General features: G+C 38.6%; 2 protein-coding genes across 2 annotated transcripts; both read left to right on the plus strand.

The window, feature by feature from the left end:
• Positions 1-10,663: 10,663 nt before the first annotated feature.
• On the plus strand, positions 10,664-96,039 carry LOC114667288 (RNA polymerase II elongation factor ELL2). The gene is made up of 12 exons (XM_051920226.1): positions 10,664-10,831; positions 17,049-17,096; positions 50,036-50,163; positions 54,500-54,663; positions 70,561-70,826; positions 76,230-76,358; positions 76,748-76,858; positions 80,174-80,603; positions 84,893-84,956; positions 87,552-87,723; positions 89,159-89,203; positions 91,057-96,039. The coding sequence occupies exons 1-12, from the start codon at positions 10,694-10,696 to the stop codon at positions 91,174-91,176; spliced, it is 1,815 nt and encodes a 604-aa protein (XP_051776186.1). The 5' UTR covers positions 10,664-10,693; the 3' UTR covers positions 91,177-96,039.
• Positions 96,040-121,119: 25,080 nt separating this feature from the next.
• Positions 121,120-122,295, plus strand: LOC114667484 (tigger transposable element-derived protein 1-like). The gene has a single exon (XM_028822790.1). The coding sequence runs from the start codon at positions 121,120-121,122 to the stop codon at positions 122,293-122,295; it is 1,176 nt and encodes a 391-aa protein (XP_028678623.1).
• Positions 122,296-144,179: the final 21,884 nt, after the last annotated feature.

A 144,179-nucleotide genomic window follows, 5' to 3' on the forward strand; every position in this document is an offset into this window, starting at 1 on the left:
TGATTGACTCCTTGTACCTGTGTGTGTTTTTCTCTCATTACTCTGACTTCTCTTCCACAGAGATTCCCATGTTATGTTAATTGATGACTCTAAAATGGAATCCTCTGAGTAGCTGTGGTTGTGAGTATGGTATTACATTCTGGGTTGGTTCTTGTCAATGCAATGGGATTAAGCATTGACAGGAAAATGATGGATGGATGGTTAAGTGTGTGGGATTGTGACTGTCAAAAGACTGGTATCTTCATTGGTGTTGATTCTTGATTATATACAGTCATATGAAAACGTTTGGGAACCCCTCTTAATTCTTTGGATTTTTGTTTATCATTGGCTGAGCTTTCAAAGTAGCAACTACCTTTTAATATATGACATGCCTTATGGAAACAGTAGTATTTCATCAGTGACATTAAGTTTATTGGATTAACAGAAAATATGCAATATGCATCATAACAAAATTAGACAGGTGCATAAATTTGGGCACCCCAACAGAGATATTACATCAATACTTAGTTGAGCCTCCTTTTGCAAATATAACAGCCTCTAGATGGCCTCCTATAGCCTTTGATGAGTGTCTGGATTCTGGATGGAGGCATTTTTGACCATTCTTCCACACAAAATCTCTCCAGTTCAGTTAAATTTGATGGCTACCGAGCATGGACAGCCTGCTTCAATTCATTACTTAGATTTTCAATGATATTCAAGTCAGGGGACTGTGACGGCCATTCCAGAACATTGTACATCTCTCTCTGCATGAACGCCTTTGTAGATTTCGAACTGTGTTTTGGGTCATTGTCTTGTTGGAATATCCAACCCCTGCGTAACTTCAACTTTGTGACTGATGCTTGAACATTATCTGAAGAATTTGTTGATACTGGGTTGAATTCATCCGACCCTCGACTTTAACAAGGGCCCCAGTCCCTGAACTAGCCACACAGCCCCACAGCATGATGGAACCTCCACCAAATTTGACAGTAGATAGCAGGTGTTTTTCTTGGAATGCGGTGTTCTTCTTCCGCCATGCAAAGCGCTTTTTGTTATGACCAAATAACTCAATTTTTGTCTCATCAGCCCAAAGCACTTTGTTCCAAAATGAATTCGGCTTGTCTAAATGAGCATTTGCATACAACAAGCGATTCTGTTTGTGGCATGAGTGCAGAAAGGGCTTCTTTCTCATCACCCTGCCAAACAGATGTTCTTTGTGCAAATTACGCTGAATTGCAGAACGATGTACAGATACACCATCTGCAGCAAGATGTTCTTGCAGGTCTTTGGAGGTGATCTGTGGGTTGTCTGTAACCATTCTCACAATCCTGCGTATATGCCGCTCCTGTATTTTTCTTGGCCTGCCAGACCTGGGTTTAATAGCAACTGAGCCTGTGGCCTTCCATTTCCTGATTACATTTCTTACAGTTGAAACTGACAGTTTAAACCTCTGAGATAGCTTTTTGTAGCCTTCGCCTAAACCACGATAGTGAACAATCTTTGTTTTCAGATCTTTTGAGAGTTGCTTTGAGGATTCCTTGCTGTCACTCTTCATAGGAGAGTCAAAGGGAAACACAACTTTCAAGTGACCACCTTAAATACGTTTTCTCATGATTGGACACACCTGTCTATGAAGTTCAAGGATTAACAAACTAATCCAACCAATTTGGTGTTGCAAGTAATCAGTATTGAGCAGTTACATGCATTCAAATCAGCAAAATTACAAGGGTACCCAAATTTATGCATAGCCAGTTTTTCACATTTGATTTAATTTCATACAACTAAATACTGCTTCACTAAAAATCTTTGTTCAGAAAACACCCCAATACTCAGATGTTCCTAGGACATGAAAGACATACCACTGTTATATTTTTTGTTGAAAGTAAAGTAAATTATTATGAATATGACTGTAAGTTGTGATTCTTTAACATAAAATAGGTTCTAGAAATGGGGGGATGAATACTCTATAAGAATTACAAAACCAGTTTAACAAATGAACATCTTTTTTTCAGCCATTTCAATTAATCCAAAATATTTAAGTAGTTCATATTACTGTATCTCATACCTGTGATTAGTCTGCTGCTGCACAGATCTAATGGCCTGGATTGAAATCTCACACTTGGTCAATATCTGTGTGGCATTTGTACATTCTCCCTGAGTCCTTGTAGGTTTTCCTCCCACTTCCCTATTTACTTGTCAAATTACTTGGCAGCACTGTGTGAGTATGTGCCCTGCAATGGATTGGTGCACCACGTTGAGCTGCTTTCTGTCTTGTGCCCAGTGCTGCCAGGGTTGGATCCAGTCCCCCTGACGTAAAACTAGATTAAGCAGGCTTCAGAATGTTATATTATGGCATAAACCTGAGCAACATCTGAGCTTCACACTTAAACTATTTGGCAAATGCAACACAGTATTCTCTAAACAGCAGACATATATGTGGTGGTGTGCTTTAAGCTCCTACAGACTGTCAAAAGCTATGCTGGGATATGAACTGCAAGTCTTCAGCTTTTGCTGTTGTGCTCTCATGCAACATGCAACTTTCTCTAAATGAAATAATGAGGTGTGATCACCAGTTTCAGCAACACACAGGCAATCAGTATTTTAACTGTCTTTCGTCTGCTTTTGGCCCCTTAACTCGCTGATCCATAATGCCTGCTCTGCAGGACACAAGGTAATGAGGTGATATCGCTCAAGGTCACAAAGGAGGCAAGCAGCTGAGGTCCAAACAGCAAGAACAATGCATTTCAACTTTAAACATAGTACTAGGGTGTTGTACCGTGTTAGCCATTATGAATGTAGAGAAAAGCCAAGCAAAATGACACCTTTTATTGGCTAACTAAAAAGATTACAATATGCAAGCTTTCGAGGCAACTCAGGCCTCTTCTTCATTACAACTTACATTACATCTTGCCTGAAGAAGGGGCCTGAGTTGCCTCGAAAGCTTGCATATTGTAATCTTTTTAGTTAGCCAATAAAAGGTGTCATTTTGCTTGGCTTTTCTCAACTTTAAACATTAAACTGTTGAAAGACACAACCTCTTTTAAAGTAGTTGGTTCACAATCAAACTGGGAGTTAGTAGTTCCCTTTGTATTTACTTTACAGTATATATGTCTAATTTTAACTGAAGCATCATCTTTACAAAATTTTAACTTGACAAAAATTGATTTGATTTTTGTGGATGCTCTGGACCAGCAGAATAGGGTGTTTTAGTTGCCAGATTAGTTTATTTACTCAGTCTGACATTTGCAGTCCACACAACCCACTCCCAAATGTTTGATCCATGTTAAATATTTGTCAAGCTTTTACGAAATAATTACAGTATGCACTGGTACCTTTTGATAAAGGAAATGCTCCGCCTGAAGCACATCAAGTAGTTTATGATGGCTATTTAATGCAATGAGTGTGCATGAGCCTGCAATCTTTTGTGACCCTCTTCCCATCCCCCATTGTGACACAGTGGAAAAGATTACCACAGGACATTTGCCCTTGCTGCTACAGACGTGTCAGTTTAAACTGGCTCCAGAACACCTCTGCTTATTCACTGGGCCTCTGGATTAAACATAGGCTGGTGTTTGTTGGCTATTGTAAATTTCCTGCTGTTTGTGGACACTTCATATGTGCCTTAGTAATGAAGATAATTAAATGGTTCTTTCTTTTCTGCTGCTGTATTGCACTACTTACTGTAATAAAATATCTCACCTAATTTGCAATTTTATCACCATATGTCTGGTTGATCCTAAAAGCTCTTCTTATTTTACTAACAGATACAGATTTTCACAAGAGATATACTACTGAAATGGTTCAGAAAGTTTATTGAGGGTATTGTATCAGACAGTGCTGTTTTAACTTTATTTTAACGAAGCCACCATAATAGATATGAACTGAAAGGGAAAATCACATACTGACTAATTCAGCATTTCTCATCACAAAGAGTAGCCAACAGTTATAAGAGGGCACATTCACAGTCAGTTTGGATTCAACAGTCAACCTAACATGCATCTTTGGGGTATAGAAGGAAACTAGAGTAACAAGAAAAGGCACATGACAGCATGGGGAACATGCTGGAGCTTTTTAACTGAAGTACAAATTGCTGCACTGCTAAGCTGCCTAAAATTACAATAAGTGTGGCTTTCCTTAAGTAGATGTTTCATCGAGTGGTGGACTTCGTTCATGGAGCTATCTTTAAAGTGTTTGTCACAGACTGGCCTGGTAGGCACTTCAAAAGATCACCCAACATAGGTGGATTAAATGAAAGACCCATAGATGTTGCCCAACTGAGATATGAAAGGCCTAGTAGTTTGCTGAATCTGCTCAGCAAGTAACACAGAAAAAAAGAACTTTCAGCTGCTTTCAATGTATTTCCAGTTTAAAATTCAAACCAGTTATGTCCAATTTAAGGTTTATTGAGAAGACAATCTCTTTCCACAGCTCCAATTGTGTAGTACCTAAGTACCTAAGCAGCACAAGAGGCAATTTGATAGTTTCCCTAAAGTGGAAAATGCGAAATTAAACATCACCCTATTCAGTGCATTAAGAAAAAAGGAATACGAGACAGACAAATACATTGTTTATAAATGGTAATGGAGGAACTGCATAGATGTAGCTTGAGATTACCCTTTACAGAATGGTTGGAGCAGTCTTCAGCCATTTACTCTTGCAGAATGTCACACATAAATGGAATAACTTACATAGACATATCAGCCCTGGGACATATAAAGTATCTATCTATCCCCAAAAGAAAGTAAAAAAGGTCAAAATAATCACTTAGGCACAGTGTAACAGATTATTCAGGCAGATTAAAAAACACTTAAAACAGACAACCGCACATTATCTATTATTATATATTATATGATATTATATTGAGGAGATCGTTCATCCCCCAAACTATGCGACTCTTTAATTCCACCTGGGGGGGTAAACATTAACATTTAACATTATACATAGTTATTATCTGTTTTTCACCTGCATTATTATCATTCTCTAATTTAATATTATTTATTGTATCAGTATGCTGCTGCTGAAGAATGTGAGTTTCCCATTAGGATTAATAAAGAATCTATCTATCTATCTATCTATCTATCTATCTATCTATCTATCTATCTATCTATCTATCTATCTATCTATCTATCTATCTATCTATCTATCTATCTATCTATCTATCTATCTATCTATCTATCTATCTATCTATCTATCTATCTATCTATCTATCTATCTATTATCCTTAACAGTGCAGACAAAGCACCATCAGATCATTGTGTCATTGATTCCACAATATGGTGGAAACATTCCTTTGAGATCTCATCCATGCTGTTATGATTGTATCATGCAACTTCTGTGAACTTGTCAGCTGCACATTCATGTTGTGAATCTCCCATTCTACTATAACCCAAAGATATTTTATTGGATTCAGATACAGGGACTGGAAAGGCCACTGAAGAACAGTGAACTCACTGTCTTGTTCATGAAACCAGTTTGGGACGACCTTTGCTTTGTGATATGGTGCATTATCCTGCTAGAAGTAGAAATCAGAAGATGGGTAAATTGTGGCCATGAAGCAATACACATGGTTAGCAACAATGTGGCATTCAATCAATGGTTGATTAGCATCACTGTGCTAAGGAAACATCCCCATACGATTATACCACCCATACCAGTCTGGATTGTTTACAAAAGACAGGTTGGGTGCATGGATTCATGCTGTTGGTGCCAAATTCTAACTACCATCTGTGTGCCTCAGCAGAATTCAAGATACATCAGACCAGGCTATGTTTTTCCAGTCTTCATTTCTACATTTTTGTGCCCACTGCAGCCTCAGCTTTCAGTTCTTGGTTGATACGAGTTCAACCCAATGTGGTTTTTTGCTGTTACAACCCATTGGCCTCAAGGTTTGACATGTTATGCATTCAAAGCTGCTTTTCTGTGTACTAAACACGTTTTTTTCCTTCGCGGAGTCCGTTAAAGGAACCTGCCAGTACCCTTTTGTCATGTCCAGTGTGGTCAAATATTGAGCCTGTCCAAGCCTCTCGAGGAGGTCGTCCACTCGTGGCATTGGATAGGCATCAAATTGGGAGACTTGATTAAGCCGACGGAAGTCATTGCAAAACCTCCAACTCCCATCAGGCTTACCGACCAGCACAATGGGACTGGACCAGGGACTATAACTTTCCTCAATCACACCTAGTTCCAGCATGCGCTTCATCTCCAGCTCCACTTCAGCCCTTTTTGCCTCGGGAAGACGATACGGGCGTTCTCGGACAATAACCCTGGGCTCTGTCACAATGTTGTACTCAACCAGAGAGGTCCTTCCTGGGTTCTCACTGACTACCTCCCGAACGGCCCGGATAACTGTTTCCAGCTCCTGCCGTTGTCTGGGACTTAAGTCCGCACCAAAGTTAAGGCTGTGGGTGTGAGCGAAGAGTGAGCGGGGCTGGCCGGAGGAGGGATCGGGATCCCTGTCCTTCCACGGTTTCAGCAGGTTCATATGATAAACCCGCTCCTTCGGCCGATGATTGGGTTGACTCACCAAATAGTCGACGAGTACCTTCCTCTACTTAACTTCATAGGGGCCTTGCCAATGGGCAAACCACTTAGAGTGGAAGGTAGGCACTAGGACCATGACCCGATTTCCAGGACGGAACTCCCGGAGAGACGTGCCGCGGTTGTAGTAACGGACCTGTGCTGCTTGGCCCTCTTCCATGTGATTTTTAAGGAGGGACCAAATCTATCGCGTAATTGCACGATATACTCTAATATGTTTGTAGAGGGAAGAGCCTCTTCTTCCCATCTTTCTTTTAGAATATCTAATATGCCCCGGGGTTGTCGCCCATACAGTAATTCAAAAGGGGAGAACTCCGTGGAGGCTTGTGGGACTTCCCGATAGGCAAAAAGGACGAGGGGGAGGAGCTGATCCCAGTTCCTTCCATCCTCGCTGACCACCTTACGCAGCATTTGTTTGAGAGTCTGATTGAACCTCTCCACTAAACCGTCGGTTTGAGGATGATACACCGCGGTCTTTAAATGCTTTATTTTCAGTAATCTGGCAGTCTCCTTGAACGTCTCTGAGGTGAAAGGTGTCCCCTGGTCCGTCAAGACTTCCTTGGGGATATCCACACGCGCAAAGACCCCTAGTAATTCCCGTGCGATGGCTTTAGAAGTGGCTGAGCGCAACGTAACAGCTTCGGGGTATTTTGTAGCATAATCCACAAGGACTAGGATGTACTTGTGTCCTCGGGCTGAGGGCTCTAGAGGTCCGACTATATCGACCCCAATTCGATGGAAGGGAATATCAATCAGGGGAACAGGAACAAGAGGAGCATGGTCCTTTCTTGGAATTTGTCGTAGTTGACACTCCGGGCAGGAAGCGCAAAAGCGACAAACCTCCTAATTGATTCCCGGCCAGTAGAAACGGAGCTTGATCCACTCCAGGGTTTTTTCAGTGCCCAAGTGGCCACCTAGGAGGTGGGCGTGTGCTAACTCACAGACCTGCCGCCGGAAGGTCCGTGGGATTAGCAGCAGCCTTCTCTCCTGCCCATCATGCATTGCTACGCGATAGAGAAGGTTGTTGTCTAACACAAAGTGAGGACCCTGTGGCATTGACTGGTTAGTGCGCTGGCCGTTGACTAGGACCACTGCATTTGTTGCAAATTTCAGGGAATCGTCACTCCACTGCTCCCTTTTAAAGGAAGCCGGCGTCTCTCTAAATTGAAACCGTAAAAGGGAGAGAGGGTCTGGACCGACCTCAAGGGGCGTGGTTTCCTCCCGCTCCGCCGCGGCGCTGGTGGATGACATGTCGGCACACGACGGTCTTGGAGTTGCCACGTCACTCAGAGCGGCTGCTTCGTGGCGTGGAGGCAGCTTGAGACGGCTCATCCCCATCCATAACTAGGCCCAAGTTATCCCCAGGAGTGGTATGTGACTCACCGCTTTTTATATTAGACCAGTCCCGCCCTAGTATCACTGGGTGTGGAGGATCAGGGAGGATCGCCACGGTTAATTTCTGAACTGATCCTCCGTAACTGATGACACAAACGGCGGTCCTGTACCAGCAGGTTTCTCTGTGGACACAGGTTATACCGGTCTTAAATTTCAACCACTGTTGCGGTAGCACAAATCGGCGGACAACAATGGAAATGTTGCTGCCGGTATCGAACAGAACAGACGTTTTATACCCGTTAATGATCACCACGCCTGTGTGTGGGACCGCCAACGGGTTTGTCAGAGCACACCAACCCCTCTTCCCCCTCCACCTGCATGTCACCTCATTCCCAAGCGGTTTGCGTGCCCGCGGCCTCGGGGACGTCGGCACAAGCTCTGGGTTGTATGGGGGGGGGGCTAGGTTTTGGCATGTACTCCGGTTGAATTCGGCCAAGGGACGGTTCAGCTCCCCCAGATTGGGAGGCCCTCCTTTGTTTTTCTACGAGCTCTATGAGCTCTGCCATGTTTTTGAATTGTCTACCCCAGACCGGCTGGGTGAAGCCCCGGGGTAGTGTGTCCAGAAGCAGATAGCAAGCCACCTGCTCTAATACTTGGAAGAGCTTGAGTTCGTGTGGCCATAGCCACTGCCCTATCTTTGCCCATAGGGACCAGGCTTGTTGAGAGGTCGGCCACTCTGGGTCAAACCTCCAGTTTTTCAGGTTACTCACCTGCCAGTCTGGGGCACCCCTAGGTGGGAATCGGGGCTCTGGCTTCACAGGGAGGCGGGCACTCTCCTCCGAGAGAGCATAAACAGCCCTCTTCGCCTCCCCCTTCCGAAGCAGCGCAATTCTGTGAGCCCCTCCTGAACACTCCCTGGCCTGTCTAGGTTGCCTAGTGGAGCATGCCGGGAGCAGAGCCTGTACTGGGCCACTCCGAAACACCCCGGGCCCCGGTACGCTCCCACTTGGATGTGTTGCAGGTCCTGTCCCCTTCTCTTCCAGGACTTCTCGATCCTGCCGACTACGCCAATGTCACAAAAACGAGACATACTCAGATGAAGGTTTGGGGCAGCCACCCGTATAATATGGTATCCTGGCTGCAAAGTCATTTTTTTAGCAAATAAAGGGGCCAGAGCCGGTAAGGTCTCCTTCCATTGGCTTGGTCCTGGAAGTGACGTCAATAGAGCCAGATGGAATCTCCCGGGAATGGTCTACAGGAAAGAGAGAAAAAGAGTCAGTGCACTCTGCCAGCTCCCGGCATGCCTCAGAACTGCCGTCACTCAAGCCCTTTAGCTGCCTCCCATGCGCACGTGTGTGACAATATATATATACAGTATATTATACATATTTAGAGAGACCATGAAATGAATCGTGACCATTCAAAGGTTAGGGCAGTGTTTCTCAATCTTTAAGTATTTGCGACCCGAGTTTTCATAACAGTTTTAATCGCGCCCCCCTAATGTTTTTTTGAAAGGAGCCCACTAATACCAATGTGTTCTTTTTTAATTAATGACATATCATAGATGCATATTTTATTATACCTACTTAACTTTTATTGACATTTATCTAACTCTATATTTGTTTTTCTAGTATCAGAATGTAGTTTAAGTTGATTTGTTTTGGTTTCAATAGATGTATTTTTCATATTTATGATTCTTGTTTTCTTTTTTTCACATCTTCGTGCCCCCCTTTTTGTTACTTCGCCACCCCCCTAGGGGGGCCCGCCCCACAGTTTGAGAACCACTGGGTTAGGGAACCTGGAAGGACAATGAAGAACACTGATCATGCATACTTCTTGGGCATTGTCATAGTTTTGGAGTAATAAAGACCTGACGGTGTATCCATCAATTACATCTTTCATGCACTGATGCTCCAGTCCAAAAGCAGCTCAAAGCAACTCTGATATTAAGCACCAGCACAGGACACCGAGAAGGAAAAAGAGAATGATGAAGAAATGGTAGCAGCCAAATGCACAAAAAGACAATTAATATAAAACTGTCAGTATCACAAACCTCACTAGCACAATAAGAGCATGCTTTGATTAAAAAAAAAAACAAAAAAAAAAAAACAAATATACAAATAAATAAATCAGGAAGAGCAAACTTCATTTTTGGAACTTTTATTTTTTTTTTTATCTAATTAATAAAAGTGTATTAAAAATGCTTGTATTTTTCGAAAAGAGGAAAACGCTTGTACGTGCACATTAAAAACGTTTGTGCAAGAATGTAATATTTATTTATTATAATATTTATTAATATTTAAATATTTCAAAAAGCACAGGACATAGAATATAAGAGAAAACTTTTGGTCAAAAGATATACATGCTGCTGGATTACATCAACAATCCTTACAAGAGCTGATAACTGTCTTAATTTTAAATGGATTTTGGTTTGATGTTGTGATGCAGATTAAAGTTTAAGATATGAAAGGTCTATTAAAAAAATCTTAAATTAGATTTGTGAATCACCAGCATTACAAGACGTCACAAATGATGTGCTTCATTACCGGGTTGCATGAAAAGTCACGGACTGGAAGCTGACTGGTGTACGAGTCAAAGAACATAATATTCAAAATGTTCCTGTGACTCATTGTTTCTCGCTGCCCAAACAACTGTCCGCAAGCTAGCGACGCGTGGCCGTGTGGACGTCAGACAGACTCTTACGAACTCCAGCCTTGCTGACGTCGCATAAACCCGTCCTCGTCCCGCCCCTGTCTAAAATGCGTGTGACTTGGTTCCGCCCCCACTCTTGCTCGTGACGTCGCGAGGGGAATGTCTCTAGCAGCGTCCCTCAGTTCTCGACATGGCAGCGCTGAGAGAGGAGTTGCGATATGGACTGTCGTGCGCGAAAATCAACAGGAGCCTTCCTAATAAGAGTCTGTACCACGTCAAGCTTACCGACACCGCTATGCGAGCGCTGGAAGCTTTCCAGAACTTTAAGGTGAGATGTTAAAATTTTCCTAGCTCCGAACATGCTGAAGAAGGAGAACCGAGCCAAAATGGACAGAAAACTTCTGCAGAACTTGTGTAAGTGTGCGAAAAAGACTATCAGACGGCAACGGTTAGTATGGTTAATAAAGAAAGCAAAGAAATATAAGTGAGTGCCAAAAGAAAAGCGTTTTCTAGAGGCGTCTTGCAAGCTCGCAACGAATCAGGCAAAGTCATAGTATTATTGATAAGAATAGTTTGCTGTTCTTGATAGTGTTAAAATGATCGCTCATGATTACTGTCATGCCGTAAATCGCAATGCTTGCTTTTTTCGAATGCTTTATGAGTTTATTGTTTATCGTTTTAATGTTATTGAATATATTGGGAAGAAACATGCTTTTACGAACAGGTGGAAACACCATAGTGAATTCTAAACTAAATATATGAAACAGTAATCGCAGAAGTAAAGATGTGGGATAGAAGAACAGTCGATAATTAATTTCCGACATGATAAGTTTTATGCAGCAAGACACTATAGCGCCTTTCCTGTTTCCCGTGGAACGTGGCGTTTTCTTCAGGATCATATGGTGTGTGTGCGGCGCTCAGGGTTGGGATCCGCGAGCCACTGTGACAGTCGAAGAGAGTTAGGTGGATGGTGGGAGTAATCATCACTATCTAGTTGTTAACCTCATCATTCGTATTAGTGTGAGCTATGATCTATCCGATTGAAAAAAAAAAGTTAAAACGTCATATACATGGTTATTTCACTTAGGGTAGCTGGTATCTTCAGGGTTTTATTTTTTAGGATGACTGATTTAGTTTTCCAGGGGACTTTTGTAGTAGTACTAGTATGAGTAACACTTTATTTTCGCAGAGGATACATTGTGATGCAAAAGTTATTTGGGGGAGGGGGGCACGAATTGTTTAACTTTTTAAAACACTTACAGTGTTGCATCCGGTCATGCAAAAGCAATTTTCTATCTTTTCTACGGGACTCAGTAAAACTGATTTAGGAGCAGATGACAGCGGCGACAGCATAGTCTCCTAAGCTGTAAATTAAACAGGTCGTTGTGTAGTACAATGGTGGCGACGTGCATTCCCATACAATCAGACTCTTTCTGTGTGAACACTGGATGCCAGCTGGAGGGGATGTTTAGGGCTCCAGTCTCTGTTTGTTTCTTACTTCTCGCCCTGCCCCTCCTGTCCGCGATTGGCTGCTTTTACAGCTATTTGAGGTGTGTGTGTGAATGTGAGAGAGAGTGTGTGTGTGAGTGTGAGAGAACGTGCTTCCATTAAATAGAATGTACCGTGTCTTTAAATCCTTCAGTCACGCCCACACGCCCTTGATTGCACCAATTGTATGAAGCCGGAGCTTTTGTTGTTATCGGGCATCATAGGTTTGTTTTTAATATTGATGGATGGGGCGTGCTATTGAGGCAGTATTTTATTGCCCACAAGCTTATTCGTTTGTGCTCTTGTGACCGCAACATTTTCTAAAGACACTTGTGTCCTAATGTAGTATTAATTAATAATACTTAATATAAACAACTCCGTAAAGCGTAGTTTTGAGTTCAGCAAAAAATTAGTTTAACAATGCGGCTGAATTCTGATATAAAATAAAACAAAACCAACAGTGTACTAGAAAGTATATTATTCAGAACAAAGATATCAATCGAAATTTGTGTACTAAACGGACGGCAACTATATATTGAAATGCCTGTATAATTTCTTTGGATAAATCTTAATTCATCCATCCATTATCCAACCCGCTATATCCAAACTACAGGGTCACGGGGGTCTGCTGGAGCCAATCCCAGCCAACACAGGGCGCAAGGCAGGAAACAAACCCTGGGCAGTGCGCCAGCCCACCGCTGTAAATCTTAATTCTTAATGGTTAATTCATAGTATTTGTTATACTGTGTACTTTTCAGGTAGTTTGTGTACAATTTCTTAAGTTGTTTTTTTACTGCTTGTAGTGAAATTTTTTTTAATATCACAAGTGATTTTAAAAGTTATCTGCACATTTGGACTAACATTAATTTTCACTGTGACAGTTAATTCAATTGAGAATTTGTACCACTGCTCCATACAAATTAAAAAAATAAATAAATAAAATTATGCATATATTTTGTTACTTTACAATAAATACAGTATAAATGGATTCTCCAGGACAGGGGTAGTAATATTTATTTGACGGATCAGAGAAATAGTTTTATTGTTTGTGAGTGTTGGTCGTTTGCAAAGAATGTTAACAACTGGGTCAAGACTTAATACTTAACAGCAGTGTATGTGTTTTTTAACTGTTTATTAACCATCACATATGGTATTTGTTGCATACCTGTATATAGTGATTATATAATATTTTTGTTTGTGTACAGCAATTACCATTAACAGTTTTTGTGTTAATGACTGTTGTAACTGAACAGTACTGCCACAGAATTTATTTTTACTTTCTAATGGTTTACCTAAGAATGCTATTTCCCCTACTTAAAGAAAATATTATAGTATAGTAGTTTGTGACATGTTATAGTGTCATATTATATAAAACACAGAGAATTGATGACCTGAATTTCTAATCTGTAAATTATAAAATGTCTTAAGTATCAAGTATAAGTTAGTAGTGTGGCATAATGGTTAAGGATTTGGACTTCAAACACTGAGGTTGTGGGTTCAAATCCCGCTAGTGACACTGTCTAACCATGAGCAAGTCACTTCACCTGCCTGTGCTCCAACTGGAAAAACTGTAGTAATGTAAAACAATCTGTCGCAAATGTTGTAAGTTGCCTTGAATAAAGGCTTCAGCCAAATACATAAATTATAATAATATAAATCAAATTACTGTTAGCCATTTACAGTTGTGTGCTGATATCTTTATACCCATTTACACATCCTAATACCCATTTACACATCCTACTCAGGAAATTTCTAGGTCAGCCTTCCTTGAATTTGTTTGTTTTCACATATTGGCGCAAACCAGTAATTTGCCAGGTTCACAAGAGACATTCTTATTCCACTTAATTATTCTGAAAGATGTGCAGAAGGTCTGCAATTGCTGATGTCACAGACTTCAGTTGTGTAAAAACACACTGATAAGCAGCAATAAATTGTTGTTATTGTTTTCTTTGTCTATTTTAATTATTATTTTGTACAATGTACTTAAATCACAAGCATTTGAAGCATTACATTAAGAATGGGGAAACTGAAATGCAGCAAAGCCAAATTAAGCACTTTACTGCACTATTCTTGGGTTCCAGTAGTTTTCACTGTTTTCCCCACAGTTTCCCCATTGCCTCACTGCTGCCAGAACTGATTACTCCTTTTGCTGGTGGAAAATGTGGCTGTCAAGGAGGCTGAGCACAGCAGCATCTGGTGGTAACTGGGTTCTTCCTCCATGGCTTGAGTGAACAGTAATTCCCTTATTTCAAAATCCATCTTATTTACACTTTCCAAATAGCTTACACAGAAAATGACAAACAACACCAAAATTCTCAAGCTACTTGCTTAAATTTCTTTTGATTTCTGCGCATGCATTTATTTCAATATATGAACATTAGGTTGTATAGATAGATGTTTTGCATGGGCTATGTTGCAGTTTTCTGCTGGTGTTGTCAGTCGCTCGACCCATTCTTTAGTTTCACTGAATAACATCCTACACTGAAACTTTGCTCTTTTTGTTTACGTTTAAAACCACTGAAACTCCAAATTAGATTTTAAATGGTGATATTGTATTATGTTAGAAAAAAAAATCTTAACAAAAAAGTTAATATGCTGTCTGTATAATAATCCAGTCTGTATGTGAAAGGTCCTAAATTTAAACTGGAGAAAAACAATTGCTTATCGAGGACACATTTGTCTTTTCATTGGCCTCTACAAGTGAATCGGGGTGGAGACACTTTTGGTTTGATTCACAGAAAAATTGACACTAAATCAAATCACTCAGAAAGTGCCAGTAAAAGGTTGTCTGTAAAAATTGTAGAACAAGAAAATAAGGAGGATAGTTTTGAGAAAAGCCACAGAATGTGTGGCAATCACTTTGATTTTGAGTGAGCTACAGAGTTAAGTAACAGACTGGAGTAAAGGTGCACCAGTCAACCCTAATCAATAGTTATGCATAATGCTGAATTTGTGTGGATTGGCTCAAAAATAAACATGTGAAAGAATCAGTAAACATTGCCAAAAAGTCTTAGTGGCCTAGTTGCAATGTAGGAAAAAGGTCTGTGGTCAGACTAAGACCAAGACTGAGTCTTGGACAAAATTTTAAAGAGAGTTGTGTGATACAGATATAACCTTGCCCACACATGTAATAATACCATGACCAAAATGAGGTTTGGTGCTGGTAACATTGTACTATTAGGCTGCTTTTCATCAGGAGGAACTGTGTAAAACTGAAGAAAGAATGGATGGTGAAAATGCAAGAAAATTCTATAAGAGAACCTGTCTGCTAAAAAAAGCAGGAGCTGGGGCAAATATTCTCCTTTAAGCAGGAAATGATTCCAAAACACAAGGCCATGTAGTCCTGTGGTAGCTCAAGGACAAAAACGTTAATGTCCCATAATTTCTTGGTTTAAGCCCTGATCTCAATCTGTGACATTCTTTGAAAATTTAATTTCACAAGTGTCATCCAAGCAGCCTGAACCTGGAGTAAATGTTACTTGAAATATAGACCAATGTCTTGAACAATGTGTAAAGTTGGTAATACTTTCCCCAAAGTTTTAAAGTTGTTATATTATGTTAGATGGGTCAACAAAATCTTTGTGTGGGAATTGAATAATTAGCAAGCAGTATATATAATTTTTGTTATCCTTAAGATTTTCTTCTAACATACTGTAAATCAACTTAAAAAAATTCTTGAGTTTCAGTGCTTCAAAAAATATTGCAGTAAACAAAGTTTCAGTGTCTAAGAGTTATTTAGTGAGAATTTTTGAGAATTGTTTAAGGGTCTGAAAAGTTTTTCCGGGAATTCCTAATAATAATATTACAGCTTAACCTAGGCAGTTAAGTCCACTTTCATGAGATTTTTGACCAAGCTTTGTTCACTCACTTAGTTTTCCTTAGGGGTAAACATTGCATGTAAAAGGCTTTAGTTTTTAACTCCTGGTAACATTATTACATTTGCTTGTGTTCAGAACAAAATACTTTGAGTGCATCATTGACTATTTTTATGGATAGGGTAACATCTGAAATTACATGGATTAAGAAATGTTTTTAAGAAATAACATTCATTTATGAAAGAAGATGATCCGCTGTGGCGACCCCTAACGGGAGCAGCCAAAAGAAGAAGAACGTTTATAAAAAATTTAAAAGTATCATTTACAACATTAAAATGGATTTTATTTCAATGTTTTTTTTAGATTCCTCCACTATAAACTATATAGTACTAATTTTATATGGATAATTTGCTAAACAATTGACTGTAAAGTTACTGCGTACATTAAAGGTAACTATGTTAAGCTTTATAATTTAATACACTAATCTGACATCACATATATAGTATATGTAGTTAACACAGTTTAAAGAAATTTTGTTTCTTTAACAGACAATGTGAGTACGCAGTCTGTAATAATTGTTTAATATTTTCACTCACAAAAGCCTTCGGCTGGTTGATTCCTTATCATTACTAGTTTGGAGACATACAGAATAAGATGTGTAGAAGACATACATTGTCAATGTGACTTCATTCAAACTTGAACCTCTTGTGTACAACTGTATTATGACTGTTTGGAGCATATACGAAAAAACAGTCCACTTTGACCTTGGTAGAATCGACATATTAGAGATGTTTTGTTTCCAGTGCTGCAATGCGTATCTATCTAGATATTTTCTTGGCAGCTGTGTAGAAGACATACATTGTCAATGTGACTTCATTCAAACTTGAACCTCTTGTGTTCAACTGTATTATGACTGTTTGGAGCATATATGAAAAAACAGTCCACTTTGACCTTGGTAGAATCGACATATTAAAGATGTTTTGTTTCCAGTGCTGCAATGCGCATCTATCTAGATATTTTCTTGGCAGCTTAATATGTTCTTTTTCTGATATTTTCTTTTGTTATTTAGTCCTCATAAGATTAATTAGAAAAAATGGTGTTTATATTGTGCATGTAAGTAGTTTTTGATGGGATGCCTTTCAGTGATACAGTCTGTGTGAACAGTTACCTGAAAGAAGGTGAGATACCCTGGTCTCATATTTTAGGTCTGTTTTTAATTTCCATCTCTTCACTGTCTTGCAGGGTGCTGGATCCAGTCAGCCGGTCATTTGCTTTAAGGGAACCCAAGGGGTAAGAGCCTCTCATTCCCAGTAACTGTCTAGGTTACTTTTTTGTATAGAGCATTATGTACTGTGTGGTTTAGTGGTTTTTGTGAAATCATAACTTCACATTCCTGTTTAGAATGGGACTATAAAATTTGTTTTTGTAATCGGATAAGGGGGAGATTGTGGTTGTTGAGGTTGGGATGCATTTTAGTACATCTTAGAAGAAAACAACCTAGAATTTAACACAACAAACATTTTTCCCAAATGCATTTATGCGTTGTTGCTAGGGGTTCCAACATAAACTACTTCCCTATTGGCATTGTCCTCTGTGAGACTAATTATATAGTTTATTTATCCAGAAAAAGGCACAGTGCTGGGGGACAGTGTCTTTCACTTGCAGTGCCAGCATGCTATGGGTATTTGTCTTTTTGTCCTCACAGTGGCTAAAAAATGTATGAAGCCTGATTAATGTAGAGATATGAGGGAGATGTTGTGCAAAGGTTTATGCTGGACTACATGCAGCTTGACTCATTTTTTTCCTTTAAAACTATTATGCTGTTAAATGAGAGCATATACCCATAATCTAGTGCAGCTAGAATTGTAACCTTGATGGCAATGCATTTTAAAGTTATTTCAAAATGAACTAAATTACATTTTTTCCCTTGCAAATTAAATTTCCTTTTGTTATTTTTTTTCTTTTTTCTATTAACCATTGTTAAATTTTTGGTTTTAAATGTGAGACTGTGCAGACATCTGTTATTTTCATGCTTGCCTTTGTGAACAGCATAGATTTGGCAAATTTACACCTCAACAATTATCTGAAGGCTTAATTGCAAATCAAGTGATGCTGAGACAGAGATTGCTTTCTGCTTAAACTGTAAATGTGTACATAGCATATATTTGCAAGGGAGGACAATTTCTAAGTAAAAATATAATTCCTATTTGCTACAGTTGCTTTGATATTAAATGCATAAGAGCTGAGTTGAAGTGAAAACTGTTAGAAGCTAAGGCCAAAAATGAAACTTTTGTGTATTTTCACATTGCATAAAGCATGGCTAAGAAGTTCTAGTTAATGATGCCAGCTCATGACTTCTGATTGGTGGAACTTATCCAGTGTTTTACCCACTTTCCCAGTTCAGGGTCATAGTGAGCCCATGCCTATCCTAGTAGCACTGGAGATGGAATAGGAGTACTCCATTAACCTAAAGTGCACATCTTTGGCTGGTGTACCCATTAATACAACTAATAGGCATTGTGAGAATCTCCAGATTCAGCTCTTTAGTATGACCATGATGAAGTGTTAATACAATATTGTCCTGTTAAATGCCATCATGCTTTTTTTTTTTTTTTTAATTATTTATTTATAAATGATTAAGGTTGTAAGGGAAATGCCATTGGGATTCCCATGTACTTGGTAAAACACCACGTCACTGTAGCTCTTCATCTGCAGAATTACGCTTAGTGTTGGATATCTGCTTTTCTGTTAACTATTAGAGGTACTTTTTACAAAGTTAAAATCACCTGTCTCTGTGACTTTGTACTATTGGTCATTACATACAAAACGGTTTGATGAGAAAAGATTTCCCAGCAGCTGAGAAATACAGTTGGTAAAGGAGACGTTTGTGGTACAGTACATAATAAGATTTCAGTGGCTCCCAAGGAATGATTAAGTTAAATACCAAGAAATGGAAGACGTGTATCATCACCCATTATTTGAAGAACAGGTTGTACACCAAAACCAGGCATCAGTAGAAGAAGAAAAACATTGGTCACAAATGTAATCATGGCCTAAAAGCAGCTCTCAAAGATCTGCAACATATCACATTTGAGATGGTGAAACTGTTTGTCATCAAACATGCTTGGGTATGCCACCAATTTGGCAGAGTGGTTTGGAGAAAATAAATTGAGAAGTTTTCATGAAATAATATCTTAAATGAAAAAATATGTGGGCATGTGGAAAATAATTCAGTTGTCTGATGTAATGAAAATAGGCATAGATTACTAGAGCTTTGCGAAGAAGTAAAAGAACATAGATTATTATTTGCATTACAGCAGCCTAAGATGGAATATGGTGGTGGCAGCAGGATGTTGTGGGGTCGTTTGCCTTCAGCAGGTATTAGTACACTGTTGCCTACAGTATTTTATTTTACTATTTAAATATTTATTTAGTAATTAATCTTTATCTTGACATACTTGGTAAATTGTGGTATCATATCTGACACAAGTTTTTTATGTCAAATATTTAAGGTTTTATTCTGTAATGGTATTTTGGCATTGTCATCTGAAAAAGAAGTAATAAGCAGACATCTGAAAATATTACATATTACCTTGTTTTCTGGTGAGAATATTTTCAAATTTATATCTGGCTCAGTCAGTGTCTGTTATCAAGTAATTATGACATATGTGGATTTCACCTGGTTCTCCCAATTTAGCTCTCAGATATGTGTGCCTTGTAGTGAAGCTGGCATAACTTCAAGGGTAGATTTTTGTCTTGTGCATAGATGATGGTGGATGGATCCCCATCCTGTTTTGGAATAAAAATAATCAGAAAAAACTGGACTAGTATGGGCCTTACCCTTTGGATTTTTGTGGGATTTTCTTGGAGTCTTGCAGGTGGAGGTGTACTCCTCTTACACTTAAGAATATTTCAAAAACCTGGGCTTTAAAAAAACAACTGAATACACAAAACACTGTAGAGTAATAAGAATAAGAATTCAGTATAGTTTGGCTCAAAAGAGGAAGAAAATCAATAAACATAATGATTAGATACTCCTTTAGGCTATGTCTTTCATCCATGCTACCCTGGCATTTTTTAATCCCAGAAAACTGAGACTTTTGAAAATGCTCTCTAGAGTCATATACTTCTGCGACTGCTGTGTTAGTTTCATAATATACATGGGTGAAAATGTAGATTTTTAAAAATGCAGACTCTTGTTCCCGTTTGCAACTTACAATCATGGCCGAAATTATCGGCACCCTTGGAATATTCCCAGAAAATGCACCATTTCTCCCAGAAAATTGTTGCAATTACAAATGTTTTGGTATACACGTGTTTATTTCCTTTATGTGCATTGGAACATCACAAAAAACAGAGAAAAAAAGCCAAATCTGACATCATGTCACACAGAACTCCAAAAATGGGCCGGACAAAATTATTTGCACCTTTTCAAAATTCTGGGTAAATCGTTTTATTTCAAGCATATGATGCTCGTTTGAACTCACCTGTGGCAAGAAACAGGTGCTGGCAATATAGCAATCACACTTGAAGCCAGTTAAAATGGAGAAAAGTTGACTCAACCTTTCTGTTGTGTGTCTGAGTGTGCCACACTAAGCATGGAGAACAGAAAGAAGAGCAGAGAATTGTCTGAGGATTTGAGAACAAAAATTGTGGAAAAATATCAACAATCTCAAGGGTACAAGTCCATCTCCAGAGATCTTCATGTTACTTTGTCCACTGTGCGCAACATAATCAAGACGTTCACAACACATGGCATTGTAGCTAATCTCCCTGGATGTGGCCGGAAGAGAAAAATTGATAAAAGACTGCAACGAAGGATAGTCTGAATGGTGGATAAACAGCCCCAATCAACTTCAAAACATATTCAATCTGTTTTGCAGACTCAGGGTGCAACAGGGTCAGCTCGAACTATCCGTCGACATCTGAACGAAATGAAACGCTTTGGCAGGAGAGTCAGGAGGACCCCACTGCTGACACAGAAACATAAAAAAGCCATACTAGAGTTTGCCAAAATGTACTTGAGGAAGCCAAAATCTTTCTGGGCGAATGACTTGTGGACAGATGAGACCAAGGTAGAGCTTTTTGGTAAAGCTCATCATTCTACTGTTTACAGAAAACGGAATGAGGCCTAAAGAAGAAAAGAACACAGTACCTACAGTCAAACATGGTGGAGGTTCTAAGATGTTTTGGGGATGTTTTGCTGCCTCTGGCACTGGATGCCTTGACTGTGTGCAAGGCATCATGAAATCTTAAGACTACCAAAAGATATTGGGGCACAATGTAGGGCCCAGTGTCAGAAAGCTGGGTCTGCGTCAGAGGTCATGGGTGTTCCAGCAGGACAATGACCCCAAACATACATCTAAAAGCACCCAGAAATGGTTGAAGACAAAGCGCTGGAGAGTTCTGAAGTGGCCAGCAATGAGTCTGGATCTAAATCCGATTGAACACTTATGGAGAGATCTCAAAATTGCTGTTGGGAGAAGGCGCCCTTCAAATCTGAGAGACCTTGAGCAGTTTGCAAAAGAAGAGTAATCGGAAATTCCAGTGGAGAGGTGTAACAAACTTGTTGATGGTTATAGAAAGCGCTTGATTTCAGTTATTTTTCCAAAGGGCGTGCAACCAAATATTAAGTTAAGGGTGCCAATAATTTTGTCCAGCCCGGTTTTTGACTTTTGTGTGAAATGATGTCAGATTTGGCTTTTTTTCTGTTTTTTTGTGTTGTTCCAATGCACATAAAGGAAATAAACATGTGTATACCAAAACATTTGTAATTGCAACAATTTTCTGGGAGAAATGGTGCATTTTCTGGGAAAATTCCAGGGGTGCCGATAATTTTGGCCATGACTGTATTCATGGAAGAAAATCATTTTCCAGCATAGCAAACAAAGAGGAGTTGCTTTTCAGGACACTTATATTGCTTACACATATACAGTACACCCCCAAAATTCATGGGGGTTACGTTCCTAGAGCACCCGCGAATTGTGAAAAACCGCGACTTTTGGATGTGGTTAAAAAATGCATTTTAAATTCCTGTTTTTATAGTTTCAACCCTAAATACAGTATGTCCCCAAAGCACTTAAATTTCGTTGCAAACTCAGCTTAATACATTACCTAAAAAATTACCTTAATACATTACCTAAAATCAGAATGTAAAGGTAAACCCATCTACTGTACAGTACTGTACTGCTGTGTCTCCCACGGTGCTAGAATGTAAAATACCGATGTTACCACTATACGTACTATAATTCATGCAAGCGCGTTTTCTTTGGTATGCACAGTCATTTTTTTTGTTACAAGTAGAGTAAATCCATCCATTTACCAACCCGCTATATTCCTAACTACAGGGTCACGGGGGTCTGCTGGAGCCAATCCCAGCCAACACAGGGCACAAGGCAGGAACCAATCCTGGGCAGGGTGCCAACCCACCACAGGACACACACAAACACACCCAGCACACACTAGGGCCAATTTAGAATCGCCAATCCACCTAACCTGCATGTCTTTGGACTGTGGGAGGAAACCCACGCAGACACGGGGAGAACATGCAAACTCCACGCAGGGAGGACCCGGGAAGCGAACCCAGGTCCCCAGATCTCCCAACTGCGAGGCAGCAGCGCTACCCACTGCGCCACCGTGCCGCCCAAGTAGAGTAAATACATAATAATTTCATTCAACTAAAATACAGTAAAATGTACGGGTACTCACCAATGATGAATGATATTGATGATGATGAAGTAGCTTTAAAACTTTAGTAGATTTAAAACTCCTCAGGTGGCGCCTCTCCTTCAGGCGCTTCAGGATGAGTTATATCTTTGTATGGGTCTTCTTATGGTGGGGTTTCGTGCTGGCTTTTCTTTATAGGTTTCAGGAACATTGTGAAAGGAAGTTGCTACATTGTCTCCTGTAGTGAACTGCTGGTACAATTTCCGTGCTTTCTCACAGATGATGTTACCGTCTTCCTGCAGTCTGTGATCCACAGTGCCAAGGCAGGTTCCATCCTGATGATATGTTTATTCCTTAAGGTCTTTTCCTTTTTGGCACTATCACAGAAACTTACAGATACGTCACTCCAGATCACTGCTTCGTTCTTCTTTATGTAGCATACAGTGCTTTCATTAATGCCATAGTGGTGCGCTACTGCAGCATAACTTTTTAGTTCCCAGAGCAAATCAACCTTCTCCTGGAGTGTTTTAAACTTCTTCTGGCGCTTAGGCTCAGTTCCAGAAGGTGCAGAGCGGTTCCACGACATTGTGTGCGTTTAAAAATAGCAAAACAATAACAAAATGGAAAACACAAGGACACTCAGCTGGAGATGCGTCACAAAGCAGTAGTCAATCATCAGCAAGGAGAAATGAATAACGCTCTTGGATTGGCTACTTTCACCATCCCAAACCACGGTGGTAAATCCCCTCACCTGGAGACACGTCACAAAGCAGCAGTCAATTATCAGCAAGGAGAAATGAATAATGCTCTCGGATTGGTTACTTTCACTATCCCAAACCGCGGTGGTAAACCCACTCACCTGGAGATGCGTCACAAAGCAGCAGTCAATTATCAGCAAGGAGAAATGAATAATGCTCTCGGATTGGCTACTTTCACCATCCCAAACCACAGTGGTAAACCCCCTCACCTGGAGACACGTCACAAAGCAGCAGTCAATTATCAGCAAGGAGAAATGAATAATGCTCTCGGATTGGTTACTTTCACTATCCCAAACCGCGGTGGTAAACCCACTCACCTGGAGATGCGTCACAAAGCAGCAGTCAATTATCAGCAAGGAGAAATGAATAATGCTCTCGGATTGGCTACTTTCACCATCCCAAACCACAGTGGTAAACCCCCTCACCTGGAGACACGTCACAAAGCAGCAGTCAATTATCAGCAAGGAGAAATGAATAATGCTCTCGGATTGGCTACTTTCACCATCCCAAACCGCGTTTCCCTCAGCGGTTGCTTCCTGTTCTCTCTACAGCACAGTATTGCCACGAAAAAAGCCACAAAAAATTGCGGAGGTTATTTGTGCTTTCCGCTAACAATTAATAGTTAGGCTCTAAGAAAAAATTCGCGAACGACTGAGTCCGCAAACCCTGAACCGTGACTTCACGAGGGTCTACTGTACTTCCAAATTGCGTCTTGTAATGTTTAAGTGTTACATATATGTGTAAAAGGCAAATAATTTACTGTTCAGTACAGTTTTCAGATTATAGTACATCTTTTGGCCAACCTTATTACCATCCCTCAAGTATTTTTCCTCCAACGTGTGCATGTCCAGTGTAGACAAACATCTACATCATTTGCATTTTTGGTTGTGTTAAGTGTGGATGGAGATGCTTTTATAAACAATGTAATAATGCTAGTGTGAACAGAGACCATTTTCATTTAAAAATGTTATTTTAAAAGAAAACACAGTTGTGTGGAAGCAGTTTTACTATGTTTCTGTTGATGCTGATGGTGGTGTTCTTGTGAAGTTTGGGCAGATATTAAAATGTACAGGTGCTGGTCATAAAATTAGAATATCATGACAAAGTTGATTTATTTCAGTAATTCCGTTCAAAAAGTGAAACTTGTATATTAGATTCATTCATTACACACAGACTGATGTATTTCAAATGTTTATTTCTTTTAATGTTGATGATTATAACTGACAACTAATGAAAGTCCCAAATTCAGTATCTCGGAAAATTAGAATATCAATTAAGACCAATGCAAAAAAAGGATTTTTAGAAATGTTGGCCAAGTGAAAGGTATGAACATGAAAAGTATGAGCATGTACAGCACTCAATATTTAGTTGGGGCTCCTTTGGCCTGGATTACTGCAGCAATGCGGCGTGGCATGGAGTCGATCAGTCTGTGGCACAGCTCAGGTGTTATGAGAGCCCATGTTGCTCTGTTAGTAGCCTTCAACTCTTCTGAATTGTTGGGTCTGGCGTATTGCATCTTCCTCTTCACAATACCCCATAGATTTTCTATAGGGTTAAGGTCAGGCAAGTTTGCTGGTCAATCAAGAACAGGGATACCATGGTCCTTAAACCAGGTACTGGTAGCTTTGGCACTGTGTGCAGGTGCCAGGTCCTGTTGGAAAATGAAATCTGCATCTCCATAAAGTTTGTCAGCAGCAAGAAGCATGAAGTGCTCTAAAACTTCCTGGTAGACGGCTGCGTTGACCTTGGACCTCAGAAAACACAATGGACCAACACCAGCAGATGACATGGCACCCCAAACCATCATTGACTGTGGAAACTTTACACTGGACCTCAAGCAACGTGGATTCTGTGCCTCTCCTCTCTTCCTCCAGAATCTGGGACCTTGATTTCCAAAGGAAATGCAAAATTTACTTTCATCAGAGAACATAACTTTGGACCACTCAGCAGCAGTCCAAAGGCGAGACGCTTCTGATGCTGTCTCTTGTTCAAGAGTGGCTTGACACAAGGAATGCGACAGCTAAAACCCATGTCTTGAATACGTCTGTGTGTGGTGGTTCTTGAAGCACTGACTCCAGCTGTAGTCCACTCTTTGTGAATCTCATATTTGAACCACATTTTTGAATGGGTTTTGTTTCACAATCTTCTCCAGGGTGCGGTTATCCCTATTGCTTGTACACTTTTTTCAACCACATCTTGTCCTTCCCTTCGCCTCTCTATTAATGTGCTTGGACACAGAGCTCTGTGAACAGCCAGCCTCTTTAGCAATGACCTTTTGTGTCTTGCCCTCCTTGTGCAAGGTGTCAATGGTCATCTTTTGGACAACTGTCAAGTCAGCAGTCTTCCCCATGATTGTGTAGCCTACAGAACTAGACTGAGAGACCATTTAAAGGTTTTTGCAGGTGTTTTGAGTTAATTAGCTGATTAGAGTGTGGCACCAGGTGTCTTCAATATTGAACCTTTTCACAATATTCTAATTTTCCGAGATACTGAATTTGGGACTTTCATTAGTTGTCAGTTATAAATCATCAAAATTAAAAGAAATAAGCATTTGATTAAACATCAGTCTGTGTGTAATGAATGAATCTAATATACAAGTTTCACTTTTTGAATGGAATTACTGAAATAAGTCAACTTTGTCATGATATTCTAATTTTATGACCAGCACCTGTACTTTGAGTGCTCAACCAACCAATCTGCAAGCCCTTTAACAAGGAATTAAAGCCCAGTAAAATTAGCTTGTCTATTGCTATGCAAAACAATATTTATAAGTAATAGCATATAACAAAGTTTAGTCCTTTCTTTCTCTTGGTCTGTTCCAATTAAAGGTGCATGATTATGACAAAATCAATGATTGACTATTATTGCTTTTGAAAATAGTTATTTTTCAATTAGCAGTACAATGAAAAATGCATCTTGTCTTGCCAACTGTATATACTATATTGTGTTTGCAAACAGTACAGTAGAACATCCATTTTGCAGGAAATAACTTAAAATGTTAATCTGAGATTGCTAAATGCTGGTATAGTTGAAAAATGCAAAATTTAGTATTAATGGGTTTTTTTTTTTTTTTTTTTTTTTCTTTTTCTTCATTAGAGATATATTACAATTATTAAATATGTCACGGTTTTCGATATAGTAAATATCAGGGGCGGGCAAATTATGAATGCTTATGGTAGTCTGCTGGGTTACCAGCTTTGCAGTCCTGGTAGTCCATCTTTCTATATGGGGTGGAGGTTTTGTTGTAGGTGAACAAATACAATATACTATACCTGAACTCCATTCCTACTTTGAAATACACCAACAGCCATTTTATTGTATATTACAGCACAATGACACACTTTTCTGTTCCATGAGAAATTGTAACATGCATTTTCAGATTATCACATAAAAAAAGTATTTTATTGCTAATGTTTACCCATCTTAGAAATCAAATCTGAACTTTTGAGGTTTACTGTACGATTACCTTAATTTTATTTAACTTGAAGCATTTTAAAAGTGTGTTTTTTGATAATGCAAAATAACTGATTAATAAAACTAGATGCAGCTGCTTATTCAAAACACATTACTTTTTTAAACTGTTATGGTAATGAAACTAATGCATGGAGCCTGCGCAGTATGGACGTAGCGAGTATGTCTGCTAACAATGTGACACATAGAAAAACTGACATGAAGTAAACTAACCTGACCAGTTTAGTAAAATGCTATAGTAATAAGTCACAGTGTCTTTACCTTTCTTGTTGCATGCATCATGTACAATAATACATCACTGACAGTTTAATTGCAGTAGCAGTGTTAAGATAAAATAAAGTTGCAGTGTGATTCCCCCCCCCCCCCCCCCACCACCCCGTGGCTCAAATATGTCGCCGTACATTCTGATGGTATTGTAAAGGTGCAAAAAAAAAAAAAAAATAAGACGACACCGAAGATGGTATATGAGACTCTTAAAATGTAATGTGGCATTACTTTGCGGAGTATACGACACTTGAATATCAAAGCACCACAAATGCATTTGCATGTCGACATTTTGCTTCACCACATCGAACCATTCATCAAACGTGGAAGCACGTACATCGATCCTGGAGGTTCTTAAAAGCGACTGGAGTAGCAAGAAATTCAGGCTGAAATTCAGGGTTTGAATATGAAGATTTATGATGATATTCCAGAAGCAGATGACATGACTGTATTTGGATAAATGTATATTGTTGTACATGAATAAACATGATATCCCCCGAAAATAAGCCCTAGTACATCTTTTGGTAGGCAAAAATTAATATAAGACCCTGTCTTATTTTCGGAGAAGCACGGTAGTATGGAGATAGGACACATATCTAGGGAGGGTGAAAGCCATTACTTCAACAAGTTGGACAGTTTAGTAAATTAATGAAGTAATAACTACTGTTCTCTGAGGCAGAAATCTGTATGTTCACAATACACACTTTTGGGGAGCAGGTAGAAATACTAACTAAATATAAATTCTTCGTAACTGTCTAGATAATAATGTTGGAGTATTAATACGTAAATATGTACTCTAAAAATAGTCAGAGGTATTCTCCCCTCAGTAAACTTATCACATTTAAAGCGGACAGGGATCTCATGCTGTCGTTCCATCTCCTTCTCATCTAGTCTTATACCACTTTTAGTTTTCTGGCCTGGTTTAGCAGTCTTTCAAATCAGAATTTTAAAAATCTTGAGCGTATTTCCAAAAATGTAGCCAAAATTGTTGGAGCTAATGTGGATGATTAGGCAGAGCGCAATGTTGAAGAAATTGGAAAATATGTCCGCTGATGACAGAATCCCATTACATGCAAAGCTTACCTTCACTGGAGGATGGTTTCCTCAAAGACCCACAAACCTCTCAAGAAATTAAATTCAATCCAGTGTTACATGGCTTTTTAATAAGAAACACATTATGTCTGAAGTAAATGGTTTAGGATGTTTCGTATGTATCATGTTACTATCTAGCTAAAAATCTGCCATCACTCATTAGAAAAATTTTGCAAAATTTTGTTTTCAAGTTATATAAATATTCTAGAATTTATGCAACTTGTTGTTTCTATTTTATTTTTGTCTTTTTTGCATGCAACTGAATTGGCAAATCTCATTTTTCTTATGTAAACAGGATTAAGTAAAAAGCTTAACTCTTAGGTGCTCTCTGATCTGATATGAGGGTTTATCACCTTTATTTTATTTAAAATATGAGAATATATTTAAGTTTACAGTAGTGTTGTTTTGAAAAAAGAGTCCTTTGAGATAAAGGGGAAAGCTGAGTAGGCTAATTTTAGCGGTTGAGTTATATGCTTAAAAGAAATGTAATTTTAAAAAACCTTTATATAACTGAGGAATGTAGAGAGTATTTCTTTAGTCAGTGTTGTTAGTTGTCAGACCAGGCTTGTCTTGGCAATATGCTTTCATGAGAAGGTTTCAGAATGTTGTACTGTACTATAATGCTCTTCTTTTGCAGTGCATATTGGACAGAGGTAAGCTTTGGAGACCAAAACCCTTTAAATAGTCCAATACCAGTGCTTATTAAGGGATTGCTGCTTCTGTTGCTGATCTGTCTCTACCAAAACATTTTGCTTTTTTACTTTTTACACATCTTTTGCCTCTTCCCTACCATTCTCTTTCTAGGCTAATCTTTACATTTAAATGGTTTCTAATTCAGTGTGTTTACATGTACATTAACCTGGTTATTCACAGCAACTTGATTTCTAAAATGCCTTGTAAACCCTTCCTCTGGTTAGAGAAACCGGGATATTTGTCTCTGAGAAACCAGGTTATCCCATTGATTTTTTTCCATAAGTAACAGGGTTATTGGCTATATAAACCCTTCACTGGGTTATGGTTAAGGATATTGTGCTTTTTGCATGTGTGTTATACTCTGTTCCCCTTGCACGTGTGTTAACTTCGAACAAGTTTTCACCAGCTATGGGTAGAAGAGTCCACAAAGGTAAATTTCCTGAGGCAGATACTCTGGCAATTGCATTAATCCTTCTCCTGACTGAAATTATCTGTCTCAATATTTCAGAAATTGATTCATTTATGTTGATGAGCTGAACTTGCAGTAAAGTAACGTGCAATATGTGGTTTCATTACTTTTTAAATGAATGGGTAACCACATACAGTAGTTACCTTTTTGAAGTTCTGTAATTATACCTGCATTATTATTATTATCCCAATAGAACTGTGTGTAAGGAAAGAAGCAAAAGTACTGGTATGCTTCTGCTTTGGGGATCAATCGCACAGTCAAGCAGGAAAAAAAGAGTGTTGCATGCAAATCGGTAACAGAAACGTGTACAAAAAATGTCAGTTTAGTTTTAATCCAACTATTTGCTATAGATCTGTTGAAATAGTGTGATGGGTGATGTAGCAGCCAGTGTTCATTGCGCAAATCGCTGGTGGCTCAGGTTCAGAATGTAAAAAGGGGGATGGATATTATTTTCTTCACCGCATGTGAAGGGCTAAATGTATTTACAAAACGCAAGAAAATGATCGCAGGCTTTGTGATTGTTTTCAAATTCACAGTGGTCTGTATTAACACCCCTCCCCCCGAAGTTTAATGATATTGGAGCATTTTGCCAAAGGAGAATTCCACAAGTGTATTTGTGCATGTAAACAGAGGTTTAAGTAACCAGGTTGCTGCCTTAACTGGGTTATATACCTTATTCAGTTTTTTTGTGTGCATATAAATGCACTCTATGTTGTCCATTTAGGATTGACACTGAATATGTCTTCACCATTTACATAGATGTGTAGTTTTCAGTAATATTACATGTTTTATAAATAGTGTGTTCTGAAGATGTGTGTAATTTTTTTCTTGGGTTCGTTTATAAGCTTTCTAGTTGGACCGCAACAGTACAGATACTGGTATCGGAATTTGGTCCAATAAAGTGCTCATTCACTCGTACTCGTAAAATGCACCGATGCCTATAACCGAAATTATTAGCATGCACACGTGATTGTGTGAAAGTTAAGGAAGAAAAGACAAACAAAAAAAAGAGTGAACAAGATGTCTGTGACGTGGAAGTTTTCTATAGTGGCTAATTAAAATTAATTTAAATATGTAGCATTTTGGAAAAATCTCTTCAATTACATAAAATGTCTTTTAAGTATCAAAAATTGTGCATTGATTGTATGATTGTTATACTCAGTCTATCCCTACTGTCCCTTCTCAGTGCATCCCTACTTTTCTAGCAGTATATATTTAGTAAAGGGCTAATTAAGAGTTGTCCTATAATCTAACTTGCATATTTTGAGATCTAGGAGGTAAAACGGTTGTACTTGGATGAATATCCATGCCAACACAAGTAAAATGATGAACATCCATACAGAAAATACTAGTTACAATTGTAGCAAATACTAATCAAGACAACTTACAAAATATCTGAACCTCTATACCTGGTCAACAATGATGATGAAATTAACTGTTCGAAGTTCATTCCAAAATAAAGTAGATTTTGTGTTTTAAAAACTTCCACATTGAGCAAGGCATTCATCAGGGTCAGCTTATAATGCACGTTTGAAGCAAGAGGCAAACAGCATTCATGATACAGTATGTTGTGACCATTTCTCACATATCACATATTTCCCATCGTAATGACATGATACATTTAAAGGTCTAACATACCATCTTCTGTGTTGCTGTTGCCGTCTTTTTTGCACTTTTGCAACCGCAACTTGTAATGGCATCTGATTGAATCCTCCAGATTTACATAGAATTTTCATCTTTATCATCTTTTTTCCCTCAACTAACAAAATAGTGAAACCGGACATTGTTTCCTCACTGTGATGATTTCTTGCACTCCCATCTGGTGGAATCCTCCAGATTTAGTGTATGCATGCAAGTATTGTCCGTACACTGCTTGCATAGGAGCAGCGTCTTCAAGCTCAGGCATCTTGTAGCATTAAGTATATCCCCAGGCATACTGATCCTGCTAAAACAGCATTCATCAATGCTAAAAAAAGTATTAACGAGCACTAAATTTCTGATATTAGTTGAGTTTTAAAGCCAAAGTATTGTCCATTATTATAGCAGCTAAAATACTAATGACAACTTTTTTAATGAAACTGGAGTGACTGAAATTTAGTTTAGCAGTATCCATTTGATTGCTTATTTTTGATGATTCCACTTAGTATAATATACAGATACCTTGAAAACAACATAACAAAGGCTCTTTTACAGCAGTTTTGAAGTAATGGATTCATTTTGATTTAAGAATGAAGATTTCACAAAGGTACATATAAAATTGGGCAAAATATAAAAAAGCAGGGAGAGAGCATTAGGAGTTTGTGACATTTAAAATTGTAAATTTGATTAACTTGACTCGTAAACCTCATCATAAATTCGTTTTTTTCTGTAAATGTTAACAGCTTTTTTTCCCGATTATACTTCCTAAGAAGGCTGACGTCTTTCAATATCTGCAATAAGATGCTGCAGATGTTCTCTCAGTTGGTTGTGGCAAGCACCCTCTTCTACACGGTGGTGTGCTGGGGAGGCAGCATAAAGAAGAGGGGCACCTCTATTGTAGGCACAGAGCTGGACAGTTTGACATCTGCGGCGGAGCGATGGGCGCTGAGCAGGCTCCTGTCAATCATGGAGAATCCACTGCATCCACTGAACAGTATCATCTCCAGACAGAGGAGCAGCTTCAGCGACATACTGCTGTCACTGTCCTGCTCCACTGACAGACTGAGGAAATCGTTCCTCCCCTAAACTATGCGACTCTTCAATTCCACCCAGGGGGGTAAACATTAACATTATACAAAGATATTGTCTGTTTTTTACCTGCATTATTATCAATCTTTAATATTGTTTTTTTGTATCAGTAAGGGGCTGCTGGAGTATGTGAATTTCCCCTTGGGATTAATAAAGTATCTAGCTAGCTAGCTAGCTTGCTTCTGTTTCTGTTGTATTGATGCAGAAATGAATCTCAGAATAGATCAAAGTTTATAATACTTGCTAAAGTTGTGTTGTTAGAAGAAAAACAGCAGTAAACAGTTTTTGTAAAAAAGATGTTGTAAATGAAAGTATTCTGAGAAGTGTTTGTGTTAATGCATGAAGCAATGATATATAGTAATGTTTGTATTTAGATTTTTTACTATTGCTTGTAAGCAGCATTTTTAGTTACCCAACAGTAAATGTCAATGAATTAATTTGGAATGTCCACATGGTAAGATAAATCATTTAGTCCTTGCTGACCAAATCATTCTTCATTAGTATAATTGCCTTCTACAACCCCTCAATTTTTTGTTAGTGAGTTCCCGACTCCACCAAAAACATAATTCAGGTCCTCCTGACATTGTGTGTCATATTTGTGTCTAATTTGGTGTTGTCATATATACATGTAATTATTATTATTAAATGGTACCTTTGTAGCTTCTCAAAGTGCTTTATATAGATAGCTGTGAGCTGCTTCAACCATCACCCATGTACAGCATCCTCTTGGCTAAAGCAGTTGCAGCTATTATTGTACCAGTACATTCACCATGCATTAGCTATTAGATAGTAAAGTGGTGAGAGAGACGGTTAGAGATAGGTGGCCAAAGTCGATAACATCGTGATGGGTAATTTAGCCAGGACATTAGCCAGGATATTGAGGTTCACTCTTTTCAAAAGATGCCCAGGGACCTCTGTTTTACATCTCATTGTAATGACAGCAACATTTTATTCAGCACAGTGTCCCAGTCACTGAATGGGGCATTGGAACCCACACACAGACCACAGGGTAAGTGTTCCCTGCTTTTCTCACTAACATTATGCCAAAATACCGTAGCCAGTGGCACTGTTTCTTATATCTTTTTCAAGTTGCTACTCTGCTATTATACTTGTATAATTTGGACACTTTAGACACAAAGTGTATTTCCAATATTTGTGTAAAGTCTTAACTTCCTATGTGCTTGCCAGGGTTGTTTAATGACAAGATATTATTTATGCAAATCTTATCAACAGAACTTGGTTACTTGAGGCTTGGAGAAACCATTTAGTAGATAGCTCAGTTACATATATATTTAAGCATAATTGATTTGTCTTTTGGCTTGATCATGTTTAGTTTCATAAAAAATGGTGTTAAAATGTAATGCATAGTTCAAGCAGCTGTACTACAAAATACATCAGTCTATATACGCTTTTTTCTAATTAATTATTATATTCCCAAAGTATACTTTCAGTTGTATTGAAAATTAATTTTGTTTGTATTGGTTTGCTTGAAATTCCAGGGAAAAAATAATGTCTGAACCACCCAAGTCTTCTGTTTCTGTTGTTACTGTCATTTGTCTGTGACACAATGCAAATGAGCGTAATTAGCTGAAGTCAGCAATGTCGCCACCAGACGCAGATGGCTTTTGTGAGAACAGTCCAACGTTGCAAGAAACAATTAACCTCAGTTGTGGAATGGGTACCCAGACCCTTTTCATTTTAATGACTATATGCTCCCACAAATGTTGATATGCATCTTTGTACATAGAGTAACTTATGGAGGCTTAGTCCACCACCTGGAGAGTAAGGACAGGTGCATCCTCCACCATGTAACTCATAATTTGGCCTGGTCAGACCATAGAAAGTGTGGAACATTCAATGCACTGTTGCCAGCCTGTCGGGTTACTTTGTTTTATGCTTCATTTCACCCAGAACACAAAGCTAAAAGTATCTGACGTTTACAAAGTGGCAGCTGTGTCTGTGTTTGGGGTCAGGAGGGTCCTTTTGTTTTGAACCAGGCACCCCAGTGTAGAGGTCTTGGCCTGCCCCTGTGTTAAAAACAAGGAATTCAAAGGCATTGGGATGCGGTGTCCTGAGTACTTTTGGTTTGGTGAGGAACACAAATTTAATACTTATTATAACAGGATTATCTGTTATTTTTTAGTGATGTTGCCAGTAACTATACTGTGCAAACTTGTTTTTATAATAAATAACCATTTTACTGCTTTGCCAGTAAACAGTAATGTTATTTCTCAACTGCCTGCGGTATAATATCAGTAACTTCTAATGTGTGTTTCAAGTACAAAAAAAAAAAAAGAGAAACCCTTGTTGCGTTGCACCTTTCAAATGAGTAGTCAAATTTTATGTGTGTGTGTTTTTTATTTTTTTTAGTTCTGCAGTGCTTTTGTGCAGAAAACTTCAGTTTATCATATAATTGTCTTTTTTAATAATGTTAACTTCTGTTTGTGCATCTTTTTTGGATAATGTAACAGTAGTTGGTTGTTAAATTTATATCCCTTATGTTGACGACATCTGTTTTACAAAATACTTATGTGGAAGGTTTAAGATATTCTTTAACATTTACTTCATCTTTAGATCATATGGTGATTTCCTAGTTTAAGTTGGTCTACCATTGAGAGACTTGAAAACGTGTAGCAAAAAGTGTGGAACAGAGCTAGGATGCATTCAAATGTAAATCAGATGTTGAGAATAGAGCTCGATCCCAGCTACAATGACATCTGGAAATGAAGATTGAGGAGGAAACGGCGGAAAGCCACAACAAAGAACTGAGGCACAGTGATATGACCTGAGCAACACTTATTTGAATATGAAAGTGAAGGGTGGCCGTGTCAGCAATGGCTGAAGGCATAGTTGTCTGTGGAATAGGAGTTTGTCAGGTAGGGGCTTGTAGTGCCATTTGAATGTAATCATGCCTGTCGGTTAGGAACATCTATTTTAATAGTAATAATTTGTACTTTTTACCAGTTATATTCAACCAGTGTAGCCTGTACTGCATTTCTTATCCTTGCTTTTAAAAACTTTGTCATTTAAAAATTTTAAGCATTAAGATTTCACATTTTTACTAATGCCCTTTAGTGTTGAGCAGGTCTTTAAAAATACTTATTTGTTAGCAAGAATAATGATTTAACTGTTAAATATACTGCATAATCTTTATATATAAATAATACTTTACTAATAAAACTGTTTTACTTTCTGTCCATTGGTCTTGGATTGTTGAACACTTTAACAGTGTTTCAGACTTTACTGAAAAGCTTTTATGAATATGCTTCTCAGCTCCCTCGGATGCTGTACAGCTGTGAAAATTGGTATTTGTGACCCTATGGGAACCTTATTTGACTCATGGAAATATTTTCAAAAGAATCTGTGTGAAATTGACCCCAACCAATTATATTTTAAGAATACAAACCATTGTTTTTATGTTTTGATGTTTAATTTTAAAAATAATTAGGGGACAAGAAAATGTATGTGAAAATTAAAAACAAATGTAAAAGGTATATGATATGGATTGGAACTGTTTGATACATCTAGTACAACTACAAACGCTATCAAATGATCATTGAACATGATAATAATAGAGGAAGTCTGAGCTTGTCCTGGCAACATTCAGCACACTTTAGGATCCAATGATGACCAAGATGCTGTGACCTATCATGGGCATTCTCTCCCATATTCTCACACATACAGTGCATCCGGAAAGTATTCACAGCGCATCACTTTTTCCACATTTTGTTATGTTACAGCCTTATTCCAAAATGGATTAAATTCATTTTATTCCTCAGAATTCTACACACACACACCCCATAATGACGACGTGAAAAAAGTTTACTTGAGGTTTTTGCAAATGTATTAAAAATAAAAAAAAAAACCTGAGAAATCACATGTACATAAGTATTCACAGTCTTTGCTCAATACTTTGTCGATGCACCTTTGGCAGCAATTACAGCCTCAAGTCTTTTTGAATATGATGCCACAAGCTTGGCACACTTCTCCTTGGCCAGTTTCACCCATTCCTCTTTGCAGCACCTCTCAAGCTCCATCAGGTTGGATGGGAAGCGTCGGTGCACAGCCATTTTAAGATCTCTCCAGAGATGTTCAATCGGATTCAAGTCTGGTCTCTGGCTGGGCCACTCAAGGATATTCACAGAGTTGTCCTGAAGCCACTCCTTTGATATCTTGGCTGTGTGCTTAGGGTCGTTGTCCTGCTGAAAGATGAACCGTCGCCCCAGTCAGAGGTCAAGAACGCTCTGGAGCAGGTTTTCATCCAGGATGTCTGTGTACATTGCTGCAGTCATCTTTCCCTTTATCCTGACTAGTCTCCCAGTTCCTGTCGCTGAAAAACATCCCCACAGCATGATGCTGTCACCACCATGCTTCAGTGTAGGGACAATATTGGCCTGGTGATGAGCGGTGCCTGGTTTCCTCCAAACGTGACGCCTGGCATTCACACCAAAGAGTTCAATCTTTGTCTCATCAGACCAGAGAATTTTCTTTCTCATGGTCTGAGAGTCCTTCAGGTGCCTTTTGGCAAACTCCAGGTGGGCTGCCATGTGCCTTTTACTAAGGAGTGGCTTCCGTCTGGCCACTCTACCACACAGGCCTGATTGGTGGATTGCTGCAGAGATGGTTGTCCTTCTGGAAGGTTCTCCTCTCTCCACAGAGGACCTCTGGAGCTCTGACAGAGTGACCATCGGGTTCTTGGTCACCTCCCTGACTAAGGCCCTTCTCCCTCGATCGCTCAGTTTTGATGGCCGGCCAGCTCTAGGAAGAGTCCTGGTGGTTTCGAACTTCTTCCACTTATGGATGATGGAGGCCACTGTACTCATTGGGACCTTCAAAGCAGCAGAAAGTTTTCTGTAACCTTCCCCAGATTTGTGCCTCGAGACAATCCTGTCTCGGAGGTCTACAGACAATTCCTTTGACTTCATGCTTGGTTTGTGCTCTGACATGAACTGTTAACTGTGGGACCTTATATAGACAGGTGTGTGCCTTTCCAAGTCATGTCCAATCAACTGAATTTACCACAGGTGGACTCCAATGAAGCTGCAGAAACATCTCAAGGATGATCAGGGGAAACAGGATGCACCTCAGCTCAATTTTGACCTTCATGGCAAAGGCTGTGAATACTTATGTACATGTGCTTTCTCAATTTTTTTATTTTTAATAAATTTGCAAAAATCTCAAACTTTTTTCACGTTGTCATTATGGGGTATTATGTGTAGAATTCTGAGGAAAAAAATTAATTTAATCCATTTTGGAATAAGGCTGTAACATAACAAAATGTGGAAAAAGTGATACGCTGTGAAAACTTTCCAGATGCACTGTACATTAGCCCTTGTTCATACCAGGCCTGGTTGGAAATATCAGTCAACCTAACAAGGGCTCTCTTTGGACTATAAAAGGAAATTATTGGATCCTTCCCTCACAAGCCACTTGGATATAGGATAGAGTCAGCGCAAAACCATACTCTGTTTGTTATAGGAATTGAGCCTCTGTCTGTTGAGTTGTGAAAACCGTAGTGTTAATCCATATACATCTGTTTAATGTAATGTTTGTTTTATTTAATGTATTATTAAAGTTGACAAATGTCCTGTTAAAATAAAGTGTAACTTTTTAAAAAGGAAAATACATACATTTCCATTTATTTATCAGACAACAGTTGCAAATTAAACAACAAAGGTATAACTGCTGTTTAGTTTTATTTTCATGTGGCAGACAGTAAAACAAACTCTGCATTACACAACAAGGTTACCAGTGCCATTATCAGCTTTAACTTCCGTCACGCTTAGCAAGTAACTTACTTGATATTTCCTGTTTTTTGATAATGTACACCTTATATGCTTATCGTTGTCCTGTGCTTCAAAAGCATGTTTTAAATGATGTTTGCTCTGAAAATGTATTATATAAAATAAAGCTTGAAATTTTTGCTAATATGGGCCCCAGTTTGGTAAGTGGTTTACAGAACATTTAGTCCTACGTGTCTGCTTTGTGATTGGTTTAAATCTAAGAATGGCAACGCTTTTCTGTTGCCTTGTATTTAAATGTGAAGGACAGATTGTATAATATACTAGCTGAAATACCCTGCATTCCCCGGCAGGAAAATAGTTTTTTTTTTTTTTTAATTGTTTGAGAAAAATATAATTAAAATAAAAAAAACTTTAAAAATATAAATAAATTAACAAACAATGAAGACTCACTAATGTGCTTGTATTGTTTACTGAAGTGCCTTGTTATATACAATGTTTTTAGTTTTTCCATCTTTAGCCAATATATAAATGTTGTTATAAAGCTATATTTGCTTTATAGTTTACCTTTGATTTTGATAAGTTAATTAAATTAACTTGATTGATTATGAACTTAGGAATTTTTTTTTAATATTTCTTTTTTATGAAAAAATTGTAACATGTTAGCTACGATGTTGCGAAACAAATGATATTTAGTTCATTAATGAATAAACAAAAATCGCAAAGAGAGACACTGAATCCTCAAAATAAATGAAAATGATATCAAGTATTTATCTTAGCATTCTAAATGTTCAGGGAGCAGAAATATCATGAAATTAATGTATTCTGTGTGGTGATTGCTGCCTGCGCCTCCTCTTAGTGCAAGAGTAAGTCAGTTTAAGAAGCACGTAGCGATTAACATGTCTCGAGGAACACTTAACACAAAGCATTTAATGTGCTACATAACTTATGACGGGGTTTGAGAAAATCTAGTAAAAAAATATTCATTTTAAGATGAAGTTTAGTTTACAATGTTTTACTTTAATGACAAATTACGAGAATAAAGTCAACATGTCGACTTTAATCTCCACATAAACGGCGAGAATAAAGTACAAATGACGAGAATAAATTCAACATGTCGTCACACTATTACACAGTACCCAGGTACATTACACAGTAATGATAAAAAAATAAAACAAGTACAACTTGGCTTGAAGTATTATCCAGTAGTATAGAAACAGTATTCACACATTTGAACATAATGGTCCACATCCGACCATTTAAAACCAAAGAATCTCCAGAAAACAGACACGGCTCCTTTTTTCGGCAGAAGTTCTTCTGTGTCATTTTGTTCAACTTTATCGTCTGCTACAGCTTCAGTTTCAGAATGTCTGTCCATTTTCACCGTTCAATACCTTCAGTAATGCATGTACTCCGTTGCATGTGTGTTTAGCGGTGCAGCAGTGAAAAAGGTTCCCCCCAAAAACAGTTTCCCACTGCGCCACGTTCTGAACGTTGTTTAGGCTATTTAAACAGGTGTTGCGGTATAAGAAAAATCCATATTATAACAAAAATAAAAAACGGTTTTTGGTATGAACCGGTATACAGCCCAGCACTAATAGATATGTAGATATCAGAATCAGAAAACTTTTTTAATCCCAAAGGAAATTACTTATGTTACAACTTAACAACAGACAAGGTTCATATTACGCTAAAAGCAAGAATAAAGTAATCATGTAAATATAAATAGAGTATAATAAATGTAAGTATCAAACTAGAGTGCAGAGTGTTGCACCTTAAGTTAATATTGCACATTCTAAGAACAAATAAGGTTATTTTCATATGAAGAAAAGACAATTTATTGCACAAGAACAGATAGTATGTTGCATATTTCAAGTACTTGAAAAATGTACCTGGATATCCAATAAAGAAAAAGGGTAATAGCTTAAAGTAAGGGTGAGTGACCGGAAAAGGAGTTATAGAGTCTGATGGCTGTGGGGAGGAAGGATTTTCTGTGACATTCAGTGGAGCACTTGATGCTAGTTAGTCTACTGCTGAAAACGCTCCTCTGTCCAACCACAACACTATGAAGTGGGTTATTAGCATTTTCAATAATAGACCAAAGCCTAGACAACATTCTCTGATCTGCCACAGTTTCCAAGCTGTCCAGTTTCTCTCCTACCACAGAGGAAGCCTTCTGAATTAGTTTGTTTAGTCTCCTGATGTCTGCCACTTTCATGCTGCTCCCCCATTATGCCACAGCAAAGAAAAAGTTACTGGCAACCACACTGTCATAGAACATCCGCAACATAGTGCTGCTGACACTAAAAGATTTGAGCTTGCGTAGGAAATACAGCCTACTTTGACCCTTCTTGTATATGGCCAGCGAGTTCCTGGACCAGATAGATAGATATAAAGGGTGGGCCATAAGTTTCCATACATATGGTTTTTAACATTTTATTTTTTATATTTCAGATACCCTAAAAAATGCGTTTGAATAAAAAGCAACGAATTGACATCATACTGATGGCCCACTTGATTTTTATCTTTGGGGGCATTTGAAGGCCATGGTGTATCAGGAAAAGATACAAAACATAAATCATCTTAGGGAACATATCACCAACGCCATTACAAGCATAACTCCAGCTGTGCTAATACGTGTTCATCAGCAGTCGCGAATACGTATTGAAATGTGTTTTCAAAACAATGGCAGTCATGTAAAGCATATTATATAAATAAAAATGGTTTTTCATAAAATAATGTTTATTTTCCTATGTATGGAAACTTATACCCCACCCTGTATAGATTGATACTGTAGATAGATACATTTTTAAAGCCATCAACGATGATGATGTCTTATTAACCCTAAAACCTTTAGTTTACATAAAAATTACAGATGTCAGTATATGCATATTCTCAATTTGTATTTTTTCTATTTCTGTTGGATACCTAGTTAGTTGTATTTTGAAACCATCTTCTCTTCCAGTGTCCGCATTTAAATTATCTTTTTTTAATTTGCAGTTATGATTTCTTTAGTTTTTTACTGTGAAGTGTTAGTTGATATTTTGCACACCATTACTTCAAAGGCTGAAGCTGAAATGTCCTGCTACATATTATCAGGTTACACAGCCTGGTTACACAGATGTCTCCAACCTTCGCTTATCCAACATTCTGTATTATCCGATGTCCCACCGCAAAAAAAAAAAAAAAAAAAAAAAAAAATGCATCAATCGGCAACAAGAACTGCAAGTTGCGAGCGTGAGCGTAGTCTATTTTTTGTTGCTAAGTTCATTTTTTCAGTTAAATTTTTCTGCTGTTTTGTTGTAAAACATGATTACAGTGGATTATCTCAGATCACCAAAATGTGTTCTTAGAAAAAAAACGAAAGATCAGCAGTTTTGGAAATGTCTGCTGTGGCAGAATGAGAGCAGCAACAAACTATGGAATTAAATAACAGGTTTAATTAACAGAAAGAATCGGCTTCTCATTAAGAAACTGGTTGGAGGGAAATTGGTTGGAGTTTGAAGCCCCAATTTAGCTGGTCACCTGTTGGCTTGTTTCACATCTCATTTCTGTTTGGCTGTCATTTAATAAAGAAACAAATCAACTCAGAGGTCTGAATACTTAAAAACAGGGCTATGAAAATGAAGGGAAAAGAAGTTAATCAGCAGTGAAAACTGATTAGGAAAAGAGTTAGAATGAAAACCTGCAGCCATTGCGGCCCTCCAGGCCTGGAGTTTGACATATGTGGTTTAGGGGAAGGCTACAAAAAGCTATCTCAGAGGTTTAAACTGTCAGTTTCAACTGTAAGGAATGTCATCTGGAAATGGAAGGCCACACACAGGCACAGACCCAGGTCAGGAAGGCCAAGAAAATACAGGAGCAGCATATGAGCAGGATTGTGAGAATGGTTACAGACAACCTACAGATCACCTCCAAAGACCTGCAAGAACATCTTGCTGCAGATGGTGTATCTGTACATCGTTCTACAATTCAGCGCAATTTGCACAAAGAACATCAGTATGGCAGGGTGATGAGAAAGAAGCCCTTTCTGCACTCACACCACAAACAGAGTCGCTTGTTGTATGCAAATGCTCATTTAGACAAGCCAGATTCATTTTGGAACAAAGTGCTTTGGACTGATGAGACAAAAATTAAGTTATTTGGTCATAACAAAAAGTGCTTTGCATGGCGGCAGAAGAACACCACATTCCAAGAAAAACACCTGCTACCTACTTTCAAATTTGGTGGAGGTTCCATCATGTTGTGGGGCTGTGTGGCTAGTTCAGGGACTGGAGCCCTTGTTAAAGTCGACAAATCAACAAATTCTTCAGGATAATGTTCAAGCATCAGTCACAAATTTGATGTTACACATGGGTTGGATATTCCAGCAAGACAATGACCCAAAACACAGTTCGAAATCTACAAAGGCATTCATGCAGAGGGAAAAGTACAATGTTCTGGAATGGGTGTCACAGTCCCCTGACTTGAATATCATCGAAAATCTTTGGGATGATTTGAAGCAGGCTGTCCATGCTTGGCAGCCATCAAATTTAACTGAACTGGAGAGATTTTGCATGAAAGATTGGTCAAAAATACCTCCATCCAGTATCCAGAAACTCATCAAAGGCTATAGGAGGCGTCTAGAGGCTGTTATATTTGCAAAAGGAGGCTCAACTAAGTATTGATGTAATATCTCTGTTGGGGTGCCCAAATTTATGCACCTGTCTAATTTTGTTATGATGCATATTGCATATTTTCTGTTAATCCAATAAACTTAATGTCACTGCTGAAATACTACTGTTTCCATATGGCATATCATATATTAAAAGGAAGTTGCTACTTTGAAAGCTCAGCCAATGATAAAGAAAAAATCAAAGAATTAAGAGGGGTTCCCAAACATTTTCATATGACTGATATATATACATACAGTGCATCCGGAAAGTATTCACAGCACATCACTTTTTCCACATTTTGTTATGTTACAGCCTTTTTCCTCAGAATTCTACACACAACACCCCATAATGACAACGTGAAAAAAGTTTACTTGAGGTTTTTGCAAATGTATTAAAAATAAAAAAACTGAGAAATCACATGTACATAAGTATTCATAGCCTTTGCCACGAAGCTCAAAATTGAGCTCAGGTGCATCCTGTTTCTCCTGATCATTCTTGATGTTTCTGCAGCTTAATTGGAGCCCACCTGTGGTAAAGTCAGTTGATTGTACATGATTTGGAAAGGCACACGCCTATCTATATAAGGTCCCACAGTTGACAATTCATGTCAGAGCACAAACCAAGCATAAAGTCAAAGGAATTGTCTGTAGACCTCCAAGACAGGATTGTCTCGAGGCACAAATCTGGGGAAGGTTACAGAAAAATTTCTGTTGCTTTGAAGGTCCCAATGAGTACAGTGGCCTCCATCATCCGTAAGTGGAAGAAGTTTGAAACCACCAGGACTCTTTCTAGAGCTGGCCGGCCATCTAAACTGATGGATCGGGGGAGAAGGGCCTTAGTCAGGGAGGTGACCAAGAACCCGATGGTCACTCTGTCAGAGGTCCTCTGTGGAGAGAGGAGAACCTTCCAGAAGGACAACCATCTCTGCAGTAAACCACCAATCAGGCCTGTATAGTAGAGTGGCTAGACGGAAGCCACTCCTTAGTAAAAGGCACATGGCAACCCTCCTGGAGTTTGCCAAAAGGCACCTGAAGGACTCTCAGACCATGAGAAAGAAAATTCTCTGGTCTGATGAGACAAAGATTGAACTCTTTGGTGTGAATGCCAGGCGTCACGTTTGGAGGAAACCAGGCACCCCTCATCATCAGGGCAGTACCATCCCTACAGTGAAGCATGGTGGTGGCAGCATCATGCTGTGGGGATGTTTTTCAGTGGCAAGAACTGGGAGACTAGTCAGGATAAAGGGAAAGATGACTGCAGCAATGTACAGAGACATCCTTGATGAAAACCTGCTCCAGAGCGCTCTTGACCTCTGACTGGGGCGACAGTTCATCTTTCAGCAGGACAACAACCCTAAGCACACAGCCAAGATATCAAAGGAGTGGCTTCAGGACAACTCTGTGAATGTCCTTGAGTGGCCCAGCCAGAGCCCAGACTTGAATCCAATTGCACATCTCTGGAGAGATCTTAAAATGGCTGTGCACCGACGCTTCCCATCCAACCTGATGGAGCTTGAGAGGTGCTGCAAAGAGGAATGGGTGAAACAGGCCAAGGATAGGTGTGCCAAGCTTGTGGCATCATATTCAAAAAGACTTGAGGCTGTAATTGCTGCCAAAGGTGCATCGACAAAGTATTGAGCAAAGGCTGTGAATACTTATGTACATGTGATTTCTCAGTTTTTTTATTTTTAATAAATTTGCAAAAACCTCAAGTAAACTTTTTTCACGTTGTCATTATGGGGTGTTGTGTGTAGAATTCTGAGGAGAACATGAGTTTAATCTATTTTGGAATAAGGCTGTAACATAACAAAATGTGGAAAAAGTGATGCGCTGTGAATACTTTCCGGATGCACTGTATATATGTGTGTGTGTGTGTGTGTGTGTGTGTGTATATATATATATGTGTATATATATCTTCTTTTTCTTCTTCTTTCGGCTGCTTCTGTTAGGGGTTGCCACAGTGGATCATCTTCTTCCATATCTTTCTGTCCTCTGCATCTTGTTCTGTTACACCCATCACTTGCATGTCCTCTCTCACCACATCCATAAACCTTCGCTTAGGCCTTCCTCTTTTCCTCTTCCCTGGTAGCTCTATCCTTAGCATCCTTCTCCCAATATACCTAGCATCTCTCCTCTGCACATGTCCAAACCAACGCAATCTCGCTTCTCTGACTTTGTCTCCCAACAGTCCAACTTGAGCTGACCCTCTAATGTACTCATTTCTAATCCTATCCATCCTCGTTACACCCAATGCAAATCTTAACATCTTTAACTCTGCTACCTTCAGCTCTGTCTCCTGCTTTCTGGTCAGCACCACCGTCTCCAAACTATATAACATAGCTGGTCTCACTACCGTCCTGTACTCTGTACTGTTGATCCCAAGTATTTAAACTCTTCCACCTTCGCCAACTCTACTTCCTGCATCCTCACCATTCCACTGACCTCCCTCTCATTCACACACATGTATTCTGTCTTGTTCCTACTGACCTTCATTCCTCTCCTCTCCAGAACATATCTCCACTTCTCCAGGGTCTCCTCAACCTGCTCCCTACTATCGCTACAGATCACAATGTCATCAGCAAACATCATAGTCCATCGGGACTCCTGTCTAATCTCGTCTCTCAACCTGTCCATCACCATTGCAAATAGGAAAGGGCTCAGAGCCGATCCCTGATGTAATTCCACCTCCAACTTGAATGCATCCGTCACTCCTACCACAGACCTCACCACTGTCACACTTCCCTCGTACATATCCTGTACAACTCTTACGTACTTCTCTGCCACTCCCGACTTCCTCATGCAATACCACAGCTCCTCTCTTGGCACTCTGTCATGTGCTTTCTCCAGGTCCACAAAGACGCAATGCAATGCCTTCTGGCCTTCTCTAAACTTCTCCATCAACATCCTCAGAGCAAACATTGCATCTGTGGTTCACTTTCATGGCATGAAACCATACTGCTGCTCACTAATCATCGCCTCACTTCTTAACCTAGCTTCCACTACTCTTTCCCATAAGTTCATGCTGTAGCTCATCAATTTTATTCCCCTGTAGTTACTGCAGTCCTGCACATCCCCCTTATTCTTAACCCTTCGTTACTTGGATGTGGTGTTGCACACCCCAGTTGCCAACGTTATGCATATTTCTCATAGATGGCGCTACGTGGAGCTTTGATGCCTTGAGTAGCTGCAAGTTGACTAATGTATTGCGCATGCAAGAGTGCATCAGTCGGAGGTGGACCCTTGAGCTGATAACGTCGTATTACGTCGTTCTGGGTGTTTAGCACCCCACCAGAGTAATCCCGCAGAGTATCGTTGGTATTTCACACCCCACCCGAGCATTAGCGAATGACATTTTTACGGTAAGCTTTTGTTGCTGGGTTCCGTTTATAGCTTATTTGCTTATGACGAAATTCCACCGTTTACAGATGAGTTACGAGGAAGCCCAGGATAGGCTTGTCAGACTTTTGGCGGAGGTTGAAAGTGAATCTGAACCGAGTGAACAGAGTGATTCCGAATTAGAACCAGAGTCAAATTCAGACTTAGAACCAGAACACATCAGCCACAGTGAACATGATACAGACTCATCTGAAGATGCTGATGAAGATGACGATGATGAAACACAGCAGGAAAGCTACTATGTAGGAAAGACAAATCCTCCAAATGGTATAAGACACCACCTCGAAAGCAAGTTCGCACCAGAGCTCATAACATTATAAAGGAATCGCCCAGAGTCAAAGGGAATGCAAAAAATGCAAAGTCTCTCTCTCTCAGTACTTTGAATTGTTCATAAATCCAGACATAATGGAGATGCTTCTTGACTGCACTAACAAATGCATCAACAAGGTTGCCGCAGGATATAAGAACAAATCTCGGGTCAGAAAAACTGATGAAGTGGAGCTAAAGGCTCTTTTTGGGCTTTTATATCTTCTGGGAGTTCTCAGATCTGGAAGGCAAAATTTAGCAGATTTTTGGCTCAGTGATGGCACCAGTTTGGAAATATTTCCCATTACAATGTCACTTTTTCAGTTCCGGTTTCTGCTACAGTGTCTACGATTTGATGATCGGGATACTCCTGAAGATCGCTGTAAGCTGGACAAATTGGCAGTAATTCGAGATGTATTTGATATCTTCGTGGAGAACTGCAAGGCTCATTATTCTCTCGGTGCATGTGTCACCATTGACGAAAAGCTGGAAGCCTTCCGTGGTCTGTGTTTTTTCGTCCAGTACAAACCATCAAAACCAGTGAAATATGGCCTCAAAATTTTTGCCATGGCGGACACAAAAATTTTTTTCACCGCAAACTTAGAAGTGTACGTCAGAAAGCAGCCAGATGGCCTATATAAACTTAGCAACTCGCCAGCTGATCTTGTGGAAAGAATGGTGTCTCTAATTTCAGGAACAGGACGTAACATAACTGTTGATAATTGGTTCACCAGCATTCCTCTAGCCTCTAAGCTCCTAAATGACCACAAGCTAACACTGGTGGGAACAATACGCAAGAACAAGAGAGAAATTCCTCCACAATTTTCACAGCCAAAAAATCGGCCAATTTACTCCAGCACATTCGGATTCCAGAAGAACTTGACGCTAGCTTCCTACATCCCCAAGAAAGGGAAGGTTGTGAATTAACTTTCAACAATGCACCATGATGCCAAAATCGACAGTTCCACCAAAGAGAAGCAAAAACCTGGAATAATTACTTTCTATAATAAAACAAAAGGTGGAGTTGATACAGTCGACCAACTGTGTCGCACCTATGATGTTTCCCGAAATAGCAGAAGATGGCCTCTTACTATATTCTTTTCACTGGTGAATGTCGCCAGAATAAATGCTCATGTGGTGTATCACGAAAACACAGGTCATGCATTGTGGCGCAGACTTTTCCTGAAAAAGCTTGCCTTGGACCTTGTTCAAGAACAACTTTGCCAAAGACAGGCCAGAAATTCTCATCTCAGCAAAGAGATGCAACTGAAGCTCAAAAGAACAACCGGAGAAAGTTCTGCTGCGAACCCACCACCAGCAAAGAAACCAAAACGGGTAAGGTGTGAGGAATGTCCAAGGAGTAAAGACAGAAAAACAAGATTTCAGTGCCATTCCTGCAAAATACATATGTATGGAACGTTTGGCTCCAACCTGCAATCAGTGCACCCCAAGTTCCCAACAAACACAGGAATAGTGGAACTTTCCATTAAGTTGTGAACTGTGACCAGTTTTGAAATGGACAGAATGAATGTATATGGTATAGAGACATGCAACTTTTTTTTTTTTTTTTTTTTTTAATTCCCACCTGTAATCATTGAAAAGGAAATTTTAGACAGTGATTTTGTAAACATGAAAAGCCAGAGAATGCTACATGTCCTAGTAAAGATTAATTAAATTGCATTTAAAATATTTCTTACTATCATTTCTCCATAAATAACAGTGGGGTGCAATACACCCCAGCCGAGCACTTATGAGAGTTCACGAAACCCAAGGCACCAGTACAATTCTTCTCCACTCCTCAGGCATCCTCTCACTTTCCAAGATTCCATTAAACAATCTGGCTAAAAACTGTACTGCCATCTCTCCTAAACACCTCCATGCTTCCATAGGTATGCAATCTGGACCAATGGCCTTTCCATTTTTCATCCTGTTCATAGCTGTCCTTACTTCCTCGTTGTTAATCTGTTGCACTTCCTGATTCACTGTTTCCACATTATCCAACCTCTTCTCTCTCTTGTTCTCTTCATTCATCAGCCTCTCAAAGTACTCTTTCCATCTGCTCAACACACTCTCCTCGCTTGTGAGTACGTTTCCATCTTTATCCTTTATAACCCTAACCTGCTACACATCTTGCACATCTTTCCCAGCTCGGTCCCTCTGTCTAGCCAATCGGTACAAGTCCTTTTCTCCCTCCTTAGTGTCCAACCTCTCATACAACTCATCATTTGCCTTTTCTTTAGCCTTCGCCACCTTTCTCTTCACCTTGCGCCTTATCTCCTTGTACTCTTGTCTACTTTCTGCATCTCTCTGACTATCCCACTTCTTCTTTGCATCCTCTTCCTCTGTATACTCTCCGGTATTTCCTCATTCCACCACCAGGATTCTTTTCCTCCTTCCTCTTTCCAGATGTCACACCAAGCACCCTTCTTGCTGTCACCCTTACTACATCTGCTGTAGTTTCCCAGCTGTCTGATAACTCTTCACTGCCACCCAGTGCCTGTCTCACCTCCTCCCTAAACTCAACCTTGCAGTCTTCCTTTTTCAATTTTCACCATTTGATCCATGGCTCTGCCCTCAACTCAACTCTCTTCCTCTTCTTGATCTCCAACGTCATCCTACAGACCACCATCCTATGCTGCTTAACTACACTTTCCCCTGACATCACTTTGCAGTATTCAATCTCCTTCAGATCAACTCTTCTGCATAGGATGTAATCTACCTGTGTGCATCTTCTTCCATTCTTGTACGTAACCCTATGTTCCTCCCTCTTCTTAAAATATGTATTCACCACAGCCATGTCCATCCTTTTGGTAAAATCCACTATCTTTTGACCTTCTTCATTCCTCTCCTTGACACCATACCTACCCATCACCTCCTCATCTCCTCTGTTCCCTTCACCAACATGCCCATTGAAATCCACTCCAATCACCACTTTCTGTCCCTTGGGTACACTGTTCATCACTTCATCCAACTCACTCCAAAAATCTTCTTTCTCACCCATTGCACATCCAACTTGTGGTGCATATGCACTAACAACATTCATCATCACACCTCCAATTTCCAGCTTCATAATCATTACTCTGCCTGACACTCTTTTCACTTCCAAAACACTCTTGACATACTGTTCCTTCAGAATAACTCCTACCCCATTTCTCCTCCCATCCACACCATGATAGATCAATTTGAATCCACCTACAATCCAACTGACATTACTCCCCTTCCATTTAGTCTCTTGCACGCACAATATACAGTATCAACCTTCCTTCTGTCCATCATATCTGCTAACTCTCTCCCCTTACCAGTCATACTGCCAACATCCAAAGTTCTTACCCTCAGTTCCACTCTCTTTACTTTCTTCCTCTCCTCCTGGTTCCAGACACGTCTCCCCCCCTCTTCTTCTTCTCCTTCTTCTTCTTCGGCCAACAGTAGCCCATTTTCTGCCAGCACCCTGTTGGCTAACAGTACTGGTGGTGGTCGTTGTTAACCGGGGCTCGACCGATCCGGTATGGAAATTTGTATTGTTGTCCGCATATTGATTTGGCAAAATTTTACATTGGATGCCCTTCCTGACGTAACCCTCCCCATTTATCCGGGCTTGGGACCGGCACAAAAAAACACATTGGTTTGTGCATCCCCTGTGGCTGGGTTTTACACCGGATGCCCTTCCTGACGTAACTCTCTCCATTTATCCGGGCCTGGGACCGGCACGAAGAAACACACTGGTTTGTGCATCCCCTGTGGCTGGGTTATATATATATTTTATATATATATATATATATATATATATACAGTATATATGTATATCCATTTGCAGTTTGGAGAGTGTCGAACTCTACTGGATAAAAGCCCCAATAACTTGTGTTTTTTAATAGTGTAACACTTTTTCCACCAGAAAAAAAATGAATTTTTGTAACTGCTTTTCTGAAGTACCATAACCAATATTGTTTAAAATGTTTATTTTTTTTCTTCTTTTTCTGCTGTGTTTATTGCAGTATATCAAGATACCAAGCCTGTCTCCAAGCTCTCCAGGTGCTCTGCGTCTCTTCTCATTTTATCTGTCTAGTGACAGTAAAGAAAAACCCCAGTCCAGCTTTGATTGCATCCATCATTATGTCTCCAGGTAAGTGCTATATAACATTCTACAGTATATCATCCTTTAATACAGGATAAGTTTTTTAATTTGCATTTCAAGGTAAGGTGTTTTGTGTTGCCTCTGTGTAGAATCGTAAGATTTATCTATAAAAATGTAATTTACCTGTCCTCCCAGTATAACTCAATTAGTTAATCCTGCTTGAATAGTTAATTTAAGATGAAGTTGCCTCCATTGACAGTTGTGATTTGTATATTATAAATTGTGAATGTCCCAAAACTTACTTCCAAATAAATGAGGTTTGCTGAATTCAGTTTACCTTTTTAACCCATTTAAACCAATGACTAACAGAGCCAAGATCAATGAGTGTGACCCAAAAAAATGCAACTGCCTTAAGCCAGAGCTCAACTGCACTTTGGAATGGAGTTATGGACCAAATAATACAGAGTTACAATGTGTACATTACTACAAATAGTTTAATATTAGAAACTAGAGAAAGACAGTTGTAGTGTTTTCATCACAATATATTATCAATAAACTGAGGAAAATTACTGATTGTTTTTTGCACCATTAATAGGTATAGAAATCTCTGTGGTAGTCCTAACCCAAACAAAAAGATTATTGGGATTAAAGGATAAATTCAGCATTTTACAAGTCAGGTTTTTTATTCACAGACGTGGCATATATGCATTTGCCACACAAAATTGTGTTCCAAAGTCCAGAGGTTTATGAATTTAAAGAAATATCTTGCCTGCACTGACGCTTTACATTGGAGAAAGTGGAGCATGAAGCACCACATGAAAAATTAAAGCCTAAAAGTTACTGAATATGACCTCTTTGAGATCTCATAAAAGAAGACATGTCTTCTGTGTTTCTGAAGCATGTTTATGATAATGAAAAGGATTTGAAAATGATCATTTTATTGTGTATTCTGGGTATTATTTTTCTCAAGGTAAGGATACATTGTCTATTAGAGTGTGTGAATGCCCACATAAACTAGGAAATTAATCAAAGAAAAGACCAACTGGATGGCACAAACAGTTTAGTGTGATTTGGTCTGATTTGGACTAAACCATTGCCCGTGGTTGTGAAAGCTTAGTGGAACGCTACTAGTGCCTCTTGTGAGCTCAGTTAGTTTTCTTTTAAAATGGCTAAAACTCATAATATTGGTGTGCGTTTTTGTTCAGAAATGATATGTATAATCTATTTTACAATATGTATACAATTGCAAGGCTCAGATTATTACTCAACAAGTGCCTTTACATTAACATATGTTGAGTTTTAAGACTTTTGTTTTGTGGTTTTACCTGTGCCAGGGTATGTAAGATATTTTTTCACCTTTATAGAAACTGCTGTACTTCAGAACGTAATTTCATGTGGCAAATGTGTATATACTATGTTTGTGAAAAAATCACGTAGTATAGTTAAAGGATAAGTTTGTCAAGTCAAAGGTAAGTTTTTTTTTTTCTTATGATAAGAATTTAGCTTTATGTTACTCTTTGTTTAGCTAAAGCTATATTAGTATGTATGACAGAATTGAATCTAACATCTTAGTACTGGAAAACATTAAAAAACATTATATTTGTATTATCTGAGGCTGAGCAATTGCTTTGGCTACATGCTCTTAGACATAAAAATGATATTTGATTGCAGTTAATAAAATATGTCAGTGTGTTTGTGGCCTTCAGTGCATTAAAGCCTTAACTCATATAACTCACAATTAGTTAGTTAGTTATTTATTTATTTATTTATTTATACAGTCGCTTACAGTGCCATTTAAGCAACATTAGCTGAATTTTAATTTATCTTTATTTCTTGTAATCAGATGCTACGTGGAATTAAAACAGATTTATTTAAATGTATTTAAGTGTGTGCTCTTAAAAATCTACTCTTACATGCTAGACCACTCATGATTTTAAGTGGAACACAAGCATAGCTGTCAGAAAAAATAAGCACAGCAGAGAGAAACAAAAATTATTAGTGTCTTTAACTGTGAAGTTTTCATATGTATCTTCACTTTGTAGTACATGGTATGAACTGCATTTTAAAGATATTTGTTAATGAGAGCCTCTTTGAAGTAGGTTTTGGTGCTGCCTCTGTTGCTACTATTAACCAATAAAAGTTCATGTTTGAGAAAAGGAACCTGTATTTTGGTTTCTTGCCAGATTTTGTTGCATCAACATCGGCATTGTTTCCCCTCAGTAAACAATATACCACTGTTTGTTTTTTTATATTTTCAGTCTATAAGTCAATAATTGGATGTACTTTTCAAGAAGGTTTTAATTCTGTAAAATGTAGAACTGAAGTGCCAAACACAACCAATGTGGTGGGTGTTTTGTTCATTTGGATTAAGTTAATGCTTCCAACATTACTCTTCAACTTTGTCTTAGTAATGTTCTGATAAATCTGATGAAAGTGCAGCTGGGAAAGTGATTTTAATACTGATGTATGAAGGATTGTTTGGATTTATTGGTACTGGGAAAGTTTAAGAAGTAAAAAGGTTTGTGTACAAGGTCAACATAATGAGTTATCTTTATCAGTGAGTCTTGTACCATTTGTTTGAACACATTTTTATAGACTCTGGTCTGCTTAACTGCTCAGGTTATTCTCAAGTGATTTTGATTTTAAAGGTTCATTTTCATACAATACAATACAGTTTATTTTTGTATAGCCCAAAATCACACAGGAAGTGCCGCAATGGGCTTTAACAGGCCCTGCCTCTTGACAGCCCCCCAGCCTTGACTCTCTATGAAGACAAGGAAAAACTCCCAAAAAAAAACCTTGTAGGGAAAAAATGGAAGAAACCTTGGGAAAGGCAGTTCAAAGAGAGACCCCTTTCCAGGTAGGTTGGGCGTGCAGTGGGTGTCAAAAGAAGGGGGTCAATACAATACAATGCAGTTCACAGAACAGAGCAATTCCTCAATATAGTAAGAAATAAAAAATATAAATTTTAGAAGTACAGAGCAGAATTTAACAGTAGATGATATATCCCATGATAAGATTTGGATTTGTGTAGAGTCCTGGAGACCTCATCCTTCAAGCTGCCTCCCCCATTTGGCCATTCCACGGCTGAAACAGTGCTGGGCCAGCCAATCCGATGAAAGGACCCCTCTTTCCCACGATTCCTGCGATCCTCCATCTGGGATGACTTTTCCTTAGGCAGGCAAAACAACTTGGCAGGTGGGCCATGGCACCAAGTGCCACATTTGAGTACCAAGAAGAAAAACAGAATAAGTGAGGGTTAGTATACAATTATAACTGTCATGTTACTTATGTTTAAGTGCTAATGACTAACAACAGAGATGCAGTCTGTACAGTAATCAGAAGCTCTAGTCAGGATATGCTAAACTGAAGTAATGAGTCTTCAGCCGGGATCCATCACAATTCAAAAATGCTTGCTGTGATCCACGTAGCAATCGTCATTTTGGTGCAATTCCAGTTAAAAACCCTGATATAGTTTGTTTTAATAAACTGCACTCTTAACCATCTGTAAATCTCTCTGTACAAGTGCATTGTTATTAATCATAGATCAAGTTTGCTTCAGCAACTTTCCTGGCAAAATCATTGTTTTTGGCTCTTAATTGTGACAGCATAATACAACCATCAGTGACAAATATAATTAATCTTTCAGATGGGTCAATGATGTGGCTATTAAGTATGCAGTTTTTCTTTCTTGTGCTGTTGTCCTCATTCACAATAAATACTAGAGAATGTTTCTTGGCAGCAAGTTCTGTGAAGTAGCAGTATGCATCTGAAAAAAGACTGTTGTGCCTTTTCTGGGTGTCTTTTTAGAATATTCTAATTTGAAAATTCTGAACCTGATCTTTCATTAAGAGGAATACACTAATTCTGCCGCTTAATTCTATTGAAGAACATTTGTATGTCTGAAGTACTGTATATTCCTTCCTCCTAAGTAACTTCAACTTCAGCACAACATTCATTGATTAAGATAATGCTACAGGTTATCAATGATATAGCAACAATCACGGTTGCCTTCAATGTTTATTGAAATGTCTGATGCTTTTATGACATAACTCACTTCATAAACTTGGAATCTTGTCTGCTTTCAAACAAACTGGTTAATCAATATGTAAAATAGTTGAAACTTGGACTATACTTTTATTTTTATCCTTTAAAAAGAGAATTTTGCTTATGTATTTGTTTTCTCAAAAGTCATTCAAGTAACTTAATTTTATTAATGTTCCATATGTTACCCAGAATCCTCGTTTTAAATATTTGTTTAACATTTGGTTTATTTGGAGGATAAACTGACCATTGTTTTCTTTGTCTAAAATTGATATACTGAAATTTTTTTTTTGTTTTATTTCTTTCTTTTCTTGAAACTAAACATATGTAATTTTTGCAGCTCAGGACGTGATCAGCTTGAGTGCCAGGGAAGTATTCAAGACAAAATCACAGTATGTGCAACTGATGACTCCTATCAGATGACCCGGGAGAGGGTGTCCCAGGTGGAGAAAGAGACTTGGAGTAGATCAGCAATAGAAATTAAGCCAAGCTCCACATATCGAAGTAAGTGAGATGTCCAGCACTACAAAATTAAGCTTATATTTTGATCTTAGTCCATAGTGGGTTTTAACAGGCAGATTGAGAAAAAGAGGTGCCACATGGTCACAGTTCTGGTGACCTAGGTCAGGAGTGGGCAAAGTCATTCCTGGAGGGCTGCAGGTTTTTGTTCCAACCCAATTGTTTAATAAGAAGCACTTATTGCTCTAGAAACACTTCTGCTTCATTTTAGTTATCTCCCTCATTAAAATTTTGAACCCTTATTGCTTATTTAAGTCTTAAACAGCTGCGATCTCGGGTTTTAATTGCTCCTTATTAGCAATAAGATGCAAATGACAAGAAACCAGCAGTTATCCATTTTGCTTGTTACCCTTTACACCTGTGTGTATTTATTGTGCACTATTTGGTTTAATTAAATACTTGGAAGGAAAGAGAAGAGAAAAAAGTGAAGCATTGAGAATTACCAATCTGTTTTACACTTCAAAGTATTTGGATGATATCCTTCGAATGGAAAAAAAATCTAGGATATGAGAATGAATTGACATAGCAGAGTTAAAGCACTAACAAGCCATGAAATGTAATTATTGGCAAGGTTTGTTTTCTAATTAAGCAACTGGGTTGGAACAAAAACCCGCAGCCACTGCGGCCCTCCAGGAATGACTTTGCCCACCCCTGACCTAGGTTAACTTTCCACTCAATTCCTTCATGGGAATTCTTCAGTATTATAAATGTTCACGCTTGACAGTCTAAAACAGGGGTGAGCAAACTACAAGTTGTGAGCTGCATCTGGCCCATGTCATGGACTTGGACCAGCACATGAACCTCTCATAGAAATATCAAATACTCTTATCCTCTTCAACGTTCTTAACACTGTTCTACAGTAAGTCTATTAAGCTACCATGTGATGTCATCCAAAAAAACAATTTAATAAACCAAGCGTTTACTCTATGACTAAGGACAGTATGTAGCACTGAATTAGGTATGTTTATAGCTTCTAGCTTGTCATTTTGTGAACAGCTGATTTTATTACAAATTTGGTTGGTTGTGGACCCTCCTGATGGCTGAGCTTCAGTTGTGACTCCAGGTCTTTGCACTGGTCAGTATTAAGAACACCATTTACTAATGTGAAAGAAGTAAGTTAGAAGGAAATCAATATATTTCTGTACTTCCATCCATCCATTTTCCAACCCGCTGAATCCGAACACAGGGTCACGGGGGTCTGCTGGAGCCAATCCCAGCCAACACAGGGCACAAGGCAGGAACCAATCCAGGGCAGGGTGTCAGCCCACCGCAGGACACATTTCTGTACTTTAATCTTTTTGTTTGAAGAGACAAGGATTGAGATCCCTTAACTGGCAGCGGCATCCCAACAATGCCTTTGTGTAATTTGTGTTTTCAGATGAGTCAGAAGAGGTAGGTAGTTAAGTTTTCCAGGTAAGCTCATTCCAGTTTTGGTACAGAACTCAATTTGTTTTTCTCCGTTTTTTTTTAAATTTTTTTGGTATTCTATGTCAACTACAACAAGCAAAGCCTGTTTATCTTCCTATTTTTATAAATCAGTTTTGAGACAGAAGTGTGAATGTTGACATATGTACAACTCAAGCTGCCGTCATTTGTAGTGATTCTGAATTTCGCTTTCAGGACTTTAGGTGCTGCAAGATAATGTATTTTGCAATTTTTCACCACTGAAAGTTCAGCCTCTCACTGCTTTATTAATCCTTGGACTTCTTAATAGACCAACATCTTGAGAACATAATGTGCAGTCTTGGATGCACAGGTAAATTTAAGTATGGTTGATGCCATTAAACTTTATTTTTAGAAAAAAGAATTTTGAAATCAGCCAAATCTTAATTGGAAACCAGCATAAAGATTTAAAGCATACTTTCTAGTTCTAGCAATCATTCTTCCAGAAGCATTTTTTATTGTGCAATAAGTTACTGAAAAAATGATAAAAAAAAAAAAACAACTTGTAAACAATTAGAACAGTTAAACTGCTCCGTACTACTAAACTTTTTATCTCTATACTGTATTGAGGATTTGTTCTGTGTATTGTATTGTATTGTATTGACCCCCTTCTTTTTGACACCCACTGCACGCCCAACCTACCTGGAAAGGGGTTTCTCTTTGAACTGCCTTTCCCAAGGTTTCTTCCATTTTTTCCCTACAAGGTTTTTTTTGGGGAGTTTTTACTTGTCGTCTTAGAGAGTCAAGGCTGGGGGGCTGTCAAGAGGCAGGGCCTGTTAAAGTCCATTGCAGCACTTCTTGTGTGATTTTGGGCTATATAAAACTAAATTGTATTGTATTGTAACAGCCTGTGAATAACACATTTCAGTAGTAAATTTTACAAGAAAGAAAGTAATAAATTACCTTCTTATTATTCACCACCATATCTAGAGACCATCTTAATTTTGATATATTATAAGTTGGAAAAAAAACAGGTTTCATAGTGTTAAAGTGTGTGTTTTAAAAGATAGACTGATGTTAAAGATAATTATAACGTGCATGCTGATTCAACATAAAAAAAATCTTTGCACACTAATTTAAAAAGTAACCAAATATTGCTCCTGTCTGTATCATTCCTACCAATTAATGATACTACTTTTTTTCTCAGTTTTTAAATAAAAGTAGAAATTTTCCATCTCCTCTTATTGACTCACTGACACAATTAAGAACACTGTAGGAGAAATTACATTTGTTCTAAAGGAAGTCTGAAGGCCTTAGTAGTTTGTTATACACTCTGTTTCCCCAGTTTTAATTTTGCAGTTGCTATATTGATTAATTCAAATTACCTATTTTTTATATCCATCTAAATTAGTTATTGATTTATTCAAATTATAGTGAACGTTTCTGGAGTGAATGTTTAGGTGTGAATTAATTGTGATTTCTGATGCACTAAAAATTTCCTGTATCATTTTGTTATATTACTTATCAAAGCCTTAATTTCTTATGAAGGCCATTATGATCTTGTATTTTATTGGTGTTGTCAAGATCAGATTATTGATTGTAACTGTAACAAAATATGAAATTTTAGAACTAGCAGTTCTACCAGTCTAAATGGGTTGAAATCTAAGTAATAAACATAGACCTCAGCATTAGAGATTGCAAAGAAGTGTGTCTGTCTGATTGCTGTGTCTTGGCAGCATATTTGGTACAGGATTTGTAAAAGCATTGCTAATATTTTTGATGCGCCATTTGTTTGATAGCAGAGAAATTACAACTGTTCAGACACACAGGCACTTGTTCTTTTTGTGCAGTGGTCATCCTGAAGCACTTTACAAGTTTATATCTATACTGCAGTTGTTTACTTTAACTGGAGTACTCATTAGCTAGGACAAAGTTAGTCAAAAGTAAAGATTAAGCCTGAAATCTTGGAGTTGGAGACCATTTTCTGCCAAGTCATAATGAACAACATTCCTTCCTGGATACATGTATGCAGATTCATACAAGTGTTTTTTTTTTTTAAATAAATAAATAAATGGGTTTTTTTGCAGACTTCCAGCATATGCTGCATTTTCAGTTCTATAAATACCATTTATGTTTTTTACAATATACCAATGACTGTTTTCTAGTTAATCACTCAAATAAACGGTTGTTCAAAAGTGGGATCAGGTCATTTTCTGCTTCATGGCATAAACTCTTGAATTATGTACTGACATGATTATGTACTGACAAATCTGTGCCGATTTGTGTATGCATTGCTTTTAGGTTTACCAGAGGGTGTGTATTGTAATAATATTCACTGGGCTAGTATAACATTAATGCTCCATGTTATCCTTTTTTCAGTATAGGTTTTTCAAGTTCATTTAGACATTGCAGTATAAGGAAGGGTGACATGGCAGAATTATTGGCTTTGACAATAGGTGTAGCTATCAGTAAAATTACAAATGTGGATTCAAGTAGATTATAAGTAAAATATGGTATACAAATATATTTATTTATTTTGTCCTCCAGTGAATTATAGTAATGTACATTGATAAAACATGGTTTGTGTTTTACCACTTGTATTTGAATGTTGCAGCTGATTATTTCTGTTGGACTAATTTGTCTTTTTATTTGTCCATTGATAAACAGGGATATAGAAAAAGTACTTGGCATGAACTCTTAAGTCTTGTAAAACTACACTTCTACCCCATTAGTTTTGATTCATTAGGTACAGTCTTGGATTTTTGATCATCATATCTTGATATTCTCTGCAAGTGTGTATTTATTGTGAGTGTAAGCTTTATTTCTGCATGAGATCTGTCTAGCTTCAAGTCCTGCTACAGTATTTTATTTTCTTTGTCTATCATTGATATGTTTTCTGATACTCATAAGTCCTACTAGAGCTTTGTTTAACAACTTTTGATGATTGTAATGATGTAACATGTTATGCATCTTTTTGAAAGACAAGTGATTTCTGGCAAAAGATGTTTATTGCTCTCGCCAAATGCCCCCCAACACTTGAATTGCTATATTGTATTAAAATCACTCCTTTAAATCTCTCTCAGAGCTATGTTGCTGTTTTATAGAGTCATGCATGTTCAGAATCTATAAGCTTGATGTTTCTTTTATGTAACCAGTTGTCACTAGCATTATGATTTAAAATTTTAAAATGAGTCCTAATGATTCACTGTAAATTAACATCTTTATTTCAAAAAGAACACAAAGATATAGTAAATTAATTGCTTACCTGTTAAGGTGGTTTGTAAAAATAATTATATTCATTGAGATTGTAAGAAATACAAGATATTTTGAGTCTTAAGTTTTTAAAATGTTTGTTGGCGATGGATGGTACTAAGTGAAATATTATTTATACAGTTAAAAATAAAATGCGTATTTCCCAGTGCAAATGTAAAACAAATACTTGGATTGTACCCTGCATTTTGACAGCAAAACAGAGTTAGAATTAATTTTTAATCACAGGCATTTGACAATATTTTTTCTATGGACAAATACAGTATGTACATGTTCCATTTTCAAAGTCAGTGATGCGGGTGTTTTTTGTAAATTGGTCATGCTGGAGTAGAATATGATGAGGTACATATCTAACACAACATTAATTTTAAAATGGTTTAAAAATACAAACACATTGAATGTGAAAATATAATTGGGGAAAAAATAAGTTTTGGAGCAAAATAATGTTCACATTGAAGGGTTAGAGGGGTTTGGACTTTGGCATAAAAATGCCAAGCTTATCACTTTAAATGTGTTTTAAGTTGCACAATTCTTACTTTAACTACCTAAAGAATAGGGAAGAGATGAAGTGCTTCTTTGTCATAGATTACATCCCAGATAAGTTTAATAAATCGTCAGTTATATGTATGACTTCTAACTCCAATTAAAGAATATGAAACAATTCTTACCATGATACATAAAGCACAAAAATAACTTATAGTTTATGAAGTCCTTTGATTGTTTTAAATGTCACCTAAAACCAAAGAGTGATTATAATTCTGGATAGTGACTAACTTTGTCACACACAAAAATGTTTAAAGGTGGTCCCCTTTGAATTTCTCGGTGTACATGATCAGTTGGGTGGGGTTGTTTGGGTTTAATAAGAAATTGGTTGTTTGCTGTTTGGAACGTTTTTTGACATAGGTTTTTCTTTTTAAAAAAAGTGCTCAAAGTCAGCAGGTCCAAGCCCCTAAATTCATTCTTGTCTGGCCTTAATCCCTTTGTAGCATATTTTTCTTTTCCTTGTATGTTTTGATAACAAGATTGGCTTCTTTGCTAGGGGCTGTTTCTTCTGTTATTTCCCATGAGGACAGCAGCGCTCTCTAGTGTCTTTGTTGTCTTCCTTGCAATGTTCCGCTGAGAGTATGTATCCAAATGAAGCCTGCAGACTAAAATGCACTGTCTTGCTGAATTTAGACAAAGTGACACACATTATAGATATGGACACACACACACACCCACACTAGGGTCTGTCTCTCTTAAGGAAAAAATGCTATATAGAAATGTGTTTCTATATGTGGATTATAGGTTTAATTCAAAATGTCACCAAAAATATGCTGTTTTTTAAGCCCGTTTCATGGAAGTTATTTTGGTTTAAATGCATATTTCGTTTATGATATTTCCTTGTATTTTCTGGTTATAATTATATACAGGGGTGCACATAACTTTTTCAGTGAGTTACTCAAGTGAGTAACATCAGATGGAGTTTGGTATGCAATTCAGTTCAAAGAGCTTTATTGGCATGACCATAAACAGTTTTGCCAAAGAAATTGAACAAATTGAAATAAAACAATTTCTATAACAGATTTAACAGTAAGGTAAAGAATTAGGGTAAAATATAAATACAGATACAACAACAATAATAATAAAATAAAAATATAGCAGCAGTTTAAAAAGAGGTAAGAATCAGAAATACCTGATCACTCTATACAGAGTAAGGTTTTAATAAGTGCCACCTTCCTCACTGTCCTCCTCGCTGTCTACCTCACAGTCCTCTACTTCAGCTTCCTGCATGGTAGATGATGATGCTGCAGATGCATCTCCCTCTCCTTGGTTAAGCCTTCGCTTAGCTGTCTCCATCCACAGTTCAATCACTGGTTTTGGGTCAGATGTCTCTGTGGTGGTCTTTGACTGGTGGATGTGCATTAGGGCAATGAGGCGAGCATGTGACAGACGAGATCTGTGCTTGTTTTTTATTATGTTAAGATTTGAGAATCCCCTCTCACAGGCTGCACTGCTCAAAGGCAGTGTTGGAGATAGTTTAACCAATTTGACAATGTTTCAGTAAAGATCTGGATTGCTTGTATTTATTATTTGGACCAAGTCATACACAGAGGATGCTGCCAAGCGTTTCCCTGTTTGCCTTAAGTGCATCCATTCTGTGACAGTTGTCTTTGTCAAGACTCAGTGTGGCTTCGTAATTCTGAAGAATGGTACAAACTGTTGTGTTGCCAAAGCAATGTAAATCTTGTATTTCCTGAGGCCAAGCTGAAGGATCAAATACTAAGATTTGATCACATGACTTCAGTGAGTCGTATCTGATTCCAAACTCCTCAATTAACACCCTGAGTAAGTTTATCTTGTCCCTGTCATCATCAGCATTAGAAACAGTATATGCTCTACACTTTTTTGCTTGATGCTGAAGGCCACTATAAACTGTCCTATGGCCACCGTGAATTCATCCTTACATTCTCCAATGCTCAGCTTTTCCTTCTGAAACACAATGGATGTGGTCTTCAAAATCTTGCCAATGTCAAGCACGTTGCCCAGAAAACACTGAAATTGGTCTGTGCAGATATGCTGTAAGTCACTGTTATCACTAGTGGGCAGTTGCATTTTAATGGCTGGCAATAATCTTGATATTTTTAGCAGTGTGTCATGCCTCCATGCAGACCATCTGATATTATGAAATTTACCCAATTTCACACAACTTCTTAAGCACAGCCGTATTTTTTGCTCCACCTTTTTGTAAATTAATCGCTCCGTGGTCAAGCTGCTGCAGTTTTAAGGTCTCACAGTACGGAGCGCTGCGATCAGCTGATTTACCACAGCTTCTAGTGTGTGTGCAGTGCACAGAATGTGCACAAGGGAGTCTCCTACTGCGGCCAGTTGCAGTAGTTTCGGAAAAATGCCATTGTATATACCGACGTTAAACAGCAGCTCCGTCTGTACACACGGCGACCAACTTTCTCTTCCAGTTGTCCAAGCCTGCTTCCTGGAAAAGTTTTAACGAGTCAGTCTGGTACAGCCTGTGCAGATCGGTCAGCACCCAGTTCGATTAGGCCAAGGAACTCCATGGTAAACTGCCCGATGTTGGACACAGACACAATGAAAATGATCTCCTGCTCGGTTTTAATGATGTCTTCCGATCCATCAAAATTCAGTCCCCAAAATTCAGCAGACTCCAACTTTGCTTTCAACTCCGCACTGATAGTGCGAGTGATGGTCTGCATTATCCGTGTGGCCGCCTCACGTGAATGATACAAAGTTCCGACATTTACTCCTAGCTGCTCCAGTAAAGGAATATCTTCAGCATAGGAAGATAGGGGACGAGTGTGTTTAGCTTTATGAAAGGCAAGGAGAAAAATATTACACAGAGCTTGCCGTTGTTCTTCATTTACCTTTGTTCGCCATCTACCAAGAGGGCGAGTGGAAATTTCTTCCTGACTAACATGTTTATTAGAAATAGTTTGTACTACATTCATGTGCTCCTTACTGTTTTCATGTTTGTGAAATAACGGATGACTGAAATTCTTTTAGCCTCTGTAAAAGGCACTTGTTTTGTCTGTGATATGTGGATGCGAGTGGCACAACTTACACCACATTTCAGTGCGCTCATCATTAGCTTCAAGCCACGGCACATCTTGGAGCCACTTTTCAGAAAAAACTTTTTTTTTCCTGCTCTGGCTCGGCTTGTTGTTTCTTTGCAGGTGGTAAAACGCCAAAGTAGCTGCTTAATGTCTGTTGTTTTTTAGACATATTGGCAACACAAGATAATCAAAACCAAAAAGAAAACAACGTATATTAGCAACATGAGGTGTTGATGCCCTCTCTGACCGTCAGGTACGCACCGGCGCCATAGGGACACAGATGACGTTATGCATGTACAATTTTTGTCGCGCATGCGTACCAGTTATGTGCACCTCTGATTATATAGTATTAGTCCCATAAGTTACTTACATATTGATGCCTGTATATCAAGGCATGGTTCTTATGTCTTTTTAAATAAATCAATATCGGTGTTGACTTACACACACTTGCATTTCTATAGTGACTGTAAATAGATCCTAATACTTGAACATTTATTTGGAACATGTAACATGTAGTTTTTCAGATGTAGGATTGAAGACTATTGGCAGAAAATGCATGTTGACAAGGGAGCGAATGTGCATATTTCACATGAACAGTGCCAATAATAACCGCAAGTGAACGGCACAGTTGAAAGACTAAATACAATAGCATACATTGAATGTAACATATGCATGTATATTTAGTGTCTTGCAAAAGTATTGAAACTCCATGAAAATCCTCACCATTCTTTGGATACTAAAAGTTACACATTCCTCCAAAAAACATTCTTATTGATAACCTAAGCATTCTAACAGTTATTTTTAAAGCTAAAGGAAAACAAAATGTCAAAAGTATACTCCTACAAGATAAAAACTGGAAAACACTGCTTGTATTCAAATGTTTTAAGTTCCAAAAGTGTAAAGTGGCAAATTATTCCAAAAACAAGACACATTTGCCTTTTGTTTTGAACTAATAAAATATAGTTTCTACTAGTAAACAATTAGATTAAAGATCACATTTTGTGGATATGAAAATCACTGTTTGTAGAGGTCATTTGCCAAGTTGTAAACCCATTTTGAAAATAAAACTTAACAGCATACCACTAATGTAAGCGAAAAAGAAATACAAATGTTGTGGAAAAGGATACAAAAATATGTGGTTATCGCAGTGAGCACTTTTTGATCCATCATTAAGAAATGGAAGAGGTATCACACTACCCAGTTTCTGTGCAAAGAAGGTAGTCTGTCAGAATTTGGCACACAAGCAAGACAGACTTTTAAGAAAACAGTAAAGAAGCCATCCATCACTTCTTATATACCACAGAAGTCAATTCCTGAAACTGGGGCACATTTGCATGAACTTCAATATCAAGAGCTCTCCATAACAGTAGCCTTTTTGGAAGAAGAAGCCATAACTCAGGATTATTCATAAAAAGATACTGTACATCTGGAATTTGCAACAATGCATTTAAGATTTTGGAAATGAATTTGTGGTCAGATGAAACAAAAAAAAAAGTTTCTGGTTAAAATTTAAAGTGCTGTGTGTAGCACAGAATCAACATTGCCTGTGCCTGAAAAGACATTATTCATGAAGTATATTGGTGGCAGCATGCTTATATGGGTGTTTGTTTGTCATGATTGGGAATCATGTTAAGGTTGATGGAAGAATGAATGGAACTAAATATAAGAAAATGCTGTAAGAGAACCTTTTACAGTTGGTAGAGAAACTGAGGAATTGGAGAGGTTTACCTTCTAACAAGACAACTATCCCAAACTTCTCACAATGCCAAGACAGCACAGGAGTTGCTCAAAGATGTCTAACAATCGCCTAGTCAAACTCCTGATCTCGACCCTGTTGAGAATCTGTGATACTTTTTGAAAATTATAGCCTAGAGTCGCCATCCAACCAACCTGAATGATCCACAGAAAACCTGCCAAGAAGAAGCAGTATAGTAAACTGATTCAAACTTACCTTAAATTAAAATTGTTTTAGGTAGAATAGGAGACCCTGCTAAATATTTATGTATGAGGTCTCAATACTTTTGCAAATGGTATTTTTCCAGCTTTTATTTTTTAGAAATCTATTTTTGATAATTATTTACTTTTGCTTTAAAAATAAGCTTTATACATGCAACCACTAGGGGGTACCACAGAGCCACTGATTCGTACCCCCCGATTCTAGACACAAGCTCACAGACACAGTCAAGGGTTCAAATAAAGTATATTTAATCATACAAAAGTAACCAGGTTGTACCTTCAACACCCCAGCAATCCCAAGCACAATTCCAATTGTCTCCCTCCATTCTCCTCCAGGAAACCTTGTCCCCAGCTTCCCAAATACATCTCCCTGAATGAGGCAGATGAACTACTTTTTTTGCCCGACCTGGGAGTACTACTTCTGCTACAGCATTGCACAATGGAAGCACTTTAGGGCCTGGCAGAAGCGCCACAAAACAGGGAATTGTTCTACTGACCGTACCCTCTGGCGGCACCCAAGGACCCCAACAGGCTGCTGTTTTGAACTCCAGGTCGTGTGCATACTGCGGGTGTCCAAACAGGGATCATACCAGAGGTGCACTGCCACCTGTCGTATTATGGGATGGTCCATTTCTGATACATGTTCTCCCCCAACCCATCCATTATTTTGTCTCCCTGACTGGGACATGTGCTTGCGTCCACTTTTTCCATCCATTACTGCTGAGTAAGATTTCATGTTCTATCCCAGTTGAGACACCAGTCCATCTGTGCCAGCATTCAATAAATTACAGGGCTCTTACGCTGGGGCTTTCACGTCCCAAGTCCCGACTCCTGCTGCCTTCTCGGCCTTATGCTGCGAGCCATCCTCCTTCCGGTCACTCCTGCTCCTCACAAAATGCTCAGCGGTAGCGACCCCAATCAATTGCTCCCGGGGTGCCGGCCAAACACCCAGGCTCACTGCTCAGCTGCCCGCAATCAGCGCAAGTCTGCGCTTGCTTGCTCTCCTGCACCAGCTTTTCTCTACCTGCTTCCAGCCTTCTTCTCCTGCAACCTCTGTTCATCTTTTCCTTTTTTCTTCCCCCTCCTAGCTGCCTCGCGCTTCTATTTATTATGGGGACGTGGATCAGCTGTGGCGATTAGCAGCTCCCGGCACCACTTACGGATGCGGATGACTCCTCACCTGTGCACTTAAGTGAGGACCATCCGCATCACAAATCACCCGGGACTGCTCTGGCCACACATACCATGCCCCCTCTCTAAGCCACGAATGCAGCGATTATTTATTTAAAAATAGGCCTTTTTTGACTTGAGCTGTAGGACCTGCTACACCACAAATGGCCATGGATACTTTTCCAGAGTGGATAAGGAAGAGACTGTGGCCGAGATCGTCTCAGTCACTCAATCCAGTTCCTGTCGGGTGTAGACGTTTTGTTGATCTTGGAGCTGATGTTGTTCTGGAAGTATAATGCCCATTTTGCCACTTTTGATGACATTCTTAATGAGCACAATCCTAAACATCCATTGAAGACAGAAAGAATATTTGTAACATTCATCTAGTGTGCTTGGAGCATTCATATCCTCAGACTTGTCTGCAGAAATCCAGGAGGAGAAAAGGGCAAATGCTATGTAATAACAAGGGATGGGACTCTCATGTAAATGAGTTTTCCTGAGGAAAACTAGCAGCTGTCCTCTGCAGTGTAGTGAACAAGAGCCATAGAATATAATTGATTTTGCTAATGTTCTGTATGTCGTCAATATTATGCAGCAGTCTGAAAAATGCAAGTAAACTTAGAAGGTTGAGTAGTGATGTCATGGCGCCGGAGAAAGACGATGTGTTATGTGCTGCTCCTCGCAGACTTTTCGTTTTTGTGTCTGTATTTTATTACTGTCGCTGTTTGTACTGCCTGTTCACTTTTTTATTAAGTATGACCGTACAACATTGGTAAACATTGGAGCAACAAAGGCACAAGTCACTACTTTTGAAGTTATCGACCAGGGGCTGCTCGCCACAATAACTCGAGAACAAGGTGGCAGACGCAACCCACCCGACCACGCCTGGAGGTTGCGGAGAAGAAAATGTGGCCGGCGTGCCGGGATCCAAGCGAGGACGAAACGCAGAGGACTGCGACTTCCACTGCCTAGCATTTTCCTGGCCAATGCCCAGTCTCTGGACAACAAACTAGACAATCTCCGTGGTAGACTTTGTTTTCAGCAAGATCTGTGTGACTGTTGTGTTTTCTGCCTCACAGAAACATGGCTCACCGCCTGCATGCCGGATTCGGCTGTCCAGCCAGACGGCTTCTGTATCCACCGCGCTGATCAGTCCGTCTACTCCGGGTAAAAAAAGGGGTGGCGGGGTATTCTTCCTCATCAATAACGCATGGTGTACGAATGTGGAAGTCATTTCACAAAGCTGCTCACTGGACCTGGAGTGTCTGATCATCAAGTGCCGGCCGCTTTACCTGCCTAGGGAGTTTACATCCCCTCCGCAAGCAAACACCAGCACCGCACTTAAGGAACTGTACGGCCTCATTATGGACTCTGAAAACACACACCCCGAAGGTCTGGTTATCATTGCCGGGGACTTCAACAAAGCAAGCTTCAGGTCTATTTACCCCAAATACTACCAACACGTCTCCTGTCGCACCAGGGGTGCTAATACGTTGGACCACTGCTCTGTGCTGCTCCTCCCTGTTTACAAGCAGCAGTTGAAGCGCACAGAGCAGGTCTTGTGAGAGGTGCACTGTTGGACCCCAGAATTGGAGGAGAAACTTAGGGACTGCTTTGAATCTGTGGATTGGGATGTTTTCAAAGAGTCCTCTGAGAATCTGGACGAGTATGCCGCAGTTGTCACAGGCTTCATCGGGAAATGTGTGGATGACTGCGTACCCACAAAGTCTGTACGCGTATTTCCCAACCAGAAGCCCTGGATGTGTGCTGAAGTACGCCGGCAGATCCGTGAGCGCAGCAGTGCGTTTCACTCCGGAGAAACACAAGCATACAAAAAGAGCAGGTATGATCTCCGAAAAGCCATTAAGTACACAAAGCGCCAGTACGCCCACAAACTGAACACTCAGTTTAACAGCACAGTAGATGCTCGTTGGATGTGGCAGGGTATTCAGCTGATCACAGACTACAAACCCCGGACACATGCGGCCACAGCTACCGCCGCTTCACTCCCGGATAAGTTGAACGTGTTTTTCGCTCGCTTCGAACTCGCTGACACAGACAGGCCCGTGCGACCCCCCCACAGCACTGCAAGACTCCAGCCTGAGGCTCTCCGAGGATGACATGAGGAAGACTTTTTCCCGAATCAACATCCGCAAAGCACCCAGCCCAGACAGAGTCTCGGGTCGTGTTTTAAAAATATGTTGCGACCAGCTAGCTGCTGTCTTTACGGATATTTTTAACACATCTCTGAGAGTTTCATCTGTCCCCACCTGCTTCAAGCACACAGCCATCATCCCAGTCCCAAAGAAAAATAAAGTAGACTCCCCTAATGATTACTTCCCAGTAGCACTTACTCCCATAGCCATGAAATGCTTTGAGAGGCTGGTGCTAGAACACATCAAGGACATCATCCCTGACAGTCTGGACCCCCTCCAGTTTTCCTACCGTTGCAACAGGACTTCCTCACCAGCAGACCTCAGCAAGTGCGTATTAATGGAAAAACCTCTTCCATCATCACCATCAACACTGGCACCCTGCAGGGCAGTGTACTGAGCGCCCTGCTTTACTCTCTCTACACCCATGACTGCGTAGCTAAGTACAGCTCGAACACCATCCTCAAGTTTGCTGACGATACCACTGTAATAGGTCTGATCAGCGAGGATGTTGAGACGGCCTACAGGGAGGAGGTCAGACTCCTGACAGAATGGTGTCAGGACAACAACCTCACCCTCAACGTTAGTAAAACAAAGGAGATGATTGTGGATTTCCGCAAACAGGCAACAGAGCACAGCCCCATCTACATCGGAGGTGAGGCTGTGGAGCAGGTCAGCAGCTTTAGGTTCCTCTGAGTCACCGTCACTGATGACCTTAAATAGTCAAGTCTCACTGCAGCAGTAGTCAAGAAAGCCCAACAACGCCTCTACTTCCTCAGGAGACTGAGTAAAGCCCGGATGTCCCCCACAACCCTGTGCAGATTCTACAGGTGTACTGTGGAATCCATCCCTAAAGGATGTATCACATCCTGGTACAACAACTGCTCAGTTCAGGACTGCAGAGCTCTGCAGCGTGTGGTGAACACAGCACAGCGGATCATGGGCACACAGCTCCCTGCGATCCAGGACATCCACACTACACGCTGTCTCAGGAAAGTGAACCGTATCAGGCGGGACCCCAGCCACCCTGCACTGTCACTCTTCACCCTCCTCCCATCTGGGAAGCAACTAAAGTCCATTCGGACGCACACCTCCAGGTTCAGGAACAGTTTCTACCCAACTGCAATCAGACTCATGAACAATCAGTAACCTTGTGTCACCTCCACTGCTACCTGCACGTATACTTCTGCCACTGTCTCTATTTATTCATAGGATTCTGGTTTTATTTATTTATTTATTTATATTCATTTATTTATTGTGTGTGGGTTTTTTTTTTTGTGTATGTTCACTGTCTGCGGGGGCACATGCAAGCAAACATTTCATTGTACATGGTACTTGTACACATGACAATAAAGAATTGAATTCAATTCAATTGAAGTTCTCAGACTCTCCCTTAAAGATAGGGTGAGAAGCTCAGTCATCCGGGAGGGGCTCAGAGTAGAGCCGCTGCTCCTCCGCATCGAGTGGAGTCAGATGAGGTGGCTCGGGCATCTGATCAGGATGCCTCCTGGATGCCTCCCTGGTGAGGTGTTCCGGGCATGTCCAACCGGGAGGAGGCCCCGGGGAAGACCCAGGACACGCTGGAGGGACTATGTCTCCCGGCTGGCCTGGGAACGCCTCGGGATTCTCCCGGAAGAGCTAGAAGAAGTGGCCGGGGAGAGGGAAGTCTGGGTATCTCTGCTCAAGCTGCTGCCCCCGCGACCCGACCTCGGATAAGCAGAAGAGGATGGATGGATGGATGGATGAAGTTCTCAAGGGGGAAAAAATCTTTTCAGATTTTTGCATTTCATGACTGTGAAATCACATGCAGAATTTATTTTGCCATCAATTTTGTGAAACCTTATCACATGCAGAATTTATTTTGCCATCAATTTTGTGAAACCTTATACAGAACTAAACTTGTCTCGCTCATCACTATTTCAAACTCTGCACTTAAGGGGGTTTCACTACCAGGTTATCATTTCAGTACACACGTGCATAGAATAAGCTTTGTATAGCTGGTGCTTTACCCTCTGTATACCCTCCTTCATCTAAATATAGGTTCTATCTAATAATGTCAGAATCCATTATTATTGTTATACCTGGTAGACACTCATCTCTCAAGTGACGCACAAGATCAGAATACATTGAATATTGTTTACAATTTTTAGGATAAGCTACTAGTTTATGGTCACATGAGATAGATCTTATACAACAACACAACATTGTCAGGTAATAGATAGATATCCTAACACATCTAATGTAGTGTTTTTTTCCCATGCTGAAAATGTGATATTTTCAAATCAAATTTAGCAGATTTAAGTGTTAACAAATTTTAGGTGTTGCTTGTTCATTTGCTTTTAGTGCCCTTAATCTACTTTTTAATTTCCTTCTGTTTTCAGGTAAATGCATCAAGTTGCAAAAAAAGCAAAGTCTTCCTCCTACTCCTGACAATATTCCTTTTCGGAAACACTCTCCCACTAGCCCAGTGCTAGCAGGAAAGAGGGGAACACTGTCCTCCAGTATTTTGACATCTCGTTCACTTAGAGATCGCATTATTCACCTGTTGGCTTTAAAGCCATACAAGAAGCCTGAACTGATTGTTTGGCTAGAAAGAGACAAAGCCCATGCAAAGGACAAGATGGACTTGGCCTCAGTGTTAGAGGAAGTAAGTTTTCAATCTGCTTTCTGATTACTTTCAAGAAAGTGACACTGTTTTTTTCACAGCCATAATGCTGGTTTTATTAGCAGTTGTATAACTAATACAAATCATAATGAGTTATATTTCTAATGGCAATGATGGATTTCAGTAGGCATTGCACAGTGATCATTTTTTAAAGAGTGCAGTCTATTCAAGAAAAGAAAAATTTTTTGTAGCCTTGCGTGTCAATTCAAGACATGCCATAAGTAGCTACTTTAATGCATCTGTGAAACAATTCCCATGACATTCCAGGCCTCTCTTTCATGTAGATTTCTGAGATGCATTTAAATCATAGAGCTTTTGTGTTTGAATATCTAAATAAGTATGTTTTCCTTACTGAATTACTTAGAGGGTCTTTTATTCTTCTTAGTATTTTCTTTTGCCAAAATATTTAAGGTGAAATTTCTTTTTATTTTTTTCTTTTAGTCATGTATATTGCAGCTGTTGTTTTTGCTTGGTGTGCCTGGTATTTTATACATGTCTCATTTTTAAGATTCATGGTCTTGTTTCCAAATAAATTTAATGATAGATGAAGAAATTTGTTTTGTATACTTGTTTTTTTTTCCCTCTAATATACAGTATGTTTAATGCCTTGTACCTTTTTTGACTGTCTCTCAGACTTAAGCTTGCTTTCTATGGGTGGTGCAAGCCTCTTTTTTTTTTTTCTTGCACATTAATAGATAGCATTAATTGCAGTTTTTTTTTTTTGTAGTATTAAGGATCCGGTGACTGTTTGGCAACAATGAGTTGTGTAATTCTGAGCCTGGTAGAGGGCATTTTTCAAAGTTATGAAATATGTTTAACTGTTGTGCGAACATTTCATAGAGAATTAACTGAAGCTCGGGGTATGTGATATACAGTACTGGTTTTGACTTGAGCCTAACCCCCTGTATATCCTATGACTACTTTAGCTGAGCCTTTTCAAGAAATGAAGGTTATGGTTTAGAAGAGATTTTCAATAAACAGCAGCAAATTTGTAAGCAGCATAGCATTTATCCTGAAACAGAAAATTGAGTTTAAAATGCAGTTTTGTACTTTTGAAATAGACATGGGTTGCTTCCTTAACAGAATTTTGCTGTTGGCTAGATTTGTTATATATCTCCAGTGGGGAGTACTGTAAATGTTTTTGTGCTTTTATTATGGAATAAAAAGCCTCTCCCATTCCATCAGTGGGATTTTGAGTCACGGGATTGGATATGTTTGGGCCAATGTGGTTGTTGGCTCCTTAGAGTGGTGAAAGAGTAATTGTCACTGGTTGTTTATTCCCGTAAATATTTTGTTAAGCAGCCTCCAGACTGATTAAGGGGCCGCAACTTCTTTAATTAAACCCTTGTTACAAATCTCTCAGGAGAGAACGATGCGATAAAGAAGACAGAGGGGGGAGTAGGGCAGCTAGCTGTGTGGGGGGTTGTTGGTGTTCTCAAGTCGCCAGCCTTGTTTTCTGTTTACTTACAGCTTGTTATAGATCGCTCTGTGGCATTACCCCGGTGTCTTCTCTCTCGAGGGATCTTCCAGTGCCTGTACATCACCTACACCTTCATTTTACAAATCAGATGCACTTCTAAGGTGCAATGGGCTTTGTTTATTAAAAATACAGTGTAGTCTTATGGAACGAAGAAAGATAAATATGAAGTTATACCATTTTATAAGCTATTTATAAAAGGAAACATTTTTTATCCCCATGTATACCCTTCTTATTGTGCAGTGGTTGCTAATTAAAGATGTTTAGGAAGGTTGTGATGAAAGTTCAATCAGCTACACTCTTTTCCCCATTACCACCCACCCCAAAATAATCTTCACTTGTATAACTGTGCAACATTGAAACAGGTTTACATTGCCTCCTATATGTCCGTCTTCAGCCGAAAGTTTTACTGGTTTGTATACAGCAGTAACTTGGTCCATCTCTGAGTTAGGAGGCCTTATGGACACACACTTTATGTACAATTTGCACCCACACGTGCAAAAAGCTATGTAAGGAATATATTGGGAAACTGAAAGGATAAGGTCATATTTGAACAAAGGGTGTGTGGTAGGTATCTTTTGAAATTTGAACTTGAAGTGTTCTAATTCAAAATCTAACACAATTCCTAGACATTTACATTTTTGGCTTGTTTCTATCACCAGAGCTTTAATATTTTTGTCTAAAGAATGCAGAGTGTCATTACAGATGTAAATAAAATGTATTTACATTAATGTTAGAGAACACATCATAAGACACTGGTTGTAAACATAAATATTTTTGTGTTAACCTCAGGAGCTCTGACAAGTAAGACTGGAGGCGAACCCAACCCCCGCCTTTTTGTTTTTGTTTTTTTTTTTTTTTAATTATTAGTTTTAAAAAAAAATCTGAAATTAAATAGACTGTGATAGAATGAGAGAGCCACTTTCCCATCCACTGTTGAAGTTTATTTTAAATATCCAGTGGATTTACGTGTTGACTGTCAAAGTAGTTTATTCTAAGAATTACCTCCTAGCACTCAAATGGGTACCCTGAAGCTCTTCCACCACTGACAGAAAAGGTGTTCATTCACCAGTATAGAAGCAGCTGTTAAAACTCAAACGCGGCACTCTTTGAAATGCTGTTGTGACGCTGGTGAAGAACATGCTGATGACTGCATCTTGTTTAGAGGGTTTAAGTCAGTCTGCCTTATTTGTTTGTTTTTTTTTTTCCTCTGAATGGTGTTGGAACTGGAGAATTCACAAAAAAACAATGCTTCAGTGGTGATTTAATGCATAAGTTTTGAAAACATAAAGGTGGCCATTTTTTTTCTCCCGAGGATTGATAGTACAAAGAATTGTGGGTACCGCATTCATGTGTGACTGCAAGTGGATGAATTACTCCAGTTGGTACGATAATATATAATAAAAATGTGAGCAAAAACTACATCTGTAAATGGCTGTCAATGGTGATGCTACAGCACTGCATCAACATGTGTCAAAAAGAAAAATTTTCAGAGGTCATGTCTGGAAATGTTTTGTGTTCTTGCAGGAAAATTTCAGCATGTGAATGCTGGAATCAAACTTTTTTAAAAAAAAAAAAATAAGCAAAGCACTCACACAGGCTCACAGCACAACCTTTAAGTCCTGTAAGTTGTGAGGTGAGGCCTCCATGGATTGCACCTGTTTTCCCTGCACATCCTACAGATGCTCAATCAGATTGAGATTTTTGTTCTTTGGATGCCAAGTCAACATGTTGAATGCTGTAATTTTCCTCAAACCATTCCTGAACAATTTTTGTAGTATGTCAGGGCATATTATAAGGCCACTGCCACCAGGGAATACCGTTGCTTTGAAGGGGTGTAGATTGTTCACAACAATCTTTAGGGAGGTGGTCTGTGTCAAAATAACATCCACATGAATGCCAGGACCCGAGGTTCCCATAGACAATTGCTTATGCCTGTTATTGCTTATCTATGTGTACAAATCCAGAATTAGACAACAAACTGGATTGTAATTACCCGTTGTCAGTTAATTGTAGCCAAGAAGACTGCATTACATTCAATAACATACCATTCAAATACATGACATGTGCCTTTATTACATTCCTCACTTGTTAGGGGCTACAGTAATGTACTTTGTTTTCAAAAACCAAACCAATGACACAAATTTTGTTTGCAGATTCATATTGAAGTATGCTGTTTTACATGTTCAGCTAATTGCTTGCCTTGGTGATTATGTGTTCCTGTTAAGACAGTATGTGTTGCATTATTTAGAGGATTTGCTAAGTGTTTCAAAGCATTGAAAAAGTACATTTTATTTTGGTATTGACAACAAATAGGGCAGTTCATTTCATCACCAGTGTAGACAAGCCAAATAGTGACTTTGTTTGAAACGTCTAGATTTTTACTTGCTACAGCTGTCCTGTATGCCTAACAGTGAATGTGTGTGTGTGTGTGTGTGTGTGTGTGTGTGTGTGTGTGTGTGTGTGTGTGTGTGTGTGTGTGTGTGTGTGTGTGTGTGTGGTTCCTCCATGATCCTGAACTGAATATGCCAGTTAGGATATGGATTGATGTTTGCAGGACATACATCTTTTTATGTCTTCATTTTTATCAGAGAATAGATTTAATCTCCTCTTAGAAATTTTTGACACTACAAGTTAAGCAATTATAGCTCACATCTAATCAGTCAGTCATTGCTCTGTCAAAGCACATGATCTGTTTTCGGAGCTAAGTTCATAATAAAATAAAAGTGGCAATAACGAAAGCTTAAGTGTGTATTTTTGGTTTAAATAATTAGCAATTGCCACAATTGCACACTGAAGTTCTGCTACCTTGAACTCAAAGCCCTTTTCAGGCTTGACTTAAGATAGTTTTTCTGTTTGATATGTGTTAATGCACTGCTGCATCATCACTACTTTGTGCCACTTTGTATGTAGTTTTTAGTTATATTTTACTTGACTATTTGTATCTCTTGTGAAGTAGTTCATCTACTTGCAGTGATGAATGAGTGCATTACCGTCTTTCATTCTGTATGTGACACTATAGAAAAAGTTAGTAACATTCCAGTTTTGGAATTTTAGTATCGACTTGGTACCAAAAAAATCAGTTCTTGTGACATCCTGCAAATCCATTAATATTTTAAGTGTAAATCTACTGATACTGAAAGATTAAGTGAACATCATCAATATGTAAAAAATGAGACCTACCACAAGTGGTGAAGCAGTGATATAGGAAAGTGCAGAAGCGCAGTTCAGTGACGCTTCGTAGTACACCATGCTAAAACTATTGCTCCTTTAGAGGGAGGGAGTATCATATACAGTCACTCAAAATGATCATGTAAATCACAGATGACTTTCTGAGCAAATCCATTCTGTTTGAAAACTAATAACATTCTCTGGAAACAAAAAAAAAATGCAATAATGCAAAAAAGTATTGTGACATTTTAGCAAAAAAAAAAATGGTTTGCCCCTGCCAGTAGATTCAAATTTAATTGCAAGGGGATAAAACATTACTGAAATTGGTCAGGTCTGTAATAATTTTAAACTCTCAATTTGTTGCAAGTTAACTCATAGTTTGAAATTTAGTTTTCTGATTACATTGAGTTGTTAAACTGATTGTGCATGTTGGGAATGAATTTCCACCAGTATTGTCTTTATTGTAATTTTGTACAGTATTTTTATTTGTTAGGATTAGAGTAATTTTAGAAGCGACTGTCTGGTATATCAATGTGTCATTTGTCTTTTCCATGAATTGTTGCATCATTTAATTTTTTTCCTTTCTATTCCAGCTAATGTAAAAATTGCCATTTAAAAATAGGTAATCATCCAACATCTAAGCCTATAATTAGCCAATTACAAGGCACTGTTAATAACTATTAATTTCATTTTTTTTAACATTTTTATAATAAACACTTGTTACACCATATCTGCAGGTGGCAAAGCTCAACCCTAAAGATAGCAGCTACTCTTTAAAGGATGAGTTATTTAGACATGTGCAAAAGGACTGGCCTGGATATTCTGAGGAAGACAAGCAGCTTCTTCACAGACTACTCTTAAGGCAGGTTTTCTTGCTAATGGGAAATATTCTTTTCTTGTGATCTTGATACAATTCTAAGATTTTAGCAGAGTGACATTCTAATTAACTTTAAGATAGAACTGATTGTGACTATAATAAAATAAGCTATTTTCTATAAAGTAACAGTTTATTTTTTTGACTTTTTAAAATCCGTACTTACATCTATTTCAATTTTCCTTTTAATGCTTTAGGAACTTAATCGTAAGTTTAAATTTTAAATAGCCAAAACTATGTGAATCTTTCCAGAGTACCACAATGTAAAAGCTATTAAAGCTTACAAATGCATTAAGAAACACAGTTGTAAAAGCATCCCCATTCTGATTTGATTATATGCTAGGGAAATATTTTCCGTTTATCTGTTTGTGTTGCAGGAAGCTGCCAACTCTGAACATGAACCAACCTAAAAATAATCCATCAAATATGTCTTTCCAGAAGCTTTCTGGTGATTCCCCTTCACATGCCAGCCCAGTCAGTAGCATTTCAGTGGTAAGTAAATTTTACAGTCAAGCAAATATTTTTTTTTTTTTACTGAATGGAATTTGGTGCTCTGTTTTTGAGATATTTTCAAATATTGCAAAACATCTGTACAAAACTGTTGCTTCCCTTTCTAAGATTAGAATTTGTAATGTAAGGCTAACAGACTGAAATGGAATTTGGTTTTCTATCATAGTTGGTGGGCTTTAAGCGCTAATTCACTAGTTAGTTTTGTCATTATTCTGCTTTCAGTCCTTTATTTATTTATTTCACTGGGAAACGCATTTTTTTTGTTGAGTTAAATCTTACACTTGTTTTTTACTAATTCTTGGGCGGTGAATCCAGAAATGACCCCAGTTTTTTGCTATCACATCCAGTTTTTACGATACAGGGTACCCTCTATTTTTGTCAAAAAACATACAAATTTTACATACAATGAAAAAATAATTAAATAATAACTTGAATGTACTGTTTATTTAAATTTCTTTTGTTCATACAAAGGATTTATTGTTACTCTATGATATTTTTTTTACAGTAAAACATTTGAAAATTAATCGGGTAAGCGGTTAAGGTAAAAAATGTACGCTTATAGCTTTTCCTGGAGTGTTCAGTGTTAGGACAATCCCGCCGGATGCTCCAACAATAGTCAGCCATCATATGTACATCCCATCTACCCTGATACCGTCCTTCCATGACCCTCAGATCTTGGTGGAATCGTTCACCTTGCTCATCACTGACTGCACCAAGGTTTTCCGGGAAGTTAGAAAGATGGCTATGCAGAAAATACACTTTGATGCTCATATTGTAACCAAGCATTTTGTAGCTCTCCAAGAGTTTCTGGACAGTTTCTATGTAATTATTTGCTTGTGTGTTTCCAAGAAAGTCCTTGACAATGGTTTTGAATGATAACCAAGCATTCTTTTTGACTTCTGACATTGACCTGATGAAATGTTCATCTTTGATGAGCTGCCAAATCTGTGGACCATCAAACACACTGGCCTTTATTTTTTCAAATTACAAGCTAGGAAATGCCAAAATTAGGTACTTGAAACAGTCTCCTTCAGTTGGCAAAGTTTTAACAAACTGCTACATCAGACCCAGTTTCATGTGCAGAGGCGGGAATAGAATATTTTTTATATCAACAAGTGGCTCATGTAGAATGTCTGGATCGCCTGGTTTTAGGGCAGATCTTGGAGGCCAATTCCTTTCCACCCAATGCCTCTCATTAGCTCTGCTGTCCCACATGCACAGATAACAGGGATACTTGGTGTATCCGCGTTGCTGACCAATAAGGAAGCATACCATTTTAAGGTCAACACAGATGACCCAATTGTGTTAGTGATATTGCAACAATATTCTTCACAAAGAGAAACTGAATGGCCAATTGGGACTGACCCAAATATATTGCCATTGTGAAGGAGGACACACTTTAAGCTCCGCTTTGAGCTATCGATGAATAGTCGCCATTCAGTTGAGTTATAGACTGGAATTCCCAATTCCTCCATTAAACCAGGTATGTTATGGCAATACACAAAGCCACTGTCAGTTGTAAAGTACTGCAGAAATGCAATTTCTCTGGTTCGAAAGTATGATACCTTCATTCCTTTTTCAAGTAAGTTTTTTCACACGCAGTCTTGATGCTAGGAGTTCTGAAGCCTTCTTCGATAGTCCCAAATCACGTGCCAAATCACTCAACTAATGCTGATCAAATCCCTTACGAACAGAGTCCCCTTCAGTTTCAAACTCTTCACCTAGTTCATCACCCTAATCATGTTCTTCAAGAGAGGGTAGTGTAACGATAACCAGCACTGGGATTTCATCTGAATGAGCCACTGGGCGTATAGCCGATGGTAGACTAGGATACTCTGTTACATTTATTTTTCTTGTTATATCCAGAAGTTTTCACTATACAAAAGTAACAGTCACTGAAATGATCTCCTGGCTCTTGCCAAACCATAGGTATACCGAACGGCATCTTATCACGTGTTCCCTTTGTCCACATCCGTAAACCCTCAACACACCGTTTGCACACCTTATGAGGGGCTCAAGACTTATCTTGATCACCAAGTTTAACTTTGGAATATGCCAAATAGGCTTGCTCTACAAATGTGCTGATGTTCGCCCTTTGACTGTGAATGGTGAAACTGCCACAGATTTAACAAAATGAATCATGGTTGTTTAGGCACTTACGACGACAAACAGCAGAGCCAGACATGATCTGAAAGAAAGGAAATAGGTGTGTAAGTAGAAAAATAGATTTTGCTTATTCACTATGTAGAGCAGGGGTAGGCAACGTCGGTCCTGGAGTGCCACAGTATGTGCAGGTTTTTGTTCCAACCCAGTTCCTTAACGAGAACTCAATTATTGCTGATGAAGCACATATTGCTTAAGTGACATTTTAATGCTTCATTTTAGTGGTCTCGCTTGTTAAGGTTCTCCAACCTTAATTGCTTATTTCAATCTTAAACTGCTGCATTCAGTGTTTTAATTGCTCCTTATTAGCAATAAGATGTAAAAGACAAAGCAGCCAGCAGTTCTCCAGCTAGCTTTTTTCCAATTACATCTGTGTGTGTTCATCATGCACTGTTTGATTTAATAAAACACTTAATAGAAAAATGTGACAGACTGAAAATGATCTGTTTTAGGCATCAAATCATTTGGATGATATCCTTGGAAAGGAAAAAAATCTACGATATAAAAGCCTTACATTGCACAGACTAACAAGCCATAAAATTAAATAAGGTCTGAGATTGGCAATGATTGGTTTCTAATTAAGCAATTGGGTTGAATGAAAACCTGTGGCCACTGCGGCTCACCAGGACCGACATTGCCTACCCCTGTTTTACATCTTATTGCTAATAAGGAGCAATTAAAACACTGAATGCAGCAGTTTAAGATTGAAATAAGCAATTAAGGTTGGAGAACCTTAACAAGCGAGACCACTAAAATGAAGCATTAAAATGTCACTTAAGCAATATGTGCTTCATCAGCAATAATTGAGTTCTCGTTAAGGAACTGGGTTGGAACAAAAACCTGCACATACTGTGGCACTCCAGGACCGACGTTGCCTACCCCTGATGTAGAGCAGCGCACAACCTCTGACCACAGTCTTGCATGTAAATGAATAGCCTATACAAATCCACGCTATAGTAATCACACTAATATAAGCGGTAGAGAAAAAACCTGACGTGATAGAAGAAAACTAACTGCACTTTCAGAATCAGCATACCTATTTTAGTATAAATAAGCTTAAAAATTGAAGTCAACAAAAATTTTTTTCAAAATTGTTCCCCAGTGTTATTTATTGTTGCTTTTTTTTCCCCTCAGAAACGCATTTTGTCATCAGAAACATCGCATAACCAAGTGAATAAGAAACAGAAGGTACTGGAATCGCCTCAGCTACCCCCAGATTGCCTATCCAGCCCTCCTCCTACTCATTGCACTACTGCCTCTTCTGTGTCCAGTTTTCTGCGAAGGGCGGACTCTGCTTCAGAAAGCCAAAACAGCTTTTTACCATCTCATCAGTACAGCAACTCTGGTGTTAACCAGTCACCTAGAAAGACTGAAGGAGACCTGAAGCAAGCACATTATAACTCATTACGAACTTCATATTCCCATAAGGATGAAAGTTCTGCCATTTCTCAGCACAAAAAGAAAAAATCCAAAAAGCACAGAGATAAGGAGAGACAACCCTTGAAAGAAGGAGAATCTAGTGAATGGGAGGAAACTAGTCCTGACCTAAAATATAGAATAGAAGGTGGGAGTTCTTTATTTTTTTATTTATTTATTTTTTTTTTTAACTTGCTGTCCATCTCTAAATTTATCTAGCATTTCTCTCTACCCTTATGGAAAACAGCTTATCTTCTGTGTTGGAGATGGTGTGTGAGAGATTGAACAACAGTTTGGAATTTGTGTTTTATATATATATATATATATATATATATATATATATATATATATATATATATATATATATATACATATATATATATATATATATATATATATATATATATATATATATATATATATACATATATATATATATATATATAAATATATATATATACATATATATATATATATATATATAAATATATATATATATATATATATATATATATATATATAATATATCGTTCTTGGTGATGAGATAATGTTAACATTTTTGATATGTATCAAACACTTTCATTAAACTCTGAGATCCTTAGGGACACTGTATAATATTTGACTAGTTTAAGTATATTTTCTACAGAACCTGAATCTCCAGAATTTTTTTACAATCTTTGACTGCAGAAAAGGCAGTTGATACAGCTAAATGGGTATATATTTTTACCACATTTTGCAAATCTAGGTTTTCTCCAATATTTCAGGGTTTAATTACTTTATAATAGTCCAGACTCCTGAGTCCATAATAGTAGTAAGAGCACTGAGTACTTCAGATTAGAACACAGAACCAGACAGCAGTGTCCCTTTTTTACCAGTGCTCTTTGCTTTTGAAATTGAACCACTTTCTATTTATTTCCGGAAGCAGTCATTTTGTCCATAGATAAAAATAATCATAAAGGAAGGACTTTGATCAAATATACAGTGCCCTCCATAATATTTGGACAAAAACACATTTTCTTGATTTACCCCTCTGCTGCACAGTTTATAATTTCAAATCAAACAATTTAGGTGTGATTAAACTGCACATGTCTTTATGTTGAGATTATGGTGCTTTATATCTGAGACCCATATTCATATAGGCCATTAATACTTTACAGGCTAAGAAAATGTCATGATATTTCTGGGATTCAGAATTAGTTTGAATAGAAGTGTGCTTTTTCCTGTGAATTTTCTGCCATGTCAGGCCACACTAAATAACATTTTGTTGATTGTATTTAAACAGTTTAATTACCAAGGAATTATTATTGCTATAGAAGGAAATATAAATATCTCTGTGAACACAACTTCAGTAGTAACATGGAAAACATTAGGCAAGGTGTTAATAGATCGTCTTCACTTTATTTTAGCTAAGAGAATCAATATTTTCAAAATGAATATCTTTCCAACTGCGGTGGGTTGGCACCCTGCCCAGGATTGGTTCTTGCCTTGTGCCCTGTGTTGGCTGGGATTGGCTCCAGCAGACCCCCGTGACCCTGTGTTCGGATTCAGCGGGTTGGAAAATGGATGGATGGATGGATATCTTTCCAAAGCGTCTATATCTGTTTCAGAGCATGTCTATATACTTCAGCAAGACATTCTTTAAAAAGTTAGACTCAATTGTAAAACCATTTATCTGGATCTCCAAAATGGTCATACTTTAAAAAGGAGGCTAGACGACAAATATTTGTGCAATAAAATGTTGGAAATTGGCTGTGGTCCATGAATTTATACTTACTTGGTTAGCATTGGAAAGGCAATCATGTCCTGATTCATCCTTGTGTGCTGTTTTGTATGCTGTGGTCAACACTAATTATCGTCCCATTTACCAGCAACCCAATTTATTAAAAGATGTCAGAAAAAATGTAGGACCCATAAAAGCTCCTTGTTGTTGCTCCTATACATTATAATTGTCTGCTTCGGTCTTCTTTAACTTACACAGTTTTCAGACTTTGGGAATTGTGATATTTAGATATATTAATACTGTATTTGCATCTTTTGTACTATTAAGTTCCAAATTTAGTCTTCTAGTGAAAACTTTTTTTCTATGTACAAGTTAGAAAACTTTTCTCATCTAGCTGATCTCCAGAGTGTATTAAAAAATGTCAATGAATTTACCCATTAATAATTTTAGATAATGATGGGGAAAGCTCTTGTTAGAAAGGTGGGTGAGTTTTCTGAATAGTTTTTGAAACATACTGTTGTGCCAGTTATGTTATTTTCATTTGTTTGGCTGATTTGTGTTTTATTTAGATGTTTTGTTTCTGAATAAAATGAATTAATTTATGTTTAAAATAAACAAACACAAAAGTTCTTCTCAGTCCTCATAGTGCTATAGGTCCAGGGGATACCATTGTGGTTTGGGGTGCATTTTCAAAGCTGTCCATTTCACAAATGAAAATGTAAGCTAACCATCTAACCATTTAAAATATTTAAAAAAAAATGTTGACCCTGTAAGTGATGTCTAAAAATACAGTAGATCTATAAAACACTATGCAATATATTGTATAGTGTATCTAGAATATTGTAGGTTTATTCGGTCAATATAATGCTAGAATTGGTGCTAGGTAAAACAAGCAAATGTCCTTTTACATTACAGTATCAATGTTTGCCTACAGATGAACAGATCTGAAAAAGTTATGTTACATTACATTTAATTTGCATTCGAATGATGAATTATGATGTGTCAGCCTTATGCTGTGACCCTTCAAATGTTCTGGGGAGTGTAGTCAAGCATTCACAAAGGAAAAGTCTGATTTTTCTTATTCAGCCAAAATCTAGCACTTTAATTGATAACAACAGCAGAAAGTGTCCCAACTAAAAATCCAAGTAGGCTGTTCCTGAGAATGGTCTGCAAATATGGGCACAGTTACAATTTGAAAAAATTCTTGAAATAGGCAATAGCAGCATCCACAGCAGTGCAAAACTATCTCTTCTGTCTTTCTTAGCTTAAAGATTTACACTAGGTAGCACAGATTGAAATGCCATTTCGAGAGATCTTTTTAGGAAGTTATCCAGAGGTGGTATGGGCATCTATAATAAAGGGGTACTTCAATTTTCATGCAAGTAGTAGAAGCATATTTAAGCTTTCTCTTTTTTCCTTATTAACTTAGTAAATACTGTTTTGAAACCGAACATTAGAAGAACATTCTAACTTGCAAGTGAGCCAATAAAAAGGGAATTTTTTTTTGTTACTTATTTAACCTTAAAACTGGGCAATTAATTTAAAGGAAAAAATAGATGAGAACTTGTCAAACTGCCAGTATTTCCTGAAAATAACAAAGCAGTCAAGGGCTTGCTTCCTGTCCACAGTACACAGAGAAAAAAAACACACAATTTTACCTTTAGTAAACAACAGTTTTGAGTTTTTGCATTTACAGTTACTGAAAATATTACCAGATTAAGATTCCAGTGTTTTACCTCATCAGTATTGCTTTTTTAGTTTAACTCTGATTTTTTTCTGCCTATAATGTATACAGTATATGCTTTTAAGGTATCCCTGATGCAGTGGCTGAGATATAAACTATATATACTGCATATACTGTAGTTGTGGATATGGTGGAGTTAAATATGCTGTAATCTAATTGGCCGTCCCAACATTCCATTCAGCTTAAATGCCATCAAATACATTTTGGGGTGGAAGAGGGAAGAGAAGAAAGCACTGTGCAATTGTTGAAGACAGCTTTATGTTGTTTTATTTATTTAATATCCAGGCGCCCATTTGAAATTTCTGGCTAATTCAGATTTAATTAGAACACACCGTTTTTTTTTAACATACTGCAGTGACTTTGGATGTATAATGGTCGTCCTATTAATTAGCTGCTTGTTTAACATCTAATATGTAACCTGTCCTGGTGAATGTTTTAGATATCTTTTTTGGCAGAGACTGCTGGCGGTTTTTGGCCACTGATTAGAAAAATATGTAGAATATACAGTATGAAACTTGTGCTAAGTTATAACTGGAGGACTACTAAATAATGCTGTTTACTAATTGCTTTATAAAGTGTTTTACATTGTGTACTTTTTTATGAAGTGCATGTAACAAGATACAAATGTTATGTATTTTATTTCTATTTCACTGTTCTATTCAGTTTCACTGAAATTTGCATTATTGGCATAGTTTATTTATCAGTACCAGAATAGTAACATGAAAGACAAAGTAAACTAATATCCTAATATTTACCAGGAAAATGTCTGTTAAACAAAAAAAAAAGTTGTAATCTTGTTCTTGTGCATTTTGCATTTTGATTGGCTTTACCTGGTTTAAAATATAGCTGTTCTGTGAACTCTTCCAATTGAAAATAGGTGTTCAGTTGACCTTCATAGTGTAGTACATGAGATGACATTTTCCACATTCACAACATTTTGTAATGACCTTGGTTAATTTCTGTTTTTCAAAAGAGCATGAGAAAGCAAGCCCTCTGTCCACTCCTACATCTCCTTCAGAAATGACTGATTATTTAATGTAAGTATCACTAAGCCCTCCTTGTGGTTTTATTTGCAGAATTGTTGTGACTTCTTTTAATCTAGGAAGTTGGATTAGTTTATTTTTTCTATTTTATAATATGACACAGTCAGGCAAATGTCTTCTTTGGCAACTGTCATAACTGAGTTATCCTATGCTGTGAGTATTTTTTGTTTCAAGTCTTGAAATTCATCTAGTTGTATTGAAATGGGTTCATGTGTTTGCTGGAAATCATATTTTTGTTACTCTCTATGGTCAGGTTCTTTCTATTACTTTCAGGTGAGGTAGATTAGTCAGTCTCAAAGAAATTGCCTTGAAATAGAAGTAAGCATTACCACTCCACAGACAAATGTGCATGGCATAATGTTTGCAGAAAGTTATAGGTGCTCTTGTAATAAAATATATTGTAATTCAAATGAGATAATCTTATAGGTTTTCTTACTTTTCCCCGTCATTCCATTTTCTCGTATGACTATGATGTTCCTGTTGAACTTGTGTTGAAATAAACCCATAAAACCAAGCACATCTCTCTATTATAAAAAAAAAATCCTGGAGAGAAACAGTAGGGCGTTGAGACGCGATCTTCACATTGAGATCACGGAAGACAGTTAAAAGATCCGCTAGGACCTTAAACATGAGACATTGTGCCAAGAGATTGACCCAGGACCATCTGGTGATGATGTAGAACATGAGATTCTTGCAAGACATGCCCTACTTACAATCAATATCGAATAAGACAACGGGGCAGCAAAACATTCAGTCTTGTGTGAGGGATTTGAGCACACACAGATCCAGGGTCTCAGTGCATATAAAGCGTATAAGGACAATATGTTATAAATGAAACGTCGACGACTAAGCAAAGAAGAAAGCAGCGCGGAGAAAAGAGACTCAAATGCGTTGGAGAGAAAAAAGAGCAAAAAAGAAAAAATAATCTAGGTGCAAATTCAGAAAATAAGGAAAGTAACTCTCAGCCCGCAACAAGTGGAATTGAAACAAAGCACGTCCAATCAGGCTTAGAATTAAAAGATTAAGTAAAAGATAAAGTAGAACTTTATAAACATGTTCATAAATATTGGCGCTATATACATGCAGAGCAGATTATGAAAGCAGTGGAATTCGAAACGCTCAAAAAAAAAAATGTATGCGCAATACAAATGTGGAGAAAGTTAAAGAATATGAAAGTAGGAAAATCAGAAAGTATAAAAAAAAGAAAGTAAAGATCGCAGTAGCACAAACGGAAATTATTACTCGAAAAAGGGAAAATAATCACCACGGACCAGGTGTCATTGAAAAAAAAAAAGCAGGACAAAGCGAGGTCAGAAATAAAAGACAGTAGAAAACAGAGTAAAACGTCATAAAGAGGTTACAAAACAAAGGGGCCAAACACATGCAGAGCAGTTTAGAGATAATGAAAACTGGAATTCAAAAGACTCAAAAAAAAACGTAGGCGCGAAACACATGTAGAGCAAGATACAGAATATGAAAGCAGAAAAAAAACGACAGTGTCAAAAAAAGAAAGTAAATATCGCATTAGCACAAAAAAAAGAGAAATTATTACTTGGAGAAATAACTAAGAGGCGAATAGAGATCGAATATATGGACACAGGTGATGTGTCATAAGTATGTAAATATTGTAAGGCTTTGAAGTTTTAAGTCAGAGAATTTCAAAAACGTGTTTGACCTTACATGCATTTATTGGTTACGTTGCAAAAAAAATTATTAACTGCTGATGATGTAGATCGCTTGGTCTGTGCTGAAATTCCAAACAGAGAAACCTATCCTGAATTATGGTACAAAGTCATTAAACACGTCTCACTGACCTCATTTAAAAGATTCAGCATATTAGGACTTGAAAGATTCCAAATTTGTTTTTACATAAGTTCTGAAATAAAAGTGAAACTAATGAAATAGCAACAATTCAAAGAAAAAAAAAAATCTTAAAAGTGTGTATCCAGAAAACCAAACACGGGGGTTGGCGAGCGAAGCCCCCTAGTTAGTAAAAAGGAAAAAAAAATCTTGCACACATACTTTTGTGGTTTATTAATTACCATCCTGAGAAATATTTCAAGAAGGTATTACAGCAAGGATCACAAAGGATGATTACTTGCTAAACTACGTACGATGTTTATTTACTGCTTCATGCAGTTTACCTACTACAAAACCCATTTTCGCCTCCCTGCAGTTGCTGTATCTGCAGTTTAATATTTTGTTATTTGTTGTTTATTATATTATGTTTATACAGCAGCTTCTTTGAAGTGTTTCAGTCAATCATTGTAGTCTGAGTTTCCTCTAAACTTTAGGAACTGCTTATTCAACAGCTTAGTTAAAATAGGTTTGTTTATGTATTTATTTATTGAGTATACAAGACACATTGACAACATTTTTTCAAATATTAATTTATGCACAGATTTTAGAGAACAATTTTATGTCTTACTTTTAAATATAAAGTATAATCTGATATGGTATTCACTTTTTTGGTAAATCCTTGGGTTTAATGTAATTGAGGCTTCAGTTACCAGCCTGAAAAATAATTTTAAACATAGTAAAAATTCAGTTATCCTTTGCTTTTGTTAATTCAAATTATTTTGATTGCAGCAAATACATTACAATAACATCTGAGAAGCAACGGCAGGATTACAAAAGTGATTTTTGTGCAGAATACGATGAATACAGAGACCTACATTCAAGGATAGGCAATGTAACAGAAAAATTTGTTCAGCTTGGTTCCCAAATAAAAACTCTCTCTCCAGGTACTAAGGAATATAAGGTAGGTCTTCAGATAAACTTCACTGTATTTTATGTTATTTTAAGTTAAATATGCTTCACGGTGCAACAGTATATTGTTTGTGTTGGTATATTCTCCGGCACTTCTACACTTTTATCTTTTACTCTTTATTCTTGTTTTGTGAATACTTTTAAAAAACGGTGGTGTAATATGTCATAAGAGCAAAATCTTCACAATATTACATGTGGTATCTTTTAAAAATGCTTTAAATTTTTGTTTAACAACTTTTATCTTCAAAGAGACCATAAACTGATATAACAATACCACTTAAGCGATATCCTGCTTTGGCTGCAATAAAAAGCTTGAATACACCTGCCTTAGTGCATGGGAGCAGTGCGCTTTTTTTGTATTTCATTCCACCTTTTTTTTTTTTTTAAATCAGAACTGCAATATACCACAAGATGGCAGCAAACCTAAAGCATCCTTTTTGTATTTTGAACATCCCAGATTACATTTGCTTTTGCTATTTCACAGCATGAAATTCAGGTTAATCATAAACATTACTCTTAAATTGATTTGGGGAATTTCTCCCTTTATTCCAAGATAAATGTAGGCGAAAAATGTAGGTAGTGTAGCTCTGCAAGTCCAGTATCTTAATGTTGAAAAAGAATTATGCAGAAAACCACTGTGTAAAAGTGCATATTATTTTAAGACTAAATGCACATTCAGCTTATATAAATTGATATAAAGTGCACTTCCATTCAGAAGCTCAGAAAAGTATACAAATTTAAATAAAAAGTAAAATAATTGATAAAAACACAAGTGACAAAGCATAGAAGCACCCTGCCAAACTTGGCACATGTCAAAAAATACAGAGAAATATTCAAAAATATATATCTTGTCATATTAGTCACATTTGCAAACCCAACAGTATTTACTATAATGAGTGTCAACACTGAAATTTGCCAAGAACTGAACTAGTTATTCTTAGTTCTATGTATTACCCAAAATTAATAAAAATTCATTTTAATGCCGACTGAATGGAAGGGTGTGATCTGTTTTGAGTCCATTATTTATACAATCCTAAACATGCATAAATAAATAAAGTCAGATAAAATAAATATTGAATTTTTTTTTTCTCTAGAGTTGGAGACTTGTTCAGAATCACATAGGAATTGATTGGTAGGAAGTCAGTAGGACAGCTTGTGGGTTAAACGCCTTAACCATTACACCACAATTACTGTCTCCTGTTGCGTTCAGAAAGATTTTATTTTTATTAATCTCTGGCATGATTTGTCTAAATTTTTCAAAATGTTCTTAGTTGTTTTACCATCCTTAATTTAAATCAATGTATATTTACGTAATTTAAATTTTTTTTAGGGATAATGTGCTGCAAAAAAAAAAAAAGATGTCTTTGGGAGACGGGTATCTAAGGTTCATGATTCTTCATTGGTGTGTATTGATATGTTTTTTTTAGGTTATTGAGGACCAAATAATTGAAGAATACCGCAAGTATAAAAAGGTATAAAATGTTCCATTTTCTTTTGTATTTTGTCACTATAAGATGCAGACTTTTATGCATATCACAAAGTGTATGTCTGACTTCAATTCACATCAAGCAAGTACCACTAGGCCATTTATTTACAAGGTAGTGACTTGTAAGAAACAAGCCTCTTTTAAAGCTAATGTCGATTATAAATCTTTCAGACAAAAACTTTAATTAGGTCCTACCCCCAATACTCAATCAGGCATTTATGATAGAAGTATCCATGTAACATGAAAATGTTACCATTTCACTATTGTATGATGACAGAACCTTGCTGAAAACTTTAGAAAAAGACTTGAAGCTAAAATGTTCTACACTCTTCTGAAAGAATCTGTGTGCATGCCTACTGGTGATTTAGTTTGAATGATTTAAATACAAACCTTTGAATTATTGAATGGCCCTAAGCCAAGGGTGAACAATGTCTGTGCTGAAGGACATCAGTGACTGCAGAATTTTGTTCCATCCCAATTTCTTAATAAGTAAATTATTTCTGATGCTTCATTTTAGTTGTCCCCCTCATTTTTCTTCCTTTATTTGCTTATTTTACTCTTTAAAAGATGTATTCACTGTTTTCAATTGTTCCTTATTAGCAATAAGATGTGAATACAAAAGAAAACAGCAGTTCTCCATCTCACTTGTCTCCATTTACACCTGTATGCATTCATCATGAGCTATCTGGTTCAATAAACTATTTGAAAGGAAACTGAATGAAAAAAGTGAAGGACTGAGAATTACTTGTCCATTTAAGACTTCAAATCATTTGGATTATATCCTTGGAAGGGAAAAAAAATCTATCACCTGACATAGAAGAGTTAAAACACTAACAAGCCATGAAATTAAATAAGACCTGTTAGTGTCAGTGATTGGTTTCTAATTAAGCAACCGAGTTGAAACTTACAGCCACTAACCAATTGACCATGGCAATTCTAACAAATTGACATCAAAAAGCTTTTTAATTTTTTGCTTTGAAAATATCTTTTAAAAATGCTCTCTGTAATAAGACTCGGTTCTCTTGATTTTGTTTTCTTTACTAATGTTTAAAAATGCTAAACGGACTGCTGAAAGAATAAAAATAATATAAAGACATTTTAACAAATGGGGAGGTAATGGCTTACATTGATAGGTATACATAGTTTGTTACAAAAAATGTGGATTGTCTGAAGAATATTCAGGAACTCTGACCTCTTTACCCTTAAATCCTTCCTAATTTAATTTTATATATGTAATATACATCAATCAACCACAACATTAAAACCACTGACAGATGAAGGGAAACATTGATTATCTCATTACAATATCACCTGTCAAGAGGTGTGATATATTTAGGCAGCAAGTAAACAGACAGTTTTTAAAAGTGATATGTTGGAAGCAGGAATAATGGGCAAGTGTTATGGTCTGAGCGACTTTGACTGAATTGTGATATCTAGACGACTGGGTCAGATCATCTCCAAAACAGCAGCTGTTATGGGGTGTTCCTGATATACAGTGGTTAGTATCCACCAAAAAGTGATCCAAGGGAGGACAACCAATGAACTGGCGATAGAGTCGTGGGCGCCCAAGACTCATAGATGTGCATGAGGAGCAAAGGGTAGCCCATTTGGTCCAATCCCACAGAAGACCTGCAGCACAGATTGTTGACCAACTTAATGCTGTTATGTTTCGAAAAGATCAGCCAGAGGCTGCTCAAAACAAAGGTGTGCAAAGATTTTATGTGAAATCAAAAAATGGTTTCCTGACATAATTATCATCTTTTGAATGAGAATTATGCCTATTTTAGCATTTGGTAATTCATTTATTTCTGCATTCTTCATGATTTTTTTTCTTTTTAGAAATGTCCTGGATATAATGAAGAAAAGAAACGCTGCGAGTATTTACATCAGAAACTGTCACACATAAAACGCCTCATACTTGATTATGACCAAACCAATAATGCGCCTTTGGAGTGTTAAACTGAACAGTCTCTGAAATGAACCAAAACACTGTCTACAACTAGCACTGGAGTCATGCTGAGAAAGTGGAGAAAACTGCATATTTCAAGATGGGAACGTTCACCTCTCAAGACATGGCCCATCCTACCTCAGCTGGGACTGGGTAGTGTAGGGGTGGCATTTCTCCTACGGATTGTGCCCTCTCTATTACTGCCATGTTCATATTTAAATACAGTAAAGGATGAATATGGCAGTATGTCTGCTAATGTATGTACATCAAGATGATTTTGATTGGATGGTGCCAGATAGCCTTTATTGTTATACTTTTACTGGGACCTTTACCGTAAAGTTTTGCCAGAAAAATATTCACCAGTTTGGATTAACATTTTCTGTACACAGACATGAAAAATAGATTTTATTATTGTTTTGTGGATAAGAGATAGGGTCCAAAGATTTTTGTTTACCATTCTCAACTTTTGACCAGACATCCTCAATCAAAATGCTGTTGCTTAAAGCAGGCTGACAGAAGAGGTCACCAGGTAGCGCAGATTGCCTCCACTGTTGATCTTTCCAGCTTTCTGCACAGATGATAAGTAATATTAAAAACAGTTGTGCAGATATGCCGGTGGCTTGAGCGCTTTTATCTTCCATGGCAGCAGTTATTGTATAAATAGTTTGGACATGAAAACATGGACTTATATTCCATGAGCAAAACAAAGCTGTTAATTAACATTCAGTTGGACAACTGGTAGCACACATTTCAATCAGCTAAATAGACAACAACATGAATAAAAAGCAAAGAAGTTTCCTGGTGCAGTAAAAATACATTTGCTGTGAATTCATGCCTCATCATCCCCCTTCAAATATATTTAAAAAAAAAGGAATTAAGTTAAACCAAGGGTACAACTGGTTATTTTGGTCTTGGTTGATATATCAAAAATCTGTTGTGACAATTTTTCAAATATCTTGAATTGGCATTAAATATGTAGATATCGAAATGTAAAGTTATCTTTCTGTGACCTTGCCATCAAGTCTTGTTTAATTTAGTAAAGGCTTTTAAAAGTAATAATCTACATTGTTGTAACTGCATTGCAAGCCTTTTTTAAGCTTATGATAAAATATTTTAAAAATTAGGTGTTTTCCAAGGTTGTTTTAAGCGGTAGTGCTTAATTTTAATATAAATATTACTCAATTAAATTTACCAAAGTGAAGCTGGATCCTTTCTCTTTGTACTGTTTAGCCTATTTAGAGAAATGAGCCAGATCAAGCACAAAGAGTGTTCAAAAGCATTTCAACATTCCCAGCAGTTTGGTTGTCATTTGCTTTTTTTATGTCACAAAGTCAATTCAGATTATGGCCTTCAAAGCTGTAGCACCTGAAATAATTTCCATAGCATACTTTGTCATTTTTTTTTGTTAATTCTACAAGTATTCCTGTTAAGAGGCTCAAACTTGTTCATTTTATATCACTTTATGATAACTAGAACACATTGTTTATTAAAAAGTAAAACCTAAACTCAGCAGATGACTTTGTATCTGCAGTACTCAAAAAAAGTAGGCCTTTCTTGGCAAATTACAGTTACTTTTCATATTCCATAATTTTTCACATGCAAGTTACCTGTAATTATTACTGCATCATTTAAGTCAGAGTACAGTAATTGGGATCACTGGATGTGTGAAAGTCTGTTACAATATCAGTTTACAGTATTGCTCAAATGGGCAGCACAATATTTGCAACGTTGGTTTTATCCATCCAAGCCTAGATTTCTGTTTAGTGAGTTCTGAATGTGAATCACTGCATACTTTCAAGTGTCCTTTATGAAGTTTCATTATGACAGGAAAGAACAGTGGCTGTTTATAGAACTCCTTTTAATGTCAGGGACCCCATCGATTACAGTAATTAGTCATTCCTCTGCTTCATTATATTTAGTATTTTATACAAGACAATATTTTTGTGTGTTTTTTGAGCACCTTTTTGATCATTTTCAAACTTGATGTCTTGTTCCTACACAATTCTTGGCAGAGGAAGATTCCTTTAGCTGAAGGTTGTGATGGTCTCTGTGCATTCCGTGTCTGCTGTACAAATGAATAATGCAAGTGCTAACACGTTGGCTCGTATGCATAGTGAATTTTTATACAGCTTGCACTTTCAAGCCTTCTCTTTAAATTTAGGTCCTTAGAATTGCTGAGTTTCATCTGGAATGGCCAAACACACGGGCCTCTTCCAGGGGTTTGAATGATCACACATTCTTTTCGTGTTAACATAGTTTGACTAAAGGGGACTTCCATTTCCTAAATAGAAAAATCTCTTGAATTTGTTAAACATATGTTAATGTAGACGTACTGTTGCAAAGTTAGAAAACATTACAAAATTGAAGTACTTTACGGTGCAGAATTAACAATGAAAGGAGGTTTAAAAATGGTCTGTTTGTGAGAGTTTACAATATATTGGCGCATGTCAAATTCTATATGTGTTACAGTATATTTTTAGTTTCTAACCATATGCTCTCGGGGGGGAAAAAAATGTGTACAACAACAACAACATTTATTTATATAGCACATTTTCATACAAAAAGTAGCTCAAAGTGCTTTACATAATGGAGAAAAGAAAAATAAAAGACAAAATAAGAAATTAAAATAAGACAACATTAATTAACATAGAAAGGAGTAAGGTCCGATGGCCAGGGTGGACAGAAAAAACAAAAAAAAAACTCCAGAAGGCTGGAGAAAAAAATAAAATCTGTAGGGGTTCCAGGCCACGAGACCGCCCAGTCCCCTCTGGGCATTCTACCTAACATAAATGAAATAGTCCTCTTTGTAGTTTGGGTTCTCACGGAATCACTTGATGCTGATGGTCATACAGACTTCTGGCTTTTAATCCATCCATCATTGTTGGAACATCATGGTACTTTGAGTAGATGGTGGTGGCTTCACCACCAAAAGGACACCGGAAAAGGAAACAGAATAGAAAGTAGGGGTTAGTACAGATTTTAGAGCCACCATGAAAAGTTACTATAATGAATTGGATATACAGAGTATCAGGATTTAATTTACAGTGAAGTCATGAGAAGGCCATGTTAAAATAATGTGTTTTCAGTAGTTTTTTAAAGTGCTCCACTGTATTAGCCTGGCGAATTCCTACTGGCAGGCTATTCCAGATTTTAGGTGCATAACAGCAGAAGGCCGCCTCACCACTTCTTTTAAGTTTTGCTCTTGGAATTCTAAGGAGACACTCAGTTGAGGATCTGAGGTTACGATTTGGAATATAAGGTGTCAGACATTCCAATATATAAGCCGGGGCGAGATTATTTAAAGCTTTATAAACCATAAGCAGAATTTTAAAGTCAATTCTGAATGACACAGGTAACCAGTGTAGTGACATCAAAACTGGAGAAATGTGTTCGGATTTTCTTTTCCTGGTAAGGATTCTAGCAGCTGCATTCTGCACTAGTTGCAAATGATTGATGTCTTTTTTGGGTAGTCCTGAGAGGAGTGCGTTACAGTAATCTAGCCGACTGAAAACAAACGCATGAACTAATTTCTCTGCATCTTTCGATGATATAAGAGGTCTAACTTTTGCTATGTTCCTTAGGTGAAAAAATGCTGTCCTAGTGATCTTATTAATATGCGATTTAAAATTCAGATTACAATCAACGGTTACCCCTAAGCTTTTTACCTCCGATTTGACTTTTAATCCTAATGCATCCAGTTTATTTCTAATAGCCTCATTGTATCCATTATTGCCAATCACTAAGATTTCGGTACTCTGTTATCAAAGGCAAATGCTAACATGTATTTCAGGCAAGCGTAAGGGAGGCTAAAAATATTAATTGTTTTTGGAAGCATTTCCAGCCGATTTAACTGGAGGCAGGTCTGGTTTAATTCTTTGACACCTTTGTAATATTTTCTTGTGTGGAGATGTTCATCTCCCCACATTTTCCAGAATTCACTGTGATATTTTCAAAGCTGGGTGGCAATTTGATGGTAGATTTTTTTAAATGGTTGTTTTCCTCTTAAGTAATATTACTCTGGTAGTCTGTTAATAAAACATCAACATCCTATAAAAAAGAGACACAGATTTTTGCAAATCAACAAAATATAACTGGACATCTTTCTGCTAGTGTGTCTTGACCATATTTCCCTGACCAGTAATCTTAGTGCAGAGACTATACACTTTTTCAGACTTATTTCAAATTGTTCAGACCTATTTTCAAATTAATTCTTTTGTGTACTTTTTGCATATCTACTTTTCATGTACAAGAAACACTAGAATTTAATTGCACACTATCTGGATCTGTGTGGTTATGGAGAAAGCAAAGATGAACGTGGTCTTTTTTCATGTGTGTTCATCATAATCTTTGAGCAATGAGTGGAGCGAGCTGCTGTTTAGCAGAGGGTTCAGAATTACAGTGAAGTTCAAATTTGCATTGATTATTAATGTAGGGTCCACTGCTCTGTACATTTACTGCTCTGGTCTTAAAAATTGATGAAAGTGTTTTTCCCCTCTTTCAATTGATAAAGTTCTATTTCTAATATATGCTCCTAAGTTTATTTTTTAAACTGTAAATTCTGCAGCCATGTGGCTGGCACATTCCAGTTTTATTTGCTGATACAAAATGTGAAAAAATAAATATTGAATGTTAAGTTTTTATCATTCGTCCACCTATAAAGATGAAAATAACTTGTCTAATTTATTTATGTATTGCAGCATTTTTAAAGTTATTAATCTCGGGAGGGTGTAAAGTGAGGGGGTTAATAAAGAATGCATCTTTTTCAAATGTTTAATTTTAGTGACATTTTACTACCATTTTGAATCTTTCAGAGCTGAAAAAAATAAAATCCTATTTAATGTTTCATGTGAAATAAACAGTTCTTTATCATTGTATCACTTTTGTCCTCTCTTTCTTTGTACTAATGTATGTTTGGTAACATTTAAATATTCCCTTTTATAGGTGCAGTACTTAGAAAATTAGATTTTTAAATGTCATGAAAGCAAGTGTGTGACTGAAATGGCAGGGTATAGTTTTAAGGAGTAAGTATTCTAATCAAAGTGAAGAGATTAGTGGACATGAGACAAGTTTCTTAACCCAAATATTTTTTACTCTCAATTTCAGTATTAAACTAAATTAAGATATTTGATACCTGTGAATCTGAATGCACCGTATATGTTTTTTAGTTATGTCACGTTGCTTTAGCTGTTATATCAACATTAGTCTTGTGGAGCCAGATGTGATTCTTGAACAGGAACTTTCATCCAAGGAGAAGTCGCCAAAATGTTTGTTGTGAATAGTGCCAAAATCTGCTGATTAAAAGGCTCCTCCCACAGGGTTTCTTCATTAAAGCCCACCCCTAATTTCCTCCACTCAGTGCACTTTGTGTCTGTGGTTGTAGTGTCTCATTCCCACTCTTGCATTAAATATTCAAAATAACTGTGGAAAGTCAGGGGGAAAGGAAAAGGAACTGAGCAAAAAAATTGCCATTGACAGAAAACAGAAAGCTCACATTGTTATCGGTTCAGGAGCTCATTAGTACAGGGCAGCTGAAGCTTAATGATTGATTTGTATCTTGTAATAAGCATGGCAACTGAGGAGACGGACACACACGTAGACCAGACCACTGCAGGTACCTGGCCCTACACAAGTACCTCCGTCTTCTAACATATCTTTGTCATTTTGACTGTTGCATCACTGTATGACATAACAATTGCATGTAGAGTTTAAATGAGTGTTGTGGTCGATGGATGAACTACTGTACAATTTAAATTGCTGTGGCTGTATGCTGGAATGTTACATTTGCAGTTCCAGTTAGACAGGAACTTTAACTTTTCCCCCTCTGACATTTTAGAATGATAAAGTATGTATACAGCAGGGGGAGGGGATACCCAAATGATGAAAAAAACACTTAGAAAGCAGAGGACAGAATTTCAAAAAATAGCTCAAAATGCTGCATGGTTTTTGAAAAAGTAGCCCAAAAAAGCCCAGCTCAATGAATCCCATTTTTTCTGGTGGATGCTGATCTAAAATAGCCCAATTTGGTGAGAATTACAGATATGGCAACACCCAGCATCATCTCTCTTTGCTGTTCAAAATTGCCACCCCAGCTTTGAATGTTGCTGCCTTCAGGAGGTGTTGGATCGAGTTAGAAATGTGACATTCAGCGAGCCCATCTCATTGTTCCCACAGATGTATTCTATGCCTGGCTCTGCGGCAGTAATGTCCATCTGCCTACCTGTCTGTCTGTCCGCATGAAACAGCTCTGCTCCCAAGGGATCGATTTTTGGTTAAATTTGGCTCACTTGTTTGTCAAGGAAATTTAGCGGGATAGTTCAGTTTTTGTTGAGATAGTTTATATCTAGCCTACTGTATATATTTTTTTAAATTTCAATATTTCCAATTGAAAAGCAAACTCCCATTATCTTAACACAGTTGAACCTTCTGTGCATCGTCAATGATTTAGTGTACTGTTTGAGTATTACCTTCAGAGTGGTTACTTGTGTAGTTTTTATATTTCTTTCTTTTACTCAATCAAATGCCACTCCTTATGGCAAACCAGTGAGCCACCTACAGTTGTTCGTGCCAAAGCAAATACTCCTTACTGCAGGACATGGGATGCGGTGGGGGTCCTATGTAGGAAAGCTAACATTCTGGCTTCGGCCTACACTCCACCCCACACTCGTCTTCTGAGACTTTCGCAAATCTTAGTTAGAGTAGCTCACTCTTCCTGCCCCTGGAAATTGAAGTGGCTAAGTGACATGATGTTCCTGTCCATATTAAGAAAAAATGTATGTGTACATGTATGAAAGATGGTTTGATGGCACTTTATGCTTCAGTGACTAGAGGTGTACTTCGTATTTCCAAAACATGGCTGCAGTACCTTAAGATTATAACATTCCATTTTTCACTGACACAGTCATTTATTGTCATAATGCCACCCATCCGGTAAATTTTGCCCAAGACCCTCCTCTTTGACCCTAAACAATGAGGGCTCCAAGGTTATAACAAAAGAAATGTACAGAATATCTTGCAATTGTTTGACATGGTTTGGAAATCTAAATGCTTCTGGAAATCTAAATGTTTGAAGAGAACCAGCCATTGAACCAAATCTAACTCATCACTTCCAATCCTCCTTGTATTTCCAACGGTGAGATTTGAAGCTTCCCAAATATTAATTTTCTGTATTCCTAAAAACATTAGTAGGAATGAATGTGTTCAAACATTTGTCCAAAATGTACCTGCCTCCAGCTCTGGCCCCGTGTTCTTGATGAAGAATAGCTGACATATTTTAATATAAAAATATTGATAAATATCCACCTTTATAAGTTTAGTCTCACAAGAGCACAGTGTCACTAGCAGGATATGAACAAACAACCTCAGAGTTTGAAGTCTAAACCCTTAACTACAATGCTACACTGCCTACCTTTGTTTTATGTTTTATCATACATCCATCTTAATAAAAGGATAAGCATCCGTGTGTCCATCCGGTTGCAGTGTCTCTGTCATTCCAGCAGATGCCACATCACAAACATTTGTAGCAATAGGATGCATTTGTCATTCCAAGAGATGGTGCATCACAAACAATAGCACTGCTTTTACAAATCCCATACCAAATAGTATATAATAGAGACCTATGCATTGCATTTTTTATTCCAACAGATGGTGTATCACAAATATTTGTAGTAATGCATTTTATTACTACAATTGTTTTAGATGCACCATCTGTTGGAAAGACAAATGCAATGCATTTTATTACTATATGCATTACAAAATACATTCCAAAAGATGGTGCATTGCAAACATTAGTGCTAAAGTCTACCTTAATTTCAGGCTGTCTTAGATGGGTAGCACAGCAAGATTTTTATAAATCATACTGGTTTTCTGCAACGTCATTTATAAAGAGCGTATCGTTTTAAACAGTTTGCTGATACCTGGAACTTCAGTTATTTGCTATGGTTATCATCTTTGATTGATTTGTATTGGACACCAGGGGGTAATATTCATAAGATTTTAGGGATGGTGCCCACCAAGTCTGTGAATAGGAAATTGGACTTGTATTGTTACTTTCCATTTTCTAATACATATTCATATATTATTTTATTGTTATTTGTGATTTTTTTTTTTCTGTATCCTGGTCTGAGATCGGTAGGGTGTTGTTCGTGGTCAACCATTTTTCCAGTTATGGTTGCTGCTTCTCTAGAGGTATAATTATGGCTCCTGCAGTTAAGCTATTTAAATGGTGCGTCACAAGGCCATTAGTTGTACCACCAAAATGTCAGCTGGTACTCTTGTTTTGCTTCTTATGCAACATAATGTGAAATCTTCAGCCATCTAACCTCGTTCTACCCCCATATTAGTAGCCATTTAATTGTGTAATAAGAAACTCAAGTCAGATGACGGTTCTGGAAAAGAAGTGGAGACCCTGAAGTACTTCTTGCGCTACTACATCTTGCTATGATTAAATACCTCTGAAGAAAAAAACTGTGCGGATAATGCCTTAGATCAGGGGTTTCGAACTCCGGGCCTGGAGGGCCACAGTGGCTGCAGGTTTTCATTCTAACCCTTTTCCTAATCATTGACCAGTTTTCACTGCTAATTAACTCGTTTGCCCTTTGTTTTAATAGCCCTGTTATTAAGGATTCAGTGCTCTGACTTTATTCATTTCTTCATTAAGTGACAGCCAAACAGAATTGAGATGTGAAATGAGCCAACAGATGACCAGCTAAATTGGGTCTTCAAACTCCAACCAATTTCACTCCAACCAGTTTCTTAATGAGTAGCTAATTCTTGCTGTTAATTAAACTCGTTCTTTAATTCCATGGCTTGTTGCTGTTCTCATTCTGCCAAAGCAAACATTTCCAAAATTGTTGATTTTCTGTTTTTCTAAGAACACTGTCAAAATGTTTTGGTGATCTGAGAGATCAGTCTTACTGATACCTTCACCTTTCTTTATTTTCTGATATTGTGGATAGTTGGTCGTGTGGGCAGCTCGTTTTGTGTCTCATTATTGTTTTGCTGCTAATTAAGGAAAAAGAAACAACAAAGGGGCTGAGTCAAGTTAATTAAAATTAAGGCAAAAGAAGTTAATTAGCAGCAGAAAACTGGTCACTAATGAAGAAGATGGTTAGAATGAAAACCTGCAGCCACTGAGGGCCTCCAGGCCCGGAGTTTGACACCCCTGCCTTAGATTACTGAGGGTATAGATGAGAAATGTGTTTGCACTTCACATGTTGTTTTTTAAAGTATGTGTGATTCTTGTAAATTACATTAATAAAACAAACAAACTGCTGTGAAATGAAGCAGTCGATGCTGCACCTAATTTAATTAAAGCAGAGTGGAGTATTTGGTACATTAATCACCATGACACTCTTCAGACCAGAGAGAATTCTTAACACTTCAAACTTGGTCTCCGTGACTTCCACTAGGTGGCAGCAAAGCAACAGTCACGAGGTTCTTGCTGTTCCGACTTGAGGAGCAGCAGATCTGTGTGTGTGGAAAAAAGAAAGCAGGAGACATCGAATTGAATATCTTCGTACAAAGGACAGATTATACAGAGTGATTTAGAGCTTTGAATTATAACAGTTATAACCGAATGTATCCTTTTGGCCAAAATTGTCATGCTTCAGTTGAACAACGTGAGAAACAGCTTCCATCTGCTGCATTCATTTTTTTAAGCCACATATTTTTGTGATTTGGGTTTTTTTCTTCTTTTCTCACTTTAGCCAATACTTCCTCATTTGTGGTAAACAGGTTATGCATTTTCAAAAAAATCCCACATTAACACTAACAAAAAAATAAAAGCTCTCCCAAGTTGTTCTTTACAAATCTTCAACTATGCAACATTCTGTTCAGCAAAGGTAGAACTGTAGCTCAGCCAGACCTCACAGCCCCAGAGCCGAGCAGCAGACCGGGCTTTGGTGAAATGAGGTGTCGTGGGGAGTGAAAGCTCTGACATAAAACATCCGAACAAAAGTGTGGCGAAAAAACTGCTCCTCTGCTAGCAGTTCAGTTTATTTAACCAGTGGAACTCAAGAGAAATCAACAGATTGTATGTTTACAGGATCGTTATTTTCATGTTTACAGAGTCCTTCATACGAATATTTTAAAAACATCTCTTTCTTTCTCTTTATTTTTTCCCACTTCTATGTGGGGTCAATGTGCTTGATCAACCTTCTCCATACAGCTCAGTCCTGCACCTGCTCACCAATCAAACCCTTTTCTTCTTCAGATCTTCTTTCACTTTTACATCCAACTCCGCTTTGGCCTCCTTGACTTTCTCTTCCCCAGTACTTCCATTCCCGCCACTCTTTTGCCCACTTATTCATTGTCTCACCTCATCACACATCCATACCACTTCAGCCTTCTTTCCATTACTTTCTTAGATATCTCTCCCACTTTTGTTGTACCTCTGATTCTGTCCTTTTTTGTAACTCCACACATCCATCTCTCACTTTTGTACCACATCTAACTTCTTCTGAGCTCCTTTCACCTCCCATGTCACAGCTCCATACATCAATGCTGGTCTTGAAAACCTTAACATTTAACCTTAATTTTTCGACCACACAATACTCCTGATACCTTCTTCCAGTCGTTCCACCCACACTGCACTCTGTGGGTAATCTGTGCATCTAATTCTCCACCTCAGGCTACCACTGATCCTAGATATTTAAACGTATCCACTCTTTTCAAAAGCCTGCAGGATAGTGTCTGAATTCTGATCATCATTAAACCTCATATATTCTGTCTTCTTCCTATTCATCTTCAGTCCTCTATCTTCCAAAGCCCATCTCCATTCTTCCAGCTTCCTCTGCACTTGCTCTTTTGTGGTGCTACACAACACAATGTCTTTGGTAAAAAGCCTGCACCAGATGAATTGGTCTTCAATCCATGACTCAGCACATCCATAATCAGATCAAGTGAATCCTGATCATCATTAAACCTCATATATTCTGTCTTCTTCCTATTCATCTTCAGTCCTCTATCTTCCAAAGCCCATCTCCATTCTTCCAGCTTCCTCTGCACTTGCTCTTTTGTGGTGCTACACAACACAATGTCTTTGGTAAAAAGCCTGCACCAGATGAATTGGTCTTCAATCCATGACTCAGCACATCCATAATCAGATCAAGGAGGCAAGGACTTAAAGAAGACCCCTGGTGCAGGACTCCTCTAACTGGGATCCTGTATGTTCTTTTAATTCACATCCTTGCTCCCTCATACACATCCTGGACAATCCTCAAATATGTCTCTTGTCCTCCTTTCTCTCTCATTCACCTCCAGCCATCCTGCAGAGGCTGCAGTGGGCACTGGTTCACCAAAACTGGACAGTTAAAGGCTAGAAAAGCATAGCCTGCTCTGACGAATTTCGATTTCTGCTGAGACACACTGGTGGCAAGGTCAGAATTTGGCACCAACAGTATGAATCCATAGGCCCAAGCTGTTTTGTGTCAACAGTCCGGGCTGCTGTTGGTGGCCTATTTGAGTTGTGTTGCATCCTTTGTGGCTACAGTTTGTTCATCTTCTAATGGCTACTTCCAGCATGGCACTGCACCATATCACAAAGCAAATGTCTCAGATTGGTTTCATGAACATGACTATGAGCTCAGTGGCTTTTTCAGCCTCCTGATCAGAATCCAATAGAACTCCTTTGGGATGTCTTGGAAAAGGAGATTCACAGCATGGAGGTGCAGCTGATAAATCTGCAGAAACTACATGATGCAATCATATCAGCGTGGACCAGGATCTCAAAGGAATGATTCCAGTATTTTGAGGTATCCATGCCATGAAGAACAGAGGCTGTTTTGAGAGCGAAATTGAGGCCCTCCTCACTATTAGTATGGTGTTCCTAAGAATCTGCTCAGTGAGTTTATTGTTACATATTTAGAACAAAGATGGCCAGAGTTTGTTGGTGCTGGCAGAGCTCTGAGAAAGACTTCTTTGGGTTACTTAAGTTTTAAATTCTGGTTTCCTTCTTGCCAAAAGGATAAAGGGGTCTTCCATGATGTATTTGGACAATGAAGATTTTGCTTCCTGAACACTTTTGGATATATCTTATTAATTTTATTTCCATGCTGATCACAAAAATCACCTTTACACTTATCATTTACCATTTTATTCTAATTGCCTATTTGTGTGATTTTCTCTCATAGTATAATTTGTAGGAACAAAAACCAAAAAGCTCATGAAGGTTTGGGAGGCACAAATTATCCCTGTATAATTGCAAGATCTCAAATCAAAATACAAAACAGGAAATAAACCTGAGTAGTCTTCTTTAGACACAAATTGAGAACTGACTGCTTCAAGACAGCACAGGAGCAGTTTTAAGAGCTGGGAAGCAGAAGATGTGGGTTCAGGTGGCCAGAAACTGGATGTGACATCATTGGTGGAAGGTCTGTCAATCGCCTTTTCTGTAAAGACAAGAGGTATTAAGTGACAGCACCAGCCTCTGGTTTGGAGTGAAATTACACACAGTCAAACCTTGAAGTTGTCCCCTAATCAGGCATGTGTGACAAAGTATACATATGCAGTACAACAACTACAACAGGAGCATCTGTGCTGATCTAACAGGAGTGGCCCTACTACTAGGAATGCAGCTTGTGTACAGCAAGTCCTGTTCTACTGTATTATTTGTGAATAGGACAGACATGGGAAAGAATCTCCTTACATTAAATAGACCAGGCTGCTCATAAAACACTGGTCTCCAGAGCAGAAAGATATGTTTGCCTCCTTTTCATACAAAACAAGGACAGATGGAACATTTCATAAACACAATGAACAATGAAGGTAAAGGAGTTTGAGATTTGAGGCAGATGTTTCCACAAATAACTGATTCCAAGGTAAAGGGAACCATTGTTGTTGGTCAACAAATCGGACACATCAACAATAACAAGCTGTTCAATGACTTGCTAGTAAGGCCTGAGGAAATTGCACAGAATACATTCAAGGATGTTGCTAAGTATTTTCTTGGCAACTACAGAGCACCAACTATGTCCAGCTGCTTGAACATAAGCTTAAAGCATACAAAACCATGAAGTGCAACATATCGCTAAAGATTCACTTTCTGCATTCACACTTGGATTTCTTGACAGCTAATCTTGGCGCAGTTAGTGATGAACATGATGAAAGGTTCCAATGGGGCATAGCAAAGATGAGAAAGCAGTACCACGGAGAGAGGAATTCATCAATGCTGGCTGACTATTATTGGAAAATGAAACGAGAAGCATCAGACACTGAGTACAAAACAAAAATCAGCAGCTAAACATTTGAACTAGTGTAACATGTAGGCATCACTAAGCCATTAAACACGCTACATTCAATAAAAGTGAATTTCTGGTTTCTGCAAATTCCTACACAGTCAAGCTGAAATTATATTTGTGTTCAGCTTGAATCTCTCTATCATAATTACCAAATTTTTGTTAGGAACCAAAGACTTTTTAAAATTTTAATACCATTCTTGCCATTCATTGAAATACAATTTATTTCACAAATTGTTTTGGAATATTTTTATAGGTGGAGTGGTGGCTAAGAATCTGTGCAGGTATCTGGAAGATTGTTGGTTCAAATCCTATTACTGCCAGAAGGGATCTTACTCAGTTGGCTCTTGAACAAGGCCCTTAACCTGAAAATTGCTCCAGAGGCAGTGTACAATGGCTGACCCTGCACTCTGATCCCCCCAAAGATCATGTGAAAAGACATTTTCTCCTTGGGGATTAAAAAAAGTATGTCAAAATATTCGAATATGTGCTTCAGTGTAAATGTTTAAAGTCTAAGACTTCTCGATTGTAATTCTTCACTCTCTGATAGAGACACATGGCTAGATCTCTAGTAAAGGATCACAAATTAGAAAAATAACATCATATGTGTAATCAATGACCTTGAAACAGTCTTAAACAGATGTGGGCAGCGTCGGTGCTGGTGGGGCGCACTGGCAGCAGGTTTTTGTTCCAACCCAGTTTCTTAATGTGTAGTGAATTATTGCTGATGAAGCACATATTGCTCAAGTGACATTTTGTTGCTTCATTTTAGTGGTCTCGCTTGTTCAGGTTCTTCACCTTGAATTCCTTATTTCAGTCTTAAATAGCTGCATTCACTGCTTTTAATGGCTCCTTATTAGCAATAAGATACAAATGACTAAGGCCCAACAGTTCTCCATCTAACTTGTTTCCATTTACACCTGTGTGGTTTCATCGTGCACTGTTTGGTTTAATAAAATACTTAAGAGAAAAATGTGACAGACTGAAAGCTATCGGTTTTAGGCTGCAAGTCATTTGGATGTTACCCTTGGAAAGGAAAAAATAGAATCTAAGATTGCAGACTAACAAGCCATAAAATTAAATAAGGTATGAGGTTGGCAAGTTTTGGTATCTAATTAAGCAATTGGGTTGAAACGAAAACCTGAAGCCACTGTGACCTTCCAGGAGCGATGTTGACCACCCCGGTCTAAAAAATGCTGTAACCAGAATTGAAAAAAAGTTATTTGATACTGTAAAGCTAATTATGTTTAGCATACATACACACAGCTGAAGTGAGCACAATTCTTTCAGGCAAGGACCTTAACATACATACATACATACATAGATAGATAGATAGATAGATAGATAGATAGATAGATAGATAGATAGATAGATAGATAGATAGATAGATAGATAGATAGATAGATAGATAGATAGATAGATAGATAGATAGATAGATAGATAGATAGATAGATAGATAGATACTTTATTAATCCCAGGGGGAAATTCACATACTCCAGCAGCTAGATTCACTGTTCACAGATAATCAAAAGAATGGGCTGTGTTGGGGTCTTAGCAGAACACAGTTCTTCAAATAACAAACTGAATATGCTAACCGTGTGGGTATTTAAGGTTTGTCAGGAAGCCTCTAGTCAGGAGTCTGCAAAAATCAGCAACCCCCATTTAGGGGACTGAAGGATGACTGCACTGTTCCAATGGCTCATCTACGGCCATCAATGATTATACTAAAATGTGTTGTAACGCTGACTGGGCTTCTCCACCCCATGCACCATCAGCAGGAGCAGAAAAGAAGTGTCTGAACCACAGCCCGTCAGAGACTGGACAAAAAGAGCGGCAAATCAAAGGGGGCACAGGGGGACAAAAAGAACAAGTAGCTGAGGAACGCAGGGAATTCAGAAGGACAGCGGATACAGAACAGTGAGAGCTTGGAGGAAAACAGTGCTAGCCTGAGCAGTGAGATGGTGTGCCCAGGACCTTAACATCAGGCTGACAAGAGGGAAACCATGGAAGGGACTGCATTGCATAATTAAAGTAAGCTTACCTGCTGTCCTGTGTGGTTCCTTCAGGAGTTGCTACAGTATGTTAGGAGGAAATCCTGCATTATAAAGCAAGTTTAAAATATCCTTTCTTTTGCACCATATTTCTCTTGTCTTGATATTTCCACCATGGTTACTGAAGTGGTACATATGCATTATACAGGTTCAAATTATGAGCTATATTTCTAAAAAGAACACATTCCCAGGGAGCATGCAGCACCTACTGATCACACACACTTATGTTTGAAATCTGTCATTTTTAGCCTTCTGGGACGGCTCTTAGAGGACCAGATTCTCTTCTAGATTCAAGATCAGCAACCTCAAAAGAGCAGAAAATGACACTCCACACATGTACTGTATATTACCAATAGGGTGTTTTTAGGTTTTGTGAAAAGGAGTAAATTTTGAATGATGAGGCATGCACAACTTCAAGTCCTTGTAATCATTTTTACCAGATACGTCTATTGGTGTACTCTTTATCATAAGGGTGTAATTTCCTGCACAAATTTGGTCAAAAAATCACCTACAATGAGTGTTTTTTCTTGGTTTAGAGCAGGAGTCCTCAATTACAGTCCTGGAGGGCCGCAGTGGCTGCAGGTTTTTGCTCCAACCCAATTGCTTAATAAGAAGCACTTACTGCTCAAGTAACACTTCTGTTTCACTTTAGTTGTCTTGCTCGTTAAGATTTTGAACCCTTATTGCTTATTTTAGTCTTAAACAGCCATATTCTTGGCTTTTAATTGCTCCAAATTAGCAATAACATGCAAATGACAAAAGAGACCAGCATTTCTCCATTTAGCTTGTTACCATTTACACCTGTGTGTAATCATGCACTACTGGGTTAAATTAAATACTTGGAAGGAAATTGAAGAGGAAAAAGTGAAGGACTGAGAATTATTCATCCATTTTAGCCTTCAAATCATTTGGATGATATCCTTAGAAAGGGAAAGAAAATCCAGGATATAAGAATTACCTGACATAGCAGAGTTAAAGCACTAACAAGCCATGAAATTAAATTATTGGCAAGAATTGCTTTCTAATTAAGCAACCAGGTTAGAACAAAAACCTGCAGCCACTGCGGCCCTCGAGGACTGTGATTGAGGACCCCTTTTTTAGAGGACCATATATATAATAATAATAATAATAATAATACATTTTATTTATATAGCACCTCTCCCATGCTCAAGGCACTTACAGAATATAATAAAGAACGGCAGAATATACAGTATATAGCATTGTACAAACCAGATAAATAAATAAAGAAGATTAAGACAGTAAATTCTGAAAAAAAAAAAACAGACATAATTGATGGTCTAGCACACACACACACAGGTTACATGAGCATCTTGACAGAGAAGTAAACTGAGAGAAAGATAATAAAGTCAAGTAGAGCTATAAGCCTTCCTGAACAGATGAGTTTTGAGTTGTTTTTTAAAAGAATTCATGGAGTCAGCTGACCTGATTAATTTCGGTAGGTCATTCCAGAGTCTGGGCGCTATACAGCTGAAGGCCCTGTCACCCATGGAGTGTAGATTAGTGAGGGGCACAACAAGATTACCAGAATCAGAGGACCTTAGTGGGCGGGCAGGCACATAGTGATGGAGGAGGTCACTGATGTAGTTTGGTGCGAGGTTATTTAAAGCTTTGTAGGTTATTAGTAGGATTTTATATTCGATTCTATAGGACACAGGGAGCCAGTGAAGATGGAGCAGGATGGGTGTGATGTGCTCGCTGCTGCTGGTTCGAGTAAGGACTCTTGCAGCTGAGTTTTGAATAAGCTGGAGCTGTGATATAAGATTAGAAGGGGCATCTGCCAGTAGGGAATTACAATAATCGATGCGGGATGTGATAAAAGCATGGACAAGTTTCTCAGCATTAGAGAAGGAGAGGAAGGAGCGAACACGGGATATGTTACGGAGGTGAAAATAAGAAAGTTTCTTAATGTGATTTATGTGGGCGGAATAAGTGAGGGAGGAATCAAAAATGACACCAAGATTTTTTACAGTAGAGGCAGGTCTGATGAGATCACTGCCAAGATGGACTGGGAAGGAGCTCATTTTATTAAGTTGCATTTTAGTCCCAATTTGCAGGAGTTCAGTTTTATTGCAATTTAATTTTAAAGAGTTCTGCTCCATCCAGGTTTTAATTTCACTAAGGCAGGTTGTGAGCTGAGAAAGCTCTGATGAAGTTCCACTTTTAACATTGAAGTAGAGCTGAGTATCATCTGCATAAAAATGATAACCCAATCCATAACTACAGATAATATGGCCAAGGGGAAGATTGTAAATACAGAAAAGCAGAGGACCGATGACAGAGCCCTGAGGAACTCCTTGTGTGACTGGCGCTGAGCTGGATCTGCTGTTGCCAAGACTAACAAACTCTTGCCTATCAGTCAGATAGGACTTGAACCACTGGAGGGCAGTGCCAGAGATACCCAGCATGTTCTCCATTCTGGACAGTAGGATGTCATGTCTAACAGTGTCAAATGCTGCACTGAGGTCTAACAGAATTAATATGCCAGTTTGTCCAGAGTCTGCTGCCATAAGCAAATCATTGGTTACCCGTAGCAGAGCAGTTTCACAGCTGTGCCGCGCCCTGAAACCAGACTGAAAGGGTTCCATCAAATTATTAGAGGTTAGGTAATTGGTGAGTTGGGAAGCTACAACACACTCAAGAACTTTTGACAGGAAAGGTAAGTAAGAAACAGGCCGGAAATTGTTAAGATTGTCAGCATCAAGGCCAGACTTTTTTAACATTGGGGTTACAGAAGCAATTTTAAAAGTGAGCGGCACGGAGCCAGTGTCAAGGGATGAGTTTATTATTGTTGTAACAATCAGGATTATGGCATGAAGGCAGGATTTAAGTAGTGTGGTGGGGATGGGGTCCAGTACACAAGTAGTCGGCCTCATCTTACAAAGCAGGTTATTAACAAACGCAGAAGTGACTAGTGAGAACTTAGAGAAGGAGCTGGATGGAGTGGGAAAACAGGGAGAGATATAAACAGATGATGCATTTATGTTAGTTGAATTATTTAGATCTTTAATTTTGTTACGGAAAAAGTGGAGGAATTCCTCACAGACTTCAGTAGAAGAGGTAGTTGGACCAGATGCGGGTTCGAGTAGTTTATTAACTACAGAGAACAAAACCCTTGGGTTATCATGGCCACTTTCTATTATTCTGCCATAATGGGTGTTCTTGGCAGAAGTTAGTGCTTCTCTGTAAGCTCTTTGGTGGTCAGAGAAAGCCTGGATGTGCACGGTGAGGCAAGTCTTACGTGACATTCTCTCAAGGCGTCGGCCAGCTGCTTTCAGAGATCGCAATTCTGAGTTATACCAAGGAGCTGAGCGTTTAAAGGAAACCTCCTTATGTTTTAAAGGAGCTGTTTTATCTAAAAACTATATATATATATATATATATATATATATATATATATATATATATATATATATATATATATAGTGGGGATGTCTTGCATTGCTAGACATCAAGACAAGTTGAACGGTGTATAATATGTGGGGTTTTTCTCTCACCAGAAAGTCAGAAGGTGTTAAGCAAAAAAACTGAAGTGATTTTAAAACATTCACAGGTAATTCTTGGGAACACAATAAGATACTAATCTGCATTTGATGATTCATGTCTTTATTTTTCCCTTAAATATAATTGCCTTAATTTTTATGCTAAAAACTGTCCACCGACAATTGGCATTTTGAGCAAAGAAGCAAGAGTGACATTTATTGAAATAATTAAGGTTTTATATATCCAGGAAAATCTTCCTTTTTAAAGTACATGATTCTTTTAAAAAATAATTGCTGATTATACAGTAAAATAGGAAATCACAGACACATCAGTGTGTAATTTATATTATTCTCCACCTGACTCTCTTAACCCCTACAATTTGAAACTCAACAAAGAAATATGAATGATTTCTTCTCCACACACAAGTGCACAATTTACATTCTACTGATAACTTTTGCTGGCTTCACGGTCCATATTCTCATGTAGAAGCTGCTCAGAGTTAATTTCATCAAGAGCCAAAGTTGGATTCATGAAGAGCCATATGACCTACAGGATGGCCAGGAGTTTTTACTGTGAATTGCTCTATCTGGATCATAACATGTGCCAGTATCAGTAAGGTTTTGCCAAGAAATTTCCAATGTATGAAACAAAAACAGAATTATAATTGCTGCCATCCATCTGTCCATCCACACACACACGAATATTCAGGTTGTGTAGACCACTGCACACATTTAGAGATTACTATAAGTCTTTATATTCCACTGAGCCCAAAGAAGACAACACGCAATCTAATGCATTTCTGGATAATTCACAAATACCACAAATAGATGCTTTAAGCGCTGAGGAACTGGATAAACCTCTAACGCTAACAGAATTACTAGACGCTATAAAGTCACTACAAAGCGGGAAATCATCAGGCCCTGATGGTTACCCCGTAGAGTTTTATAAGAAATTCTCCACTCAGCTAGCTCCACTCTTATTGGTAACATTTACAGAAGCTAAAGACCACCAAATACTACCTCAAACATTTCGACAAGCATTAATCACCGTCTTTCCTAAACAAAATAAGGACTTGTTACAATGTGCATCATATAGACCAATTTCACTCCTGAATAATGATGTTAAGATACTCTCAAAAATCCTAGCTAGAAGGATGGAGAAAGTGCTGCCCTCGGTAATATCACAAGATCAAACTGGATTTATTAAAGGCCGACATCTATCTTCAAATCTCCGACGCTTGTTTAATGTTATATATTCACCAGCAAAATCAAACACCCCAGAGATATTACTATCATTAGACGCAGAAAAGGCATTTGACATGATCGAATGGAATTACCTTTTCACTGCATTGGAGAAATTTGGGTTTGGCCCGAATATTTGTGCTTGATCAAACTACTGTATACCAGTCCAGAAGCTTCAGTTTGTATTAATAAAATTTGCTCAGACTACTTTAAACTAGAACGTGGTACCAGACAAGGATGTCCCTTGTCGCCACTGTTGTTTGCAATCGCTATTGAACCACTGGCGGTTCACTGCCGAAATTCTTATCAGATAAAGGGGATTGTCAGAGAAGGACTGGAACAGAAAATTTCTCTATATGCAGATGATATGGTCTTATATATATCGGACCCAGAAAACACTGTCCCTGCTGTTTTAACAGCACTAACAGAATTTCAAAAGATATCTGGTCTTAGAATTAATCTGAATAAAAGTATACTCTTTCCAGTGAACTCACAAGCATATAATATTAAATTAGACACCCTACCTTTTATCATAGCAGATCAGTTTAAATACCTAGGGGTAAATATCACAAGTAAACATAAAGCTCTTTATCAACAAAATTTTGGCGTCTGTATGGAAAAAATTAAGCAAGACTTGCATAGATGGTCAACCCTTCATCTCACTCTAGCCGGAAGAATTAACATTGTTAAGATGAATATCCTTCCTAAACTTCTCTTTTTATTTCAAAACATTTCAATATATATCAATAAATCGTTTTTTAAACAGTTAGATTCAATAATAACCTCATTCATTTGGAACTCAAAACACCCACGTATCCGAAGAGCGACCCTACAAAGACCTCAGGCAGAAGGTGGCATGGCTTTACCTAATTTTCAGTTTTATTACTGGGCAGCAAACATACAAGCCATAAAAACCTGGACACAAATAAATGCACATACACAGGCTTGGTCTGCAATAGAAGTAAAATCCTGTAGTACTTCTTTATATTCCCTGCTCTGCTCTCCAATAAATGAAAGTTATCGCAAATATACTAATAACCCAATTGTGCTTTACTCACTCAGAATATGGAACCAAATTAGGAAGCATTTTAAGATGGAAAATCTTTTATCAGTGGCACCTCTGCAAGGGAACCACCTCTTTCAACCTTCGCAAGTATATCCAGTTTTTAATACCTGGAAAAGTTTTGGGATTAAAATGCTCAGAGATCTTTATATAGACAACATATTTACATCTTTTGAACAATTACGTTCAAAATTTAACCTCCCAGCTACACATTTCTTTTACTATCTTCAAATTAGAAATTTTGTTAAACAGAAATTGCCCGATTTCCCCCACCTTGCACCCTCCACAATGCTGGAAAAAATACTGCTCAATTCCGAGGAAACAAACACTATTTCCGCAATATATAAAATCTTATTAGAGTCCCTACCTTTCAAAGATCCAAGAGGACATTGGGAAGAAGATCTCTTAATCAATATATCAGAAAAGGAGTGGAAGGTAGCAAAGCAGAGAATTCACTCGAGTTCTATATGCGCAAAGCATAGAATTATTCAACTAAAAATTATATATCGAGCTCATCTGTCTCGCTTAAAACTGTCCAAAATGTTTCCAGGCCAGGATCCAACCTGCGAGCGCTGCAACCAAGCTCCTGCCTCACTGGGTCACATGTTCTGGGCCTGCACCAAACTAACATCATTTTGGACAAAAATTTTTAAGTGCCTCTCAGACAGCCTTAGTATCACAATCCCTCCTAACCCACTAACAGCTGTGTTTGGTGTCCTTCCAGATGGACTTGAATTGGAGAAGGACAAGCAAACGGTGATTGCATTCACTACACTCTTGGCACACAGACTTATTTTGTTAAATTGGAAGAATCCTAATTCTCCTCTTATAAGTCAGTGGGAAACCGATGTTTTATATTATTTGAAATTGGAAAAAATCAAATTTTCAGTTAGAGGATCTGTACAAAATTTTTTCAAAACTTGGCAGGATTTAATCAATATTATTTTAGAATAAGAGAATTAACTATTATTGCATTTAACTCCCTTCTCCATCTCTTATTTATATAGATATTTACTTCTCCCCTTCTTTTGTCTAATGTTGCCTTATTAAAAAGCTTAAAGAAATTTTCCTTTAGCTAAGCTCTCCTTCTCAGGGGTGGGGTTTGATTTGTTTTCAAATTTGTTGGGTTATAAATTGATCTGTTTGTATGGAATGATTACAATGAAAATTAATAAAATAAAAATATTAAAAAAAAAAAAAAAAAAAAAAAAACATTCACAAGTAATTCTTGGGAACACAATAAGATACTAATCTGCATTTGATGATTCATGTCTTTATTTTTCCCTTAAATATAATTGCCTTAATTTTTATGCTAAAAACTGTCCACCGACAATTGGCATTTTGAGCAAAGAAGCAAGAGTGACATTTATTGAAATAATTAAGGTTTTATATATCCAGGAAAATCTTCCTTTTTAAAGTACATGATTCTTTTAAAAAATAATTGCTGATTATACAGTAAAATAGGAAATCACAGACACATCAGTGTGTAATTTATATTATTCTCCACCTGACTCTCTTAACCCCTACAATTTGAAACTCAACAAAGAAATATGAATGATTTCTTCTCCACACACAAGTGCACAATTTACATTCTACTGATAACTTTTGCTGGCTTCACGGTCCATATTCTCATGTAGAAGCTGCTCAGAGTTAATTTCATCAAGAGCCAAAGTTGGATTCATGAAGAGCCATATGACCTACAGGATGGCCAGGAGTTTTTACTGTGAATTGCTCTATCTGGATCATAACATGTGCCAGTATCAGTAAGATTTTGCCAAGAAATTTCCAATGTATGAAACAAAAACAGAATTATAATTGCTGCCATCCACCTGTCCATCCACACACTCACGAATATTCAGGTTGTGTAGACCACCATAGGCATAGTAGTGGCTCTGAGGCTAGGGATTTGTGCCAGGTTGCCTGTTCAGATCCTATAAATGCCAGAGGTGATTCCACTCCATTGGGCCCTTGAGCACGGCCCTTAAACGGACATTGCTCCATCCTGTGTATGATGTGAACTTGCAAGCAGGTCCTCCAACCTGCAGAGAAGGGTTGGTGGCAGGATTGGCACTCCAGCCATCGTAAAAAAAATCTCACATTGTACCATTCCACTTGAAGTAAAGTGATGCTGGGGTGTCACCCATTAAAGAGCTGCACTCAGGTCCTAATTTGGGATGCTGAGGTGGTTTGTTGTGTGGTGGGTCCAGCAACACGCTGTATCAGTGCATGCTCCCAACCTCCCCCTCTTTCCATAGCCTATCAGGGTGAAAGCAGAACCCTACCTTGAACTAGATGTCAGTCTCTGACTTTTATAAATATACTAGTCATTTAGCCCGTTACAATAACGGGCGCTAGAACAGTAGTGCATAAACATTAGTAGGAACAGTCTATATTAAATGGCAAGGGACTTTGACCTCATTCTTTTTCCATCCATCCATTTTCCAACCCGCTGAATCCGAACACAGGGTCACGGGGGTCTGCTGGAGCCAATCCCAGCCAACACAGGGAACAAGGCAGGGAACCAATCCTGGGCAGGGTGCCAACCCACCGCAGGACACACACAAACACACCCACACACCAAGCACACACTAGGGCCAATTTAGAATCGCCAATCCACCTAACCTGCATGTCTTTGGACTGTGGGAGGAAACCGGAGCACCCGGAGGAAACCCACGCAGACACGGGGAGAACATGCAAACTCCACGCAGGGAGGACCCGGGAAGCGAACCCGGGTCCCCAGGTCTCCCAACTGCGAGGCAGCAGCGCTACCCACTGCGCCACCGTGCCGCCCCTCATTCTTTTTGTTGGTCGTATTTTTCTTTCTTTCAGCCTTTCTTTTGTTGATGTTTATTTGCTGAGCTGACCGTTCTTCGTGGGCTGCTGCCGTGTATTGTGTGTCTTTAATTTTCTGTGACAGTAATACTGTCTTGTACGTCCGCTGGCTTGTATGTCCATAATATACCTTTAATTTTCTCTGGCGATAATACAGGCGTGCACGTTGGTAATATGCCTTTAATCTCCTCTGACAGTAATACTGGCTTGTATGTGGCTGTAATATGCGTCACTGTATTGTGTGCCTTTAATTTCCTCTCGCAGTAATACTGGTTTGTATTTCCGTAAAACGCCTCTAACTTTCTCTGACAGTAATATCGCGCATCGCACCATGCCCCGCGCATGCGCACTTCACCAGAAGACACACACACACACGGACACCTGGACACACACAGGGATATTATTAAAGAGGATACAGTGGGCCAATAAAGAGTGGTCAGTCACCCTAAATGGTGTGACTTTGGGATGTGGATGAAAACCTGCAGTACTCTGAAACTCTGCACAGATTCTGAACATGCTGGCATTTGAACCCAGTTTCCTGGAGCTGTGAGGCAGCAGTTTGAATCAGTAAGCCTTCCTTGAAGAAAGAAAAATAAGAACAAGTGCAGCAGATAAAACGTATATAGCATTTTACCAATGATGTTGGCCTTCTTTGAAATATGTGTGGCTGTTATACTTCTTTAACTGTGAACAGAGGCATTTTATTTGCATAATTGTAATACTTATTTCCATCTTTTATTTTCCAGACTGACATATATAGTCATTTTACTTCAACTTCTAGTCAATTTAGTTACTGGATCAAAGTAACTAATATCCAATCAACTCTGCCCATGAGTAGTGATGAGTAAAACAGGGAAGTATTATTTCAGATGCAGTTTCACAAAACTGACGCTAAATGTAAAAACTATCTAAAAAGTATTTTTGGAGTAGAAAACAACATTACTCCTTAAAGAACTCATTCAAACTTCTGTGTTTACTTGTTTTTTTTTTTCCTGCAGCTACTTAATGCAGCTTATTGCCTGCCCATCAGTAAAATCAACTCCACATTAATGCAGTGGTATGTTGTCTTTTTTAAAAATGTGACATGCTGTATATTTTCCTCACACAGAGACATCATATGGTACAATTTGCACATTACTGTGTTTCCGATACAGGAAAACTCACTATATGGAATGATGAATAAACTATCTGTGACATCCGGAGCCTTAGCCACCAGCTCTTTCATCTGGTTGGCATTTTATAGTTCGTATACTGACGATGGACTATGGCAGGTGAAGAGACCTCACAGGATTAAAATGTGCAAAAAGTGCATAAGTTAATTAAGTACAGTGTTATTGTGCAAACATAAGAACAGGAAATCTATAATAAATAAACAAATTCTTAAAACATAAGATCTTCCTCCCCTCCTATACTGAGAAACTCCTTTCAAAACCCCACTGAGTGGAGCTTAATACCCTAATCAGTCTGTAATATATACTGCAGCACTAATCACCTTGCCTATATGTGTTTTACTCCTCACATCCACAATTTAAATAAAAACTAGGACTGTGACTCAGAGTGTCACACCCTCCAACTCAGCTTCCAGGCCACATGGCCAGAATGAATGCTTCACCTAAGAAGTGATTATTAAGTACAGTGTCATTGTGGAAAAGTGCAAATAGAAAAATCCATAAAATATAATTAAATGAAGACATAAATACTTCCTTAAAAGCAAAAGATCATGGTGTCCAGACATAAAAGCAATAAATAAAATCACGCTAAAATTAACAAGAAATGTCCAAACAGTCCTTCCCCAGAGCAGTAACAGATCTAGCAAACCCTTATGGCACTCAGTCTGTTGATTTCTTATTTTTCCCCTGTTCTTTCATCTTTCTCTGTTCCTCGATTGATCAAATAGACTTTTTAAAACTTTGCTGAGCTGCACTTAATGCACAAATCATTCAGTAATGCGTGCTGCATCACTGATCACTTTTCATGTACTGTATGTGTTTTACTACACACATTCAGTGCAGCTCTCAGCCCCACCATTAACTTAATCCCTCATGTTCAAAGTAAAAACCAGCACTGTAACACAACGTGCCACAATCTCCCCTCCCTGACCAACCCGATGCCCATTTCGAGCTATAGGCTGGGTTGACAGACACTGCCCCTCGTTGTCCATAGCAGGTAATTATTATTATTAGACTTTGATGATCTATGGAGAGGACCACCCTGATGTCTGGAACACATCAGTACCCCTAGGTAAAGGGTAAGTAGAGGGATATACTACGATAATACAATCACCAATAAAAGTAATTGATTTTTAGTATTGGGATTTGTCTCATGTAGAAATCAAATGCTCAAAGCAAGCCTGAAATTGGGTATGGCTGTCTACAAACACTGTTACACTGGTGTGTCCCTTGAAAAACAAGAACCTGAAACACATGAAGTCAATGACAGACACAAAACAAGAACCCTGAAGTGCTTGACAATTAGGAGTACAGACTCTCTGGTCTTTGGGAGCCTTTAAGGTTTTCGCCACTAAGACTGGACACATAAGGCCATGGATATCTTGAACTTGTGGAGACCTCAGCGGTATTGAGAACTTGAACTTGGAGATACTTGCTTTTGTGGACCTTAAAGCAAATCAGCTATTTTTGGATAACAAGAGGTTCAGGAATGTTTTGTTTAGAGCTAATTTTTGTATCAGTTTTTTAAATGAAAAACTGTCAAGAGGTGGAAAGTGGTAGCCATGAGAGCAGTCAAAATGTTAGGTTATATCTTAAACATTGTTGTATATAAATTGAGGGATTTTATGCTTAGATGCATAATACACTAGTTAAGCCACATCTGGAGTATTGTGTGCAATTCTGATCACAATACTAGAGGATGGCAGCCAGGTGCATCCCAAGACATAAGGATGTCCTAAGTCTGAGGTGTAACAAAGTCCTGTTTTTAAATTCCATTCCCTCCTAATAAATTTTGCAAACAAAGGGCTTAGTGAGAAGTCAAGCAAAATAACTCCTTTTATTGACTAATTAAAAAAGATTACAATATGCAAGCTTTAGAGGCAACTCAGGCACCTTCTTCAGGCAAGATGTAATGTTAACCAATAAAAGGCGTCATTTTGCTTGACTTCTCACTACGTTCATAATGGCTAACATGGTACAACACCCTAGTACTACAAACAATGGGCTTGAGGCTGATTTATTCTTCTACGTCAAGTGTATGCCATTGAAATCAGTTTATACTTCTCCGTTATGCCGTATCGCAGGCACATGCCTGAATGCTAGTTGGTGGTGTTTGTAGCACATAAGAAAAGTGAATGATCCATTAAAATTGAGGAATTGTTTTCCCTCAGGGATCTCCATTCCTTTTGCTACACATTTAATTCTGTAGGCAAATATATTTGTGTCTCAAGTTTTTCCTCTTTTTCATACATTTGTGTTTCATGAGATTTCTAGTTAGTAAACTAGCCAATCAGAGTTGTAGTAGTTGGTGTAGGGTTCATGTTGATACAATGCATAGTCCCATTTTTGTGTAGGTGCACATCAGGCTATGTTGTGGATTTCGGTGTAGGTATGGGGCAGGTTAAACACGAAAGTATACAGTAAATCAGCATTTAGCCTTCACAATACAGGGATTGTGTGAAGATTTATTATTCTATGTTTTTTTATTGATATGTTATGCGTCAAGCCTGTAATATTTAATTGTGGACACCATCTTTGTTTTGGGATGATCACTGTCATCAAGATGCAATCACTCATTAAAAATGAGTAAATAAAGGAAGTCAAGTTGATTGAGCTCATCAAGCTTAATGCTGTTTAACTAGGCAAGTTGGTTTCATTACTGCGGTGGAGTGATATTTTGTATATAAGTTGATAAATATTTTGTATGTCATTATTTGTAAGTTAGACATACCAATTGTAATTTTAGTGTTAGGGTTAGACCAGCATTAAACCACCTTGGCAAGGGTGACTGTGTTTGGACTTAGAGCCTATGAGACATCTCCCACATGAAAACCATAAAACTACCTAGCTGGCAGACTTCAGCTAAATAAATGCTGAATTCACTACTTGAGGGCAGGTGTGAAAAAGCAGTGTCTGCTCCCATTGGTCTGAAGTATGGCCATTTGGGATTAGTTTTTAATCAGAGGCCAATTTGTACCCCAGAGCCCTGTTGGTCTAAGGCAGGGGTCCTCAATCACAGTCCTGGAAGGCCGCAGTGGCTGCAGGTTTTTGCTCCAACCCAATTGCTTAATAAGAAGCACTTATTGCTCAAGTAACACTTCTGTTTCACTTTAGTTGTCTCACTCGTTAAGATTTTGAACCTTTATTGCTTATTTTAGTCTTAAACAGCCATATTCTTGGCTTTTAATTGCTCCTAATTAGCAATCACATGCAAAAGACAAAAGAGACCAGCATTTCTCCATTTAGCTTGTTACCATTTACACCTGTGTGTAATCATGCACCATTGGGTTAAATTAAATACTTGGAAGGAAATTGAAGAGGAAAAGGTGAAGGACTGAGAATTACTCATGCATTTTAGCCTTCAAATCATTTGCATGATATCTTTAGAAAAGGAAAGAAAATCCAGGATATAAGAATTACCTGGCATAGCAGAGTTAAAGCACTAACAAGCCATGAAATTAAATTATTGGCAAGAATTGCTTTCTAATTAAGCAACCGGGTTAGAACAAAAACCTGCAGCCACTGCGGCCCTCCAGGACTGTGATTGAGGACCCCTGGTCTAAGGATTTGGACAGGAATGTATAAAGTTAGTCACTTTACCTCTTCCTCTCTTTCTCTCTCTTTCACACCATGGGCATGAAGAGAGTATAATAAGAAGCATAGCTCAGGAGCCATATTGAGACAGGCATGTGGCCTGTCCTGGAGAAAGCTGACTAGAAATGATGACTTGCCCAGAGACATCTGTGTAACCGCAAGTCACTTGAATCGACACATCTAGCATTTATTCACATGCACTTTGCTTCATTATTATTATTTTCTGTATATTATCAATATTACTTTGTTAGAATGTGTAACTTAACTCCTGCTTGTCCTTTTTCTCTGCCTAATTGCCTGAGGTTGGAGATGGAGAAGGGAAAGTGGGGAGAAGTGCTAAAGCACAATACCTTATAAAGAGTGGTAAGTCTGTGGGATTTGAGGCCATCTGATAAAGTCTACACAATAAAGAGTACAAAACGGGAAAGTAGAGTCAGACAGGACTCTATCAAGACAAAACAGCTATTGTCCATTTTGGGTGCAATTTGTAAACAAAACTATATTCAAAATTTTGTCTTTAAAATACAAACTTTTCCTCTCTTGTGCTTGCAGGCAGTTCATAAACAAGGACATTTTAACAAAGTGTGATCATGAAATGAACAACATTGAGAACAACCTGGAGTTCATTTATAGAGAGCAGCTGTAGCTCAAAAGACAAATACGTGAGCATGATGCAGTAGAATTGGCTATTAAGTATTGCTGAATTGAAAGAAAAGAAAGTTATTGCAAGGGGAAACAATTTATGCAGTGCTGTTTGTTATACAGTGATACCTTGACTTACGAGTGTCCCAACTAACGAGTTTTTGGAGATACGAGCAATCTCTTGGCCAATTTTTTGCTTTGAGTTGAGAGCTAAAATTTGGGATACGAGCCAGCTTCAGATACCCCAGCCCACCGCTAGCACGTGCAACTCACCACATTGAACGCCCCAACATCCCGTGACTCACTCGTTCACTCGTTCACGCAGTGGAAACTTCAGTGTTGTGCTCGCTGTTATTTTGCAAAGCTTTGTTTTTCCAACTATGGGTCCGAAGAAAGTGAGTGCGAAGGACAGTGCAGAGAAGAAGAAGTGGATGATGTCCATTGAATTAAAGAAAGAAATTATAGAAAAACATGAGCAAGGTGTGCGTGTAGTCGACTTGGCGAAGCAGTACGAACGCAGCACTTCTACAATCTGCACCATACTGAAGCAGAAGGAGTCGATAAAGGCTATAACGCCAGCCAAGGGCATTAAAATCATTTCTAAGCAGCGGACATCTATCCATGAAAATATGGAGAAGCTGCTGATTGAGTGGTTGATGGAGAAGCAGCTCGCAGGAGATACCGTGACGGAGGCTATAATCTGCGAGAAGGCACGAGCGATTTACACTGATTTGCAGCAGCAGACCCCAGGCACTTCAACAGACGAGGCATCGGGCGAGCTGTTTAAAGCCAGTTGGGGCTGGTTCGAGAATTTTAAAAAGAGGACCGGCATTCACTCCATTGTCAGGCATGGTGAGGCAGCGAGCGCGGATATAAAGGCAGCTGAGGATTGCCTCAAAACTTTTGCAGGAATTATAGCGGCCGAAGGATACATCCCCCAGCAAGTCTTCAATTGTAATGAGACAGGACTCTTCTGGAAGAAGATGCCAAGGAGGACTTCTATAACAGCAGAGGAGAAGAGGATGCCTGGCCACAAACCCATGAAGGACAGGCTAACCCTCGCACTGCGCGCCAATGCGAGCGGCGACTGCAAGATTAAGCCACTGATCGTTTATCATTCAGAAAACCCCAAAGCCTTTAAGTCACAAAAGATTATGAAAGAAAGACTGCAGGTTATGTGGAGGGTAAACCCAAGGGCGTGGGTCACCAGACAGTTCTTTGTGGAGTGGGTGAATTTGGTCTTTGGTCCCAACGTTAAAAAATATCTCCAGGAAAATAACCTACCTCTGCAAGCCCTTCTCGTCCTGAACAATGCGCCTGCTCACCCACCTAACCTTGAAGATGACATCCTCGAAGAGTTCAGGTTTATAAAGGTTCTCTACCTTCCACCCAACACCACCCCTATCCTGCAGCCCATGGACCAGCAGGTGATTTCTAATTTTAAAAAGCTCTTCACCAAGCACCTGTTCCGCCGCTGCTTTGAGGTGATGGAGAGCACAAACCTCACCCTTCGAGAGTTCTGGAAGGACCACTATAATATTGTGATATGCCTCAGAATTACCGATTTGGCCTGGCAGGGTGTTACAAAGAGGACATTGACCTCTGCGTGGAAGAAGCTGTGGCCTGAGGTTGTGTCTGAAACGGAATTTGAAAGACTTGAATCTGAAGCGGCAGTGGTGGAGGAGATTGTATCCCTCAGCAAGACCATGGGCATGGACATGGATGAAGGTGACATCAATGAGCTCATCGAGGAGCACTCTGAGGAACTGACAACGGAGGAGCTAAAGGAGCTACAGACGCAGTAGCACACGGAGGTTTTGCAAGAAATAAGTGACACGGAGGAGGCGGAGGAAGTTATCTCTACAATTGAGATAAAGGAAATGTTGGGAATGTGGGAGAAACTTCAGACTTTATTCAAAAGAAACACCCAGAAAAAGTTTCAACTGGGCGCACGACTGCGCTATTTAATGACACTTGCATGACGCATTTTAGAAACATTCTGAAAGGGAGGATGAAACAGACCTCATTGGACAAGTATTTTTCGAAAACTCCTGCAGATGAAAGTGAGGAAGGTGCGGCGAAAAGGGCAAAAATCAGTGAATAAAATTCAGTTCAGCTTTTCTCCACCACCTCCGTCAGCATCTTCAACTCGTCTGATGTCCAAGGTAAATGCTGTACATTATACATTGTACATTGTACTGTACTGTACTTAATAAAAACAGTTTATTGCAGTACATTCTATTGTATTGTGTTTTTATACAATATTCGTTATTTATAAGTATATTTTTCTTATTTAAAAACATGTAACAAAAAAATTGCAGTGTTTTTTGGGGGTCCGGAACGGATTAATGACATTTCAATTCATTCAATGGGGAAAATTGTTTTGAGATAAGAGTATTTTGATTTACAAGCTCGGTCACGGAACGAATTAAACTCATATCTCAAGGTATCACTGCATATAAAATTTATAATAAAGGACATGTTGTACACTGACAGACTCAGAGAATTAAACCTGTTTAGCCTCAAATAGAAGACAGAGCATGGGGACCTAATTCAGGTTTTCAGAATCCTCAAAGGCATTAGCAGACCCATCAGAATTCTTGCAAATTAATGATGAATCACATATTTGAGGATATCTGTGGAAACTAAGGGGAAGTGCATTTAAGACTGAAGCCAGGAAGCTCTTCTTTATAAAAAAAAAGAGTTGTGGGAATGTGGAACAAACCACAAGACATGGAGTTGAAGCAGAAACTTTAACAACCTTTAAGAAGAATCTGGGAGATACTGGAACAGCTTAGCTATTAGCTAAATAAATAGGCTTGATGGACTTATGCATTGGAATTTATTTGAGAAAGTCTGGTCATGGGGCGGCACGGTGGCGCAGTGGGTAGCACTGCTGCCTCGCAGTTGGGTGATCTGGGGACCTGGGTTCGATTCCCGGGTCCTCCCTGCGTGGAGTTTGCATGTTCTCCCCGTGTCTGCGTGGGTTTCCTCTGGGCACTCCGGTTTCCTCCCACATTCCAAAGACATGCTGGTTAGGTGGATTGGCGATTCTAAATTGGCCCTAGTGTGTGCTTGGTGTGTGGGTGTGTTTGTGTGTGTCCTGCGGTGGGTTGGCACCCTGCCTGGGATTGTTTCCTGCCTTGTGCCCTGTGTTGGCTGGGATTGGCTCCAGTAGACCCCCGTGACCCTGTGTTCGGATTCAGCGGGTTGGAAATTGGATGGATGGATGGAAGTCTGGTCATCGTACAGATACAGTACTAACGCATGTTGTAAATGACATTCTGATATCCTCTGATGAAGGAACCTCCACTGTAATTATGTTGTTGGACTTAAGCGCAGTGTTGACACCATTGACCATTCTAATTTACTGCTCAGGCCAGAAAACGATGTTGGGCTCCCAGGCACTGTGCTCACTTGGTTTAGTTCTTATTTATCAAATCAATTCCAATATGTACAGAAATGTGCTGACAGAACTCCATCATTATATACAGAAGTGAGATATAGTGTCCCGCAGGGCTTAGTACTGGGACCTTTACTCTTTTCACTTTACATGCTTCCACTGGAATCTATCATTAGAAAACATAATGTTAATTTTCACTTGTATGCAGATAACACCCAGTTATACCTTTCTTTTAGATTAAATGAAGTTTCTCCAATATTGTCTTTAATTAGTTGTGTTAGTGAACTAAAGGAGTGGATGGATGTCTACTTGTCTTTAAACAATGATAAAACAGAGATGTTAATTATTGGAGGGAATGACGCTGATCACAACAATATTTTGTCATCATTTAACTCAATTGGAATCATCATTAATTTTACTGAATCAGCCCACAATCTAGGAGTTATCATTGACTCTAGCATGTCATTTAAAGCACACATTACAAAGTTGTCCAAATCATGTTTCTTCCATCTTAAAAATGTTGGGAAATAAATAAACAGGATTCTGAGAAATTAATTCATGCATTTATTTCTAGTAGGATTGACTACTGCAATGCTGTGTTCACTGGATGTTCACATTGTTCTTTATACAGCTTCCAGTTAATCCAAAATGCTGCTGCAAGAATTATTAGAAGAAAAAGAAAATATGAACACATAACACCAGTTCTTAAATCTTTACACTGGCTCCCAGTTGAGTTTAGGGCAGATTTCAAAATCCTCCTTTTAACATATAAAGCCTTAAATGGACAAGGTCCGACTTACTTGTTTGAACTTATCATGACTAACAAACAGGAGCGCACATTAAGATCTCAAGATGCCGGTCTGCTTTTAATTCCAAGGATTAATAAAATAACAGTGAGAGGTCAAGCTTTTAGTTACCAGGCCCCTAAACTGTGGAATGGTCTGCCTGCTACTTTAAGAGATGCCCCTTCGGTCTCAGCTTTTAAATCCCATCTGAAGACTCACTACTTCAGTTTAGCATACCCTGACTAGAGCTGCTGATTAACTGCACAGACTGCATCTCTGTTGTTGGTCATTAGTACTAAAACATACATAATAAGATAGCTATAATTTGTTACTAACCCTCACCTATTTTGTTTCTCTTCTCGGTACTCAAATGTGGCATTTGGTTCCACTGCCCACCTGCCTGCTAAAGATAAAGTCATCTACTGTATGATGGAGGATCACATTTTTTCCCTAATAGGGTTTTTTTTTGGGAATTTTTCCTTGTCTTTTTAGAGAGTCAAGGCTGGGGGCTGTCAAAAGGCAGGGCCTGTTAAAGCCCATTGCGTCACTTCTTGTGTGATTTTGGGCTATACAAAAATAAATTGTATCATATTGTATTGTATTTTACTGAATGGTCTTATCTCATTTGTCAAATCTTTCAAGTTCAGAGAATGATGGTTCAGAAGATGAAATGTAAGTCAGAAATGAACCTTAGTCAAAATCTACTCCATATACAGTAATGTGCAAAAGTTTTAGGCAGGTGTGAAAAAATGCTGTAAACAAAGAATGCTTTCAGAAATATAAATAATGATTGTTTATTGTTATCAATTTACAAAATGCAAAGTGAGCGAACAAAAGAAAAATCTAAATCAAATCAATATTTGGTGTTACTACCTTTTGCCTTCAAACCAGCATCAATTCTTATAGGTACACTTGCACAAAGTCAGGGATTTTGTAGGATTATAGTCAGGTGTATGATCAACCAATTATACCAAACAGGTGCTAATGATCATCAATGTCACACGTAGGTTGAAACACAGTCATTAACTGAAACAGAAACAGCTGTGAGGAGGCTTAAAACTGGGTGAAGAACAGCCAAACTCTGCTACCAAGGTGAGGCTGTGGAAGACAGTTTCATGTCATGGCAAGATTGAGCACAGCAACAAGACACAAGGTAGTTATACTGCATCAGCAAGGTCTTTCCCAGACAAAGATTTCAAAGCAGACTGGGGTTTCAAGATGTGCTGTTCAAGCTCTTTTGAAGAAGCACAAAGAAACAGGCAACACTGAGGATCATAGACGCAGTGGTCTGCCAAGGAAACTTAGTGCAGCAGATGAAAGACACATCAAGCTTATTACCCTTTGAAATCAGAAGATGTCTAGCAGTGCCATCAGCTCAGAACTGGCAGAAACCAGTGGGACCCAGGTACACCCATCTACTATCCGGAGAAGACTGGCCAGAAGTGGTCTTCATTGAAGAGTTGCAGCCAAAAAGCCATACCTCCGAGTGGAAACAAGGCCAAGCGACTCAAGTATGCACGAAAACATAGGAACTGGGGGTGCAGAAAAATGGCAGCAGATGCTCTGGACTGATGAGTCAAAATTTGAAATATTTGGCTGTAGCAGAAGGCAGTTTGTTTGTCGAAGGGATGGAGAGCTGCACAATAATGAGTGTCTGCAGGCAACAGTGAAGCATGGTGGAGGTTCCTTGAACGTTTGGGGCTGCATTTCTGCAAATGGAGTTGGAGATTTGGTCAGGATTAATGGTGGTTCTCAATGCTGAGAAATACAGGCAGATACTTTTCCATCATGCACTATCATCAGGGAGGCGTATGATTGGCTCCAAATTTATTCTGCAGCAGGACAACGACCCCAAACATACAGCCAAAGTCATTAAGAACTATCTTCAGCGTAAAGAAGAACAAGAAGTCCTGGAAGTGATGGTATGCCCCCCACAATACAATACAATACAATACAGTTTATTTTTGTATAGCCCAAAATCACACAGGAAGTGCCGCAATGGGCTTTAACAAGCCCTGCCTCTTGACAGCCCCCCCAGCCTTGACTCTCTAAGAAGACAAGGAAAAACTCCCAAAAAAACCTTGTAGGGAAAAAATGGAAGAAACCTTGGGAAAGGCAGTTCAAAGAGAGACCCCTTTCCAGGTAGGTTGGGCGTGCAGTGGGTGTCAAAAGAAGGGGGTCAATACAATACAATGCAGTTCACAGAACAGAACAATTCCTCAATATAGTAAGAAATAAAAAATATAAATTTTAGAAGTACAGAGCAGAATTTAACAGTAGATGATATATCCCATGATAAGATTTGGATTTGTGTAGAGTCCTGGAGACCTCATCCTTCAAGCTGCCTCCCCCATTTGGCCATTCCACGGCTGAAATAGTGCTGGGCCAGCCAATCCGATGAAAGGACCCCTCTTTCCCACGATTCCTGCGATCCTCCATCTGGGATGACTTTTCCTTAGGCAGGCAAAACAACTTGGCAGGTGGGCCATGGCACCAAGTGCCACATTTGAGTACCGAGAAGAAAAACAGAATAAGTGAGGGTTAGTATACAATTATAACTGTCAAGTTACTTATGTTTAAGTGCTAATGACTAAAAACAGAGATGCAGTCTGTACAGTTAATCAGCAGCTCTAGTCAGGATATGCTAAACTGAAGTAGTGAGTCTTCAGCCGGGATTTAAAAGCTGAGACCGAAGGGGCATCTCTTATAGTAGCAGGCAGACCATTCCACAGTTTAGGGGCCCTGTAACTAAAAGCTCGACCTCCCACTGTTATTTTATTAACCCTTGGAATCATAAGCAGACCGGCATCTTGAGATCTTAATGTGCGCTCAGGTTTGTAAGTCATGATAAGTTCAGACAAGTAAGCCGGACCTCGACCATTTAATGCTTTATATGTTAAAAGAAGGATTTTGAAATCTGCCCTAAACTTAACCGGTAGCCAGTGTAAGGATTTAAGAATTGGAGTTATGTGTTCGTATTTTTTTGTTCTTGTAATAATTCTCGCAGCCGCATTTTGGATTAACTGGAGGCTGTATAAAGAACAGTTTGAACATCCAGTGAACACCGCATTGCAGTAGTCAATCTTACTAGAGATAAATGCATGAATTAATTTCTCAGAATCCTGTTTATTTAAAAAGCGCCTTAATTTCCTAACATTTTTAAGATGGAAGAAACATGTTTTGGACAACTTTGTAATATGCGCTTGTAATAAAAAGGTTTTCTCTGTAACAGGAGAAGGGATGAAATAAAGGAGTAAGAGGGGGTTGGTCGCTTCAGTGCAAAACCAGCTACAAAGATTGGAATGTCTGGGATGATAGCGAAAAGATGAAATAAAGGAGTAAGAGGGGGTTGGTCGCTTCAGTGCAAAACCAGCTACAAAGATTGGAATGTCTGGGATGATAGCGAAAGAATGTGCAAAAACTTGTTTCTCATAAAGGGTTTCAGAATGTTTTAGGGAAAAGGTTAAATTAATGCAAGATGTTTTTCTGTAAGTTGTTTTGATGTCTCTAAGAAGGGTTGTTTTAGGCTTAGTAGAGATAAAAAAAACATAAGTGTCCCGTGGGAAGAGGTGTGCAGAAACTGATCACTTCTGTATACACTGCTTACACATAAGCCGTTTTGGGCAAGGACACTCAATTAGTATATAAGGGAAGGTTCCGCCCTCAGTTTCTTTGGAAGCTTAACTGTGGGGAACGTGCACACCGCCCGGTATTGGACCAGGCTCACGAGTTGATCCTCTGACGAGACTGACACGCGGGCTCCCTCAGTCTACTGGTCTAGGATGATGGCTCTGGGTCTTTTGATATTACTGTAAGTCAATAGTATAATTCATATATCTATATTACTGTAAGTCAATAGTATAATTCATATATCTGTATTACTGTAAGTCAATAGTATAATTTATATATATATATATATATTACTGTGAGTCAATAGTACAATTCCTATATCTGCATGTATATTGCTATTATATTGTATGTAACTGATACTATATTTGAACAAGTAAACAATTGAAGTATTGGACCTTTCCTCTCTGATTCCTGCCTGCTTATTTTCTGTTAAAACCTTTGAACCATTTTCCCAAACTAAAACAGCGCTTTAAATGACATGCTAGAGTCAAAGATAACTCCTAGATTGCGCGCTGATTCAGTAAAATTGACTGGGATTCCCACTGAGTTAAATGATGACAAAATATTGTTGTGATCAGCATCATTCCCTCCAACAATTAACATCTCTGTTTTATCTGTATTTAAAGACAAGTAGTTCTTATTTATCCACTCCTTTAATTCACTAACACAACTAATTAAAGACAGCATTGGAGAAACTTCATCTGATTTAAATGAAAGGTATAACTGGGTATCATCTGCATACGAGTGAAAATTAACATTATGTTTCCTAATGAGAGATCCCAGTGGAAGCATGTAAAGTGAAAACAGTAAAGGTCCCAGTACTGAGCCCTGCGGGACACCATATTGAACTTCTGTGTATAATGATGGAGTACTGTCAGCACATTTCTGTACATATTGGAATCAATTTGATATGTAAGAACTAAACCAAGCGAGCACGGTGCCTGTAAGCCCAACATCATTTTCTAGCCTGTGCAGTAAAATAGAATGGTCAATGGTGTCAAATGCTGCACTTAAGTCCAACAACATAATTACAGTGGAGTTTCCTTCATCAGAGGATATCAGAATGTCATTTACAACCCGTGTTAGTGCCGTTTTTGTACTATGACCAGTGCGAAAACCAGACTGGATTTTCTCAAATAAATTGTAATGCGTAAGGTGTGTCTGAAGCTGACTGACGACTACTTTTTCTAGTATTTTAGAGAGAAACGGTAAATTTGAAATAGGCCTATAATTATTTAGTATATGTGGGTCAAGGTCTGACTTTTTAAGTAATGGTTTAATGACTGACGCTTTTAGTGTATCAGGTACTGTGCCATGCAATAATGAACTATTGATAATGTTTAGGATAGGCGCTGCAAGAACATCCATTGCACTTTTTACTAGTTTTGTTGGCACTGGATCTAGGGAACAAGTAGTGGGCTTCATGTAGTGGGCTTCATTTTAGAAATTAAACTTAATACTTCCTGCTCAGTTACAGGATTAAAATTACTAAGGTGCTGAGTACAATGTGAGACAGGGTCTGCTAAGCTAGTATTTGGTTTGTACTGTGATGCAGAGATCTGGGATCTTATATTTTTAATTTTCTCATTGAAGAAGTTCATAAAGTCTGTACTGCTAACGTCTGTTGGTATTTTGCACTGTTGATCTGAATTTCCATTTGTTAATTTAGCCACTGTTCTAAACAGTACCCGAGGATTTTTATTATTGTTATCTATTAATGTAGAATAGTATTCTGACCGAGCTTTAAAGAGGGCTTTTTTATATTTATTAACACTCTCTGTCCATGCAATTTGAAAGACATGTAGCTTTGTTGTTCTCCATCTGCGCTCCAGTTTTCGACACTCTAATTTAAGAGCTCGAGTGTTTTCATTAAACCAGGGAGAGTTTCTATGTGCTTTGACCACTTTTGCTTTAAGGGGAGCCACTGTGTCCAGAGCATCTCTCAAGGTCACATTATAATGTGATGTTAGCTGATCTAAATTGTTTTCCATGTTTACATTTGATGTTAACTGATCTAAATGGTTTTCCACAATTACACTCGACTTACTCAAAGTATCTATAAATTTTGAAGCAGAATTACAATCTAGATGTCGCACTGTCTTTGTTTTAATCTGAGAGTTTGCTGGCAGGGGCAGGACTAAATCAAATGTAATTAAGTAATGATTGGAAATAGCTTCATTTAATGGAGTAATAATTAAATTTTGAATTTCAACTTTGTAAGTTATAATTAAATCTAATGTGTGGTTATGAGGCGGCACGGTGGCACAGTGGGTAGCGCTGCTGCCTCGCAGGTGGGAGACCTGGGGACCTGGGTTCACTTCCCGGGTCCTCCCTGCGTGGAGTTTGCATGTTCTCCCCGTGTCTGCGTGGGTTTCCTCCGGGTGCTCCGGTTTCCTCCCACAGTCCAAAGACATGCAGGTTAGGTGGATTGGTGATTCTAAATTGGTGCTTGGTGTGTGGGTGTGTTTGTGTGTGTCCTGCGGTGGGTTGGCACCCTGCCCAGGATTGGTTCCTGCCTTGTGCCCTGTGTTGGCTGGGATTGGCTCCAGCAGACCCCCGTGACCCTGTGTTCGGATTCAGCGGGTTGGAAAATGGATGGATGGATGTGTGGTTATGATTATGAGTTGGACCTCTGACATTCTGACAAAATCCTACTGAATTTAACAAATAAGTAAAACATTTGCTTTTAGCAGTTTCCACATCAATGTGTACATTAAAATCTCCCATCAGTACTACGTGATCATAATTTATAGCCAAATCAGATAGAAGGTTGATAATTCAGACATGAACAATGAATATGGCCCTGGTGGTCTATAGACTAGCACTATAATTGTGTTGGAATCTGTTTTAATATTTAAAATGAATGCCTCAAAGGATGTAAAGTTGCCTAAATTTTTAGAAGTGATTTGCATTTTGTTACAATGAATTATTCCAAGGCCCCCTCCTCGACCTGAATCTCTAGACTTATGAAGGAACGAGTAGCCATCTGGTGACGCCTCAGCTAGGGGGACAGTGTCACATTTACTAAGCCAGGTTTCGGTGAGAAGACACAAATCAGATTTTGTACTTAATATAATATCATTTACCAAAACAGCTTTAGTGCCAAGAGAGTGAATGTTCAATAAGCAGCATTTAAAACTGTATGCTTCTTTCTGAATTGGTGATATACTTTTTGTTTTAATTTTTAGTAAATTTCTATTACAGATGCCCCTGGTGGAGGGTCTGGTTTTATCCCTTGGTCTAATTATACACCTTATTTTTTGGTTATCAATTAATTTAAGGTTTGTATCAAGACTAAATTTACTGGATGCCCCAACACAAGGATTATGGGTAACAGCTTCAGGAAAGTAACAGGTGGGATAAACAACAGCCTGTGATTTAAGATCACATGACTGCGGCCTGGATGGTGCTCTAATCAGTCAACCAGGCAGTTTTGCTGCCATATTTTGGGATAATACACAAGATCCCCTCCAGTTAGGATGAAGACCATCTCTTCTGAAAAATCCAGGCCTTTCCCAAAAATCATCCCAATTGTTCACAAACGCTATGCTTTTGTTTGCACACCAGGTTTCTAGCCAGCAGTGAAGGGAATGCAATCTGCTATAAATCACATCCCCTCTATATAATCTTGGTAAGGGGCCAGATACAACTAAATTCCGACATTTTCTTTTAGCTTTGATGCAAAGTGAGATGAAGTTCCTCTTTAATACCTCAGATTGCTGTGAATAAATATCATTAGTGCCGACATGCAGCAATAAGGTAGATACTTCATCGTCGGCGACACGGTCCAATGCGGCCTCTATGTCAGAAATCTTGGCCCCTGCGAGGCACTTAACATGAACTGCTGGTTTAACATAGTTTGGAATTCTAACATTCCGCACTATGGAATCGCCAATTATGAGCACTTTCTTATGCTCAGTTTCCACAGGCGCGCTGCGGAGTGCTGAGAATCTGTTCTGGGTCCGAATTGGTGACCTGGGTGCCGGGGGACTACATTTTGGATTCTTAGACCCCCATCTTACTGTTACCCACTCGCCCTGTGGCTGAATTGGTGCTGCTGACTTTGGCCGTGCACTGACTACAGTGGGGCCTGGAGAGACTGAAGCCGAATCAGAAGTAGCCGAATTGTCTAAACAAACCGAGTCGATCCAATTTTCGGTTTGCCTAATCGCTATCAGATTCCTAACGCGGTCCTCCAATTCGCGTATTTTCCCGACCAACTCTAAATTAACTAAACACTTTTGGCAGGTGAAGCTGTCTACAATGTCGGCCGGAAAACCTGAACTGTACATGCTGCAGGACATACAACATATAAACGTGCCCTCAACGGGCAGAGAGCAGATAGAACTTACGTTTAGTATTGATGTCATCTTCTCCGTTTTCTGTAGTTTACTTAAGTGCTTTCTGCTTCAGAGACCGTCGGCTTCAAGTTTCTCACTGCCGGTTATTTCTTCTGGTCAGCTGCCGGCTTTACTTCCGATGAACTTGCTCGGGTGTTTGCGAAGGGTTACGTGCCTGTGGGAGACGCCGCTGCTCGGTGCTTCTGCTCGCTGCTACGCTCGTGCTTCCGCCTGTGTGTGTGAGAGAGAGAAATGAGATCAGTGTTCGGTTCGGTACCCACAGAGCCCTGATCTCAACATCATCGAGTGTGTCTGGGATTACATGAAGAGACAGAAGGATGTGAGGAAGCCTACATCCACAGAAGATCTGTGGTTAGTTCTCCAAGATGTTTGGAACAACCTACCAGCTGAGTTCCTTCAAAAGCTGTGTGCAAGTATACCTAGAAGAATTGATGCTGTTTTGAAGGCAAAGGGTGGTCACACCAAATATTGATTTGATTTAGATTTCTCTTTTGTTCATTCACTGCATTTTGTTGATTGATGAAAATAAATGATTAACACTTCCATTTTTGAAAACATTCTTTGTTTACAGCATTTTTTCACACCTGCCTAAAACTTTTGCACAGTACTGTATATAAAATCCTAAGCCTAAAAGTGCAAAGATTTTGTACAACAATTTTATGTGACATTTTTATGTCACTTTTTTGTCCCGCTTTAAATCAGGCTTATTTTAAAACCTACATATATATGTTTGGTATCATTCTTTTCAGGATTTATCGAACTTTAATGTGATATTGTTAGATTTTCAGATTCTTATTCCGTTTTTAAATTATAAACTAAAATATCAAGAAAGTCATGGTTTTTAATATTAAGAAAGTCGTGGTTTTTATTTTTGATCGAGTAAACTTTCTTTCACAGGAACAAACTATTAAAAAAAATCTATTCATAACACCAATGTTTGTATTTAGGTGATTTAGTTAGCTGAAGTCGAATTACGATGACCCATTGCATACCACTTTAGTTTTCGCGTGATTTTATCCTGTTATTTAAATTAGTAATTTAAAAAAAAAAGTTTTTGTATCTATAAGAATGTCAGTTAAAACGAATGGAACATTTATTTAGTCTCTTATAAATACTCATCGAGCATAGTGGAATACTCCAATCGGTAAGAGAGTAAATATTTTATTCTCATTTCCTTATTTTTTCTCAGTTAAATAATAATTAATTTTTCTTTTACATATTTATAGAATTTCTTGATTTTGACTCCAATAAATAATCATTTTTCATTTGTACATTTACAGATTTTACTAATATTCTGGCCGCAACTGGGGGTTGGGCGCCGAAGGTGCCAGGGGCTTGGCCCCCCTAGTCAACACAGTAAAACGATTGTCCATTCATTTGCCGTAATTCTTTAACTATGAACACACTAAACTTCACAAAGACAAGGGATCCATGGTGGCATCTTATAAAGTTATAGCACCAATGATGTCACTTGGCATGACATCTTGGTGTTGTCATCCAACAGTCTATTAATTTGTCTCTAACCATGGATGCTCAGAATGGCAGCGGCCATAACAAACAAAACAGCATCATAGTGATGATTATTAACAAAAGTGAATAAATATATGGAATATTTATATTCTAAATTGTATAAATCAGTACTGACGTTTACAAGGAGGAACTTATAATACTAGGAAAAAATTACCAGAGATGCAATATTAACAAAAATAATCCAAATCATCCAGCCATCCCGTAGGTCAGGTTAGTAGACTACAGTTGGCTAATGTGTCAGAAGGAAGCATTTTTTTTACATTGGGTGGTTTCTTTCTTCTCTTAGGCAAAAAAAGCATGCAAATATTATGTTTAAAAGTCATGTAGATGAAGGGGCAATAGGCACCCATTCTTTGTACTGGAGCGATAAGTTGAAAGGCAAATTTCCTGTTACTGATTATTGTGATGGTTGTCTACAGGACATAGATAAACGCTGTCTTGCAAAAGAGTCACCTGCTTTGCAGTTTGAACCGCTTAAACATACATACAATTCAATATTGTAATAACAGAAATTCCTCCTTCTTTGGAAAATATTTGCATTTACATGGCTTGGAAATTAACATGTCTGGGGATAATCAGCATATGTATACTCCTTGATAGTTGTCAACAATACTTTTTGTTTAACCTGTGTTTACATTATTTGTCAAGCTCAGTAAATTCATATTTACCATTGTTTAATTCATCATTATGTTGTTGATCTAAGCAGGGACTGAAGGAGATTTATACTTCTGTGCAGTAGAGGACATAGAGTGACAAACAGTCCACTGAGAATGCTGTCAGGGCCACTCACACAGAGCAAAGGGGCTCACAGGCAGACAAAGATACATGGTTGGTACTACGCGAGGCACACGAACGGCAACACCTACCTCCAGGGAGGAAGAGACTGTTCCACCAGAGAAACACAGGTTGTGGGTCCAGCAAGAGAGGGAAGACTCACGATAGGAGCAAACAAAGTTGACGCACGAGAAGCGAGGTATGCCTAGGTCAACACAAGGAGCCTAGAGTGGAAAATAAGAGAACGCTCACTCTACAAGGAAAAGACGCTGACAGGAATTCAACAATTTGGCAAAACTTCAGTTGGGAAATGAACGTCCGGTGAATAGAGTGCATCCGTGGACAGTTGGACGATTGTTGGGGTAACACAGTGCACAAACTGGGTTCTATACTATTAAAGGTTGTATCCTCCATTTTATGTTTTTAACAGACTTTTAGAGCGTGGACTGTGTGCTTTTCTTTTTTAAAGAAAGGGCTTCCGTTTCTGATATTGTTAGATTCTTGTGTTCTGTTATCTTTTTGGTGTACTTTATATTTTCTTGTGTAATACAAGTTACTGTTGCTTTTCCTGAAATTGCTGCAGTGTCTTTCATTGTGTGTTTGCTCACTGCCCAATTTAAAGAAACCTGTGTGCTGTTATCTGTAAATCTCAAGAGTTCCCAGTCCTTTAATAAAAACTGCGTGTAGTAGTCGGATATTTTAACGATGTGTAGGTTAGATTACCTGTAAGTGTTACCAGACACCTGTCACATGATCTTACACTGAGCCATAACTGAAGATGTTACTGGAGGAGTCAGAGCTCTGCCAACTGTTGTGCACTGTATATGTAATACTTCTAAGCCAAACTGGTGTAATTTCTTATATTTCCAAATGTTTTTATAGTTCCTTCCCTCTCAGAGGTTTGACACTGACCAAGAAGTACCCTTAAACCACCATGCCCCAAAATGTGCTGAATAACTAAAATACATACATAACATGAGAGCCTGACTTGACTTTATGTTGAGTGAAGTGAGCAGGGTACCTAGTTAAATATACTTAAAAGAGAAAATAAATTACTATGAAACGATACCAAAATCTGCTGACGAACTTTGTTTGTGCTTTGCACTGTTCACCTACAGATTTTTTCACTCACCGTGTTAATGACTGATTGTGAATGATGATGTTTCTTCTGAGTTGCTGCGATCCTTCCATTTATCCAAGATAGATAAAGGTGGGCTCTCCTTCTTGGCTCATGCAGCTACTGGCACTTATGACTGGGGAGCTTATAGTGGGTTTACACTTAAGATGTTTTCTAAACACAGCTAGTGGCAATGGTAACAGCTCCAGTCTTGATGAAGAGGAAATCTTCATTCTTTAGAATCAAAATGAGCAGAAGTATGTTCAAGTTCAGGTTGGTCAGTTGTGTTTTTACACACTTCCTGATACTGCCACACTGCCTAAGGTTGGCTGCTGTATTGGGTCCAGTGCTGCCAGGACATGCTCCAGCTACTTACAACTGTTTATGAGAGTAAGATGAGTGGCTTAGAGAATGGACAGGTAGATGCTGCCTATTGACAGGCTTAAAGTGCTGTACATGGTGTCACACACGTGCGATTGGGAGACAGCTGTAGGGCCTAAATGATAGTAATTCCACGCCAGACCAGGGGGCGGTGGGTGCACTGACCGTCTCTCTCAATATCTTGCAGACCATCCATGGTAAATTCCGTAGGGTATTGGCACCACTGAATATGTCAGTTACGTGATGTCACTAATGTCCCCCCGGCGCCAGTGATGATATCACTTCCAGTCCTGGTTTTGGCTCCAATGATGATGTCATTTATGGTTCCAGCCCCGACGACATCATTTCCTTTACTGGCCTTTAAAGCCGCCATTTTACCTCAATAACATCAGTTCTGTTTTGGATTTGAATCTGTTGTGGTGAGTGGCTGGGGGTGGTACCCATCCGGGACGCCCAGAAGGACCGGAGGAGGGCTTACGCCTCCTCCAGATCTCAAGGGAGCAACCACCCTGGTGGCTTTGGGGACCACAGGAATTGAGCTTAGAAGCCAAGGGGCACCCCAATGCCTGTGGAGCCCTGGCCCTTAGCACTTCCACCACACCCAGAAGGGCTGGGGGCAAGAAGACCAGGGACACCCGGAGTGCTTCCGGGTGCGCAGCTGGTACTTCTGCCACACGAGGAAGGGAGGCGGAAGCTCATTAGGAGGCACTTGGAGCACGTCCGGGTATGCATAAAAGGGGCCGCCTCCCTCCATTCAATGGCTGGAGTCGGGAGTGTAGTTGGACAGAGTCTTGGAGGAGAGGAGTGGAGGCGGTCAGGAGAAGGAAAAGGCATTGTTGAGGGCCTGGACTTTGGGGTGATTGGTGCTGCGGCACTGGGTTGTGTGCTTCATTTGTGCTGTAAATAGTTGTAAATAAATGTGTTGTGGTGTTTAAACGATGTTTTCCTGTCTGTGTCAAGGCTGTTCCCCACACTGTGAACATCTCTGTTCAGATTAACTCATTTTTGCAGCCTTGGAACAATACACGGTGGCTGCCCCAAACCTTCATTCTTGTGACAGTGGCTACAAAGGTATAGTGTGATACAGTTAAACTGAAACACGTTCAAAATAATGCTAAACACTACATGGCATCTCCATATGAGCAGACATGCATCTCAGTACATACTGCAGTTGGTTTCCCAGTGTGCAAAGGGTTTCCAGGGCTGAAAGAACTTCTCAATACAACAGACTCTAAAAGGGGAAGCCAGACTAGTGACTGGAGTGTTCATCCAAGTACCGAATGTGGGCTCACAGGGATCACTGGAAGGTGGAAGGCCCTGCTTTTTCAAAATGTTCACCATGGAACTGCAGTGAGGATAGAGTCTGGGAAGTCTGGAGGAATGGCAGGAGAACTTCCGCAAAATGATAGGTGTCAACAACTCCATTAGCCTATTTGAGCCCTACAGCACATTAATAGTTTAAGTGAGATTTTATTTATTTCAGGATGCTATATATGGATTATAATTAAAAGATTCATACTTGTAATACAACATTGCAACGCATATTTCTATAAACATTAGTCCATTTAAAAATATAGTCAATCCAGTAAATCACAGTTAGGATTCATTAATCTTAAATAACTCAAAAAATCTCACCCTTTCCCAATACATATACTAGCTAATTAACGAAAAGCCCCTTTTATTGTATGTCTTCGTATTGATTAAAAAAAACAGGAGTTAAACCGAAATGAGTTATTGGCTATGCACATTTCCATGTAATAAAAAGGTGATTGCTTTTTCCTAGTTTTGTATAATTAAGATATTGTTTTCCCACTGAGTTATGGAGGATGCATTAGGATTTTTGCAGTTGAGCAAAATTAGTCCACACGCTAACAATACAGTGATCCCTTGCTATATCGCGCTTCGCCTTTCGCGGCTTCACTCCATCGCGGATTTTATATGTAAGCATATTTAAATATATATCGCGGATTTTTTGCTGGTTCGCGGATTTCTGAGGACAATAGGTCTTTTAATTTCTGGTACATGCTTCCTCAGTTGGTTTGCCCAGTTGATTTCATACAAGGGATGCTATTGGCAGATGGCTGAGAAGCTACCCAACTTACTTTCCTTTCTCTCTCTCTTGCGTTGACTATCTGTGATCCTGACGTAGGGGGTGTGAGCAGGGGGGCTGTTTGCACACCTAGACGATACGGACGCTCATCTAAAAATGCTGAAAGATTATCTTCACGTTGCTACCTTCTGTGTGCAGCTTTTAAGTATGCTGCACAGTGCTTCGCATACTTAAAAGCTCAAAGGCACGTATTGATTTTTGACTTTGTTTCTCTCTCTCTCTCCCTGCTCCTGACGGAGGGGGTGTGAGCTGCCGCCTTCAACAGCTTTGTGCCGCGGTGCTTCGCATAATTAAGAGCCAAACAGCCCTATTGATTTGTTTGCTTTACTCTCTGTTCCCTTTGAAGAGGAAGATATGTTTGCATTCTTTTAATTGTGAGACGGAACTGTCATCTCTGTCTTGTCATGGAGCACAGTTTAAACTTTTGAAAAAGAGACAAATGTTTGTTTGCAGTGTTTGAATAACGTTCCTGTCTCTCTACAACCTCCTGTGTTTCTGCGCAAATCTGTGACCCAAGCATGACAATATAAAAATAACCATATAAACATATGGTTTCTACTTCGCGGATTTTCTTATTTCACGGGTGGCTCTGGAACGCAACCCCCGCGATGGAGGAGGGATTACTGTACATCAAAAATCATGGTGAGATAATGGTTCAGTAGTCTAATCTCTTCCAGTTTTGCTTCAAACACCACTCTGTGAGAATTTGAGATTATTACATTTCCAACACTATCTGAGAGAAAGCCAACATCTTTGCTCATAAATGAGACAGGATCCACATGGTACTATCTTGTCTCACCATGAGGTCCAGTTCTTTTAGGAAGCCTATAAGAAAGATAGTGGCAAACTCCCTACATCAGGTACCCTGTAACTAATTTACACAAACACAAGTTGCAAAACATGGTTACCCCAAAATACTGCTGACTTTGCCAAATATTTTGTCGTGGTATCATGTTACGGTGACTCTTTATACTTTTTACTTCACAGGCCATAACCCACACTCACAAAGAGAAATACATACAGACTCACACACACTCTATCCACTTGAGCACTGATTATGAGTGATGCCAACAGTGCTTGTCACTGTCACTCCTCAGCACACCACATCACAACTCACTAACTTTGTCACAAACAACCCACTGGTGTCCCTGGGACACTTGGAGGCTTTCACACATTGTTTAAATGTTGTCAGTGCCACATGGGTTGGACGGGCATCCTGGACAGGGTAGAGGAAGGAACAAGGAGGACCCAGGAGAGATGGCCAGAAGGGATGGACAAACAGCCCATCAGTTGTGAAAGTTGCTGCAAGGGATGTATTATTCCCCCAGGATGCTAGGTGGCTGCAGCCCTCCATATTGGTGCCTATATAGGAACCAGGAGGGGATGCTGGGAGATATAGTCCGACAACACAGCCCAGCTAGGGACCATGGGTATCGCAAGGGAGAGTTGCGGGGAGATGAGCTCCCTAACAAATGAAACTTCCGTATGACCTGGAAGTACTTCTATCGGGCAATGGCCCTGGCACTGGAAGTACTCCCAGGTCCTTACAAAAAGGGACCGCACTCCCTTGTCCAGAGGAGTTGGAGCTGGGAGGACGTGGAGCAACACTCAACTGGAGGTGGACAGTGCAGTGGTGAGAGATATTGAAAAGAGAGAGGATATTGTGCTTGTGCTTTTTGTTGCTTGTGGAATTGTGTTAAATAAACACTTGTTTATCTGAATACAGGATTCTGTGTGATTGTGTTTGGGAGTTTGGGGCTCGCTGGTGCCCTAGTTTCCATCACAATGTGTTTGCACTCACTATGTTGTACACTTCTTTTGAGGGCATATCTCTGCCTTACTAAACTTTTAAGAAAGATAATTTCAGTCTCCTCACAACAGTTGTACTGTAACCACTTAATACACACATACACACAACTCATCAAAAAAGTATTCGCAAACAAGATGCTGTTATGGTGTATAAAATCTGTACATTTTGGTTTCCATTATATTTTGTTCGAGACAAGACAACAGATGAACTAAGACAGATCAAAGTAGGTTTTGTCACACTTCACTTTCAAACAGCTGTTTCCTACATTGAAAGGAAGACATTCTGGGGCTCAATTATTTTACAACCCGGGAAAGGATGCTCTGCTGACACCCCAGGCTATTGATTACTTTATGGATGGACATCTGGGATTTATGGCCTGGGAAAGGGAAACAGGCAATATCAAAGAACTTTATTATCTGGGAAAGAGTTTGAGCAAAATTCATCAATCACATTGACAGCCAGCCAATCAGGTTCATGTGTTGTGTAACCAAGGCATGATATTTCATAATAAATATGCCTTGGTTTGGAAGAGGAGCAGAAGAAGGAGCAGGAGGGAGGAGAAGAAGAAGAGGAACAGACGAAGACGACATTGGTCGTCAGAAAGGCATCATGAACATCCATTGCTAAATCAATCGCCTCCCTGGGACATTCATCCTTGTCATTTCAACTTTTTCGTAAGCTTTTCCTAAAGACTATATATATTCAGACTTTCCTATCAGTACTTATTTTCTATTCTTTGTTCCAGTGGTATTATTATTATTCTTGTAATAAATACCATGCTGCTTTTAACTTTCTATGCTTTGTCTTAATGTCTAGAGTGATTGAATTAATAAGGTAGATTTCTAAGAGCACCTGGCGTAGCTGGAGATTTTGCCATTAGCTCTGTGCTGCGGGGTTTTAAGGCTGAGAGTGAGGCACCACTCAATAGTTAGGGACAGTATGAGAAGAAGGTATTCTTGGCTGATAAATGGCCTATAGTCAAGGATACTGAGTCTTTGTATGTTTTAATATTTTCTTGGAGACCAAAAGTAACATTTAGGTCTGAGGTCTATTTAAAACATCATATGTTGTCCGTGCGGATAATAAGTAAGTCTCTTGAAGTGCTTAATGACAGGCTGATGTGTGGTATAAAGTGCAAAGGGTTATTCAGCGTGTGTGTGTCATTCATAGGGAACTGTTGTGGTTAGGGTCTGTGTGTGTGTGTTTATGTGTGTGTGTGTTCATTTTAAAGTGCAACAGTAGACCAACCCGATAACGAACCTGACGAGAACATTTACCCTTGAGAAAACAGGTAAAGGGTAAGTAGAGGGAAATACTACGATAATACAGATGCAAAACAAGGTTACCCTAAAATACTGTTGATTACGCTAAGTTTTTTGTCATGTCATGGAATGGTCCTATGGTGACGCTTTATACTCTTTATTACATACTACACCATAAAAGAAGATCTCAAATCCCATACTCTTGGCCTATTGTCAGGACTGACTGCTGTTTTAGTTCAATGCTTCCCCCATTCTTTTAATCCATAACCCTAGGCAATTAAATAGAGTACCAGAATAGACACTAGCTGGATTTGAGCAGACAGTATGTCTCTGAACACCTCAGAATTCATTCGGCTGCTTCTGTCCTGTGTCACATCATCAATAAACACTAGTGTCCCAGTGCCACTGGCAGCCATGCACGCCCAAGCCATCACACTGCCTCCACCGTGTTTTACAGATGATGTGGTATGCTTTGGATAATGAGCTGTTTCCTCGCCTTCTCCATACTTTTTTCTTGCCATCATTCTGGTAGAGGTTGATCTTGGTTTCATCTGTCCAAAGAATGATTTTCCAGAACTGTGTTGGCTTTTTTAGATGTTCTTTAGCAAAGTCCAATCTAGTCTTTCTATTCTTGAGGCTTATGAGTGGCTTGCACCTTGCAGTGCACCCTCTGTATTTAATTTCATGCAGTCTTCTCTTTATGGTAGACTTGGATATCGATACGCCTACCCCGTGGAGAGTGTTGTTCACTTGATTGGCTGTTGTGAAGGGGTTTCTCTACACCATGGAAATGATTCTGCGATCATCCACCACTGTTGTCTTCCGTGGACGTCCAGGTGTTTTTGCATTGCTAAGTTCACCAGTGCTTGCTTTCTTTCTCAGGATGTACCAAACTGTAGATTTTGCCACTCGTAATATTGTAGCAATTTCTCGGATGAGTTTTTTCTGTTTTCGCAGCTTAAGGATGGCTTCTTTCACCTGCATGGAGAGCTCCTTTGACCGCATGTTGTCTGTTCTTAGCAAAATCTTCCACATGCAAGCACCACACCTCAAATCAACTCCAGGCCTTTTATCTGCTTAATTGATAATGACATAATGATGGACTTGCCCACACCTGCCCATAAAATAGCCTTTGAGTCAATTGTTCAATTACTTTTGAGCCCCTGAAATGAAGGGATTGTGTTAAAAAAATGCTTTAGTTGCCTCACATTTTTATGCAATCATTTTGTTCACCCCAGTGAATTGAAGCTGAAAGTCTGCACTTCAACTGCATCTGAGTTGTTTCATTTAAAATTCATTGTGGTAATGTACAGAACCAAAATTAGAAAAAAGTTGTCTCTGTCCAAATATTTATGGACCTAACTGTAAGTAAATAACTAATAAATACATAATTTAACAATATAAGAGAATTAGCAATAGAGCATCTTGATTTTTCTAAACAAAATAGTCCTGATGCTTCACAGTTTCATACAATTTTAATTTGTTTTAAAGATCCTTTTGATTTTGATTTTTTACTTTTTGGGAACCAAATAGCTTATTTAGACATCTACAACATTCAGAATTCTATTAAAGTGTTTTATTTCTAGCAAATTGGTAACCAGAGCTATCAATCTCCTGAGAGTGTTGAGCGAGACTGAAGCCTGAACGCTCCTTGTAATTTTGACCCATTTATAGGAAAGCACTTTTCTGAGTAATTGAGTGGCGGTCAGCTGAAGGATGAATGAATTTGTCTATGAAAAATAGAATGGCTATGGAGAGGCCACTGAAAAGCCCAAATAAGTTTAAATACTTCAATACCTAAAGATTCATTTTTTATGTATTTATGAAGGTTTTTGTTCAATTTATGTATAGAAGCTAAATCTGCTTTCAGTCCTTACTAAATGGCGACTATATGAAAGGACAACAGAAGGGCAGCATTGCTGAGAAAAATGAAATTCAGAGGGGAAGTGGCACTGGCAGGGATGGAGGTTCAAGGGGTAGCACTGGCAGAGGCGAAGAGAAAAACACGCAGCCTGTGCAGGGGTTTGGATCAAAGGAGGTGCAGGTGCAGTGCTTCTGTCTGTGCCACAATCAAGCCTTTGAGATCACAATCGCGGGCTTCATTTCTAAACTGTGGTTCTTGTGCAAGTGTCATCTAGTGGGTGGTGGCTCCTTCATCCGGATTGTCACTAAAGGTGTTCATCCAAAGGAAACTCAAAGAAAGGGAATTCTGGTTGGCAAGTACAAACATTTCAAACTCTTTTAACTTGTTGAACTCTTATTATTATTTGATTTTATTTACTCTGTCACTGGATTCAGAAAGTATTCAGACCTCTTCATTATCTGCACACATTTTATTGTGTTGTAGATTTAATTTAAAGTGGATATATTTGCAGTTTCTGTCCATCAATCTATGCTCAGTAGCCCATAATGATAAGGTGAAAAAACAGGCTTTCGGGGAGGATTGCAAATTTATTAAAAATCAAACACTAGAATCTCTCTTTCATATAAGTACCCTTAATTTAGTATTTTGCTGAAGCCACTTTG

This window comes from Erpetoichthys calabaricus, chromosome 17 (genome assembly GCF_900747795.2).
Source record: "Erpetoichthys calabaricus chromosome 17, fErpCal1.3, whole genome shotgun sequence".
Classification (NCBI taxonomy): Eukaryota; Metazoa; Chordata; class Cladistia; order Polypteriformes; family Polypteridae; genus Erpetoichthys; species Erpetoichthys calabaricus.

Coding starts and splice junctions, on each gene's coding strand:
- LOC114667288 (XM_051920226.1), top strand. CDS start 10,694: ATGGCAGCGCTGAGAGAGGAGTTGCGATATGGACTGTCGTGCGCGAAA. Junction 70,827..76,229: donor TGGCCTCAGTGTTAGAGGAA/GTAAGTTTTCAA, acceptor CCATATCTGCAG/GTGGCAAAGCTCAACCCTAA. Junction 89,204..91,056: donor AATACCGCAAGTATAAAAAG/GTATAAAATGTT, acceptor TTTTCTTTTTAG/AAATGTCCTGGATATAATGA.
- LOC114667484 (XM_028822790.1), top strand. CDS start 121,120: ATGGAGAAGCTGCTGATTGAGTGGTTGATGGAGAAGCAGCTCGCAGGA.